General features: G+C 37.5%; 1 long non-coding RNA gene across 2 annotated transcripts; it reads left to right on the forward strand.

The window, feature by feature from the left end:
- Window positions 1-18685: 18685 nt before the first annotated feature.
- LOC147916314 (uncharacterized) lies at window positions 18686-104508 on the forward strand. 2 transcript variants are annotated; one of them, XR_015553230.1, is made up of 5 exons: window positions 18686-18855; window positions 69847-69921; window positions 71868-71972; window positions 90787-90910; window positions 104235-104508. It is a non-coding gene; the product is annotated as an uncharacterized LOC147916314 (long non-coding RNA). The 2 variants fall into 2 exon arrangements; XR_015553231.1 differs by lacking the exon at window positions 104235-104508 and adding an exon at window positions 99128-104228.
- The last annotated feature ends 39671 nt before the right edge of the window (window positions 104509-144179 follow it).

The following is a 144179-nucleotide window of genomic DNA, read 5'->3' on the forward strand; positions in this document are numbered from 1 at the left end:
CATTATTCTACGTCTTGCTTTTCCCCAGCTTGTTCCACTGCAAGACAGAGATCTGTTTCATTCTTTACTCTATGGACGTGCCATGATTTACATACACAGCTCAACAGATGAATAGGGAAGCTATTGCAGATAATTGTATAACCTTGTACTTACATCAGTTCGCACACATAGGCAAATATATCTGTAGGTTCTATAACTTAGGATAAATCCTTAGAAATTCACCCGCCTTTCTTTTTAACAGGCAGTTGTTACATCAACTACAGAATTTTCATGTACTTGATAAATGCACCAACCAAAATGGTTTTAAATAATGTTTTAATTTCAATTGATAACATTCTATGAATTTTATGAGGAAGTAGATCTTAAGACCTGGAAATTATGTCTGTTTGTTTTTACTTTCTTCTCCTTTTTCCGTTTCCTTTATGTTTTTGTATTCTCTCTTTTGTCTTTCTTTTCCTCCTGTCTTCCTTCCTTTCTTCTTTCCTCCCTCTTTCCTTCCCTCTCCTTCCTTTCTTTCTCCTTTCCATTTTTAAATACCAGAACAGCTACTATTTCGTTTCTGTTAACGTGCTGATGAAGAGCTGTGTAACCGCTAGGTGGTGGTAGAGGAACACAGGGAGAAGTGTTTTCGTAAACAGACTAGGAATTAGTTTTGATTTCCTGCTCAGTTTTTAAATTGCTATACACTTGGGCCCTTAAATGCCTCCTAAGGGAAGTCATTGTGATTGCTGTTTAGCAGTTGAACCGACATAAAATTGATGTTGAGCTTTACCACAGCTGTTAGAGATCACTTTATGTTGGTGTTGAGACTTTTTAAAAATGCTGGTGGCTTGAAAATGTTAACTCTTCAGTAGGAATCTGTTAAGTTTTCTGAGTGATTTGAAGGGCTTGCTTATATTTCTGACTGACTTACAGATCTTACAATGTTACAGTTGAGACTACTTAGAATTTATAATCCTGCTTTATTTAGCTGACTGAATTTTCAGTAAAGAGATGACAGTTTCCCAGCTACTTCCTGTGGAAACGATAAAAGGTGTCTGCTGACTACGGCTTTACCCTTATCGACTGCAATTTGGTGTTTTGTACAATTTTGCAACATTGAGCTTCATCTAAATGAGTAAAATATGTATTTTAAGTGATTTTGGAATTTGATGTAAAAGTATTTTCTGTGTGTGGGTTAGCTTAACTAATTTTTGGAAGTCACCTTTGTCCCTTTTAATATTCTGAATTTGTGCTTAGAAATTTTGGACTGGTTAATTCTCCTTAAATCACACACAAAAAGGAATCCAGCATCAAAACTGAAGGATATTTGAGTATATTAGAATTGTATGATCATTTGCATTTACTCTCTACTGAAATTCTGTGCAACATATTCAGTACAGGAGTGTGGTTACACGGGTTACAGTTACCCTGTGAAACATTCTGCTGGAAGCCAGCACACACACACACACACACACACACGCGCGCACTCTCTCTCTCTCTTATCCTATGTAGTGTCCCTGTTGGATTCATAGAAGTAGATACACAATAGCTCTCCTGCTTTGTCACAGCATGTTCATGTCAAGTGGCAAGTCTACATCTTCCTGAGAAGTAACCTTACAACAAAGTACCTACTGACTTGCTTTGATGGGTCAGTTATTTTTGGAGAACTGTTGAGGCATATCACCTTATTTCCATATAGCTATTAATAGTTCTACATACCAATTTTACTAGTGCTTACTGGGTTAGAAAACGAAGAAGCAAACATTTCAGCTAAATTGTCTCACAGATTTTGACGATAATAGTACTTTCTTACCACTTAACATGTTTATTCTTCCTAATGAAATTCTATGATCTGGTATCCAACAGTGGTCTGTTACAGCATCACACCTGAAGCCTTCATTGATGGCATTTGGTGTTTAAAGGGAAAAATGGGGGCCGGCCCGGTGGCGCAAGCAGTTAAGTGCGTGCGCTCCCCTGTGGTGGCCCGGGGTTCACGGGTTCGGATCCCGGGTCTGCACCGACGCACTGCTCGTCAGGCCATGGTGTGGCAGGCGTCCCATATAAAGTGGAGGAAGATGGGCATGGATGTTAGCCCAGGGCCAGTCTTCCTTAGCAAAAAAATAAAAGAGGAGGATTGGCAAATGTTAGCTCAGGGCCGATCTTCCTCACACACACAAAAAAAAGGAGAAATGGCTTCCTCGTACCTGTTCACACATTAGGAAAAAAATAATCGTAGGGTTCAATTCAATGGAATAGCGCTCGTTTAAAAGAAACCTCTCTTAGATGATGAAACCATTACAACACTGTTCCAGGAAATAGAATCAACTGCAGCTGATTCCTTGGTTTTATTAGAAAAGATAGCCCATTTTGTGATCTGCGATGTTTAAATCAATTGAACGATAGTGAAATCTCTCCCCTGAAATGGCTATTACACAGCTTGCAAGCTTTTGTTCAAGAGATTAAGTTTGCATCTCCTCACATTATCTCCTTGTAATTGGAAAACTTTCATTTTGACAGAGAAAATGTGCCAGTATCCCTGTGAGCTTTGCCACAAGCCAATGCAGAATGCCATCTGGAGGATGCATGCCCAAGTCATGCAACAGCCTCCTGTCGGGTTGTATCTGGAACTTTGCAACAGAACAACTAATAGCATCTTAAGCTCCATTTGTCTAGCTCGCTAGTGCTCTTGGCAGAGGTCATAACCAGCAGTGGTTTTGTTGATTTGCTGCATCAAATGTAATTAGGTTAAAGCACTCACTGACAGAGGCTCTGATAATGGCATCAAAGCCTCAGGCTTAAATTTACCCATTGTGTCTAATTTAAGTTCAGATCAACAAAGACATCCTAATTTAATCACTGGAACAATAGAATTTAATAATTTTTAATGATGCTTATTTGGGACAATGAGATTTTCTTTCCTTTGGACCTCATAATTGTTTTATTTTTTTTCTTTTCTTTTCTTTTTTGGTCACTGGCTTCCAAAGATGTGCTTGATATTTCCTGCTAGGAAAGACAGTGTCGTGTGTACACAAGCCATACATCTCTTCCAAAACTTACCTTTGAGTACATTGTGGAAAACGATGAGACATTTTTATCCGGTTACATCAAATAACTTTCAACTTTGCCAATTTCATACTCATAAGGGTAGAGGTAACATTATTACTGACCCTTTAACCCTTGCTTACTGGGAAACTCCAGTAGCGCCAGAAGCCTCTTTATAAATGAGTCAGTTTCATGCTCTGAGTAAGATGCAGAAACCATTACTTGGGGTTAAATTTAGGGCAAAGCTAGGCCCAGAGCACAAGAGACACTTCTAAGAGCCATAAGAAAACTACAAAAAATTTCTGCTTACTGTAGAGAAGGAAAAATTCAGCAGAAATAGAATTTAACAGTTTCCTGCATAAATGTTGTAAAACAAGTCAGCAGGGGTCTGTGCGAGATGGGGAGAGCTTGGACCTGGTCTCAGCAGGGTGGTAGCACTTCCCTGGAATGACTGTGCTGGTGATCTGGATGAGGCTTTTTAGAGAATTAGCAGAGAGGTTAAGTATGATGTCATACGCAAAATAATAATGATCTATGAAATGCATTTTTTTCGACTTCTAAATTTCCTCTCACTACCACTGGTTCTCGAGTATACCTCCAATACTAGAGCTTACCAAGAAATCACTGCAATTTCCAGGGGATGGCAGGACTTCATTCCTCATTGTGGAAGCTGTCTTAGTTTGAGTGTTCCAGGTATGCTGCTTTTGATAAAAGCAGTAGGCATATGTGAGAATGAGGTTAAGTAAGTGTTTATTTGAGGATTTAATATCTTACACCTCTAGGAGTAAAGCAATTATCGTGCTGTTAATTTCATATTCATGCATGCCTTATTTATTTGTTGTTTACCTCTCTGCATAATGAAAATGCCATGAAAATCTGCTGGTTCTGGTGCTCTAATGTGAAATGAAGCTAAATGTTATGTATAATTTTAAGTTACAGATTGATAATTCCATTCTATTTTAAATACTCTATGAGAAGCCCCTATGTTCTTGCAGAATCCTCTTTAAGCAGAATGAAAGCATAATTGTCTAAGTAATTAAAGAATAGTTAATAGATTAAAACATGAACCCTAAGCATTATAGGTATATTTTAAACCATGTAGTTTATTTATCTGAGCCTATATATATATATATATATATGCAGCCTATATTTCTAAGAATTGACACCTTAATTACTTTTCTAACAAATATAATGTAGTCAGAAGATAATAGCACATTGTCCCTATGGATAAATTATTTGTATCTGGCTCACTTGTAATCTGGTGGCAGAGTTAATGTTTGAGGAAGTGATTCTGAAAGCTTCAGGACGCTGCAGTTTTCATCTATTTACATGACATGATATATTTTAAGAACCAATCCTTGGCAGAATTCTAAGCTAGTTCATCTTCTGGGGATGTAGTTAAAAAAAAAAAAAGAAAGAAAGAAATTCGCATCCAACGTATGTGAAGCCCTTCTCCAGTCTGGGAATCCACTCAAGTTATATGCCTCAAATTCAACCTCCTGACCCTTCCTTGCTCTTCTCTGCTTCTTAGCAGATCCATGTCTGGAATCAGAGTGGTGCGCCATCCAAATACTTCTAAATATTTTACGTATTTGACGTGTGTCACTGTGCACCCGCCGGATGCATAGATGAGGTCCCTCCCCCTAGTGGCTGCATCCTGGTTAGGTAGATAACACACAGATGTGAAATATCGAATAAATAATACTGCAAGTCAGTATACATTTAAATACTCTAAAGGCAGAAATTGTTGAGGGAATTCATTTCTGAAAAAACTTAACACAGTCTGCAAAGCTTGGTATGTGCCAGTTGTTCAATTTCCATTGTTATTTACAAAAGTGAAGCTTTGAATTAAGAAAAAAAAAAAGCACCATCTGCCTACTCATGTAATAATGCTTAGGTTTATTCCCAAGCATATCAACCACCAGCTTGGCATTTTAACTAACTGAAGCACTTTTCTCATTAGAGTGTGTCTGTGTCTACAAAGGGCCTTTTTTCCCGGTTACTCATTTTAATATTTCTTCCTCTTTACGCTGCTTTTGCTGGACTTGAAGCTTCCTATCTATAAGTATGGCCAGCTTGTCAAATGACCCTTGCATTCTAGGTACCTCATATGCAGGCTACAGCTGATGCTCCTCCTTTGCCGGTTACTTATTCAATCAATCCTTTTATCAATTGACTGCTTTGGTCAATATTTATATTGAGTGCCTATTTTCTGTGGACACAAAGGGTATATACAGCCCTTTAAAGATACAAAGAAGTACCATATGATACCTGCCCTCAACTAAATTTCAGCAAAGAAAACGTGCATACAAAGTACTCTATTTTAAGCAGAATTTTCTAAGTGCCAGAGTAAACGTTATACATTTATTCATTCAGTCAATCATTTACTCAACAAATATTTATTGAGTGTTGTGATGTGTCAAGTACTCTGTGAATCACTGGAGATATAAGGATGAATAAATCATGCCTGGTGCCTGCTTGCCCTATAGGAATTTAGAGGAAGTAGATACCATTGTAGGCTAGAACCTTATTACTCAAAGTGTACCTGAGGGCCAGCAGCAGCAACATCACCCAGGAGCTTGTTAGAAATGCATAATCTCAGGTCCCATCCAGATCTATTGAATCAGAATCTGCATTTTAACAAGATGCCAAGTGACTTAAAGTCTGAAAAGCACTGGGCTAGAAGGATTATTGAATTCCTTACAGACGAAGTGAAATAAGTAGGAGTCACCAAGTTTTATTAAAGAAGGAAGGAAGTTGGGGCTGGCCCTGTGGCTTAGCGGTTAAGTGTGTGCGCTCCGCTGCTGGCGGCCCGTTTTCGGATCCCGGGCGCGCACCGACGCACCGCTTCTCCGGCCATGCGAGGCTGTGTCCCACATACAGCAACTAGAAGGATGTGCAACTATGACATACAACTATCTACTGGGGCTTTGGGGGAAAAATAAATAAATAAAATTATTAAAAAAAAAAAGGAGGGAAGTCAAGTTGAGGCAGGTTGAAGTGCTTGTCTTAGTGTGTTTGGGCTGCTGTAACAGAATATCATACACTTAGTGGCTTATAAACAACAGAAATTGATTTCACACAGTTCTGGAGTCTGGGAAGTCCAAGATCAAGGCACCAACAGATTCAACGTCTGTTGCAGACCTGCTTCCTGGTTGATAGACCCCTGTCTTCTTGCTGTAACCTCACATGGCAGACGGGGCAATGACACTTTCTGGGGTCTTTTTTATAAGGGCACTAATGCCATTCATAAAGGCTCTGCTCTCATGACCTAATCACCTCCCAAAGGCCCCACCTTCTAGTACCATCACGTTGGTGATTAGGTTTCAACATATGAATTTTGGGGGACACAAACAGTCTATGGCAGAGGGGATTAGATATAATCTGAAATATGATTCCAGGTGCAAAGTTTTGGAAGCTAGTTGGAAATGATTCTTCAAGAAATGATGGAAAATGACCCAGTAATTGGTTGATGATCCACAGAGGAGTAATGATTGATAAAGTATGATAATATGAAATTCAAAGCTGGGAGGAAAGAGAATGGTTTAGATTCTGGACTCGAAGGAGGGATTACCAATGGTAATGCAGTGGCTGGGGTGGGACTTACCCGGAGCATGTGGAGGTAATATTAATATTCTCAAAGGTGATTTTTAGATTAATTTTTAGGGCTTATATTTTTTGAACACTAAAATTACAGTGAAAGTCAACAAGTAGATACAAATCAAAGTGCAGTGTTTTATATACACCAATTTTACTAAAACACAACTAATTTATTAGACCTTAGATATGGGAGAAAAGGAGTTATCAGGTGATCTGGATCAGTAGCCTTGCTTCAAAATTAATGGGGAATGTTATTTAGGGGGAAAAAGCTGTTTACATCTTTATCTATGTAGAGTTATGTCTTTATAATCAAGCGACGTCCTGTACGAGATTGTGAAAATGAATTTTATCTGTGGTGCCTTTATCTACTTCAGTAATCTTTCTGTTACCCTCCTCTCAGCTTTTGCAATCTTTAACATACCAGGAAATGAAGCTATCATCATGAAAAAAGTCAATAAGGATAGTATTGAGGGACTGGTGACCTTCTGACACACATCTTTTTGTATCACACTACGTCAAGTGGTTTCTGTCCTCTCGTGAGATCCATCCTTTACAGAAGGATACTTCCATTCTCAGGTTTGAAAGAATATGGGGGGCCAATTCTGTGTAACCTCACCAACCTTATGACCATCATAAAAAATTTACATTTGCTTATTAGGCCCTTAAGACTGCCTCAGCAAATGGTTTTGTTCCTGAGATGCTTTAAACATGATGTCCATATCTCATGTTACATGGGCATCTGTTAGTGTGGCGTTCAGTGTGCTTTACACACATGACTTATTTGCACACAAACCTGAGCTGACAGGGAGAAGCCTGCAGCTCTCCAATAAATGACAGGCTAAATCAGTGAGACATAGAGCCTAGAGCAGTGTCCCGGACAAAGTTTCCCTTACAAAGCTCAGAGAGCACCATCTGAAAATGTTCAGTGCTGATGTTCAAATGTATCAGCGCAATGGTGAGAAGTTATTCTTTTCTCTGAATAGAGTATCTCAAAACAACTTGATTGATAAATCCAGGATTTTATTTTTTTAGCCAATAAGTATAGGAAGCTGGAGAAGTAAGTGTGGCTATGTCGGGGTTTGGAATAAGGTAGGGACCAATGCAAAATTTTTATAACAGACTGAGAAGATGATTAATTGGTCTAATAATTTGGAGTAGTATTTTCAAAGTGAAATTATTTTATTGTAATTTATAGACAGACCCTGTTTTGGGGTGAACCTTTTCTACACAGCCACAGAAATGTCCCTATATCAAATGAATTAGTAGCTATATTGAGCATTAGTAAATGTACAGTGTTTAAAGGATAATGCTTCTCATGATTTTGAGTTCCATAGGTAAAGATGTTACACTACAAATATGAGCTTTGTGGCAGAAGAATATTTCACTGGTGGCAGATCTTCAACATTTAAGGGTGGATTTGATATTTTACTTATGAAGATCATCTGGAGCTATCTATGATAAATTAGTCAGGTGGCCAATTTCTAGTAAACTATCTTAGGTCAAAAGAGATGGAAGGAAGGATGGATGGAATGAAGGAAAGAAAGGAGGAAGAAAGACCATGTAACTATGAAGTAAGAACAATTTTACACATATGTACTGAAAATTCTCTCCTTAGTTCCAAATGGCAGAAGCATTGGCTTTATAATTCCTTCCAAAGAGATTGTAATGGCAGCAAACATTTGAATATATATGTTCCAGTGTGTTTGTAATTAGACTTAACATTTATGAGTTACTTAATTTTAGCAATCGTTTTAATAATTATTTCTATAACGAAAGCCACACGAAAGACACAAGTGCACTACTTCTAGCATTACTGATAATAGAAATTCTGAGTTTGATTTTTTTATGCATGAAAATGAGAATTTATAAAATAACATCATATAATTGGAAAGTACAGAGCAGGTAAGAATATTTTCTTTAATTCCTCAAAGGAAAATGCATCTTATAATTCATTAGGATCAACAAATACAATTTCTGAAAATATGATGGTAGAGTCAAAAATTATTTTCTAACAGACACTCTAAGGTCATATTTTTTCCTGTCTACATTGGACATCCTTTGACTCGGACAGTGTCAGCTCTACATTTGTCTCTATTTATGCTAATATTTTATTTTATCTCAAATTTCTTTCCCACCATGTCAGAGTCCCACCAGTGAGAATGACTCAAAATAGCTTTCCCAGTTAAGGAAAATCAAAATAAAACAAAACAAAAAAACGGAGTGGTGATAGAATGGCTGCACAGTGACTGGCTATTGGAGTTCAGCCCATGAAAGAGAAAAATGTGGTAGCAAAAGTGGCACCACATAAATGATGATCAGTGGAAAAAATGTCACACATCATGTGGCCTCTGTCTGTTAATTTAATGTGATGCATTTGAGTGTGAAAATAATGGGCTCTGTCAGCCTTATTAATTATCTATGCTTGTTCTAGAAGTCAGGATCATGAAATGCCTCCGAACCACCTGATGTAATGGGCCATTTTAGAGCTTTACATGCAAAGTCTCTGAACGAGCCATTGACAATCCCGATGGCTAGCTCATCTGCAGTTAGGGATGTTGTACTGAGCTGGGCTCACATAATAGGAATATTGGCTGCAAGATGATGGAATAATCGATCTTTCTATAGTGGATTTCTTTAGCCTAGTGGGACAAATTTCCTAGTTAATGAAACAATTTTGATGCCTGGGACATTTCCCTAGCTTGTACTGCCACTGTTTGTCCGTTATAGTTTAAATATACTGCATTTAGGTTAATAGTGGAAGCAAATTAGTTTGTTACAATTGCTCACATGTGCTTCTTTGGTGTATTCTTTAATACGGCACTTAGAAAGCAAGAAGACAAGCTAGCCAGATAGTGCTCCAACACTGGGAACTATTAATACCTTCATGCCTGAGAATTTACTAATGGGACATTTTAAGAGGGAAACATTGGCGAGTGAGATACTGTGTAGAAAGACCTGGCTGATGAGGGACATTGCTTCTTTCATTCTTCAAGCAAGCTGATCCATTTCAGAGTGTGTGCGTGTGCATGTGCGTGTTTGTGTACATTTACACTATGTGCTGCTGAAGGACAAAGACCGTGTCTCTTTTTCTGCCCTGGATGTTGGCACTATGAAGTACCCGATGACTCTGTAGTACATGTTTGTGAGGGGGTAAGTGTTCTAGTAAAAACACGTGAAGGTTGGGATAAGAAACCTAGATTTCAGTTCTCTGATACTTGCTAGCTATGTAACCTTAGGCAAGTCACTTATCCTCTCTGAGTATCAGTTTATCACCTCTAAAAGAATTATAATAATATATGTTCTACTTAGGCCATTCTTATTTGTTTGAGGATCAAATTAGATTATGAAAATAACGATAAAATGCTTTATAGGTGTTTGATGGTATTATCCCTCTATTATTATTAAATAAGCTTTAAGATCTGATCTAGCCCTATAGAGTTTTAATATGATGATCTTTCTTACAAAGTTCAGGAGAGCATTGTGTTGCTAATGTTTTCTGTGCATCTGCTTATGTATCTAGTATCCAAGGAATATAGTCTTCTTAGATCATTCTGGAAAGAAAAACCGTTATTATGAGGGAATGAAAGTGGAAACTTGATGTCAAATATTCAGGTCCACATGCCATATAACAGTTATGAAACAATCTAATTAGATGAAGATCATTCTTTATATAGTTTCATCCCATTGTAACTAGATTGATAACCAGATTTAGTTATGCCATTTAGATGTGTCTCACCAAAATGGAATAATTAGTAAACTAACATACACCAACAAAGCTTTTCCCTTTACTCTTTAACAGTGAAAGCTAATTGTCCAGCTAAAGCTATGGGACATTGAGTAAGCCGCTCAACCCACCTGAACTTTGGTTTTATTGTATAAAATGAGGTAGTAACGTTGAGTGATCTCTAAGGCCCTTTTTAGCTCTGAAAGGTTTGGCTCTCTGATTTTATGTGTCTTTGAATATGTCAGAAGTAAATGATATTATACTTTTCACACCAGGAAAAGAATCATCTTCAGCCATCTGAAATGGCTCTTCTCAGCCATTTATTCTCAATTATATTACCTATTCATTTTTTTTTTATAGCTCTTACCACAGCCTCTAATTATCTTGTTTATTTGTTTATCTTCTTGGTTAGGATTTGCCTCTCTATGAGGCTAGAGACTATCTTGAGCACAGATGGATGCCCAGTGCCTAGAAAACTGAGTGCCTGGCCCATAACGGGGAGTCCAATAACTATTTGTTGAATGAATGAATAAATGAATGCATGAATTCAGCTCTATTCCCTGAGTATAACCTCTTTATTCTTTAAAATAACTTCACACGGAGGTCAGTGGGATAGAGTTGTGGTTGAATCTACCATTCATGTACAAGAATTGCTAGGGGATATGATTAAATTTTTTTCTTCCTATATATGAGAACCATGTATATTTTATTTCTCTATGGCCTTATTACTTTAATCAAGAGTGGGATTTTCATCAGTAAGTTGTTTATGTGCTTGGTTTTTTAAGAACTAAATTTGATTAGCCATTTTGTTCCTAAAATTTATGATTAGCTGTCATACTTGAGTACGTGGTAATGTCTAGGTACATTTTTGCATCATGTAAATAAATTTGCCTATTAGAGGATTGCATTTTTATGTGAGAGAAGAATTTTTATCACCATTAAAGGTGAATTGTAAATTTTAGAATTCATTGTGAAAAGTAGTACATCTTGAAATTTGCTACTGAGATATTAGAATATCACCTTTTCTTCCACATCTCACTTATGTAGTTTCCCATAACATGAAAACATTGGAAAATCTCATTTATCTTTTGTGAACTGGTTGAACTACTCTTTGCTTCAACGTCCATTCAAGTTAAGGTCAACCTGGGTGCTATTTTCTCAGCTTTAAATTTGTTGGAAAGGTAGACATCTCTTTGTAAGATGTTACACTGTGGACCTTGCCTCCCAGTGAAGTAACCCCTTTCAAATTAGGGGGAAAAAATTCAAATAGATTTGGAATACAAGATTGTAAATATCAATGACAATGGAGTCTGTTATTCCCTGTTGTAGGATACTATAATCACTCTCTTTTGAACAATTAAAGGAGGCATTATCTTTCATTGTCCTTGTTGTTTACATACAACATGAAATAGTTTTTCTAACAATATTAATTTTATCTATGAACTAACAATTTTTCTTCATTGAAAAGCTGTCAAATTTTGGTAGAGTCTATTTAAGACAATTTGTTGGAGACAAACCTTTGCAGCTTCTATTATGCTCCACTCCCCCCCATCTCCCAGCCCCCAGTGGAACTGGGAACCATTCCTGACAGTAGAGTTGAGCCCATGTGTGTTTCATAAGCACACTTTAGATGACAAATTAGCCAATAGGTAAAAGCTAACCCAGTGACACAGTAGGGAACGTAGGTTTGGGTGACATGTTGGGGAAAACAGGAAGGAAAATAATTTGCATTTACTTGCCTGCAAGACATTTGTTGTGCCTTGGCCACTGTGGGCAGGAGCACTCTTCAGTATATGCTTGCTGGGTAGCAAGACTTGAACAAGAGACTCTCATCACAAACTTCTCTCAGGATCACACATGCACGTGTGTATATTTCCATGATACTTTTATTTTGACAATTTTTGAACTGCAACACATTGCATATTAATTGAGTACAACTGGTTTTGAATTGTCTTAAAAAGGTGCAAATTATGGCTTCAAAGTGACCTGATAGAGGTGCAAATGAAGGTTAGCACAACATTTCTAAAATGGAATCATTTTCAATATACACATGTAGATAGGAATTCAGAGTTAGTCTACTTCATTTTTTGGTTGGGGGTTTACTGCCTTAAAATGGGAACAAATGTGTGAATGCTATCAAGGGTGTGAAATTCTCCATTTGTACAGACTGGAAGCTTGGTAATAATTACAAATATAGAAATAGCAGAAATTATACAAAAGTTTAGCAACATTTTAATTTTAAATGCAAGTATTTCAGGGGAAGAGTTTAGAATCTGCTTGGAGAGATTTTCTTGCAGTCTTTGATATTAAATAGTTAGAGATTGCCAAACAGCCTACAAATGCTAATTGTCTTATAATTTTAAAACAGAAAATTGCGTCAACTGATCTTTATTTCAAAGCTGCTTATTCTAAGTGTGTCTGAATCTGATAAACCCATGAGCCCCAACTTAACCCGACCTAAATGAAACAACCTTTTCTCTCTTCTCACATCAGCGGACAACGAGGCTCAGCTGCAGCGAGTATTAGAGAAGCTTGCCCAATCTCCAGGCCAGCTGGAAGGCCAGGCTCCCCTGCTCTTCAGCCAAATAGACACTGGCGCTGAGTCACCCCAGGGCAGAGGTTTAACATGGTTTGAATGAAGCTTGGATTTTGAAGTATCCATCCCTCTAGGTTGATGTCACTGGGAGTCAAGACTCCTCTTTCATTAACTGGCCTCTCACGTAGATGGCAGTGGTGACAGAAAACAGTCAACCGCTGAAACAGTTGGTTCTTTTTTATTATTTGTAATTTTGTCTATTTGCATGAGTGCCTGGCAGCATATGGCCTGATGAATTAAAAAAAACAAAACCCCGTAAACTCTCCTCTACTGGTTAGAGCCTCCAGCTCATGGCATTAGCAGGGCCTAGTGCTGCCCCACCTGCCACTTGTCTGGAGGGTGGGGGCATAAACTGATGACCTACTGGGTTTCCACAGCCAAATAGTGCTCGGCTAATGCCGTGATTTAATTCCTAACAGTACTGTCAGAAATGGCTAGAAGTGGCAACACCCACTGTTTCAATAGTAAATCTGATTGGCAAGCTACCCGCTCTCTGTCCTACCTAATATTCCGTGCTAATGATGCCCTATCGGGCGAACGGGAATAGAGAGGAGCAGAAATGCTTCTAATCCAATGCACACAGGTCTGTTTTGAGTAGAAATGCATTGGGATGTACACTCATGTCATCATTCCCCACTAAAAGAGACTATAGCAGCAAACCAGGGAGAGAAACAAACATCTCTGCAATGCATCCATTTACTTTCTTATATACTTGGTCTTTTCAAAGTCAAAAATTTAATGGTTCTTGGATTTTGGTTTCTCTAAATTGGCCATTTTCTTTAACCATAAAGTTGGAGAAAAGGAATTTATTTTATGATTTGTTTTGAGAACTGAACCTTTTGCTGCCTGAAACAAAGAATTTACAATTATTTGGATTCATATTTCACAGCTGAACCAAATCACAAACCTTTTTCTCTCCTTAATTTTGTGTTTATTTATGATTATACAATGTCAAACAAACTGTACAACATAGAAACAATGTACAGCCTTTCATTAATTTAATGAATTGGTACGAAAGTCAAAAATAAGTCATTTTGGCATTCAAAGTCAGTCTACTAACCCATTTTGATGTAGTTTAGAAAGGTTTTAGTTTTTCTGTATTTTAAGATGGCTAAATATGTTTGTACTAAAGACATATAGTCAGAACTGCCAGCAATCAAATGAGGAAATAATTTGGGGTTAAAAGCTTCTGTGGTTTTATGAAGTGAGGGATTTTCTCGATGAGCCACAGTGAGCGTTGTGAGATTGAGCATGGACAGGACAGTGTACAACACAGAACACAAATCCCTGCTAAATGCCAGGCATTGCTATATCACTAAATCCTGAGACTATCTGTGTGAGATATTTTATGCTTATTATATTATGGTCAGCAACCAGTAGGGCAAGGGCACTGACCAATCAGAATGGTGATGCTGGAGGAGAATCCCAGACACCTCCCTGCTTGGTTCCTAGATTTGAGGGAGGTCCAGAGGGTCCTGGCGTGGATGGGACATGGGAATTGGTAGGATTTGGTCAGCAGCTATTTACCCATGTATGGAAATCCTTCAACTATTTATTAACCAGTATGGCAATACCTCTGTGTGCTGGCTGAACATCGGTCCCAGAGGTAGGTGCTATTTTACAGATGAAGACATTGTGGCTTACAAAGGTTAATTAACTTGTTCAAAATCACACAGCTAATAGGAGGCAGAGCCAGAATTCGTATTCATATCTGTCTCACTCTAACGACTGAGCTCTTTCTTCTATGCCCTGTCCCAACCATAATGCTTCCTGGAAATTTTGCACTCCAGAGTTGAGTCCTATTTTGTTGAGATTCCGTCTGAGTAATGTGGATAAAGACATCAGACATACCCTAGCAAGTGATGAAGTTTGACTCAGAGCAGAGAAAGTCTATTTCAAACTCAACTGACTCTGACATTAGAGTGGTACATGTTCCTACATGTAATTGATGCTTAACACTTTGTTGAATTAAAATAAAACCTTTACTGTATTTTTATAGAGAGAGGTGTGTGGGATATATACCAGCCATCTTTCTAGATAAGATGCAATTCTAGGTAAGAGCAAGATATTAAACTATTTAAAAAATACTGTTATTTGTTTCCAGTTGAAGAAATTTAGTCTAAATCGAACTGAACTGAGTGAGTTTTACTTCAATTCAAAATGAAAATAAATAACTAAAGCTTAAATTATAAAGAACAGTTTAAGGTTTAAAATTTTCATGTATAGAAGTGAAATTTGTCCTGAGCAGTATTGCATATTATGTGCTACATCGTAGCCCATTTCTTCCTCAGAAAATGAATAGATTTTGCAAAAAAATTGCAAATTTATTAGATGTTAAGCTCTGTCCCTTCTTATGGGAATGAAGGAAAGACTATAGATACATTCAAACATATAACCAAATTCTATTTAGAAAAATAGGAACATTGATTTTACTAGATAAAATGTAGCTGCAAATAGTCCTTAATATATGAACAAATTTTGTTCCAAGTGTTTATTTGTAATTCAGTATTCTAGAGTTTTATACGCAAATTTCCACATATAAAACTGAAATGGCAGTATGTCCTCAGTCAGACTAGTGAAATTTATTTTACCTATAATGTATCTCAGCTATAGAACTAATTAAGGTTTTAGGCTCTACTTTCCATGTATTATATTGTTAATGAAGGAAAAACAATCTGAGTTCCAAATTCATTTCCTAGAACATACTTGCATTTGGACCTCCAGTCTTGACATAAAGCAAACAAACCAAAAAACCTATAGTTTAGATCATATCCTCCCATATTTCTCAGGAATGAGACAGAAGTTCAAGGAAGGGGCTGATGGATGAAGTTGTTTGCTTAGATTTGCAGTGTGATTCTAGGAAAACACTTTGAAGAACATTGTAAACCTAAGTGTTCCAAATTCCTACTATCAGTGTGGATTGTGGCACTTAGAATTTAAGAGTTGGATAGAACTTTAGAGATCAGCAAGTTAGGCATATCCTCCTAATCTGAATAAACTGAATGACAACTCTTTCTCCCTCTCACCATCTAATTCACAAACACAGGTTAGGGCCAAAAGGTATTCAAAGGCCCCATGCCAAGACATGTTTATCTTCCATTACAACCTTCCTTTCATTAAAGCATCCATTCTGTTACCAGGGTCTATTCATTGTGCAAATATTTCTTAAATTTCTATCCCATGCACAGTACAATCCTAGTTGATGGGTAAATAGAGAAATAAATAGGATGCGCTTTCTGCCCTTGGGAAGATTGTCTTCTAGGAAAGAAAAGATATACACAAATAAGTCAAATAGCAATTCAAGAGCTTAATCAAGAAAGTAAAAACATGCTTGCAAAATAAATAGTTCAGACTAGAGGTGCCATGAGTTCAGAAGAAGGAAAGAGCACTGTGGTGGAATCGAGATAGATCGATTCATGGAAGGGCTGGACAGCTAAGGCTGAAACTTAAAGTATTTGTTTGAGTGGATGAAAATAGAAGCAAAGCACGGAGCATGAGAAAAAAAGGACTCAATACCAATTGGTGATTTATTAGAAAGGGTTAATGAGAGAGAAGACAGAGTCCTGGTTTTATGCTTGATGCCTATGTTAAGCCATAATCGTCCGCTAACAAGCTGTGTAGGAGCAGTGACAACCTGGTGTGGTGGAATGGCCCTGGACTTGGTAGGGGCGGGGGAGGCTGTCAGGAGACAGAGGTTCATCTCTGCTACACATCAGAAATATGGTTTTGGATGAGAAGCTAGACTTTTCCTGTCTAATGTGTCTTCTAATGTGAAATGAGGGGTTTGAGTTTGATGGTCTTGAAAGTCCCATCCAGCTCAGAGCTTCAAAGTGCTTTGACCCATTTTGATGAAAAGGGAGTAGTGGGATAGTTGCAGAACAAAGAGGTGAAAGGAGTATCCGGAAAGGAGTTCTGGAGAGGACCAGAAGGCAGTAGGAGTGAAGGGCAGCCTACAGAGAAGTGGTGAGCTAAGGAGAGGACGAGTGAGTCGAGAGGGGCATTGCTGTGGTTTGAAATGGCATCTGGGGCTCGCCCTGAGACTTTCTATCACTACCTTAGACCCTCTTCTGTTAAGCATCCCTGTTCACTAACTGCTCTTTCTTCTCTCTCCTGCACTTCCTTCCCTGTCATCACCACCCCACCCCCTGAACCCAAACAGTAGAAAGCGGAGCACAGAGGAAATAGTTCTCTGCTTCTTTTGTTGTGGCAGCCCATGAAGCTCATGCTTCATGGTCTTTTTGATTTGCATGTTTTGAATTGCCACTGATGGTGGCAACTGCAACTCTGCTCCTTTGGTTTGCATGTCCAAGGCCAATGGCCTGAGGACTACATCCTTTGGACCTGCCCAGACACACCTAGAGACAACATTTTCGAGTGTCTCCAGCTCTGTGTGGGATAGAGGAAAGGTTAGTTAGGAGGGGGGACCAAAAAGAGACCCAGTGAATGCAACTCTAGGGGTCCCAAGGGAAAAGGACTGTAGTTATCAAAGGAGCAATAGCAGGTACAAGCTGGAGAGCCAGGGTCATTACCAAAGCATTTCTTTATTTGCCAAATGCAGCCTTATGTGGTGCTTCCAGCAACACCTATTTATCAACTGCCTACGTATGCTAGACTCTCTCATGGATGCTATAATTTTCTATTAGATATGTCATTATAATAAACGAAAATAAAGTGGATATAGTTTCTTCAAAAGTATTAGTATTTTATAATCTATTTATGCTTCATGTGTTAGCACTTAGAACATTCACCATTGTGAAAATCTGTTAACATCTATATTTTTTCTGGCTTGGGCTATATTATTGAAAGCACCTTGATACATTTGATTAACATTTTTCTTTAGTCTTTAACTAAAATACTTCCTAAGAAGTATTACATCAAAATGCTTGCCACTTATTTTTGTTCTGTGAGAGAAATGCCTCCTGACATTAAAAATCATTTTGTTAATAACTCAGTCTCATCCCTTGTCAGAGTCCTCTATACACTCCATCAGTATAGAACTAGCTACAGTTTCTAGAACATGCTGGACTATTTTGTACCTCTGGGTCTTGGCATATGCTGGGCCCCCAGCTGGGCATGCATTTCCTTGCATGGAAAATGCCCATGTAATACTCTTTACAACAGTTAAAAAATCTTTGATCAATTCTTCCACCCCAGTCAGAGTGCCCATTTCCCCGTGTGGGGCCCAATGTGTTCTGTATAAACTCCTATTATCCTAACTCTCACATGGTATTCACAGTTATTTGCTCAGTTTTCTTTTCTCAACTAGATTTTATGAATCCATTGAGGGCAGGGACTATGTCTTATGTGTGGTTATACACTCAGGGCACAAAGAAGAGAAGCTCAATAGATGTCTAATAAATTAGTGAATAAATGGGAGAATGGATGAACAACAAGCAAATGACATATGCATGCAGACCTTCAACTCCTAGAAACACATTGTGCCCGTATTGTGAGGAAAGCAAAGATATATAAGATGGATCCTTTCCTGAAGGTACTGATAAGATGCAATAGCAATGCATTACAAGGGATGCATATAATGGTTTCTGGATACTATATCTTAAAGGAAGAAGGCTTCCCTTTCTCAAAACTACAGTGTGTTGTAAAAATCTTTGTAAGTTAGAAGAAATATTTTTAGAAAGCAGAACTCTGTAGTTAAAATCTAGCAGTCAAAATGCTTCACTGCTCCATGTGTGGATCTACTGAAAGCCTTTAGCTGCCTGATGTGATGCTGTCGACTTCTCAGTTTTAGTATTTGGAGGCTGACCTGAACTTGGCATGCTCTATATTAGATTGCTCAACCTGTCTGCTCCACAGAAACTCACCCTGCTAACCACTGCCTGCTGCTTTCTCTTTTCGTGTTAGCATACACCCAAAGCCACCGTCAGATGTCATGGAGATGAGACTTCACAAGGTAAGCGAAAGAAAAAAACAGGAACAAATGCTTTTCAAAACAGAATTTGGTGAAGGCACTGGCCCAAGAATGGTAGGAAGCACCCGCTTGCAGAGGGCCCTGTTTGGGGTGTGGAAGGGAAGTACAACCCTGGTTGATGTGGAATCATAGATGATGTGAGCGAAATGAGACAGGGCCTGGGTTCCCAAGGTCCCTCTCTGAGAAGGAAGCAGCGTATGCCATGTAGACAAGAGGAAATGCTTTATTTTTTGAGGGAAGGTTATCAGGATTTTAAAAGCTAAATGATGGCCGGAATATATGACTGAATTTTTATGGATTCCTTGGTTTTTAGAAGACTTGTCCTCTTCATGTTTCATTCTTTTTGTTTGTTTGTTTCATTCTAAAAGTCTATCTTTAAGCCCCAAATGCAAATTAAAACTTAATTAAATGAATAATTCCATAAAGATAGAAGACTGTTGCACAGCAGGCATTTTCTTTGCCCCTCCATCAGGAATTTTATACTTGGGGTAGAATTAATATCATGTCTAAGATTTTCCTTAGTCTCCTTTTGGCAAATATACGTGGCTATTTTAAATGGGTGTTTCATAATCATCTAAAAACATTGTGTTTCAATGTTTGAAATATTTTTTTCCTACGAGGTAAATATTAGATTACTAAGGACTCCTTAAGCCTCTTTTTTTTTTCCTCCACAGCAGCAAATGTTTCCTTTTTTTTTTTATTATTGATGTTTTAATAGTTTATAACATTGTGAAATTTTGGGTTGTACATTTTTGTTTGTCCATCACCATATATATGTCTCTCTTCACCCCTTGTGCCCACCCCCCACCCCCATTGCCCCTGGTAACCACAATACAGTTTTCTCTGTTCATGTGTTGGTTTATATTCCACATATGAGTGAGATCACACAGTGTTTGTCTTTCTCTTTCTGGCTTATTTCACTTAACATAATACCCTCCAGGCCCATCCATGTTGTTGCAAATGGGACGATTTTGTCGTTTTTATGGCTGAGTAGTATTCCATTGTATATATATACCACATCTTCTTGATCCAATCATCAGTCGAGGGACACTTGGGTTGCTTCCACTTCTTGGCAGTAGTGAATAACGCTGAGAGGAACATAGGGGTGCATAAGCCTCTTTGGATTGTTGATTTCAGGTTTGTTGGATAGATTCCCAGTAGTGAGATAGCTGGATCATAGGTTATTTCTATTTTTAATTCTTTGAGGAATCTCCATACCGTTTTCCATAGAGGCTGCACCAGTTTGCATTCCCAACAGCTGTGTATGAGGGTTCCTGTTTCTCCACATCCTCTCCAACATTTGTTGGTTTTTGTCTTGGTGATTATAGCCATTCTACCAGGCATGAGGTGATATCTTAGTGTTGTTTTGATTTGCATTTCCCTGATGATTAGTGATGTTAAACATGTTTTCATGTGCCTATTGGCCAGCTCTATATCTTCTTTGGAGAAGTGTCTGTTCATTTCCTCTGCCCATTTTTTGGTTAGGTTGTTTGTTTTTTTGTTGTTCAGTTGTGTGAGTTCTTTATATATTATGGAGATTAGCCCCTTGTCAGATATATGTTTTGCAAATATTTTCTCCCACCTGGTGGGTTGTCTGTTCATCCTGATTCTGGTTTCATTTGTCTTGTGGAAGCTCTTTAATCTCATAAAGTCCCACTTGCTTAAGCCTCTTTTTTAATGAAAATGCAACATAGACTTGATAGATATTGGTGGTTCCCGTTCTTCAAGGATTTGCCTCCCATTGACCTTCAGGCCTTTTGTGCTTTTTCCAGCCTGCTCAGATTTTTCTCTTCTTCCTCCCTCATAGAATGTAAGATTTTATGAATTAAGATACATCAATTAAGAAATGAAACCAGAGGTTTCGAGAAAAGATTAGACAATGATGATTAAAACAAGTTTCTTTTAACTTTGACTTTTACACATTTTACACATTTTTATTGATATAAATTATTTTATTGTAATTATAGTTGAGGGCCAGCATTTTGGTATATTTAAAAGATCATTTCTTTCCGACCTAGAAAATTATATCTCATGTTGATACATGTTGGGCCTTTTAGCAACATACCCTGTCCAATATCATTGTGCTATATTTGTGCCAATTTGAAGTCTCCAGTTCTGGCTCTGGCAACTATTATTCCAGAGGCCTCTGGACCTGAAGTTACACCAGAATTTCTTTTTTTTTTTCCTCAACGTGAGATGATTTTTTTTCATTGTGAATCTGTCCTATTTCTCACTGGTGGATCTAGTTTCTGGACCTCTCTTTGGGTTTGACTGACATGATAAGCTAACAAGAATATTTTGCATTTGTATACCTTGTATATACAAATATTTTATTCTCCTAATTCATTTTTAGGTTATGGGTAGATTTTATAGAATAGTGCACTCAAATGGCTGACATATATAGACTCTGGAGTCTGATTGCCTACATTTAAATTCTGAAACCACTGCTAACTAGTTAAGTAACCTTAGGCAAGTTACTTACCAGCTATCTGCCTTAGTTTTCTGATCTGTAAAATAGTGGCTTCTACCACATTGGGTTATTAAATGAGATAATTCATGTAAAGTGTTTAGAACATTGCACATCACGTAGTAAGTACTACTTACGTTTTTGTTAAATAAATGAAAATAAGTAAATGCTCAACCTCTCCCTAGTAGTTAGGAAAACAAGTTAAAAATAACAGTTAGATATCATTTTACATCCATCAAATTATTAAGAATTAGAAACTAATAGGACCTGGTATCGAGGAAGAGGACATTCATAGACGCTTGTAGAAATGTGAATTGTGATAGCCTTTTTGGAGACCAATCTGTGGACATTTATTGTGGCATTTTTCTAAAGTGCCTACCGAGCCCTACATCAGCCAGGCCCTGGGCAGGATGTCCGTTGACCACTTTGCCTGCTTCTCTCCTCCTGCTCCTCGCACGTCAGCCACAATGGCATCGCCATTCCTTCTCAATCACTGAGCATGCTCTGTCTTCAGAACCTTGGCGCTTGTTATTCCTCTGACTAGACTGCTCCTCTCTTAACACTCCTCATGGCTTCCTCCCTCAAGTCATTCAGGTTTCTGGTTAAATATCTCCCTAGAGTGGTTTTCCCTGACCACCTCATTTAATGTAATAAGTAATTTCCTCTAACTTTCTGTCTCCTATTTTACCTCATAAAAATATAACATTATGTTACATAATGTTATTGCCTATCCCCTCCACTAGAATGGATGTTCTGTGAGGGTGGGGACTTTGTTTTGTTCAGTGCTGTATTCCTAGAGTTGAATGGGCACTAGAGGGCATTTAATAAAGACTTGTTGACTGAATGAATTGTTTGTAGTAGCAAATGAACAAACAAATAAACAAAGGGAATACCCATCAGGAAAAGAATAGTTGGATTGTGATATATCAATAACATGAAATATTATACTGAGAAGAATGAATTAGATCTATATTGTTGAAGGGTTTCTAAAATATCTTATTAAGGGAGAAATGCAGATGCAGAAAAGTGTATATAATAGGGCCCCAAGCAATGATCAAACCTTCTCTTTCTTTCTCTGTTTCTCTCTTTCTCTCCCTTTCTGTCTTTCTTTCATCTGCCTACCTACCTACCTACCTACAAGTGATTTCATGAGAAGGGGTACAGAAAGATATTCACCAGGTTGTAAGGGAAGAGTGTGCACGGTGATTGTTGAGCAGGATGAGGAAAAGGGAGCTAGAGGGCTAAAAGTTTGTTGAAAGGAAAAAAAAATGATTGCCGGTGTGGAGATCCAGCTTCACTTGCTTCTGCTAGATACACTTCAAGCAACTTCAGTCAAATCCTTTTCCACCCCACCCTCACTCCTGGTGGCTGATTCATCCCAGTTAATTACTTTCCTTTGGAATTCAAAATTGGTGCTCTGGTAGAGGTTCTAGGCAGTTCACTCAAGTTTTGCCTTTGCCAACCACTTGGAATCTCTTTGCATTCCCTGAAAAAATGTTTGTCTTTTATTAGTGCTGTGGAGTCGATTCCAACTCCTAGCAACCCTGTGTACAGCAGAGCAGAACCCTGTCTTTTTGCGCCATCCTCTCACCTTCCGGTGCTATATCAGACAATGCTCTACTGACATTTCATGGCCACATTTTCACAAGTGGGTGGCCAGGTCATTCCTCCTCGTCTGTCTTAGTCTGGAAGCTCTGCTAAAACCTGTCCACCATGAGTGATCCTGCTGGTTTTTAAAATAGTGGTGGCATAGCTTTCAGTATCACAGCAACACACAGATGCCACAATATAAGAACCGACAGATGGGTGGAGTGGTTCCCTGACCAGTTAACAAACCCAGGTTGCAGGGGTGAGAACACCAAATCTTAACCACTAGACCACCAGGGCTGGCCATTTGTCTTTTACTGTGTGCTTTACTCTTGTTTTTCGTGCAATGAGTCCTTGACACTCTTATAGCTGTTACCTATTACTTTTGGAGGAGTTCTGAGGAAACGCTATAAAATTGATTCTTGACTGCTTAGACTTTTGTGGTTCACTAGGGCTCATAAAACTCCTGAGCCAGGGAAGTGTACCTGGGAGGATGACAACACTGATTTAACTGTAATGTGTGTCACAAACATAAAGAGAACTCTATGGAGCCCCCGATAGAAATTCTGGGAAACACTATTGAGTTAGAAATGGCAAACATTCTGAAAATAAAGCAGCATTGTCTTAGAAATGCAAAAAGGCAGAGGCAAAATATATGGTTTGAATCATTAACAATACAATGAATGGCCGGAAAACCCATATTTTAGGGTAAGAATATGTCTCCTTTATCATGGCTTTCGGACATCTGAATTTTTATATTCATTAGTCTGGTTGTCTTTTCTAGCAGCTCCAAGGATAGGCTTGTGTACCATTTTCATTGACATTGGAGGGCAATTCTCGGGCACCCATCTCTCTTCACTTTAAATAGAATAATTTAGGAATACTAGTCCTAAACTTGTGCTCCCTGAAGGCAAGATAAAGATTTCATAGTGATTGATTTTAGGAGATACAAATGGTTTTGCTACAATATAAGTGTATACTACTTCTATTTACAGGATTTCTAGCTTATTACTGTTGTAAAGATGAACATCAATGGTATAACTCAGGGAGAACATTAAAAATTATTCAAGTACAATCAGAAACTGGATCAACAGATACCATAAGCCATTTTGGACATTTTTAAATTAGTTAAAAAATTATTTTTCTGAGAAGCGGAAAAGATGTTTAAACCCTGAAGTGGGGGAAAAAGAAATGCTAAGAGTATTTTTCCAAGATTTAGGTTTTCTTTATGCAGTTTCCTCCATCAATGTATTTATAAAACCAAACTCTTTCCTTTTCACTAAAAAAATGTACATAACATGAAGAGGAGAAGGAGGGGTGGTGATTGGAATTACTAACACAGTGTAAGAAATTGGAATTTCTAACACACACGCTTAATAATCACCAAACAGCAACAAATTGCAGAGGTTGGTAATTGTTTTCTGTCACTATAAATGCTGGGCTTTGCAGATCACTTATTTAGGACAGGAGTCTTTTGATTATGTAAACTGGCAGCACTCAAAAGAAATACATAAAGAAAGAAAGAAATGCAAATACCCTTTTAACTATCCTTTTTTTTAAGTAATGTTGAAGGAAATCAGAACATAAAGAGCAGTAGGTCAGACAACTGCTCCTCCTTCCTGTTATCTCACGATTGACCTTTCACCTTCTGTTCCTTTAGGTTAACTCCTCTGAAAAATGATTTTTTTTGGGGGCGGGGAGCTTTGCAGTATCCTTTTCAAAATTAATGGGCTAGACTTCTTGAATAATAAAACCACGCTGAAAGTCCGTGCTATTTGAATCATGGAGGAAGTTTGCGTCTGGTGCTAAGCTGAGCAGCGTACTTTCGGTGTTAACATGCACCAGTCATTCCAGTCGTGTTCTGGTAAAAGTCAGTACAGATATTAGACATCAGCTCAATAACTCTTGACAAGACAGGTGTCTACAGAGAGAACCCTCCAGTACCCTTGGGTTTTGCTTAACTGTAAAGCCTAACATCTTTACCCTTTTTAACATCTTGAAACCTAAAACAATTAAATAATGTACTTCAATCTTATTAGTAGAGAAAATAGTAGAGAAAATTACTAGGAGAAAATGTATTGACTAACTACAATGGCCTTTCATCCTGGACACCTAGAGTGACCCTAGAGAATCTCCAGAGTAATTGAAATAAAAGCCTTAGCGGGCTCTTCCCTGTATTATAAATGTGTCTGCCAAGCAGTATGCTCAGAAGGTTATTAATGGACAGCTGGTTAAGATAACGTTTTTTATAAATGTCATTGACCTATCTGCTCTATACTCGCAGTCTCTCTCTAAGATTTATAAGTTTCTGTTCTCATGTTAAAAATACATGAATATAATTCATTCCTAGTAAAGCATCATCAAAGAATAAACAGAATGTTTTTCTTTTTAACTGTACATATATACTGATGATATCTGCTACTTTATCAATAAGAGGAAGTACTGAGAGAGAAACAGGTTTAAAAATAATTTCATTTGGAGAGCTTCCAAATGTTTTCATGTGACTCAGATATAAAAATGATCACAAAACTAAAAAAAAATAAGAAAAACAGGCGTGTTACTGGAAACATAATGAATATGCAAGTGTTTTTACAAGAGAATATGGCAACCTTTGAAATAAGCATTTTAAAAATTCATAACTAACATCTATTATGTGTAGTAAAACTTTTAATATTTTATTTTGTGACCCACACATTATTTATGTACGAAATTTGAATAAATGTTTAATTTCTGACCATCTCTTAATCCCATTCTCTTTCATATTCTCTCTCTATACCCACGCACACATCTTTGTTTTTGTTACCAAAAGCAAACATGGAATATTTCTATGGAAATTAAAAGATTGAGGTCCATATAAAATTTAAGATAACGACAGCTATAAGCACTAAATTTTATTTAGACTATGCAAAAAAGTACTCCTAAGAAATGAAAAAATAATTGATTAGACAGGCTAATGTAACATGATTATAGAATACATGAATACAAATTATATACACTTTATTACTCATAAACTGTGACTTTTTTTGTGTGTGTGAGGAAGATCAACCCTGAGCTAACATCCATGCCAATCCTCCTCTTTTTGCTGAGGAAGACTGGGCTAACATCTGTGCCTATCTTCCTCCACTTTATATGGGACACCACCACAGCATGGCCTGACAAGAGGTGCGTCAGTGCGCGCCTGGGATCCGAACCCCGGGCCGCCAGCAGTGGAGCGCACTGCACTTAACCACTACGCCGTGGGGCTGGCCCCTCATAAACTGTGATTTTGATGAAGAATTTCTTCAATGAATAATTTGATTTAGAAATGAAGAGAAATTTGCTTTTGTGACAATAAGACATATTCTTCCATTAGTGGCATCTACATGAGTAAAGCCATTCCAAAGCCTCTGGTTCCCTAAGCACTAACACAGACCTCACTGCAGATGTATCTTGGGCCTTGTCCAAGGAACTTCATAACTCGAAGTGTCAGCACTGTAAGTCGGCTTCGTCTAGAATAGTGAGGAGTCACAAATACTCGGAACAGAGCTTCTGTAGGTCTCAGCATAATGCTGTATCCTCTGGTTGCAAATTATACCTTAATTTACTTTTGTTTACTTTTGATTAGACAGGATGTTTATGAGATTCATGTAGAATAAGCCCTGGCTCTAGGCCAAGTGGGAAGTTCATAATCTTAAGTTTCACTCTCTAGTGCCTTTTCCCACAACTTTTATGTGCTGCTCAGTAACTGACAACCACAAGTTTATATTTGTTTTTGTTTGTTTGTTTTTCTGAAAACTATCTTTCAAGTAGATTTGTTAAAAATTGGAACTGATTGTCTGGTTGTTGCTTTAAACAGTATTACAACATAGTTATTTGGTAAGGTTTATTTTTTGCTAACCGACTTGCTTGTTTTTGAACGGACATGGCTTCCAAGCTGTTAAGCATTACGTATTTTCTTGCCCTGAGTCTTCCAGGTCCTGTATAGTTAGCCAAGAGGTAGGCAAGGGTGTTTTGGCTCCAAAAGGGAGAATAGTCTTTCATGGAAATGCAAATACTTTAGGAGGCTAGAGGGAAACGCAGGGAGATAAGATTGTCCAGGAAGAGGGAAGAGAAAGAAAAGGGGAGAACGTAGAAGCATGCAAATTCAAAATTTAAGCTGAGAAGGAAAAACTCGGACACTGAAAAGGAGCAGCCAGCAAAGTGAGAGGAGGAAGAATCTTAGAAGAAAAAAAAAGAGAGTTGTGAAAGAATGGAGCCATCTGTAGTGTCAAATGTTGCAGCAGCTCAAGTAACAAGGGGACGGAAGAGTGCTTGGGGAGGCTGGGGACAGGGATTTCATGGTGGGCTTTGGGAGAGCTATGTTAGAAGGCCGACTGGCTGAGAGGAATGGGAAGTGGAGCCAGAGAGCACAAACAACACTTACAGAAATATTTGATAACGGGCAGGAGGAAGCAGAGTGAATAGTTTGAGCCGCAAAGAAGATTGAAGGAAGAGATGCATTTGATTTTTTGGTTTTTGGAAACAAAACTCCATTTCTGATATAAATATAAGGATATAAATATAAAAAGTTGCTGTAGTATTTGAAAGTTTCAGGACTATAGCTTTAGTATAACAAAATAGAAATAAATAAAGGGACAAAGTTAATTTAAATAGTCACTTGAAATAATTTACATTAGGTTTAAACACAAAATTTACTTATTTTTGAACTCTAAGCTTAATTTAGGATACACTGACGTATGTCTCTTAAATATCAACCAAAATGACAATCTTCACATTTTCCTTTCTGTGAATACTTTATATTCTGTATTCTATTGATGACACATGCCAAATATAATGCTGTTAGTTTAACATTAAGTTCGAATGCAGAATATGCTAGCATATTTCTTAGAAATATAAGAAATATTTTCACAATAGAAGAGAGTTTTGAATGGAACTTTAAAAAATAATAACATTGGGGAAAAAAACAAAAGGCAACTTTTGTAAATTAAGATCAATAATAATCATGTTAAATGCTATGGACTAATGAATAAGAACAAGTATAAAAAGACAATAATTAAGTTGCAAACTATCTTAAATGGATCTATATTCCTACTGGTTCAGCCTGTAGTGAATAAAACGATGATGAGATGCTTCAAACTTGATAGTAGTTGGATTTAAACAACTTAAGAAAATCGAAAAGTTTGTCATGATCCTCTTCATCCTGAACTTCTAAATGTTGGTGTTCCTTAAGACAGTATCCTAGGTCCCCTTCTCTTTTCTGACTAATCTCTCCGTAGGTGATTTCACTCATTCCCAGAGTTTAAAGTACCGTCTATACACTGATGACTACCAAATTTATGTCTCTAGAAACACCACTTGTCTAAGCTCGTATCTACTTCCTTCTCCTTCTTTTCCTTCTCCTCCTCATCCTCCTACTTCTTCTGCTCCTTTTTCTTCTAACAGCTTAATCAAGGAATAATTGACATACTATAAACCACTCATATTTAAAATGTACAATTTAGTAGGTTTTGACATATGTATTCACCCATGAAACCATCACCACAATCAAAATGGTGAACATAATGATCAGCCCAAAAGTTTCCTCATGCCTTTTCTAATTCTTCCCATTCCCTCTCTCTGTTAGTCCCTAGGCAACCAAAAATCTGTTTTCTGTCACTATGCAGTAGTTTATGTATTCTAGAATTTTATATAAATGGAATGATTTGATATAATGAATGGAATGTTCCTGTAGTAGTTAAAAAGTTTCAGGGCTATAGCTTTAAGATGACAAAATACAAATAAACAAACAAGGTTAATTTAAACAACCATTTGAAATAATTTTTCAATCTCTTTTTGTCTGGCATTTTTTCACTCATCCTAATTAGTCTGTGATCCATCCACGTTGTTGCATTTATCAATAGTTCATTCCTTTGTATTATGGAGCAGTAGTATTCCATTGCAGTGGTATTCCATTGTATGAATATACCACATCCATTTATCCATTCATCTGCTGCTGGGCATTTAAGTTGTTTCCAAGTTTTGGCTATTACAAGTAAAACTGCTATAGGGGAGGAAAAGAAATCCTCTACTCTCTCTAGGTTCTTCTGGCTGGCCTAAGAATTAAATTGACGTGAGACAGAATAACAGGAGAAAATAAAACAAGGCTTTATAACATGGATACATGGGAGAAACCCAGGAAACTGAGTGACTTGCCAAAATGGTGGAGGCTCTCATCTTAAATAGCATCTTCAGCTAAAGACAAAGGAGGGTGTTGGGGGTAGTGGTTTGGAACTTCAAAGAGGAGGAAGGCAATTCACATGGGAATGGAAAAGCAAATGTTTGGTAAATAGAACTTTGATAAGAATGGGCTTAGCAAGGACCATCCCAGTCTATCGAGACCCAGAGTTATCTATGGTGATGGCCTGTCCTGGGGACAGGCCTTTTATCTTGAATTTTTTTAGGCAGTTAGTTAGGGAGGAGGTCAAATTTTCCTTCAGAGTCTTTTGTCCTTCAAAATAATCAAGGTAAAGAGACATATTTTGAGGTGACCAGTTCTGATCCCCCACACTGCTATGAACATATGCATAAGCCTTTGTTGGAACATATGTTTTAGTTTATCTCAAGTAAATACCTAGGAATGGAATGACTGGATCATATGGTAGGCCGACATTTAAATTTTTAGGAAGCTGCCAAACTGTTTCCTAATGTGGTTGTACCATTATTATTCCCACCACCAGTGTGTGAGAACTCTAGTTATTCCTCATCTTTGTCAACACTTGGCGTGGTCAGTATTTTAATTTTAATTCTAATACTGCGTACTGTTATCTCATTGTAGTTTTAATTTGCACATCCCTAATAACACATGATGTTGAGTGTCTTTTCTGTGCTTATTTGCTGTATGTATATCATTTTTGGTGAAGTACCTGTTCAAATCTTTTTCCCATTTTTAAATTGAGTTCTTTGTTTTCTTATTATTGAGTTTTGAGAATATATATATATCTTTTTTTTCTAGATACAAGTCCTTTAGCAGATATATGGCTTGCGAATATTTTCTCCCAGTCTATGGCTTATCTTTTCTTTCTCTCAATAGTGTCTTTCAAAGAGCAGATGTCTTCAATTTTGATAAAGTACAATTGACCGATCTGTTTTCTGTATCGTGCTTTTGGTGTCATATCTAGAAAATATTTGCCTAAACCAGTCACAACAATTTTCTCCTACATTTTCTTCAGAACCACTGTTTGAAAGACTATCTTTTCTCGATTGAAGTGTCTTTTCACCTTTGTCAAAAAACAAGTTGTCTATATATGTGTAGGTCTATTTCTGGACTATTCTGTTCTATTGATCTATTTGTGTATTTTCATGACAATACCACATTGCTTTCATTAATGTAGCTTATATCTATCTTGAAATCAGGTTGCATTACTCTTCCAAATTTGTTTTCAAGTTGTTTTGGCTATTCTAGGTCTTTGCATTTCCATATGAATTTTAGAATGAGCTCAGTGAAGCTCTGTTTATTTTTCGATTACTTTTCAGTTTCTTTCTTCTTCTTCTTCTTTTTTTTTTTGTGAGGAAGATCAGCCCTGAGCTAACATCTGATGCCAATCCTCCTCTTTTTTGCTGAGGAAGATTGGCCCTGGGCTAACATCCGTGCCGATCTTCCTCTACTTTATATGGGATGCCGCCACCACATAGCTTGGTGAGTGCTGCGTTGGTCCACACCCAGGATCTGAACCTATGAACCCTAGGCCACTGAAAGGAGTGTGCAAACTTAGCCGCTATGCCAGCAGGCCGGCCTCCTGTGTTTGATTTTGATAATTCCTATTGAGACATCTTTAAGTTCACCACATCTTTTCTTCTGCAATGACTAATCTGTTGTTCGTACAATTCAGTGTATTTTCCATCTCAGACATTGTAGTTTTCACCTCCAGAAGTTTTATTTTGTCTTCTTTATATCCTCCATGTCTCTTTTGAGGTTTTTTTTGAAGAAGATTGGCCCTGTACTAACATTTGTTGCCAATCTTCCTCTTTTTTTTTTTCTCCCCAAACCCCCAATGCATAGTTGTGTATCATAGTTGTAGAGTTGTAGCTCTTCTATACGGGACGCTGCCTCAGCATGGCTTGATGAGCAGTGAGTAGGTCCGCACCCAGGATCTGCACTGACAAACCTTGGGCCACCAAGGCAGAATGCATGAACTTAACCACTAGGCCACCAAGCTGGCCCCTCTTTTTGAGTTTTTGAAAATATGGAAAACAATTATATAATAACTGCTTTAATATTCTTGATGGCTAATTCTAACATCTGTGTCATTTCTGGGTAGTTTTCAGTTGATTGATTTTGATTCATTATTTTCTTTAAAATGGATCATATTTTCTTGCTGCTTTGCATGTCTGGTAATTTTTTATTTGATGCTGGGCATTGTAAATTTTCTCTTGTTCATGCTGGATATTTTTTACTCCTATGAATGTGTTCGATCTTTGCTCTCGGATGCAGTTAAGTTACTTGGAAACAATTTGATCCTTTCAGGTCTTCTTTAAAGATTTATTAGTTGGGATAAGCACAGTGTTTAGTCTAGGACAATTACCATTACCGAAGCAAGACCATTCTGATTATGTAGATAGGGAAATGAAGTTCAAAAAGATTATATTATTCCCTCAAAGTCACAAAACTAACATTTGCCTTCATAGCATGAGCTTTTAACTACTCAGTCCTACTGCCAGACAACCTGGAGTTCATGAAGTCTTTTCCAAATATTCACAAGGAACCTTTAGGAAAATACAGGGACTGTGAAGGACCGGAGATGTTTCTGAAGGATCAGATTGTACTCTGTATGTTCAAAAGTACTGTTCTCATTCTCCCAAGAGGCTCTCACATTAAGAATAGTGTCCTCATATATAAAAATTCTCAAGATTCTCTGATTTGCCAAATCTTAAGTACCTAATATTAGCTGTCTGATGACCTATCTCGCTCTCTTGTGATATTTAGAATTGCTAAAAGCACAGCTTTTCAACTAACATCAGCCTTTTCCTTGATTTTTTTGTTTGTTTATGCTATGTGGTTACCTGTCTGTTGGAATGTGGGTTCAGAGATTAACCCTCTAAAACTGTTGAAAAATGCATACACTTTCAATATCTGAAATTCTATGTAGACATTGGTTCATCGAAGTTTATGATCTAAGTTCTTGGCCCTTTCCTCCTTTCAGTAGATACTAGATTGCACTGACTAGATCAGAGGTAACTAGAGTTTAACCCTCATTCGCACTGAGATAACTTGTTGCCCAAGGGAGCTTTCAGCCATTTATCATTGGGCAGGTTGATCTCACTGCCACGTTGAGGTTTGTGTCTATGCAATATAAGAATATAGTTTCCACCTTCTCTCCTTCCTTCCCTATCACCTTGTCTGTCAAGTTCTGGCACAACTAGCCAGGCACTAACTTAGTGCTAGAAATATAGTGGTAAACTAAGTGATAAAAATAGGTGCTTGTGGCATTCATATTCTAGAAGGAAGATAAATATTAAACAAAAAAATTAGTAAATTAGAGAGTGTTATACGCTATGGAGAAGAATACAGCAGGAAAGGAGAATTAGAGAGCCAGGAGTGGTTTGGAGTGCGAAGGGCAACAATTGTAAATAGAGTAACCAGGGAAGGTCTTGCTGGAAAGGTGACATGAGCTAAGATGTGAAAGAGGTAAGGGAGGGATCCATGCGGTATCTGGGTCAAGAGCTTTCCGGGTAGAGGGAACAGTAAGTGCTCTGAGGTAGGAGCATGCCAGGAATAGTCTAGATACAGCAAGGATGTCAGAGAGGCTGGAGTGGAGTGAGCAAGGGGAAAGTACTATCAAGTGAAATTTAAGAAAAAGTACAGACTAGTAGATTGTGTAGGGCTTTATACAGCGTTGTTGGTACTTTGGCTTTTATTCTTTGAAATAAGAGGCTGTTGGAAAGGTTTCACCAGTATGGTGATATGATCTGACAAATCTGAAAAGATCATTTTGGCTTCTGTGTTGAAAATAGACTGTAGGGGTAAAGGTTGAAGTAGTGAGAACACTTTAGAGGTTATTTTAGCAATCCTGGCAGGATGAAGGTGGCTTGAACCACGGAAGTGACAGTGAAAGTAGTGGAAAATAGTGAGATTCTGGATGTATTTTGACATTGGAGCTGACAGGATTTGCACCAGACTGGATATGGGTATGAGAGAAAGAGAAAAGTCAAGAATGACTCCAAGATTTTTTGTTCTGATCAACTAGAAAGGTGGATTTGCCATTAACAGAGACAGAAAGACGGAAGAGCAGCTTCTCGAGGGGAGGGTCAGGAGTCTGGGCGTGTTAAAGTGGAGGTATTTCCCTTTGGATGTTTACTAGGTATCAAGCAGGCAGTTTTTAAATCTGAATTTGAGATCAAGGGTGGGATCCTGCCTGAACAGATGGTATTGAGAGCTGTGAGACTGAATGAGATCACTAAAATTAAAAAAAAATATCAGTAGAAAAGAGAAAGTGTCCAAGATCTGAGCTCTGGGGTATCCCAATAATGAGAAGTCATAGAAATAGCAGTCAGTGAGTGAGAAGAAAATTAGTGTGGACGTGAAAGCAAAGCGAAGAAAAGAGGAAGAGTTGATCACCTTTGTAAAATTCTACTGATAGAATAAATGAGATGAAACTGAACATTCACGTGTGCATATGGCCATGTGGAGGTGTTTGGTGGTCTTAGAAACAGCAGTTTTGGTACAACAGTTGGGGCCAAAGCTTGAGTGGAGTCAGTTTAAGAGAAAATGGCAAGAATATGAATACAGGCCTTTTCATTTTAAACAATAGTGTCATTTAGAAGGTTCTTATTCAGGCAATGAAGGATAAAACCCATGCAGATAGCTCTTCTCTGGAGTATTTTGGTCCACCCGTCACTTGAAAGCGCATTTGGGGCTCTCTTTCTATCTAGTCAATACGTGTGACATCAGTGCTGATTAGCAATTTTGTTCTTGGAGAAATTCCTACTTTCCCCAAACTGCAGAGCTTACTTTCAGTTTTCAGCAGCCATCCATTCTTGCTCAAACAGAAGAAATGCCTATTTATGCTTTATAGAAAAGTGTATGCCAAATAAAAGAATTAGAATATCCATGTATTTCCACAGTAGTGTTATTTGTCTGTCCTTCTTTTGTGGATAGAACTTCTCTTCAGAACTGAAAATGTCCTTAGTAAATGACAAATTAATACCAAATGTTTTCCACTAAAAAGAGAAAATTTGGTGCATGTGTGTGTCCACAAGTTTATGTGTGAGAGAGAAAGTTATTCATTTTTCACGCGAGTGAAAAAGTTTGTGAGAGAGAAAAAGATTGGTTGAAAATTAATTCTCAAATATTTCCTTTGTGTGTATATGTTTACATTTGTTTATTTTGAAATAATATCAAACTCATTGAAAAGTTGCGAGTCCAATACAAAGAACTTTTCTTTCCTGGGAGTAAGTTGACACCATGTTGCCACATCACCCCCCAGTACTTTAGTGTGTATTTCCTATAAACAAGGACATTCTCCTGCATTACCACAGCACAACCAGCAAAGTCAGAAAATTAACATTGATGCATTACTGCCATTTAATCCACAAATCCTATTCATGTTTCAGTAATTGTCTCAAAAAAGTCCTTTAAAACAAAAAGATACAATCTAGGATCATGTGATGCATTTAGATGCCACGATCTTGAAACTTTCCATCTGGAATAGTTCCTTACAGTTTCCTTGATTTTTGTGACCTAGACACTGGTCAGCTATTTTGTAGACTATTCCTCGACTTGAGTATGTTTGATGTTTCCTTGATATTAGATTCAGATTATGCAATTTTGGCATGAATATCACAGAAGGCATGCTATGTTTTTTGTACCCTATTAGGATATTGTGTGGCCCACTACTTCACTTTATCTCATTACTGGTGATGTAACTTTGATCACGTGGTTAAGTTTGTGCTTGTCACGTTTCTCCAATGTAAAGTTACTCATTTGCCCTTCATAATTTAATCACTACTTGTGTGGTGATAATTTGAAACTATGCAGATGTCTCATTCCTTGTCAAACTCTCTCTCCCCCTAGTTTTAGCATGTTTCTTGAGCGAATTATTACAATGATGGTTGACAAATGGTGATTTTCTAATTCCATCATTCATTCTGTATTTGTTAGTTGCAGTCTACTGTTAAAAAAACAACAACTTCTCCTCATTTATTTATTCATTTTTATCAGTATGGTTTCTGATTTTATTCAATGAGTTATAATTTGCTAACATTATTGCTTATTTTGATGCTCATTTTGTCCCAGATTTGTCCAGTGGGAGCCCATTCATGCTGACTTCTTTTTTTTTTTTTTTTTTTTTTGGCATGTCTCTTTCATTTATTGAGCATTTTCTTACTTTCTGGCACAAGAAGGCTCATCTTGTACTTTCCTGCCCTGGCCCTGGAATTAGCTATTTTTCCAAGCATCCTGCTTCCTTTTATGAAGGATGGTATTCAGAAACTAAGATCTGGGTGTTGGATGTGTTTATTGCTACTGGAGTGTCACTGCTCCTAGGTTCTCCCAGTAGACAGTGCTAGGGAATATATGCATATATACATTTATACCTATTTGTATTTTTATATCTGTCAATGAGTATTGAACACCATGAGTTTACACTGATACTTCAATTCTAATCCAACACCATGAAGTTCATTCTAGTATTCTCCCTTTCCATATGGAAATCTTCTGGATAGTGAGAAACCTGCCTTTCATTATCTTAGGAATACACACCTCTGTGTAAAAACTTGCAACTCCATGGCTGGTTCCTGCTGCCCCCTAAGCAATACCTTCTTAATTTTGCTCAGGCTTCAGCTGTGCTCTGAGCTGGCCATCACCACCTCTCCCTCCACACAGTCAACCTCCTAACCCCATTTGGACTTTAACACCACAATACTGTGCATCACGCTGAGCCAATATAGTCCTGTCACCTCCTTATTGACCCCTACCTCACTAGGAAGGACGGAGGCAAAGAGAGAAAGATGATTTTCTTTATATGTAGAATATATTCCATGAGCTTTTAATGAACTGTTAACTTCAATAATTCTCCATGTTCTCCTTTAATATATGAGGATGGCAAGTTTAGGAAGCATATGTAATCTTGTCAAATCATACGATTACATTCTTCATAGTAAATTCAGTAAATGTAATCTAGTACAGATACATTTATTCATTCCCAGCTTCAAAGTCTTTTTTCAATTAACTTTGTGAAATACTTGTGTTTTCGTGTTTATGAGAGAATAAACACTTTGGTCATTACTCTATCTCATCAGTCTAGGGTTTCATTCATTTTTCTGATGCTTTTGCATAGTTGGGCTGTTGGAAAGCCGTAGGAGTTTCTACATAAAGAGTATTATCTAAGGAGATGGTAACACTTCTCTCAATGTCAGTAATTGTGGAAAAAGTGCAACTGCTCCCCCCAATTCAGTCAAAGAAGGTTAATATCTTTGTCCGTTGATAAGTCAAAGGGAAGATCTGGGGATCAGTGGCATTTTGAATACGAACACTTATTCTTTATAATTCCTTCTTTCTTATTCTTCCCAAGCTATTTGCCTTTAATCTATTTAATCCATTTGCCTTTTTAAAATTCTGGCATATGTTAATTTCACACATAATACAAAAATGAGTCATTTAGCTTACTAGAGAATTTTTTTAAAGATAGGGATATAATTTTAAACATTTTTAACTGAGTTTATAATTTTGTTTTATTTATGTCATTGTATATGGTATATATATAATATACATTCTATGAATATCTACGCTGCTTGATGAAAAATAAACATAAAAAAATGTGAAGAAATAGTTTAAATTATGACTTTAAAAGAGTGAGAGAGTTTGGGAGAAACTAGAAGCCAGAGAAGGGCGGACCTCAGGACGGTATCTGGGTGAGTGTAAAGAGGAAGAAAGGCAGTAAGGAGAAAGAGAAGTGGCTGCAAGTGGTCAGGGATGGAGGGAGGAAACCAGATTAGGGTAGAAACAGGTCTATCAACGGAAGAGAGAACCTCAAGAAGCTGCAGTTGGTGACCAGTGTAGACTGCCATATGGTGACTTGCTGCCTTTGGAAGTTAGGCGAGGGTTGGAGGCCAATGAGAATGCAAATTCAGTTGAATAGTATGGAGAAAAGCCACATTCTAGGAGATGAGGTCAAAGTGGGAAAAATAAAGATTAAAGCTAGTCCAGGTACTCTGCAAGTTTCAGGTGACAAAATGCCACTTCCTACAGGCAGCCTCACCTGAGCCCAAGGCTGGCAGTTGATTCCTTAACACCTTGCACTCTTCCTGCAACATCACTTGCTAGACTTTTACTGTATTTATTATTTAATTCTGATTTCCCTGTAAGTATACAGCAAGGACCACATCTTTACTCATAAAGCACCTAGCACAGTTCTTGACATACAGCAGACGCTCAGTAAATAAATTTTATCATGAAAGCAATAGGAGATGAGAGAGCTACATTCAACTACAATGGAATAACCCAGAAAAAGACTTGGTTAACTTTCCTGCTAAGATCCTCAAGATAAGATAAAAAGAGAATGAATTGAAAAAAATTTCCAAATCAAGCAATAAAATTAAACAAATAAAAACTGAGACACTAATGCCCAAATGTTCAGGTTATAGTAAAAGTTAAAATGGAGCAGTATAGAGAAATGAGTAAGACTGAGCACTGGGAAATCAGATAACATGGGCTTAAATTCAGGCTACACCTACTAGATCTCTGATCTTGTGGTGTAACTTGTGTAAACCTCAGTTTCCTCATCTTTAAATGAAGATTATAATAATCTAATGACAAGGTTGTCATTAGGTTTAGACTTGTCCAAAACCTGCATACATAGTAAATGCTCAACAAACATTAAGTGTTATGCCTACCTCAATGCTCTATTCTCTGTTCTTTATTTGGTTTAAAATGATTGAATTAAAAAAAATATTCCAGATGATCTTGATAGCTAGTATACAAAAGTTTTCAGGTTTTGGACATCTTAGTAAAAGAGTTGTGAGCTCCTAGAGGAAAAGAACACTGTCTTGTCCTCCAGTTTATCTCTTGTGTCTGAGACACAACAGTGCACAACGTATGGAATTTTGTCACTAAATAGACAATAAATATATGAAAATATTCATCCTGACTTTACTTCTTGTCTTTCTTTTGTAAGTGTACTTTCATACGTAGAAAAATTAAACCAGAATGCAAAAGAGTGCAGTCCCCAATGAAAAACTGAGGTAAGTATGAAATTAAAAGTTTTAAGGACTTAAAACCAAAGTACTGAAATAAGCCAGTTACGAGGCGGTGGGTAAACCTGCACTATCAACACTGCTTGCCAACTCCAGACCTGGTCTATTAGATAATCATAGCGCAGTTACGCTATCTACCATCTATCCCTCACGGTCTCTGTTAATTATTATAGATAGCTCAGGTGTCATTTTTAAAAATTGAAAACCAAATTGATTTTGTTTTTCTGCACTGCCACCACCAAAAAGCAGTGTGCACGCCTTTCATTACTAAGAACTGTGTATATGATTTACACATAAAGCTATCATAGACTTATCATTCTAGACAGTGTGCCTGGGGATAATGTGAAAATTATGCTCTTTTGTGTAACTGGGAAGGTCTCCAAGATGAGTGCTATTTCTTGGAGCAGCAGAATTCTTTTCTCACATGAGCTACATGACAGAGGAGTGTTACACAGTTCACCCATGGATGCTGGCAGCCAAGTGACACCCAAACAGAGTTCCGATTCTGCATTATGTAATTGGAAATCCCTGCAGTGCGATAACTTTTCAATGTGCACAATGATCTAAATTAATGTCGCACTTCTACTCGGGGAGACCTAGCCTGCCAATGATTTCACTTTTTTTTTCCTCTAGGTGACAGATACAATTTATCTTAGAGAATATTGTAATGGATGTTTCTGTGTGCCTGTTTTGTGAAATGAAAATGTGTTTTGTGCCATTGTTTTTGTTTTTCTGCTTAATACTTTGAGATGTGTGAGCTTATACATTTCAGTGCTATTTGTGTGCGTGCATGTGTGTGTTTCTGCATTCATTCAGTTGCTATGAGGTACTGATGCACTGATGTATTGATGTTTACTTAGTGGCCAAAATACGGGAGATTTTATCTATCAGACAGCAGCTAGTCTTCTGGCAGATTCCAAAGGTAACGGCATCAGTTATTTTAGAATTGGGACTACTGGATCTGTTGCCTCTCTCTTCCTTTCCTGGATGTGTTTGACTTTCTGCTTGTGTTCAAAGGTAGTACTGCTCTTTGATCTAGTTTCCCATAAATGATTGTTTACCTATGCCATCTTCATAATAAAAATGTATTTCAATAGAAATTATTTATTTTGGTTCATTTTCAGTCTTGTGTGTTTTGTAGTAATACTAGACAGGAGCTTTCACCTAGGGGGAGATGATACTGATTATTTAGAAATTGGCCTTTGATTGTTCCCTCATTGAATTCAAACCCTTTACTCACCATTAACCTTTACTTCGATTCTCTAGAACATGTCAAAAGGAAAATTTTACATGAAAAATGTGCCTGGGCAATGAAAGAAGAAAATATAGGTTTTATGGAAAACCAAGCTCTTCTATTAGTTGCAAATATCTCCGGCTCAACTGCCCTAATCTAAGCTTCCACATTGTGTTTCTTGAATTCCAGCAACAGCCTCCTAACCAGTTTCTTCACAGCTACTCTGACTCATCTAAACTGTTCTTCACACAGAATTCTCATTGGATCACGTCAACCTCTTCCACTCCTCAAAACCAACCGCATACCCAGGCTTAAAATTCTTCAGTGGTTTTCCTTTGTTCTTAGGATAAGAAAACAAACTCTTATCACAGCTTGCTGGGCTCAGCTCACCCTCCAGCCTCGTCTCATTCATTCCATGCTTCTGAGCTCTGAGCTCCAATCTTACTTACCTTCCTTCAAGCCCTTAAAGGGGCCAAGTTTCTCCCTACCCACACATAGATCCTTGTACTTGGAACACGGTAGCTCACACTTTTTATCCTGTTAACTCCACTCTTTCTTCTGATAGCAACTCAGTTATCACTGTCTCAGGGAAGATTTCCCTCACCAACATAATTTGTTCATTTTCTTTTAATATTACACTCCCATAGCACTGGGTCTTCTTTATAGCACCTTTTACAGTTCCAATTTTACATTCATTTTGTATAATGATTTTGATTAATGTTTATCTTCCTTATGACATGAAGGCAGAGACTGTATTTATTTTTTTGCTCAACTATGTGTCCCACAACCAAATACAGTGCCTGGGATGTGATAAGGGTTCTATGAATACTTTTTTTTTTTAAAGGAATAAAGGAAACCACATGGCAAGAATTTGGAATAAATCTTTACTAAGTTTCTTGTGATTGTGTAAGATTAGAAAATATGGTCATTAAGCTGTTAAAATGATTTAGAGCTTTTTCTGCTGAGATGATTTTGGTTATCAAGTTCACCAGCTGCTTTTGAAGGCAGGGATCACCCAGATTTCATCTGAACAGACTCTGCAGGGCAAGCTCCCTGACTCATGAAAGAAGATGAATCTGGGTTGGATTCTAATCTCCTTGGTGTTTACGAATAGAGTTTGAGAAGTGGCCAGCATGTCTGAAATGTCCACGCGATGAAATATATAATCATATTGTAACAACAAATACTTATTGATTTCTTACTATGTGTCAGACAGTGAGCTAATCTCTGAACTTGTAACTCATTTATATTCACGAGTCTTTTGAGGCACTGGTACCTCCACTGTCTGCTTTTCATAAGTGAAGAAACTGAAACATGTTAAGTAACTTACCTGAGATCACAGAGTTAGTAGGTGGATCTGAGAGGTTTGTAGGATTCTAGAACCCAGCTTTTATACTGACTTATTAAAAATAACATTATTAACACCTTTCTGTTTTGTCTAGCAGGTAGGAGATGAACATTTCCTGTTTTGACTAATAAGTAGGAGTAGGAGATGAACATTTATCTTTAAGAATAAGTGAAGAGTTTTTGCTCTCCCGAAATATAAATATCATCTGTACTGTATTTTAAAAACATAATGAAATAAAAATTAAAATGATAACCTATCTTATTCTTTCTACTTTAAAATTTTTTTGGATTATTTGAATCTGTATACTAGAATCTTAATACTGTCCTTGGTGTTCAGATATTATTAATAATATGATACTTTACATTTATATATTGTTTTACAGTTTATTAGGTACTTTTTTTTTTTACATATTGAATTTAATACTCCCAAAAACCCCATAAGATAGGAATACCTTCTCCATTTTAAAGATATGAAGGCAAGAATTAGAGCTCTCCAGCATGCAGCGGATGGCTAGGTCAGGGTAGACCCCAGATCTTCTGACCTCAAGACTAGCACATGGGCTTTGTTATCACAGGGCCTCCCAGTTACCCAAAAATTACGGGACAATCTGCTTCTGGGGTACATATCTCCATAGACAGGGTCTGAGTGCTAGTCAATGTATGCTGAAATCTTTTGTTGCATTGTGTTCTGTTTTGTTTGATCTCTATTGTGAAATTTAAGTAAAATTCATTAAACCTGGTTTGTTGCACGGAAAAGAAAAAAACTTTTTTTTTTTTTTTTGGATTAAAGAAATTCACCTGTCAAGCTATACACACATATATATATTTACTTTGTATATACTTTATACATAAGCATTAGTAATTATTTTACAAGACTGCAAAAGAAGTATGATTAGCAACATTTTCTTCACAGCTCATTAGTAACATAATTTCTAGTAAAAAATGGTCTCGAACCATTTTTGTTATTTTCTTATTGTTAGCTGCTGAGAATAACAATAAATACGAAACATTTAAATAGATGGTAAAACAATTAAAATGGCGTTTTAACGATGTCATATTATTAAGGCACAAATGATGGCATTTTCAATGCAATAATTATTGTCTTTAATTTTTTGAAAGTCCATTTCAAATTTCAAATTTCAAATTTGGGTCTATTTTCTAAAAGCTTTCTTTTGAATCTTGCTCTGTTTACACCAAACCATTAAAACTTTCTTCAGTGTCACATTAGCACAGGAAATGAGTGATGACAGAGTAGCCTACCTGACCTCAAGACCTCCACAGTTTTTACTTTGAAGGGCTCAGAGCCAGTGTGCATTGAAATTCTGCAGCAGATACCAAAGTGTAGTGGAAATAAAATCAGAAAAGACTTCTACAAGGTTGTATTTTTTTTCTTATTTGAATAGCCCAAAGTATAGTATGATTTAGATTTCCCATCAAGTTTTGACTATTTTCCGTAGTATGTTATATTGATATACTACTACATTGCCTCCGATCGTGGCTAAGAAGATGGGAATTTTATGGGTAGGTAGAAGTAAGATAAAGAAACAATTCAATATTTTTTTATTCAGCATCCCTAGATATAAACTGATAAGATCAACCAGGAGTTGAACCAGTAGTTACAGTTGGTTATCTAAAATCAAAATCACAGAACACAATCTTCTTAAGTTCTGAGTTGAAAGCTCAAATGTTGCAATCAATATTTTTACTTCATTTTGCAAAATACAGTAGTTCTTTTTCTTAACAGTTTTGACCTTTATAAAGAAATTTCAGTCGAGACCCAGATAACAGCATGTTGTTGGACTCCTCCCTCAGTGTAGCAGTAAACTTTGTTAAGTATTATACGCCTCACTTTTCACAATTGTGGAAAGCACTTTGCTATTTGGGGAAGGAGAAAACCCAGACGCTGAGAAGACACATGGTATGTAATAGCAGTGAACATGAGCTCAGAAGATCTGGGATAGAGTCTTAGCCCTGCCACCTACTAGCCTTGAAACAGGTTCTTTACTCCCTAAAGTGACAGGGAAGTACAGCTAATGATCCCTGCCCTACCTAATTCCCAGAGTTAGGATGTAGCCACGAGGTTCTGTAAGTGATAGTTCTGTGAAACTTTATGCCAGTGCCAGATGGTATCTCCATCATTTTTATCCTTTACACAAGGACTGACAAATTAACAATTCTTTGACCTTGTTTCCTAATATCAGAGTGGATGATTCCCCAGTCACAAAGCGAATGGCTCAGGAGGTGTAGATCTGGAAGAACGAGGTAACTGCACGTAAGTTTGGTCAGATCAGCAAGGTTGTTACGGTATTTGTGTACTTCGTTAGTTGCCTTTGTTTTTATTCTCAACTCTTTGTAGTGCTTTAAATGGCAGGGCTTTTGAGAACGAGCATCCCAAATACATCACTGAAGGTCAAGGTTAAGTGTTATACAGGATGGTGGTGATTAGTTGTTGGCCATGGCTGACTTCTTCATCATCTCTCTCAGGAACTGTCAAGACTATTTATGATTATGCTCATCACCAGGCGTGGATACCCAAAAGCCCTGTGGTGGTCTGATTCTTTGAGTTAGAAAACATATAAGCCAATATCACTGAGGTGTGGTAGTGGTGGTGGAATAAACCAATAACAAGAGACATCTAACTTTGGTGCGTTTTTGCTCTTAAAGCTTGCTTGGCATCTGTGGGAGATCAAGATTTGGCCACTCTGAAATATATCTCTTTACCTTGATTGTTTTCTCTGAGGGACATTTGACCTCCCCCACTAACTGCCTAAAGAATTTGACATGGTGGCTCCTTCCTGGAACAGATCTATCATGATGGCTGTAAAGATAATGTAGGATAAATGTTACAATAGGAAAGGCACCAACAAGCCCATCTTATCGGAAGTTCTGTCTCTCTGGCCACATTCTCTGGATGGCCCTGCGGAGGAGTTGCCAGACAATCATTTACATTTATAAGGGAAATCTCCATTTGTAAAGGTACCTCCCTCTCTGTTTTGGGAAGAGGGGGGGATGGCCTCATTTCTAGAGGCTTATCAATGTAGAAGGTGAGGCCTTAAATCTTCCTTTGTCGTTGGCTGAACACGGTATTTAAGACGAGAATTTCTGCTATTGTGTTGAGTAACGCAGTGTCCCTGCTTTCTCCCATGTATACATGTTATTAAACTTGGTATTATTTTCTCCTGCTAACCTGTCTTGTTAATTATTTGGCCAGCCATAAGAACCTTAAGGAAAAGGGCAGAGGGAGATCCTCCCTCTTCCCCCGACACATCATAGCTAAGAATATGCGTGGTCGAGCTCACACTCTCTACCTACTCCACGCAGGGATCAAGACTCCTTTATTTCTTTTTTTAAGATTGACATAATTTTTGAGTAGATGATATTTTCAAATATCAGAAAGTATACAAATATACACGGAAAGTCCTCCTTGCTTCTCTGCCCACGTGCTTAATTTACACACAATCTTTCCTATCATGGCCACAAACAAGGTAACCCTGCCATAGGTTTCTTGTGTATATTTACACAGATAATTTTGAATAGCTGTAACCCAATATAAATATATATTATTTATCTTTCTTAAAAAAACACATAAGTGTCTTAAAATAACATACATGGTTTGGCACCTTGATCATTTTTACTTAATAACTTAAGTTTTCTTTTTTGACAATACTTCCCCATGTGATTGTATGTATGAGATTATCGCTTTGAAATGTTGGTTCTTAGGATATACTTCTGTAACTTTCTATAGTTTTCCTCAATGAGCTGGGGAAAAGCAAGGTAATGGATTCTTCCAGAAGTTGAGCAAAAAAGTGAAAAGAGATAGATGTTGTTACATTTACGTTTTGAGGATGGGTGCTCCCAGTGCGTGCTGTTTGAACCTCTTGGGCGTCCTTTAAAGGTCTTTCCTGTTTTCTGAAGAAAATGATGTGCATGACTATATTTATCTCTTTTAGCTCATCACAATCTTGGTGTGATAACCTGACATTTAAAGAAAATCACAAAGATCTAGTCAAATTTGCTTTTGAGATATATATAAACACAGTCCTGGGCAAAACTGGTGTTCATCATAGAGCTTAAATACGCAGGCATTGCCTGCCTTTCTGTTTTCTGTAAGTATGTGTTTTTTGGAAGAAATCATAAGGTTTTTCTGGGTTCATTAGTCCTAAGGTATCCAGCATATTAGCACATGTTTTCAGCAAAGTTTAGCACAGTTTCCTTTCTTTAAGGACAAAAAATAAAAGTTTAATCACAATTTATAAAATTCAGAATTTATAATCCTAACATTAAAAGTATATTATATATAGAATCGTTTAATACATCTTAAATATTTATCCACTAAAAAAATCACATACTGGTCATGAATACTGTTTCAGATGGTTTTTAGTTATGTAAATTATTTCTTTCCTGACTGTGTAATTACATGATGGACTGGTTTCTAGAGTATCATATACTTAATGTGAGTTTCTAAAAATGCTTTAATCATATAATTGCTAGTTTATCAAGTAGAAAATATAGGTCTGAGAACACTATCATTATGTCATTATTCTCCACAAAAGACTGTGAAACACACTAAAGAGGCCATTATGAGGTAAATAACAGTTTTCTGTGATGTCTAAATTTGCAAGGATTAAAAAAAAAAAAAAGGATAGCAAAGAAAATACCTAAAGGTAAAGAGTTTAAAATCTAACCAGGCAATTTATCTTGTCTCTGTGAAAAATCAGTCCAGACAAAGGAAGTAAACAGATAAGACTCTTAACAGTGAAACTAGTGGATTATCTAACTCAATGAGTGACAGTAATATTTAATAATTGATTCACTAAATTCCATATAGAAAGCCTAAAAGGAACTGAAATAAACCCAAGACTTACTATTTGCATCAGAATCTAGTTGCACTGATCTCGTGCTTGTTGTTATTGAGTGTCCCATGTCCAAGTCTGGTTTCAATAGATAATGAATCATAGTCCCTTGGTCTGGAGCCAGTGGGATCCAGGGCATATAATCTGGAATGGCTATGAGGTTAAATTCAAATCTAGTTTTACAGAACTCAAAGATTAAAAAAAAAGTTTTTGACTCAGTAGGTATCCTGGGTCAGAAAATCTGTTTTCAGCGAAGTCTAGGAAAGTCCAAGGTAAAACTGCTCCATCTGTGGGTCTAGTGTGAGAAGACAAGACTCCTAAAAACTCTCTCTCAAGATGTTTGTTATACACATACGCACACTATATATATACATATATACACATATATATTTTTCCCTACTCCCCCATTTAAAATGGTTACAGCTATAGTTCTGAGCAGAAGGAGGAAAACCAAAGTCAGAAGTTAGATTTATAGATAAATGGGAAGGGTTGAGGTATTTCTATGCTGTAGCCTCAAGAGTAGGTAATTATTTATTCTGTTGTTGTTTATTCTGCTATTGAATCTAGTTCATGATTAACATATCCAGATGATTTGTATTTTCATGCAATACAAGTATTTTTTCTCCCACAAAGTAGTGATTTTTTAAAAAAAATTAGGCTGTTAAATCGCCATTACACTTTGCTATTTAATCTTTTGATTTCCCTTCACCTGTTAAAAAGGAACTAAAACTAATATTCCAAGAAAATGATGAGTTTTTGAAAGATTTTAGTTTGCTGAAATGATTGAAAATGGATTCATTTCTGATTATACAGGTATCTCAAGAAAACCTGAGACTTGTTGGAGGTCTGTTAGTTTGTGCCTTCTCTGGCTTCCACTGGGAGCAGTGTAGAGTAGTGCTTAAGAGTCTGAGTTAATGGGTCAGAATGTGTGGGTTTGAATCCTGGCTCTGCCACTTACCTCTCTGTGACTTTGGCTGACTGACTTAGCCTCTCTGTACTTCAATTTCCCCATTTGTAAAATGGAGATGGTCATACTAAGCACCTCATTGAAGATTAAAGTCCATTATGTGTGCAAAGTTCTTAGAACTCAGTGGGGCATGTGGTCCACACTCATTAAATGTTAGTTCTTGGTTTACTTCCCAATAATCCTTCCTGTTCTCTGGGCCTGTGGCTCTTCCTTCTTCCTCCTATTCCTTCTTCCCAAGTCTATGATTGCCCCTTTCATCAAAATAGTTGGTACTTAAAATATAGCTAGACTTTGTTCAAAAAGTGCCGCTTAATAGTTGGGCAATCTTGACAAAGTTCCTTAATTCCTGAGCCTAATTTTTCTCATTTGTAGGAACCTGTTTTCTTGTAAGAATCAAATGACATACTAAATGTGAAAATACTTTAAAAGCTGCAAATTATTTGAGAGTCTAGTTTGAAGTGCGAGCTATAGAAAGGCAAAGATCATGTCCTTGTTTGTTTCTTTTTTTGAGCAGATTTTTTCCATTTGAATAGATCTTTATTTTAGAAAACTAGAGAGTACAGAAAAGGAGACAGAAGAAAAAATTTATATTTCTTCCACCCAAAGATAAATATTGTCAACTTTTTGATGTAATTCTTTCTATTTATTTTCCATGCATTTTATTATACTGTAGAAATGTAATTTGGTATTTATCGTGTCTTAATTTAATTTTTGCGTATTGCTAGCATACTAACATTAAAATGTAATTGGAGCCATTATTCTTTAAGTCACTATTGTCAATCTTTTTTTATATATTATATACACATGCAAATACAGGTACAGTTTTTTTTCCTGCTTGATATGTGTGTTTTGTTTGTCTTGCAGTGTAATATATGCAGAGCCTTTATTTTGCACTTTTGGATGGTGAAGAGTTTTATTCTTAGGTGCTAAAAACTCTCATAAGAACAGCCATCTTTAGCTTTAATTCTATCACCAAATCAGGTACCTTTTACTCAGCTGCATTATAAATAATTAAAATGTTCTGCCGTTAGGTATATTTGTCTTTATGCCTTAATTGTAGTAAAATTGGATCGAAAATAGTTATGAAAATTTGAGTGTGAGGGAGGGAAGTTGACAAAACCCTCAGCTTTAAGAATGCAGAAATCTGAAACTCTCATGGGCTAACATAATCTGAAACCAATAGTCAATAAAGCTAATTTATAGATTGATATTGATTTTGCATCTGCAGATGATCAAAATGGGTGTAAATACACATACGTTGAAATAATTTTGTTACATCATAGTTTTTTACAGCATTTACCGTTCTTTAAGGACAATTTTTTTTTACCCATAAGTTGTGGTGTAATTTTTGCCAAACACTTTACTCTGTTACTAACTAACCATATAATACTATATGAGAACTTAGAAAGAGCAAAAGAAAAATAGAAGACAGGCAATGTTTGAGTAAAGATGCAAAAGAAAAAAAACTCAGAAAAGCAGAATAATAGACAGTTAAAAAACAAAACAAAACCAAAGCCCACGCACAGTTCAAAAGAGATGCTCAGGTAAAAGCTATAAGATGCTCAGCTATAAGACTAGATTTGAGGCAAACAGCATCCATGGAGATGCACATTGGCAAAGGTGAATCAGACCTTAAATTTGGATAGTTCAGCTGAACTTACTTTCAACATATTTAATTTTTTTATTCGAGAAGTATTTAATGTGTCTACTATGCGCCAGAACATCTGCTAAGGCACTGGGATTTAAAAAGAAGAGAATCGATAAAGTCTCTGCCCTCCAGATCACAGTGTAATGCTGAAGACAGATACACACACAGATAATTAAAATGCAACATGGCAAAAGCAGTGATGGTGTTAGGCACAGGCTGTTACGACATCCAGGAGAAAGAAAGTGAGGTAGGGTGGGGGTGTACAGTTTCAGGGAAGGATTCCTGGGAGGCGACATTGAATTGTATGACTATGAGGAGTTAGGCATAGTGGAGGGTGAAAGACATATAAAGCGAGCTCTGGAAATGACAAACTGCCTCGTGTGCTAGTTCTCCAGTGTTGATGCAAAATCTGTGAGGTGGGAAGACTGGATAGGTAGGCAGGGGCTAGACTGTGGAAGAGCGTGGAAGCTGTGTGAAGACACTGGGACTTTAATCTGCAGGGGAAGGGGGAATTCATTTGGGAGTTTTAAACCCTCAACTTACATTTTAGATAGGTTATCCTGCTATCTCTGTGGACGATGGAGTTCAGGAAAATGATACAAAAAGCAGAGATATTCTATGACATTCCAGACTTTCCTCACAGAAGATCTTCAGAAAATTAAGGGAAAAGTCTAAAAGTAGCTCTGTGGTTTTTGTGTGATAATTTTGCTCTTCTCTGTAGACAGAGAAGCTTATAGGGGGAAAATACAATAGATGGATTACTGGGAAAGGAAAACAATGTGACTTTCCTCCCAGTCTCCACTTGCAATCAGGGAAAAATGGAAGCTATGCTCCTTGAAGACCGTACGGGGGAAAACTGCTAACAATTACCACTAGAGAATGGCGTTTTTAGAAGTAAAATTTTGATTTGGGGAACTTATTTAGAGGTCACTAATTTAATCGATTTGGCAATCCAGTTTTTACGTTTTATCACAAATCATTTATGTTTCTGATATCCATATTGAAGAACTACAAAGGATAAATGTACGGACTGGTAAAACAAAGACAGAAGAGTCTAAGAAAATAAATAATTTTTTTCACTGATCATAAAGGATTATAAGCTATCTGACAGCCAAAAAAATTAAGTAATTGCATGAAAGCAAGTGTGAATCTTGTTAATAGTATGAATCTTGTTAATAGTGAACAATGTTTTTCATTATGAACAAACCAATATATAGAGAGCCATAAATCAGATGAGATAAACATCTTTGAAAATTCTGCAACTTTCTCATTACCCATTTCAATGGCAGTCTTAAAACATTCTCTAACTCTCTCATTCTCTTCCCCTCTCACTCCTCTGGCATGCTGGAAGAAAAAGCCTCCACATATGTTGGAGAAGATATTTTGTCAGTGGTTGGGAACTGGCTTTACAAAAGAAAGGAATGACTAGGGAGAAACAGTTATTTAACCTCATAGATAAAGCTCTACCACTAGTGTCCATTGGGGATTAGTGATGGTGATGAAAATTGTTTTATTGACTATCTTAGTAACTCTTAGAGTAAAGAAGGCTGAGTGAAATATTCAAATTTATATACGAAACAGCCTTTTCTGGCAAGTGAAATCTCAGAAAGAAGAAGAAACTGCAGACTCAGAGTGAGCAGAAAATGGCAGTAACTTTGATATAGACAAAGGTAAGGCAGTCTCTATGGAAAATAATTAGAACTCTATTTCTGAACTAATGGACATCGTGTAGATGACTTTTTCTTTTTTTTATAATTTTATTTATTTATTTTTTCCCTCAAAGCCCCAGTAGATAGTTGTATGTCATAGCTGCACATCCTTCTAGTTGCTGTATGCGGGACACAGCCTCAGCATGGCCGGAGAGGTGGTGCGTTGGTGCGCACCCGGGATCGAACCCAGGATGCCAGCACCGGAGCGTGCGTGCTTAACCACTAAGTCACGGGGCCGGCCCTGTAGATGACTTTTTTATTTTTGTCAACATCAGCTCGACATTCTTTCACAACCAAGTAGGAAATCATAGAAATTATCAGAAAGCTCTTTGAAACCAACCGAAGTATTGTTATAAAGTTATTTTTTAAAAGGAGTTTTGAAACCTGTGTTATTAGCTATTATTTTGGATTTTTATACCAAGAAAGCCAATGAATTGCTGAGAATGGGGGGTCATCTATAGCTCCAAGCAGGAAGCTTGAATCCATATAAGGAAGTTAGCACAAGTTTGGAGCCGAGGTGGTCCAAGTTGAAATTATAAATACATTGCTGAAACTTTTAGATAAACTTAAAGTGATAGATTCTGGTTGGCCTCTTTAAGGAATCTAGGACAACAAAACTTTTCTGTACAAGGGACATAGGCACCTTATTAGAGTTTGAGCAAGTTACTTAAACTAAGTTAGAATCTCCATTTTTTGTAAAACCAAAATAATGAATAGTGCCTACCTCATAGGGTGAAGATTTAATAAAATAATACATGTAAAGCTGAGTTTAGTGGCTTGTATTTAACACAGTGTTTAGCACATAGTAAGCACTTTATAGAATGGTAGCTGCCATTATTATTTTTACATTATTCTTATGTAATGTAGCCCTGTGCAATTGTCTGAGACAGGAGCCTGAGCTAAATGGGCCACAGGTCTGATTTAATAAACCATTTCTTAGGTACAATCTTGTATGAGTCAGGGTAGACTAACTGCCATAATGAAATTACCCCCAAATCTTGGTGGCTTCATACAGCAAGGGTTTATTGCTCTAATTATAGCCCAATGTGGATTGACAGGGTCTGAATGGTGCAGGAGCTCTATTTCATGTAGTTATTTCAGGACATGATTCCTTTTGTTTAGTGGCTCCACCATGCCCAAGGGCTATGGAGTCTTCTCCTGGATCCTTGGCATTGAACCAGCTGATGCAGGAAGAGAGAAAAATAGGGGGTTTTATGAGCCAACCCTAGATGCCACAGTTCATCATCCACAATACATGGTGCGCTCTAACTGTAACGGAGGCTGGGAAATGTAGTCTAGCTGCGGGCTCAGAGGAAAAGGAAATATCTGCCCCAGATCTCTTCATGAGCTTTTGTCTGCATGTCAACCAGGATAGAAAGTGGCAATAAATTCCTACACCACGCTCAGAATATAAAACAAAGTGTTAATGGACTGTATTAGGTGATCACTGTTTCTAACCACTAATCCTTGCTATCAATAATAATAACATTTAATAAACTTCTCAATTTACAAAATGCAGTCATTGACCTTAGATACGTAGGGGGGCACATAGTGAAAACAGCATGGTCTTTGAGAGAAGACAGGCTTGGATTTAACTTGTGGCTCCCACCTTACTACCTATGTCAGCTGAGCCTAGTTAGTTAGCTCTTTATGCCTCCATTTTTCATCTGAAAAGTGAAATAAAGCATCATTTCCTTGAAAATTATGAAGGTTAAATGAATGATAATAGGTAAAGCATCTAGCTTAGTAGCTACTTTTTTTTTTAATAGTGATTATCATTCCACTGATGTATTTAACACCTTTGAGAGATATTATTAGCCCCAGGAAACATGAGCAATGTTGACGTGGTATAAAAGAACTTCAACAGCAAGCACCTAAAATATATACAGAAATACATCTAACAGTGGCTTAAAAAAAACTACAAGGCAAATCCAAACTAAAGAAAAGAAAATCCTCAAAAATTTCAAATATTTACCCACCATTTTTAATTCTGTGTTGCATACTCCTTCCAGATTATAAATTAAGCTGTGTCTCCCCACTTAGACATATTTTCTATCTCTTGGAAATGAAATGCATAGTGTGATTCTTTGTGGCTCAAGTACAAGTCAAACTGAACAGAGTTCTAAGATATCAAAACTGACTAACTGGAAACTCCAAGCTACCCTTAGCTGGTAACTCAACGCAAATGTGTAGCTCATAGCCTTTCAAGGACTGTGACTTGGTACCGCTATGGAAATATCCTTATTTCTGGGGAGGCAGTATCTTTAATGCCCCACGACTCTTAGTCTGGTTGGTGAGAGTTCTTTTAGGAATCACAGTTGTAAACACATACTTAATTTATTTTACACCTTGTTTTACACTTTTTTCTGCAAGCATTTTAAGTTATATTCACACCTGTTAGTGAACTAATGCCTGCATATCTTCTCATGCTTACCCTTGTATTTATTTCATATACATTTTTCTCACCCCCTTCTAACTTGGCTTCACACCTTTTTTTATACTAGAGTTCATTAGTTTTACTTCCTTTCTACTCTGCCTGTATCACTCTTTGCTTATGCCCAGTGAAACAGCCTACTCTGCCAAAAAGCAAAGCGGAAAATGATAACATTTTTATTTGAAATCATTGCTAGATATTCTATACTATTAGAGAATAGTAAAGATAAGAAAAAGCTCATTTCTGGCAAGATCTCAGCTTTAAAAAAAAACAAACCCAGGCGTCAGTTTGCCCAATAAAAGTTTCGAATTGTCAAATTTACGTTTTAAATCTTTTTTGTCTATCACAGACAATGAGGCCTATTTATCAAACCCACAGATATGCGCATCCAACTTGGTGCATGCCTGTCAAAAATCAAATGATCTTTTCAAGCTGATCTTAGTCTTTTGAGATTTTGTTCTTGAATAAAAAGTTATTTCCTTCAGTCTCCTTTATTTGAATACTATGTTTCATTAGACTATGTACTTTTATCTGGCAGAAACAAGTTTATCCAGCCAAAATATTAAATTAAACTGATGCACTTTGAAAATGAGTTAAAGGGACCACAAAGAAAATATATGCTGTATTTCTAAACCAAATGCCTAAACTTTGAGAGTTAGGGTTATTTATTAAAACTTTATTCTTACTACACAAGCACAGGAAACTTCAACCTGTATATATTTAAGCAACTAGGGCTAACATTAAAAATACTTACCAACCAATATATTACAGGAAACAACTAATCATTACAGATGCATATTATTTTGCTGTATGCTGTTCTGGTGCATATGATTAGATCTCTGTCAACACCAAAAAGCAGCAATATTTTGCCAGCAGGTTATTGTATTTCCATGTTATCAAACTATAGCTTAACATTATTTTCAATAAAACGACTAATTTTATAAATAAAATCTTATTCTAATTTTTCATTGTAAACAATACAAGCTGCTTCAGCAAAAATTATTGCCACATCTACTATTGGCTGAAATAATTAGTGGAAATTATTCTAGAGTGGCATAATTAACAAGACCATTATTGGAGAAGTAATCATAATTTGAGATGCTACATAGATCTGGTGCAGGGATGTTTGCAAAGTATGAGATATGACTAAAATATACTGACTCATAGCATTCATTTATAATTATACCTAGAAAACACTTTGATCCTCAAGACTTTATACTTTCAGATTATTACAAATTGTTTAGAACTCAGATACCACAATTACATAAGTATTGCATGTATAATGTGTGTATTGGATTGAATATTATATTTTATATAATATTCTAATAACTATATATAATTATACTATAGGATTTATATATAAATGTATAACATTATATTACAGATGTATAAATCTATTATACATGTTATGATTATATAATTATAATGTTATATAATTATAATATATAAACAACTATTATATATAGTTATATGGTTTTATAACATATATATAATTTGATTGAATATTATATATTATCTCACTGTCTTAAAAGAGAGATAAGGAAGCAGTGTAGAATAACTAATGGAATCAACTCCACATGTTTTTTTTTTTTTTTCAGGATGTAGAAACACCTTTATTTATTTATTTATTTTTTTATTAGTAAATCTGCTTATTATTTCTAGATCCTCTTCAGCATGATGACCTTTATTTATTTATTTTTTTTAATTTTTTGTTTATTGCAGTAACATTGGTTTATAACATTGTAAAAATTTCAGGTGTACATCATTGTACTTCTATTTCTGCATAGATTACATCATGTTCACCACCAAAATACTAATTACAACCCATCACCACACACATGTACCCAATTATCCCTTTCACCCTCCTCCCTCCCCTTCCCCTCTGGTAACCACCAATCCAATCTCTGTCCCTATGTGTTTGTTTATTGTTGTTATTATCTACTACTTAATGAAGGAAATCATACGGTATTTGACCTTCTCCCTCTGACTTATTTCACTTTGCATCATGCCCTCAATGTCCATCCATGTTGTCACAAATGGCTGGATTTCATCGTTTCTTATGGCTGAGTAGTATTCCATTGTGTATATATACCACAGCTTTTTTATCCATTCGTCCCTTGATGGGCACTTAGGTTGCTTCCAAGTCTTGGCTATCGTGAATAAGGCTGCAATGAACACAGGGGTGCATGTACCTTTGCAAATTGGTGTTTTCAAGTTCTTTGGATAAATACCCAACAGTGGAATAGCTGGATCATATGGTAGTTCTATCGTTGAATTTTTGAGGAATCTCCATACTGTTTTCCATAGTGGCTGCACCAGTTTGCACTCCCACCAGCAGTGTATGAGAGTTCCCTTCTCTCCACAACCTCTCCAACACATGTTGTTTCCTGTCTTGTTAATTATAGCCATTCTGACGGGCGTGAGGTGATATCTCATTGTAGTTTTGATTTGCATTTCCCTGATAGTTAGTGATTTTGAACATCTTTTCATGTGTCTGTTGGCCATCTGTATATCTTCTTTGGAGAAATGTCTGTTCAGGTCTTTTGCCCATTTTTTAATTGGGTTGGTAGTTTTGTTGTTGAGATGCATGAGTTCTTTATATATTTTGGAGATTAAGCCCTTATCAGATGTATGGTTTGCAAATATCTTCTCCCAATTGTTAGGTTGTCTTTTCGTTTTGTTGATGGTTTCCTTTGCTGTGCAGAAGCTTTTTAGTTTGATGTAGTCCCATTTGTTTATTTTTTCTATTGTTTCTCTTGCCCGGTCAGATGTGGTGTTTGAAAAGATGTTGCTAAGACCGATGTCGAAGAGCGTACTGCCTATGTTTTCTTCTAGAACTTTCACAGTTTCAGGTCTTACATTCAAGTCTTTAATCCATTTGGAGTTAATTTTTGTGTATGGTGTAAGGTAAGAGTCTACTTTCATTTTTTTGCATATGGCTATCCAGTTTTCCCAACACCATTTGTTGAAGAGACTTTCTTTTCCCCATTGTATGTTCTTGGCTCCTTTGTCAAAGATTAGCTGTCCATAGATGTGTGGGTTTATTTCTGGGCTTTCGATTCTATTCCATTGATCTGTATGTCTGTTTTTGTGCCAGTACCATGCTGTTTTGGTTACTATAGCTTTGTAGTATATTTTGAAATCAGGGAGTGTGATACCTCCAGCTTTGTTCTTTTTTCTCAGGATTCCTTTAGCTATTCGGGGTCTTTTGTTGTTCCATATAAATTTTAGGATTCTTTGTTCTATTTCTGTGAAAAATGTTGTTGGAACTTTGATAGGGATTGCATTGAATCTATAGATGGCTTTAGGAAGTATGGACATCTTAACTATGTTAATTCTTCCAATCCAAGAGCACGGAATATCTTTCCATTTCTTTGTGTCTTCTTCAATTTCTTTCAGAAATGTTTTATAGTTTTCGTGTACAGATCTTTCACCTCTTTGGTTAAGTTTATTCCTAGGTATTTAATTCTTTTTGTTGCAATTGTAAATGGGATGGTATTCTTAATTTCTCTTTCTGCTACTTCGTTGTTAGTGTACAGAAATGCAACTGATTTTTGTATGTTGATTTTGTATCCTGCAACTTTACCATATTCGTTCATTACTTCTAAAAGTTTTCTGGTGGATTCTTTAGGGTTTTCTATATATAAAATCATGTCATCTGCAAATAGTGACAGTTTCACTTCTTCCTTTCCAATTTGGATCCCTTTTATTTCTTTCTCTTGCCTGATTGCTCTGGCTAGGACTTCCAATACTATGTTAAATAGGAGTGGTGACAGTGGGCATCCTTGTCTGGTTCCTGTTCTTAGAGGGATAGCTTTCAGTTTTTCACCATTGAGGATGATATTAGCTGTGGGTTTCTCATATATGGTCTTTATTATGTTGAGGTACTTTCCTTCTATACCCATTTTATTCAGAGTTTTTATCATAAATGGATGCTGGATCTTGTCAAATGCTTTCTCTGCATCTATTGAGATGATCATGTGATTTTTGTTCTTCATTTTATTAATGTGGTGTATTACGTTGATTGATTTGCGAATGTTAAACCATCCCTGCCTACCTGGAATAAATCCCACTTGATCGTGGTGTATAATCTTTTTAATGTATTGTTGTATGCGATTTGCTAGTATTTTGTTGAGGATTTTCGCATCGATGTTCATCAGTGATATTGGCCTGTAATTTTCTTTTTTTGTGTTGTCCTTGTCTGGTTTTGGTATCAGGGTAATGTCAGCTTCAGAGAATGAGTTAGGAGCTTCCCTCCCTCCTCAACTTTTTGGAAGAGTTTGAGAAGGATAGGTATTAAGTCTTCTTTGAATGTTTGGTAGAATTCACCAGGGAAGCCGTCTGGTCCTGGACTTTTATTTTTGGGGAGGTTTTTGATTACTGTTTCGATCTCCTTACTGGTGATTGGTCTATTCAAATTCTCTACTTCTTCTTGATCCAGTTTTGGAAGGTTGTATGATTCTAAGAATTTATCCATTTCTTCCAGATTGTCGAATTGGTTGGCATATAGTTTTTCATAGTATTCTCTTATAATCTTTTGTATTTCTGAGGTGTCTGTTGTAACCTCTCCTCTTTCATTTCTGCTTTTACTTATTTGTGCCTTCTCTCTTTTTTTCTTGGTGAGTCTAGCTAAAGGTTTGTCTATTTTGTTGATCTTTTCAAAGAACCAGCTCTTGGTTTTATTAATTTTTCTATTGTTTTTGGTCTCTATTTCATTTATTTCTGCTCTGATTTTTATTATTTCCCTTCTTCTACTGATTTTGGGCTTTGTTTGTTCTTCTTTTTCCAGTTCCTTTAGGTGCATTGTTAGATTGTTTATTTGAGATTTTTCTTGTTTGTTGAGATAGGCCTGTATTGCTATAAACTTCCCTCTTAGGTCTACCCCTTACTAACTACAACTCAGGGTACTTTACTTACTTTCCATAAATCTTAGTTTTTTCAACTTTAAATGGGGAAAAATAACATCCTTTTAGAATTTATGTGAGAATGAAATAAGGGAGCGTATACAAAGTACTTATTGGGGTAGCTGGCAATTAGAAAGCATAAACTGAATGGTAGATAGAAGAAAAAAGCAAAGGAAGGAAAGTTCACAAAGTAAGAAGAAGCTTTGTAAGTGTTAATATACTCACTTATGTTGTCCCAATTGTAGTGACCACATTGAACTACTTTATAATATATAACTGAGTTTCAAAAACAAAGCATGGATTAAAAAATTCTAAAACAAGAAAAAATAATTTGATGTTCTCAAACAAGCAGTGGGTTGGTTATTTCTTGAATAGCTCATGGTAGTGAAACTTACGAGAATGAAAATGACCAATATGAGGGAAGATTTGCGAACACATCAATTTTAGTATGTGGTTTGTGATTACAGAATCTTACAGAATACTTTGTGTGGTGGGAAAATGCTTATTTAAAATGACTCTTCAATTTTAAAAAGTTCATATCAGGGTCAAGACTAGTGAATGTAACATGAGAAGGGTGATGTTTAAACCCAAGCCACAAGTCAAAGTTCCCCAAATATTATTTGCTGAGACCCTTTCTCAGAATTCTCCATGTGGCTTGCCTCAATTCTACAGTCAGTACTCCCACCAGAAATGCTCATGGAGATTCTCCAAAATAAGCATTACTATGAAAAAATTTCTGCTTGCTTTGCTTCTCAAACTTGGAAGTCAGTTAGCATTTCTGTTTCACAACCAGATGTTTAAGGAAGGAAAATGGTTTTCAGGAATCTTAGCAAATACTCCAAGCATAAAACAACACTTACTATTTCTGTTTTATTAAGGATTAATAGTTGTGCAAACAGAAAACAAATAAAAAGAAAAATTTCTATCATATTTCTCAAAAGAAGATTTTAATTTGGTAGACTTAGGGAAGGGGAAGAAAAAAATGGATATAGCAGTGTTCATATTTATTGATTTAGATATCTGGATTATCTAGAATATCATATTATCTAAATATGCTGTATTTACGTAATTATTTTGTCAAAGGAATTCAAAATACTTTATATAAATTTAAACCTCTATGTTTACATCTGAGTGCCAAACAGTTTGATTTTTTAGCATGGCTGTAAATAACATTCTGATACCCTTTTGCATAAGGTTTTCAAAACATTGGAGTAACCCAAGCTCTTACTTGCCCTGCCCTTTAAGGGAGGTATTGTCAACTCTTGTGTGGTTGGGAAGTTAAACACAGCTGAGGTTAGTGCCATGTCTTAACATTCGTAAAGGCAGTGGCATAACCATGACAGAAATAAAAAAGATACAGAAGGTAGATCCCCAATCCCATAAAGTTTAAAATCATGTTGATATAATGAGTAAATCAGCAGGTAAACCTTACAATACTGAGTGGAGAGTGGAGGATCCTTTATATGAACAGCTATAAATCTTGTGTTTTGGAGACAAGGTAGGAAATAAATTTTCTGTGGGAATCAAAGAAGCATGGGTAAAACAGCAAATACTTCTATCCTTACCTGCATTTATTGGCACACGTCCACCAGCATATATTTTGCCTTCATTCTCAAAAGATATTTTTGCTAGAAATAGAATTCTGGGTTGGAAGGTTTTTTTTCTTTCAATCTATTAAGGATGTCTCTGTGTTCTAGCCCCATTATTTCTGATGTCAGCAGTCATTTGAATTATTGTTCCCCTATGTGAAATATATCATTTTTATTTGACTTCTGTCAGCATTTCTCTCTTTCTATTTTGTTTTTAGCAGCTTATGATGATGGATGTGTGGATTTGGGGGATATTTATTCTGTTTTTGGTTTGCTGAGCTTGAATTTGTATATTTATGTTCTTTTTACCAAATTTGGGGAAATTCTGGCCATTATTTCTTCCAATATTGTTTTCTGTTACATTCTCTCTTCTATTTTTCTGGGACTCCAGTTACACCCATGTTGTAGCTTTTGATAATATCCCGCAAATTTTTGAAACTTTTTGTTATTTCCAATAGTTTTTCTCTCTGTTCTTCAGATTGGATTATTTATATTGATCTATCTTCAAGTTCATTGACTCTTCTGTCCTTTCAGTTCTGCTTTTAAGCTCATCCAATAAATTTTTAAATTTCAGGTATTGCATTTTCAAGTCTAGAATTTCCATTTGATTCTGTTATAGTTTCTATTTCTCTGCTGAGATTTTGTATCTTTTTATTTATTGTACACATATTTTCTTACCTGTCCTATAATTGTAATGGCTGCTTTAAAATCCTTGTTTGCTAATTCCAACTTCTGTGTCAGCTCAGGGTTTGCCTCAGTTGAATGCCTTTTTCTCTTGAGAATAGCTCATATTTTCCTGTTTCTTTTCATGTCAAGTAATTTTAGATTGTATCCTCGTCATTGTGAATGATATATCGTAGAGTCTCTGGTTTATGTTGTTTATCTGAATAATATTGAATTTTATAAAATTGTTCAGCAGGCAATTAGCTTGGCAGAACTCACATTACAATTCTTTCTCTCCAGAGTGGGCAGCAGCTCAAATTTAACTTCAGTTAGTCTAGCCTTAGCTGAGCTGCTTGTAGTTGCCCTACACAAGTTAGGGGGCCAGACCTAAGATTTGAGCTTCCCCTATCAATCCCTCCCCACTTTTCAGTGGTTGTAGTTGTCCCAAAGTTTGTCCTCTGGTTTTTAAAATCATAAGACTATGGCTTTCTCTCTAAGTTCTAGCCACCTCATGTATATGCCCCACATAGCAGCCTGCACTCAGGTTAAAAAAAAAAAAAAAAAACTGTTATAAAAACAATAGAAAACACATCATGCCGTTCCCTTCATCTAAGTATTGAATCCCCTCTAATATCATGCTGCTTTTGTTCATTCTCCAGTGCCTTCAGGTAGTTTTATTTTACATTTTATTCAGATTTTTATAGTTTTACCTATGGAAGGGTTTTTCTGAGAGGAGCTTATGGGCCATGACAAGAAATAGAATGTTCACAGTAATACATATCTTGTATTTCTCAGAGTATACTAGATAAAGGGTTAAAATAGAGTCATAGTTCTAAAGTAAAAATTTCTAGCCACACCCTTACCCACAGTGGGAATTTTAGCCTTCCTCAATTTTCTCCCAAATTATTTGGAAGTCTCCAAGGGATGTTTCATTTATTCTTCATAAATAGCGTCTGCCATTTCTTTTCTCCTTCTCTGGTTTGCTATATCTCTTACCCTTTCTGAGAATTTTGGCCCAATGTAAGTTAGAGGAAACAGTCGCCACAAGAGACTACCCTCACTTCTGACACCATCTGCAAGTTCAGGGGGTTCCCTCAGGTTTGATAAGTCACTAGAAGGACACAGAACTCACTGAAAACTATTGTACTCATTGTTACAGTTCATTATAGGGAACAGATATAGATTAAAATCAGCCAAAGGAAGATGCGCATAGGGCAGAATCTAGGAGAAGCACCAAACGCAGAACTTCTATTGTCCTCTCCCTGTGGAGTCAAGATGCCTTACTCTCCTGCCATCAGTGTTTGTCAATATACATAGAGTATTGCCAACAAGGGAAGCCCACCTGAGCCTCGGTATTCAGAGTTTCTGTTGGGGGCTCCATTATGTAGGCATGATTGATTGTCGATGTAGTTGATCTCAATCTCTAGTCTCCAACCCACCTGGGCATGACCTAAAGTCCCCTCTCTAGACTAAGTTGTTGGTCTTTCTAACATGGTCAGCCCACCTTAAATACTAATGGCTGTGGCTCTTTCCCACCATAAATCACATTATTAGGCCATCCAGCATGACCTGAGATCCCAAGGTAAACAAAGACACTCCTATCAGGAGAGACTGCCACCCAGAAGCTAAGATTACCTACCAAAGGCCAGTCCTTCCTTCTCTTTGGGCAAGGCAAAATTCTTTACTTCACATACGTTCTTGTTGTTATTAATGTCAGTTAAATGCATTAGGATAACTGTTGATACCTATCAATTTCTCAAGGACATTAAAGGCACTGAGTTCTTGTCACTGCAGAAACTATTGGTACTGATGGAGTTCAGACTTTATCTTCTTGCTATCCCATGGAGATTTCTGAGAAGCAATTCTCTTTATTTTTTTACCTGCTTTCTGATTATTCACCTCTTATGTGAATTCATGTCCCCAGGGCAGAGGGCAATCTCTGTGGCAGAAACTATGGCCCTTCCTCACTGCCGCATTTTGTTTCCTCTGTTGGAGATGCTCTTCCTACTTGTTTTTGCCTTGTAAACACCTATTTCCCTTTCAAGATTCAGATCAGAGGTCATTTCCTGGAGGAAAGCGTCCCTAACTGCCCCAGTGTGGGTGAGATGCCTCTCCTAGTGCTCTCACGGCACACTCAGCTTGCCTCTAACCCCCCTGAGAAGTACGATGAGATGATACATTGTAACCTTGCAGACACTCCTCTAGACTAGGAATTTCTTAGGGCAGAAATGGGTCTTATTTATCTTTGTATCTCTGGCACCTTACATGACACATGGCACAACGTAAGGGATCAGCAAATGACTACTAAATGAATGCTATACTCAGACACTTCTCCCTTCTGAAACTGACCTGCTGTTCTTGAACAAAACATTTACAGCTCTATCTCCTCTCTCTGTTTACTGAGAGGCTTCTCAGTCCCTCAGGGTAGGAGGGCGGGTTCCTTAAGGTCCCTAGTTATGCCCAGTCAGGCTTGAATCCTGGAATGAGCACAGTTTAATCTCAACCTGGGACGTGTTCATTGACCAGAACTTACACCAACATTGCACATCAGAAGATAAACAACTGCATCTGGGCCTTTGTGGGGACAGTTCATTTTCCTCGCAGAGTAACCTGGCCCCTCTGATTCGAGGATAGTCTCAAAATATAGTGGTGTTATGCATCTCATGATGGTATGAGGTTCAAAATTATCATGAAATGAACATCCATGTATAAATCATAGTTGTTTATTTATGGGTGAATGGAGAAATAATATATAATAATCCTGATATTGTTTAGTTACCTTGGAATTCTGTTGTAATTAAAAATAAAGCAGGATGCATGTTTCTTCATTTAATTTAAAATGGATAAGAGTGGAAGAACTTTTTTGAATAAAATTCTATGTCCTTTCAAATATAATGTAGTATAAATAATAATAAAACAAGTTCTATGGGTCCTGATGATCACTTCACTCCAGAGGTAAAAGAGAACATATGTCTCTATGGTGTGGCAAGCAAGGCGCCAAGGAGTACTTTTAGGTGTCAACCTTGCACTCTCGCTAGCCTGAGTAAGCGTCTCCTTAAATTTTGTGCCCCGTACACCTCACCTGCCTGACCCTTTTCCTGGACCTGAATATGTCCTGGTTCTATCACTTATGAAGTGTGTGACCTTGGAAGTGTAAGTTACTCTCTCTAAACCTCAGTTTCCTCATAAAGAGGTAATTACAACTTGAGAATTTTAATTTGATGACAGTGTGCAGGGTGGTGGGAATATAAAAATAGCCAATGAACAAGTTTTAAAGAATCATAAACTTATAGAATAGTAAAGGGTAAACTAACCTGAGAAATTTATTTTAATTCTTTCATTTTACTGAGGAGGAATTTGCTCAGGAAGATACAGTGACGTATCCAAGGCCATTAATCTATTTTGGGCAGAAACAATGCTGGAGATGTCTCCAGGATTTTATTCAGCATTCTTTCCACTCTACCCCACTTAGTAGACAGCATAGTGAACTAGGTTGGAGACTCTGGGAATGCAGAGGAAACAAATGGATTCAGGAAAGTTTGTGGAGGAAGAATTGATTAATGACCAGTCAAGCGATGGCTTGGAAGTCCTAAAAGATGTCTACAATTTAGGTCACTGATAACTAAGAGAATAATGCCATCCACTGAAACAAGCCATGGACGTTGGTAAGAGAGATGGTGAGTTGGCAACAGATTGGAGTAGAAAAAACATACTTAAGCTAGGATGTGAAGGATTTAGATAATATGTGAGGCAGAATTTTTCGTGAAGGAAGCCTGCTAGGGGTTTGTAATAGGATATTTAGGCAAACAGAAAATCTTTCTATGATGGTCTTTGAAAATAGGATAGTTTTCTGGGATGGCTTAAATGTAGCACTGCTTGGAAGCAAGAAGTTGTAATCAATAATTTCTCAAAGTGCATCTGAAGCCTGTGATTCTTTGAAGTTCTTAGATTTAGTGCACTTGGCTTATAAAATGGATGTTGCATATGGGACATAAAAATATGAAGGATTTGAAATGAACTTTTAAATGAGAGGGGAGTCAGCTATGCTGTATCAAAGGGGTTATTGTGGTGTAACCTTTCCAGCTTCTGCAGACTTAGTGCTTTTAAAGCCCCAAGAATCTGAAACTTCATCCAGGCACTAACCATACGCAGCCAGCATGTCTGCCCAAGGCAGTTACAGAGAAGCAAGACAGCTTATCAAGAAGCGGCATCTGCACCAGAGAACTAGGAAGGCTCTTGGGCTGAGTTTTCATCACCAAAAGAGGGAAGATGAGCCTGACCAAGTTGTTGTCTCAACAGTTTCCTGCTGAGGATGACTCTATAAACTAAAGAAGTCACATTTAACATCTTTTTAGTTTTCTGGCTCAACTGGTAAATAGTCATGCTTTCATCATTGTTGGTTTTCTTCAAGCACAACCGTGGACTCAAAAGAATTTTAAGAAAAAAATGATTTTAAGGAAAATACTGTAATTCAGCCTATATTATTGTGAGAGAAATCAGAGTGACCAAAAATGACCTTTCAAAATCCTGCTTTGAACTCTTCTTAGGCTGGGACCCAGAAAAGCTATTTCTACTGTGGGAATATGTGAGTCTTGGTGATCTAGACCAAATAAATTTGCTATATTTCAGTGGAGTAGTTTATTTACAGCATCTTGATGAGAGAGAATGTGGAGGCTACTAGTCCATTTAACTGTAAGAATGGGTACTACTCATGAAGACAGAATGTGTTCAAAGCTATGGTATTTTCTTTTTGGTGCATGGATTTTATTTCAATGACTATTATAGAGTAGTCAGAAGGACATGGGATAGAAATTATTAACATTATTAACTTAGGCAAACTAGAGAAAAATTGGTAGTAATTATTTCTGTAGACATGTGGCAGTGTGATCCTCGTAAAGCCTGCATTGAAATTGGCCATTTGGGGATGGTGACTGCTCTCAATATCCATCTGTTTGGATAGAATGGAAAGAGTCTACAGCGATGAAGTTTTGTACACTGTATTTTGGGGCCGTAGAGGAAGGTGGTGCTGAAATGATGAAGACGTAGAGTGTATTCACATACCTAGTGTTTGGATAGGAGGCAGCCTCTCCAGCTTTGAAGGGACTGAAGAGGCATGCAGAGTATTTTGGTACCTGGAAGGTTTTGCAGCTTTGTGAGCAGTAGGAAGCAGAAATTTTGGTATACAGAAGTCTCTAAGCCAAATGGTGGCATGCTGCGAATGAATTAGAACTATTCTTCATTTTCCTTGTAGCATTAACTAGGTAATATTCTTGTTCTATAGTCTATGCCCATTTCTTGGAGAAATGTGGGATCAAACTCTTGATGAAAAGTTATGCAGTTTAATTTTTGTCACAACCATGCTTTTAGCAGTGTTTTTAAAAAGAAATGTATTTACTATTTATTCATTCATCATGTATTTTCAGCTGGATTCTAGAGTATAAATGAGGAACAGTGAGAGATGAAGACAGAGTGATAGGGTAAATTATGATGGACCCTCATGTGAATGTAAATTATGATGGACCTTCATGTGATGACAATGAAGCTGGATTTTTTTTTTTGTAAGACATCAGGGAAAACTTGAAGGATCAAGAAAAGCGTCCAGACCAAACGTGAAACAGCAGAGGTTGGTTAGCTCATACAGCCTTCTGGTTGTACCTGGATAGTGTTTCAACTGTAACATCCAGCAAGAGTGATGCTGGGTTAGAATACAAGCTGTTTTGCACCTACTGTGTCATACCTGGTGCACTACACATATTTACATTTATTGCACAGCCCCCTGTAGATATTAGTGTTTGCCACTCTTGATCTGGAAGTTTGTCTTCAAACACCGTAGAGAAACAGTATATCTTTACATTACGTATACATCACCAGGTCTGACCAACCTATAAATTCAAACAAAGTCTCATTAATGCTAATGCTAAATAATTATGGTTCTTTTTTTTTTTTTTTTGGTGAGGAGATCAGCCCTGTGCTGACATCTGCCAATCCTCCTCCTTTATTTATTTATTTATTTTTTTGCTGAGGAAGACCGGCCCTGGGCTAACATCTGTGCCCATCTTCCTTCACTTTGTATGGGATGCTGCCACACCATGGCTAGCCAAGCGGTGCCTCGGTGCGCGCCCGGGATCCGAACTGGTGAACCCCAGGCCGCCGCAGCAGAGTGCGCGCACTTAACTGCTTGCGCCACCGGGTCGGCCCCTATGGTTCTTATACATATATGACTATTGGACTTAAGCACCACTTATTTCTTCAAATCTCCAGGGATGTCTCATATATGCAAGAGAAAAAAAATCCACTCATATTTTCACCACGCTGCCAGCCAGTCGTTTGAGGAAGGTGTCACATCACAACCACTGCTGTTGATGCCTTTCTGGGAAAGTAGCTTCTCTGCCACTCCATTGGCCTCAAAGGTGGCTACTACTGCTTGGCCACTGCTCTGCAGGCCACACCAAATGTTGCCATTCTCTTTCAGTCCAGGGATGGGGATGTTCCTTTTTCCATATTAGTTTCAAACTTTTATTCAGGTGCCAAAGCCCGTAATCTCAGAGCTTTATTGGAAAATAGCAGCTTTAGCTCTAAATCTAATTTTTCTTCCTTATGTGTTGCAAAAGCCATCCTTAAAACTGTTTGGCAGAATGACACAGGGCATCACATTATTCATCATTTTTTCTCTTATTTCCCTACGTTCTTCAATCCCTATCTCCCACATACCTCATATTTCCTCCTCTCAGTAAAAAGTACAAAAGCTCTAATGCATTTCAACTCGTCCAAATGGGCTCTCCATTTGGAAGATGACCTTCAGTCCCTCAAACAGATAAGGGAACCCAATTTGGGATTAGCAGGACACAGTACTAGATTAATATTACCTAGTGTAGGTAACCAACTGCATTTATTTTCATGTTTTTATAGTTCGAATGTATACGCATAATCACATCAATATAAACATACTCACAAGCAGGGTCTTTGTGAAACCTCTGTTTTTAAAAGTTGGGACTGTTCTTTATCTGCTCTAGCAAATTCTACCTAAATGCTCCTCTCTTGCCAGCTATGGTTTACTGAATCCACTATAGTTAAGCTAATCTATGTTTATTTCTTTGCATCTCTTCTATATGAGAGTTAAAGAACATATATTAGTCTTGCCTTCTGATGCCTTTTCACATCTTCTCCAAACATGTCACCCTCCTTCAAAACTCAATTCAGGACTCCTGTCTGTGAATCTTTTCCTGCTGAATCATGTCTTGTTTTAGCCACTGCCATCACATTAGTTCATCAATTTTTGAAAGATTTTTTATGGAGCACTGCTTTCTTGAAAGATATTAATAAGTGTTCTTTTAAACAAATTTGTGGTCAACTAAATTTGGGTAATTCTGCTCACTATATCTACCTTTCTCAGTGCATCTGAATATATTAAAGGCTCTAAAAAGTTTTTCAATAAAGAAACTAATTTAATTTTGTATCCAATCTTACTTTTTTGTTGTTGTTGTTTTGTGAGGAAGATCAGCCCTGAGCTAACATCCATGCCAACCCTCCTCTTTTTGCTGAGGAAGACTGGCCCTGAGCTAACATCTATTGCCAATCCTCCTCCTTTTTTTTTTTTTATCCCCTTTTCTCCCCAAAGCCCCAGTAGATAGTTGTACGTTGTAGTTCCACATCCCTCTAGTTGCTGTATGTGGGACGCCGCCTCAGCATGGCCAGACAAGTGGTGCTTTGGTGCGCACCCAGGATCCAAACCCTGGGCCACCAGTAGCGGAGCGTGCACACTTAACTGCTAAGCCACGGGGCCGGCCCTGTATCCAATCTTATCAAAGTGTATGCTCTAATATTTATGTTACATTTGTTACATATTGCAGCTTAGTTAAACTGTAAATTTCTTAGGAATAAATATGTAACCTCTATTTCTGTCATAACTCTCCTTGGTACCTGATTCAATACTGTGTATAGTTTAGCTAAACTTGCTTATTATTTACTAGACACCATTATTTACTAGGTCCTGGAAGTTCAAAAATGAATAATTTTAGTAAAGATTTGTAGAATAACAAGTACCTTTCAATGAACAGTGTGTTGCTGATATTTAGCATTTATCGAACTACGAGCACCTTGGAATTCGATTTCCAATTCTAAGTGCAACAGTTTACTCTCTATTTCTCTGTCTCCTTTTAGGAATCTGTTAATCTTTTTTTTTCCTGTTGTTATTATGCAACTATAAAAAGACTTTTAATGGTATTTGAAAACCAAAGTAAAATTACCAAAATATTACACAGGGATTTATAATTTTGTTTTCAGTTTTACTCTGATTATGAAAAAGCAAAAACATAAACATAGGGCATAAATATACTTCATTTATTCTTTGGAATCTAATTTATTCTTAAATTAGAAATGGTACATTTCTAACAGGAAGGATCAAGGATTATGAAATAGTCAAATAAGGTTTTAAAACAGTGTTCCTAGAAATCTGATATCCCAGAAGCAAGAAGCAATAGGAGATACAGATAATGGCAGGAAGAGGTGAATGAAATATTTTATTATATTGCTGGTAAGAATGCAGGGGTGCTATTTTGGTAATTGAAGGCGTTTGGGCTCATTGGATGGTGCACATTAGTGCAAATTAGTGCTGATTTCTAATACTCAGAAGATTAGTAGCTTTTTGACCCAGGAGGTAGACATTCAGAGTTCAAAGGGCCCCCCTCTTACTCCAGAATTTGCAGTAGTGTTCTGCTACACAGGATTGTAATCCATTTGGAGCCAAAGGAATTATGGCCAGAAAAGGACTAGCTCTTGGTTAATTTTGTAATTCAGCGAACATTTATTGGATCCCTATTTGATGTCATGAATGTGTTGGGCTCAGCGGTCGTCATGGTTGTTGTGGTGGTAGTTAAAAATAGACAGCATCTTCTGAAGAGAATATAATCTTTTGGGAGAGATGGAAAGCTTAATGATATATGGAAAGCTTACAAGTATAACATGATAAAAATATGTAAAAAATGTTACTATTACATGGTGGAGGAAAACACAACAAAACTTTGAAAAAGATCTTGAGAAGTAACTAGTTTTGTTCCAATTTATTTAGGAGGATAAAGAGCTCTTAGACAAAATGTTAAGATACACAAAACAGAAACAAATAAATAAAATAGTTCAAGGAGGTGTAAGAAAACAAATATTAGGGTTAAAACCTTGGCAAGTGAATGCACGTGTTATGCCACTGAGAAAAAGTTGAAGACACTGCTTCTGTAGTTAGATAGGTTCTTCTCATAAAATATGAACTTTGACCTTTTGATGAAGCAGAACCTTTCCACATTCTATGGAATAATACTGATCTTTGGCATCAGCCTTGGAGGAAAAAATCATGGTGGTGTTGAGAGACCACTTGCTATGGTGTGGTTTCCATGGCAAATCACGAGGTGTATCAAGATTCTTACAACCCACCAACTTCTACACACTTCTGCTAATACACCAAGAAGAAAATGATACCACTAAGAAAAATATTTAAAATATATTTCTTATAAATTTTAATTCTAAGGTGGAAACTGAACAGTTTGGGTTTACAGATAGAATTAAAGCAAAAATCTCTTCTTGCATTTGAAAGTCAAAGAGTTTGGAACAGAAAGGAGAATAAGAGAAGTGAAACATTGACTTCACAAATAACATTGAAGAACATAATTTTTTTTGATACCATTGCCCATGATGAAAAACACATGGGTCTGTCAAAAGGCAGAAACATCTTATTACGGCATGCGGGTCTGTCAAGATAACCTCAGATTGGAGAAGAGAATTTAAACTAAAATTTGAGTTTTGGCATAAGAAAAGCAAAAGGAGGAAAGGTGCCAAGTGTTTCTTAGGAGAAATGATCAGAAACTATTATCAGAGCCTCAGATATCTATGTTCCAATTCCCAGACTATAATTGTTTTACCAAAATAAGAAAAAGATTTCAGAAGAATGTTACTACTTGGCTGTCCTCAAGGACTGTTCCTGCTTGCAACTCCTGCTGCGGCCAGGTGTGGATCCCATTGTTTACGGATACTAAAATGGGCCTGACACGAATGGGCCTCTCTATGCCCTTTTTGCGGGGTCTAACTTAGACTTCTGCCCATGTCTTCTGGAAACATGATGAAGTTAGTTTCATTTCTTAGCCCCATGTCTGCCTTATCCCGGCATCTTCCCTTTCTCAAGTAGCTTAGGTTTTGGCAAGTGGGATGCTGAATTGCTCTTATGTTTATGATTCTAACATATTAGGTAGATATGTCTTCTAATAAAACTTTAAGCAGGTCCTTAACTACTAAGATTGTACCTGTGTTTTTGTGTCTTGTGTTAAAAACATGAATATGATTAATTTAAAACTGAGACTAATAGATGTTTCTGTCTTTAGGGATAGTCCCCAGTAAGCTGCTGGTGACGAATCATTGGGAACGATGTAAAGATGTTTCTTGGCCTTCCCTAGCAGGTGAGGAAAGAAGTCCTTTGATCTGTGAAGAAAAGAGTGTAGGAGCTGGTGGTGAGGGTGGAGGAGGAGGAGAGAAGAGGAGGGAGAATTGTCTCCCTTCATTAACCTCCGTCCCCACCACACCCCCGCCCCCGACCACCACCACCTTAGAGCTGACCACATGTCCAGTGTCTGGATCTGTTCTTGCACCCGCTACCAAAGCCGAAAGCTCCTTTGGTCTGCCAGTTCATCTCATTTCCATCCCATAGAATTGTAGTTTTCCAAAGGAACTGCTGGTTTGTTGAGATCAGATGTGTCTTTTTAATTAAAAGTGGTAAATTGGGGAAGATCTGTTGAATGTTCTGTGGATTCATAAACATTTGTGATCCGTAAACTGTAACCTGGATACAAGAGACAACACTAATTTGTATATTTGTGTATTCATCATCGCTAATGTCAAAATGTATGTAGAAACAAATAGTTAACTAAAATAAATTATTTTATTAACATTTTAAATAATTTTAAAATTCAAAGTTTACTAGAGGGGCCAATGTAATAAAATGGAAAGCACTTTAGCCTTTTCCTATTTCTCTAATTAAAAGTATTTTGCAGATACTCAGAACACAAAATGTTTTAAAGATTAAATCCATATTTTCTCTATAAGAAATGGCTATGGAAGATGCTTTGAAATTGTGTGTGTATGTGTTTTTATAATGGCTTGGGTTAGAGTATGCTAATGGCAATATTACCATTTATTCTATCTGATATTTGGTTTTAATATTTACTTTTTATTCACTTTCTCTTGCCGAGACAGAGAGACATAGATGAATCTACCGATTATTATGGAAATGTGAAAAGACTTTCTTTTCTAGCTGAGACTTCCAATTTCTAGAAATCAAAGGTGTTAATTCCACATATTAACTTTGAAGGAGAGCAGCTAAAAGGGTTAGTCTTTAAACCCAAGATTTATATGCAAAAGATTACTAAATCAAATGTATCAGTGAGCATATATGTCACTCAAAAAAAACCAAGTGAAACCTGATTGTCTAATCAAGAGAGACAATGTTATCAGAGATGTGGCAAAATAATACAATTGTTGGTTTTGTTGTGGAGTCATAGTCGCTGTATAGAGACAGAAGAAAATTTGAGGCAATGCTTCTCAAACTTGAATGGGCATACCAAGCAGCAGGGAATCTTATTAAAATGCAAATTCTGCTTCACTAGAGCTGGGTGGGCCTTAGATTCTACATTTCTAACCAGCTCCTTGCTCCTTGGACCACACTTCATAACGCAGATGAGGAATTACAGTAAGGTTCATGATTCCACTTCAGTTTTCTTTACCTCCCTTCTCTCCAGCAGTTGGCCTACCTTCTAATCTAGGCAGGCCAGAGTAAATTGTGATATTAAAAGGGTAAGCTGCAAGATGGTATCTATAAAACTTTGCTGAAGGTAAGTCAACTAAAAAGAAGTTGCATGCTCTTCACATATTAGTTTGCCAAGATTGCTCACGGGCTGCAGCAGAAATAAGAAGATCATTGGTAATACATGTACTACATGAGTGTTTTTTTAGCTTTATGTGGTTTTGTTGATAGTTTTGTTGAAAGGTAGGAAAGTTGGGGTTTTCCACCAAACTATATGTTTATTATCATTAATATGTCTCAGTAATTTGGAAACAAGGAAAATTATTACTTGGACTGAAAAAAAAATAAAGTACATAGGATATAAATAAATGATTTAACACCACTGTATGATTTCTTTCTGGCCTACCAAATTCTTCTGGTAGTTAGGTAACTTATCCTTTCTCACAAATGTGTGAGTTCCTTGATAGCAAGGATTGTGACTCGTACCCTCTCTGTGGGCTCTGGAGTGTCCAGTGCAGTTCTGGGCGCACAGTAGCTCTCTGGACACCTTGACCATGTTTAGCCTTTTCTGCTCTTAACTCTGTTTTCCTCTGCTTTATTTTGCAGACAAGATGCCTGAGTATGAGGCCTGCCTTGCCCTGCCCCGAGAGCTGCAGTTCAGGGTGCACGTGTGGCTTTGGCTTTCGCTTCCTGAGGCTCATTTGTTTTGAGGTGATTCTGTCGTCTTTACTTTTGCAGAGAGCCTTGTCTATCATTTGAAAAGGAGCCTGATAAGAACCCTTGTAGAATTCTCTGGGAACAAATTATGTCACTTTTAGCATAGTAACATTTGCTAAATAATTTGTTGAAGTTCAGGAATGAGTTTATTATACTATTCTCTTTTTCGTGTACCTTTGAAAATTTCATAACCCAAATCTAAAAGAAATAGGGAATCAAACGGGAAAATACTATTTACAAGGTCAAGCATATGTAAGAATAGAGAAACTAAAATGGATACAAAGACATACACGTACCTATTAATCAGTTAAGGCATATGTGTGTAATTTGATAGAATTATGAGTTCAAAATCTGACAAAAGGATTTATTTGAATAATTATTTATTCGTAGAAACTAACAAGGGTCAAGTGTTTAGAAACTTATCACTATGCTGATCCATTTAAGTAGGTTAAAAATGGTCAAATGTGAGGGGATATTTTAAAAGGCTACAGTGCCTAATGAAATTTCTCTGCTAATTATCAGGATAGAGAACAAGGCTTCAAGGTGAGTCATTATATGGGCCTGTTGTTTTGGTAGCATTGACGTACTGATTTGATCTGTCATCTCAAATCTTGGTCACAAAGAAGGACGTGAGAGTCTGGTTTGATTAATGTGAATCTAATACTGCTGTTAGCAAAAAACTCAATGTAAATTGGGTTGGTCAGTCATGCACTTGCTTGAGCAACAAATACTAACTACGGGCATATTTTGTACAAGACACTATTCTAAGGACTACAGGAGAATCAAGATATGTTAGGTTTGTTCTTTTTTCCTATATCTTATAGTTTAGTTGAGAAGATTTGACTCGTGTGTTTAATGATTACACAAAGAGACTGGAATCAGTTCCACCAGGGAGGTATAAATGAAGGTCTAACGAAGTTAGGAGGTCGTCAAAAGTACTTTTGCCTGGAAGGATGCCCCATCAATGATAAGTCAATAGATGTACCTTAGTATTAAAAAGACTTCCTAGTATGTCAGTGTGAAAAATATTATTTTCTGACCTGAAAATATCTTACCCTTTAGACTTTACTTATCTAGCTAGATATTAATAAACGTAAGTAGGTCAAAACTGTGATTTAACATTTTAGTACCAGTTGTAGGTTATAAACTGTTGAATATACAAGTAAAGTTACAGACCAGGATGTACAGTATGATTCAGATTTTAGAATAATTCATGCATATATTCATGTATATCTATATAGGTCTATCTAGATCGGGAAATTTTGACCAAGACATACACCACACTTTGAGTCATTAAATCTAGGTGATGGTATTGGATGGGTGGAATGGGAAGAAAATTTTACTTCTTAGGTGAGCTTTGGGAGATTTTTACTTATTTTTTTTTTTTTATTATTTTCCAAATTAAAAAGTTATAATTTCAGTTCCAATGTAGAAAAGATCTTTGAAAAGGATCTAGTCCATGTCTCTGTCTTTTGGCAAGCTAATAAAATCATGTGTGGGGCCTTTTCTTATCTTTGGTTTTAAATTTTCCTTTCATTTAAACAAAGCACTACAGTATGATTGCAAATTGTTGCTTATGTAACAAAACTGGAAGGAAAATACACCAAAATTAGAAGTGTGATTGTATAAGATTGAAGAGATTATAGGTGATCTGTTTTCTTTCCCTTGCATTCCAAATTTTCCATAATGTGATTTTTTAAAAAATGTTTTGATTATTATTAATTAAAGAATAAAATAAAAAGTTATCTAAAATACATTGGCTTACATAATAACATGCATGTGCATTTCAAGACTATTACAGGATTAAGTTTACAATACATTTCAAGACCATTGTAAGAATAAGCTTACAATTAGATATGTCTTATTTCTAGAGTACAAATCAATGAAAGGTGATTTATACATTATATCATATACAAGTAATTAACAAGTTAATGACGGCCAGCTTCGAGGAGACTAATTCTTCTGAGTAAACATTGCATTCACATTAAAACCATAACACATGAAAGGAGGACATTTCATAAACATCTGCTAAAAGTGTCAAGATGTTTGGTTATTTTTTCCCTAAAAGTCAGTGGTAGAAGTAGGGTTGTAACATTGTCAGATCTCAGCATATTTATTAAGAATCATTCATCATGCGTTTTCCACGTTTAGCTACCTGACAGCTGCACATCATGGAAAAGTCAAGGGCCCTGGTTTTAGACCCAGGTCCACCACATACGTACAAGATGGATCATCGTTTTTAGCACATCACTTAAGCTCTGTCTGCATCAGTTTGCTCAAGTATTAAAAAAAAAAGATTCTTCCCCTGGTAGAAATATATCTGCTATATTTTTGTCTAAGAAACTTCATGTTTCTCACTGAGTGAGTGGGTAGGGGCAGCTGGGGTTCTTAGAATGAGGAAATGGTTGAGGGGGAGAAACTAATGTTAATCAGATGTCTTCTCTACGTCAATAGAGCTGGCTTCCGGAGCATGTAACCAGTGCTGTCACACAGGGCTGCACATTTAGTAGGGTCCTGTGCTTGGTTTAAGGTACTAACGTTACTATTCTAAAATTCGTAGTAATTTTATCTTTGATTTTGTGATTTTTAAGTGAAGTCAGATAACCCCAAGGTAGTTCTTGGCTGCCAGCTCCCATGCCCCCTGGCTCCCTGGGTCCTGACTGGCCTCCTGACCTGCTAGTGACAGTGGCAGCCCTCCTCCCTTGGCAGGGGCCTGGGCGCAGGCGCAGGGAGGGTCTCACCTGCCCCGCAGCATCTAGGAGCCTTGCCAGGGTATGTCGCACTGGGTATGAGGAGGACGAGCATTTTCCATATTCCCCATCCAGGTAACTAGTGCGCCCCATCTGCCTTGGGTTGGGGTGTTAGGCTTGTAGGAGGGGAAGATGCCCAGCTTAACACCCCCACCCCCAACTGGGGCTGGCGTGTGGGTTGGGTGGCTGACAAGAGGGGACACCTGGCATCTGACGAGCTGTCCGTGTGAAGGTGCTAACACGCTCATGGACCGGCAAGGCCTGGGGCGCTGTGAGCAGCTGAGCAAGTATTCCAGAGAGCAAGGGAATGCAACACTAAATAGCAGATTAAAAAAAACGAAACACCAGTTAGCAAATAGCAAATAATAAATCCAAAGAAAATTTTGAGTGAGAGACTGTGAAAGCAAGGTAAAGGCTTTATATGCATTTTAGGGTCTGTATTGACACTGTTTACCTGCTTTTTGAACCATGGACCCCACATTTTCATTTTGCACTGGGCCCTGCAAATTATTTAGCCGGTTCTGTGTGTCAAGATGTGCATTAGGTTGCTGGAAAGATTGGATGAAGTAAGGTGTAGTAAGCACCTAGCAAAGGATCTGTTGTGTGGTAGGTCTTCAATACGTAGAGAGATTAGGAAGTAAATTGTGGGCCCTCAAAATATAAAAAGATTAGGAAGGAAATTCTGGAAGGGATAAATAATCCTACCAGAATCATGAGCGAAGAATCCTTCCATCTTGCTTTCCCTATCTTCAGAATGGGTGGCTATTTCTAGGGTGTGGTTTGTTCCTTTAATATTAGAGATTTTTTTTCTTAAGGACTCATTCACCCAGGGTTTTTTTTTTTTTTTTTTTTGAGGAAGATCAGCCCGGAGCTAACATCCATGCCAATCTTCCTCTTTTTGCTGAGGAAGACTGGCCCTGGGCTAACATCTGTGCCTATCTTCCTCCACTTTATATGGGACACCACCACAGCATGGCCTGACAAGCGGTGCCTCGGTGCGCGCCCGGGATCCAAACCCGAGCCGCCAGCAGCGGAGCGTGCACGCTTAACCACTACGCAATATCACCAAGTTTTTGATATTATTTAGAAAGTGTTTTAGCAATGCAAGAGGCCATTTCTAAGAGCAGTCTGAGAGAGGATGAGAGGTTGAACAAATCATTTGCAGTGCCCCATCCATCTAGTCCCCTGGGCAGTATTTTGATACAGGTTAAAAGGTAGCCCAAGGAATGTTAGAGCTGGAGGGTCCCACAGAGAGCCTTCACCTCAGCCCCTCCTCTCCCAGGTTGATTTCTTCTTGTTCTCTGTGTGTGTGTTTGAACTTCATAATAGAGAACGGCAAGAGCCGTATGAACGTGTGAAAGGTTATAGGCTTTCAGCAGGGGAAAAAAAAATCTCAGCCTTTGGGAGGGGAAAATGCCCTGTCTGTTTTTGTGTCTTAAGAATATTAGGTTAACTAAAAGGGGTTTACATAGCTTCTTTTTTTTTTTGTTTATAATTTTATTTATTTATTTTTCCCCCAAAGCCCCAGTAGATAGTTGTATGTCATAGCTGCACATCCTTCTAGTTGTTGTATGTGGGACGCGGCCTCAGCATGGCCGGAGAAGCGGTGCGTTGGTGCACACCCGGGATCCGAACCCAGGCCGCCAGTAGTGGAGCGCGTGCACTTAACCGCTAAGCCATGGGGCTGGCCCACATAGCTTCTTGAGAAACGTTTTTCAGAAAATTAAGCCTCTGTTTTCTCTTATCTCGTTTTTACCCACTAACCCATGAGCAGTAAAACTCAGAAATCTTCTAAAGACTATGGCCAATAAAATAATTCATCAATATAATATGTTTGGTCTGGGGAAATCTATTTTTATCCATTACATGGTACATGGAGTGCACTGTACTTTCTTCCAAGTAACTTTTGGAAGATATCTGGCAAAATAATTCAATATGACGAGCAGTTATTTTCTGGAGACTGGTATTGTTTTGACATGGAGAGTATTGAAAACATATGGTCTTTCATGTGTCTTGCCTTGTGCTTTTCTTGAAAATGTTTATATTTGCTTGTGGTAAAATGCATTAAGTTTCATAATCCTGAACAACCTTCTGGTACACAGATTCACTTTCAAGCAGTGCAACTGGGGAAACAGAAGTTTTTACCAAAAGATGAGATTTTCTTGTGTAGCTATGCATTTTGTACAACACAGGTGCCAATTTTTACTTTTTTTCCTAATGTTTAAATTCCAAAGCAACTGCTGGGATAAATTATCTTTATGCTGCCTCCCCAATAGCTCATATCCTTCAAGAATCAATATAAGTTTGGCCAGAATTTGTCAGCCCGAAAGTAATGGCAAAGTCTCTGCTCATTTAACCTCACAATGTGGTTTCTATAGTGTTCATTGACTCTTGTCATCACGACGAGGAACATTTCTTGTGCATATGATGGAATGAGATGGATCAATTGAAAGACTTTCCTTGATACAAGATGACTATAAAAAGTACATTTTGTATATATACATTATGATAAACCTATTAGACATTATTGCTAACACTTAATTCCTTTATGTCCAGAATCAGCAATCTATCTTTCTCCTTAACATTTGCCATATTTAAATCAAGGAAGTAAGAGGTAGTTTTGGCTGTGCTCATCAACAATGGAAAGCCAAAGCAAATTTTGAAGACATCTAAATGTACATATTTAAAAAAGATCATTTTAGGTATATTGAAATCAAATCTCAATTAGAGATTGCATGCTAGTTGGTTAAGCTTTATATTTTGATTTATTTTATTTTATGCAGTATAATTTAATAGACTATACATCATCTTTTTAAGCCATATGAATGCTTCTACTTTCTTGATTTTTGTTTCAGCTGATGACAAGTTCAGCCAAAAATGTTGGTTGGTGCTAAACTGATGACAAACTTTATACCAAACTAGACTTCTGAGGCCCAATTACGAGATTGGAAAATACCTTACTGTATTCAGTGTTGAAAGTCTGCAACTTTTCTTTTCAAAGCCCATTATAGTATTTATACAACAAAATATCCCAGTTATGTTTTAACTTCTCAATTTATTAGAATGTGTCTCTTTTAAGAGAACTTAGCAGATGAAAGAAAGATTTGGAGAGACAGTCCCAGCCCCCAAATTTATGGCAACACCAATTAAAATATCAGTGTAATTATAATGCCCAAATGTTCATTTATAATGAATGTGGTTTTCCAAAGCACACAAATTTCCAGTACTTTGGGCCAATTTTCAAAGAAAAATTATTTAATCTTTATTTGAGGTATTAGTTAAAGAAAAGCAAAACAGCTTGACTCTAAGCACTTTGGAATTCATTCAAGATTCAAACCGTTGAAAGTGATTCAATCTGTCCACTGTCTTGGGTTTTTCAGAGATTATCCACCTGTAGTAAATGGAAAAACCAGGAAAGACTGTATTGTTAGAACGTTTTCCAGTTGGGCCATTAAGTGCTTTCTGAAGATATCTTCTCTGAAAATGATGGGCATAACATGCACTGTTTGTTCTGTTTGTTTTGAGAAGATAATAATAGCAACAAAGAAGCAATCATCTTAAAGATCTACAAACATGCCCATATGGAGAGCACATGGGTTCTCAAGGTTAAGGCACTTTGAAAGGGATTTAGACTTTATGGAAGTTACATGGGCATAGGGATGGCAGACTCAGGCCCATACTTATTAGTGTGATTAAACCATTCTTACACGGGCTCTAACTAGAATAGAAACAAGTCATCCAGAACCTGGTTGAAGTGAGGTAATGAATATGATAAGCTTTAGAGACAAGAGAAATCAGGGTGCCTCCAAATGGTTTAGTTTGATTAGTTTATTAAAATTAGGGGCTCTGATCTTGAAGGGAGTATTTTCAGATGCTACTCCAAAAACTCTGGCAAGTACTGTCTAACCCTGGACAAAGAGGCTGACAGTAATTCTGATTATCCAGTTTCAGAGTGAACATTTTATTCAAGGAAGAGCTATTAAAACTCGTGAAAAGTACATGCTATAAAGTTGTCAGAAATAATATGCCTCTGTCTTGTAAATTCTTGATATTCTGGATGTACTTTTTATTATGATCTTAATTGCCTGAAATCTAGTTGGCATCCTTTGTAATCTCTCCAAGGGGTCCTTGCCCATCTTGAGTCAATAAAATGTTTTATGTTTTGAACATATTTCTTTTTTAGCAGTCAGATTCAGCCAGTGGAGCAGGTTTCTGAGTCTGGTATTGAATGGGTTTAGTTCGAAGCTTTGGAGATTGGGAATATTTTTGAAGTGACAGCCACAAAGAACGGAATACATTCTAAAGTCAGTCAAAATTTAACTAATTTAGGTCAAATATTTCAAAATATATTTTCAATCCCTCAAGTTTAAAATTATAATAATTATTATAAAAAATATGGTTGAAAAATATCTTTTTTTCCTTACTACAAACCGCTTTTCGGGACATCAAGATAATCAGAATTCACTCGAAAAACAATCAATGTATCTTTTGAGGAAAAGCATTTCTGATGGTTTTATTTTGTTTTATTTAGAGCTGTTCCAGCTGAATCTAGATATGTGCGTGGAAGCTGGAGACTGGGCCCCATAGCCTGTGCTCCCCTCCCTCTAAAAAGGTTTGGTCAAGAACTATAACTGAGCCACAAAGACAGATTATATACCCTAATTTGAGGCACTTTTGAGTTTTGTTTTGGAGAAACTTTGTACCGTTGCCTCTTGCTTCAATGAGGGAATTTGACAAACACAGCAAAATCCAAGTAGATGCTGGTGTCTTTTGAAGATCTAGTAGGACTGAGCATAAGAAGCAGCTAAAAAATGTCCTCTGTGATTTTCTCGGTTGGTTAGAAATTCTTCAACATCATATCCTGTTCTTAGGAAGCAATCTCTAGGCTTACCCTAATGAAAAGCCTTGGAAAATTGCTTTAACCTGATGGCTCCATTTCATCAGTCTTTCTGGAACCTGGTACTGGGGGAAATTAACAAAAATCAAGGTCTGTGAAGGCAGATGAGACTCTTTTATTCATCCCAAACATATAATTTAGAGGAGTGTAAAAAAAGAGTGGAATATTAACACAATACATATTGCAGAATCCGTTTCTATAGAGTGTTATAAATTGTCAGACCTGGAAAGTTCTCAGAGCTAAAGGTCATTTAGTCCAGTCCATTCACCTTCTTTTCTTCTGTGTTAAGTAAACTGAGGATTGGGCTGATTCAATGACACAGTTGCCAAGACTTATTTATGTGACAAGATGCAGAAGTAAGTGGGTACATGGCAAACTGAGACTTAAATTCCTCTTTCTCTGCCTATTGGTCATTTGTCTTCCAAAGGGTGTTTCTTTCTAGAGGGCATTTCCCTATAAAAAGGCATGCCCATCACCAACCAATATTGCATACACTTGACACATGACATCTCATGAATCCCTAAATCAACAAGCAAAATATTTATGCAACTTATTACATTTTAACCATCTTTTCAACTTGCAATAAAGTTTTCTTTCTCACTTAGAGAACAATTTTTATTTTGACTGCAGTATAGATGAAAACTATTCATCAAGTGATTTTACTTCCATATGAGATGTTCATCTCATTCTAAGGCACTAAGTCACTGCTGAATTGAACGTTCCAATCTTAACAACCAATCAGTGCTCTCATTGGCTTCTTTTATTTCCAGCTCTCAGGTTAAATATTTGGGGAAGAGAGTTGGAAATGGATAATTTTTTTTTTTACAAGAGAGACACGTTGAGATATAAATGCTGATACTTAGCTAGGCTTACTCACTAGCCAATTTTCTCTTTTGTCTGCATATCATCGACTTTTGCAAGAAGTTGAAAGTACAAATGTTAAATTTATTATGCTGGGAGTCTGCTGCATCTCTAAATTAATGAACCTAGTATAAGATCTTTTGACAGAATCCTTTTAATTTCAGGCAGTACTACACAATACATCATCTCTCTTTATCTACCTATCTATCTATCTATCTATCTATCCATCCATCCATCCATCCATCCATCCATCCATTCATCCAGGCATCAAGACTTACCTGACTCACCAGTCTTCTCTATCAAGTGATAGATCCTGAGATCAGTAGACATTACTGGAGATAAGTGTACCAGTCATCTACCTAGAAACAGAGCTAAACAATCAACATGCCAAAAGGGAGAGGCCACCTGGGTGTTTAAGAGCGGACATATTGTGTCCCTGGGCCTTTTGGTCCATAACTCTGCATTCAGTGACTGTGTTGAATCCAGAATCCCAAAAGATTGGCTTAGTTATCACTGTATTTCTCATTGTTTTTGAGCAGCATTCATATCGCTTGTTTTCTTTCCACACTCTTTAGTTATTTTTCCCATTCTCATGGCTTCCATGAGCATTTACATGTAGCCAATTCTCAACTCAAATACAAAATAGCTTTTATTAAGCAGTCACTGTGCATTACACATTTCCTCAGTTAGACTTCTCCAGGAAAGTAGGATCTGATATTACCTTCATATTGTAGATGGGGAATCTGAGCTCTATTTGATTCCAAAGCCCATGCTTTTAATGGCGGTGGTCAATAATTGACTTTTAGGAATGGCTCCCCCTCTAGATGTATTTCTCCACCAGCATGTTTAGCCGTCAGCGCATACTCAGCATGCCCCAAAGCAGGTGATAATCTTTTGTGGGAAAATCAGCAACAACTCCAGGCTTCACTCACTTCTATTTCTACTAGTGGAACCACCTTTCTACCCTGGTCTGAGATCTCAGTGTCATTTTCAATTGCTTGTCTCTTTCTCCATCTCTTCTTCCAATTAAATAACTTGCCTGATTCTATCTCTGTAGTACCTCTGACATGTGTCTTTTTCTTTCCATTGCCACTTATGCAAATGAACTCCAACCCTGTTTATCTCTTACTTGAATGATGAATTGGCCATCTAATTGTTTTTTCCACCTCTATATTCCCTGTGCAATTAATTTTATTTTTCTTTTCTAGATTAAGCTTCTTATAGCACACCTCCAATCAGCCACATTTCAAAGCTTTGTCATTTGCTGCCAAATGAAGAACAAAGGCTTAGGGCTGATGGTCACTGTCTTCTGATCTTCCTTTATGGTGGAGGTCAAAAAACTCAAATATCTACAGGCATCCGATACCTAAGAAATATCTAAAGCAAGGTTTAAGAAAACCTTTTATCTTTACTACAAAACCACAACAAGAGCAACAATAATAATAAAAAGCCAGCCTAGCATAACAATAAATGGCAACTGACATTTGCAGAGGCATTAGGAAGTGCTAGGAACTGTGGCCATCAACAGAGTTTGTGCCCTGTGCAGAGGTCCACTTCTGCTCATCTCCACTGGTTACTGATATGTGGGAATGCAGGCCCAGAACTTTAGACTTAAGATTTTTCAGGAGAAGCCAAACTTTTTTTTTTTTTTTGCTGAGGAAGTTTGGCTCTGACCTAACATCTGTTGCCAATCTTCCTCTTTTTGCTTGAGGACGATTTGCCTTGAGCTAACATCTGTGCCAATCTTCCTCTATTTTGTATGTGGGTCACCGCCACAGCATGGCCACCTATGAGTGGTGTAGGTCTACGTCTGGGAACAGAACCCAGGCTGCCGAAGTGGATTCCACCGAGCTTAACCACTAGGCCCCAAACGGTTAGATTTCTATGTGTAGTCTCCCAATATTTGACTACAGGTAACTAGTATTTGAATTTTATTCAATAAAATTCAAATAAAACTAACTTTCTCTCTCTCTCTCTCTCCGTAGTTAGAAAAGAAAACAAAATACTGACCAGGACAAACAAATCATAAGGTGGTTAAATTTAGCTTACGGTCTGAAACTGTACTCCCTCTGTATTGCAGTATGTTTCTCTCACTCTGTTACATAGACTTTATGTTCCATGCCCCACCTTTCTCCTATCATGACCTCCATGGTCTTGCCTCTCTGTCTTTGTTCTTATAGTTCTTACCCCCAGGAAAGCCTTCTTTACAGCCAGTCTATTGAAATCTTACTTATCATTGCAGTCTAGGTCAAATTCTATGTCCTCCATAAAGCTCCTCCTGATCTTCTCAGTCAGGTGTATTACTTTCTCACACACTTCGAGTCATCTCTTTTGTGGTCCATTCCTTATCTCTGCCTTGCACTTGAGCTATTTATACTTACATGCTCCGACTTGACTATAAGATACATGAGGTAAGACCATCTCTGGAAGCCCACAGTCTTTGCAAATAGCACCTAAGTATAGCTGAAGCTCAATAAATCTGATTTTGAATTTGCCAAGAGATGAGAAGAAGAGTCTCTGTAGTTGGGTATTTTTGTTTCAATTTAGAAATTGCAGCCCATCTGCTTCTTAGCTAAAGAAAGTAGGTCCAGGGCCGGCCCTGTGGCTTAGCGGTTAAGTGCGTGCGCTCCGCTACTGGCGGCCTGGTTTCGGATCCCAGGCACACACCGATGCACCACTTCTCCGGCCATGCTGAGGCCGCGTCCCCACATACAGCAACTAGAAGGATGTGCAGTTATGACATACAACTATTCGCTGGGGCTTTGGGGGAAAAATAAATAAGTAAAATTATAAAAAAAAAAAAAAAAAAGTAGGTCCATCCAATCCTCTTCGTCCTCCCATAGTCTGGATACCATTTCTACCCTGCCTGTAAGAACTCACTTTTGTGGCATGGAGTGTGACATGGAGTCTGCTTACTTTAAGGAGGAAGAGCATCATTAAGGAGGAAGATCATCTGGTATATGGAAAGTTGATCCTAGCTAGGATGATGCTCCTATTCCTTTCTCAATAAAGACAGATTTGCTCATTCTTGGTCTCATTTAGAGCTCTTTTAATTCCTCTTTCAGTCACCATGTAGTTTCACTCAATCTTCTTAGTCAGTGTTCTGAAGCTGAAATTTCTCTGCTACACCACATGGAGTTCTGAACTACTTCTACTGATCAGATAACAGGTCATCAGGCAGGCTGCCACATAGCAAATAAATGACCACAGAGCACACTGTGAACTTAGCCATGCATATTTAAGAGCACTCAACCTGAGCACATTTTGATTGATGAATGATAAATGCTTTGACATACCTTTACCACCATATTGCAATTTGAAAATAAACCTGCCACAATAGTTAGACTCTCAACTTTCAGATGTAGAAAAACGTTTGTAGAAAGCAGTACTCCATTATAATGCTGATGCTTAGAAGTATCCTAAATCTTGTGCTACCAACTAACCAGGTTGGGTGTTTTAATTAATAGTTGAAGAAACTTTACCCAAGACAGGACATGCCTTAAACTATATTCTAGTTTAAGCAGAGTTGTAGTTCTGTTTATGTCACACATAATCAACATCAAGGGACTATGAAAAATATTCAGTGTTATAATAATCATTGACAGATTCAAGGAAATCTAAAAGAAAAATACCCATTTCCCAACCACCTAACACATAATCATTAATTTGATTTCTTGTTTCCTTCCAATATTTCTCCAAATTTGCAAATATTATTTACTTAGTGTTAAACATACTTTATGAAAACTTTTGCAGAACTGCTATTTTGTTTAGTTAAATGTTTCCTAACCTAACAAAAATGGTTCCCAACTATTCCAGTAAATTGTTGCATCTTTCAATGGAAAGTGATCTAGAGATATAATAGGACCTAAATATGTATATTCTGAGGTATTTAATTTTTCAAGGAATCAAGAAAAAAATCAAAATCGTAAAGCAACAATGATGTCACCAATCATAAATATAGGCTCTCAACTCAATAGTTGACTATTTGCCAATGCCAGAAACATTCTGAGATAAGTATGCAAAATAGAGATTCAAATAGGAACTGAAGAAATATTGCAAGACGGATGCTGGCCAGTATTCACCTTTAAATAGGTTTAACTTGTATTTATGAAAAATTTGACTACTCTTAAGAAAGAATTGACAGTGGCGCCTATCTGTCAGTCATGAGTCACATGTGGTCCAGGGGGTTTCCTGAGTGAATACTAGGAAGTCTCTGAAGTGGAGAGGCTGACAGGGCCATCTTCCTAGCTTGTTAGCTTTTAATATATTGCCCAGTATTACAGTTTTATGTATTCAGTTAAGTAGGTGTATGGATTATATTTTTAATAAAAAAAATTAAGCCTCACAAAATGGACAAGTGGCTTGAAAAGATTTCAGGAAAGAAGCAGAGGGTTGAAGATGATATAAGCCAAGCAAATTTTAACGAATATAAAAATTCCTTTGCATAATTAGTGAATGATAAGGAGAAATAAGTCTCATGATTTATTTTGATATATTATTAAAATGTTTTTCATTCTCAATAATTCCTTTCTCCACTGTTTTTAAAGGCTACCCCTTCCCCTTGAACTTCAGTGTGATGTGAGGCGGAGCAGAGTGTCTGCCCTTGCGGCCGGGAGCAGTGAGGCTGTGAGCAGTGAGCCTGGGGACCTGAGAGCCCCTGTGGATGGGATGTGGCAGCTTGTGCTAGGAACTCCAGAAACTGAGGGGACTAGTGGAGCCAACGTGGATGGATTTTAGCTGGGGATTCAATGGATGCTCCTCCTTGCTAGCCCTTCTCTCTTCCTTTGGTACTTTATAACTCCCCACCCCCAGCTCCAATGAAGAAAGAACAGAGGGAGGAAGTGAGAGAAACCATGGATTGACTGACAGAAATGTCAGCCACTTTGTGGAACTGGGGGCTTAAAAGAGAAATTACAGTAATTTTTGGAAAAATAAAGACTTTATTTTTTTTTGCACATCTGAGTTGGTAGCCTGAAAATGACACCAGGTTCATTATACAGAGAGCAGTTTCAACTCCCCTTTGTTTATCTTCCTGTTTCTAGACCAGTGGTCCCCAAACTTGTCTACACATTGGTATCACCTGAGGAGTTTAAAAAACTACCAGTGCCTGTGTCCCAACCCCAGAGATTGTCATTTAAGTTGATCTGGAGTGTGGCCTGTGCTTTGCAATTTTAAAAAGATCCTAGGTGATTGTCACGTGCAGACATTGGCTTACTCTTCTGCAAGAACACTTTGATTTAGGAAGGTGTTCATGGGTTCTTAAAGTTCAGATTGCTGAAAGTGTTATAGCACTCGGTGCCTCTCCTCTTACAGCACACACCACTCTACAGTCTAGTTCTCCATTCACTTGGCTGCGTCCCCCACAGGACTGGAAGCTGCATGAGGGCAGGGGGCTTGCCTTTTCACTCAGCATGACCTTCTAGCGTCTAGCACAGTACAGGGCATGTAGAAGATACAGATTAATTATTTATTGCATGAGTGAAGGAATGACATATAGGTCTTTACCCCCTTTCCTACTCATTCTACCCCACTCCCAGCTCCTCTTGAATTAGAAAGTGCTCTGGCTGAGAACAGATGAGTGTTGAAACATGGGTCCAGGAGCAGCCATGTGAGGAAGCATGCACATGTGCTCCTCAGCTGAACTTCTTCACATCAACAATTGTGAGATTATGGCCCAGTGCCTTGTCTGTTGTCCTAGTCTTCTTAAAGTTCTGGGAAGAGAACATGTCTGCCTTTTCATTTCTGGAATTAGTCAAGACCATGCTATGTAGAGTGAATAATTAGCTACATATTTATGGATGGTTTTTGTTAGGTTGGCTCAAAATTATGGGTTTTTGTTTTTGTATTCTATGTATTGATCACCCATTATATTTTATTGACATTTTCTACACCTTTAAAGTATATATTCTTTGTTCAGTTGCCAAGAATTTGGTTGATCACAATAGCGAATTTTAATTTTAAACTAAAATTACCAAGTTCAAAGCATAATATACCTAAAGCTGTGCTTTTCTATAACATTTAAATCTAAATGTAGGTAGTAATAATTAGAAGATTAATGAATTTCAAAATCTTTCTTCTTGAGTCTTTTTTAAAACCATTTTGTGCCATACATTTTCTTTCCAATTGTACCTACAAATGGAAACACACATCATATTTTAAAATTTGATGTTGGACTTTATTCTACTCTCCCTGATTAATATTCATCACCGGGAACACGGAGCACATGGAGTGTGCAGCACCTCATGATCTGCAAAATAAAGGTGATTGGCAAAAAGAAAAAGAAGGCATGTAGGCTTCTCTAGTTTTTTTTTTGTTTTTTAGATAAATCTGTTTGCTATTTCTGCTATTTTATTGAGTTCCCCAAACACTTGGTGAGTCTTTGAAGGCGTCAGCAAGGGCGTCCGTTGGCTACTAAGCCGCAGTCACCATAGCAGATTTTGTAAAATGTGAAACTCTTGTATTCTGTAAAATTTTATCTTTTGACATTTACTGACAAAGACAAAGTGATAACATGCAGAGTGACTCTCATAAGATACCAAGTACAACAAGGAAAGTCTGCAAAAGCAAATAATCCACTCACCACTAATCTTTTAAAAGGAGCTACCATCTTTTCTGGACCCCAGATGCCTGGGACTAATAATAATTCTTGGTTCGGGACCCACTATCATCATTTGAATAAGCATGGCCCTCTTTTATTTATTTGTTTTAATAATATAAAGATGCCCATGAGCCTACAACCTAACCCAAGAACTGGAATATTACATTTGTCTTAAATTTATCTATACACTCTTTTCCAACCTTCTCCTCTCCCTTCAGAGGTAAACAATATCCCATATTTTGTATTTATTATTCCTTTTAAAAATAGTTTTATCACATATATGCAAACAAAAAGATATGCATATATCTACAGAATACATTGTTTCATTTTATTTGTTTAGTTTTGCTTCTTTTCATTCAACATTGTTACCAAGATTCATCCATGTCATTGTATCTGTAATTCATTTTTTACTGTTTTATAATACACGGTGAACATATACCATGATTTATCCATTTTCCTGTGAGTGGGCATTTGGAATTTTCAAAGCCTTTGCTATTTTGGACTGTGGTCTAGGAGCTCTCTTATGTCAGTCCCTGGTGCACACGTACAAATATTTACCTTGCATATGTACCTTGGAAGGCCACTGCTGGCCATAGAATATACGAATGTTCAAACCTACAAGATTTTACAACTTTACAGATTATTTTCATAAAACCAGTGAGACAGTTGCGCTCTCTAACACTTGGTATTGTCAGGCTTCTTCATTTTTCCCATAAATTTTGAAAAATGATATTGCATTGTGATCTAATATGCATTGTCAAGATTTTTCATGAGATCAATCAACTTCATCTATTTATTGACCAAATGTATTTCTTTTTTTTTCTTTTCTTGCTGAAGAAGATTTACCCTGAGCTAACATCTTCCTCTTTTTGCTTGAGGAAGATTCGCCCTGAGCTAACATCTGTGCCAGTCTTCCTCTGTTTTTATGTGGGTCACTGCCACAGCATGGCTGCCCACAAGTGGTGTAGGTCTGTGCTTGGAAACCAAACCCAGCCCCAGAAGCAAAGCATGCCGAACTTAACCACTAGGCCATGGTGCTGGCCCCCCAAATGTGTTTCTTTTGTATGAAATACTTATTCCTGTCTTTTCTCCATTTTTCTATTGTTTTTTTCTTATTGATCTATATGACTTTTTCTATATTCTTGATACTATCACCTTCAGTTATATGTGTTGCAAGTATCTTCTCCCATTTTGTGCCTGGTCTTGTCATTTTCTTTTAAATGTCTTTTAATATGATCAAATGTATGAATATCTTTATGAATTAAGCCACTTTATACACAAACATACACACATGTGAAAAGGTGGTATTTGACTATATATATATATATATAGCTAGCCCTGGTGGTCTAGTGGTTAAGATTCAGTGCTCTCAGCACCCCAGGTTCATTTCCCAGTCAGGGAACCACCCTACCCACCTGTCAGTTGTCATACTGTGGTGGCTGTGTTACTGTGATGCTGAAAGCTCTGCCACCAGTATTTCAAATACCAGCAGGGTCACCCGTGGTGGACAGGTTTCAGTGGAGCTTCCAGACTAAGACAGACTAGGAAGAACAACCTGGCCACTCACTTCCAAAAACACTGGCCATGAAAACCCCATGAATAGCAGCAGAGCATTGTCTGATGTATGTAGAAGGTGAGGGGATGGTGCAAAAAAGCCAGGCAGAGTTCTGTTCTGCTGTGCACAGGGTTGCTAGGAGTCAGAATCTATTCCACAACACTAACAACAGCAATATATATATATGTGTGTGTGTGTATGTGTATATATAGTTCCACATATTATTTTCATGATTCCAAAAACAAATTATTTGTGGAACAGGGGACCAAATTTTTTTTTTTTTTTGGTGAGGAAGATTGGCCCTGAGCTAACGTCTGTTGCCAATCTTCCTCTAGGAAGATTAGCTCTGAGCTAACATCCGTGCCCATCTTCCTCTATTTTGTATGTGGGACGCCGCCACAGTATGGCTTGACGAGCGGTGCGTTGGTCTGCACCCAGGATTCAAACCTGTGAACCCCGGGCCACTGAAGCAGAGTGCACAAACTTAACCACTACACCACCGGTCCAGCCCCCAAATTTTTATACACTTTGATTACAAGTTATTTTCTGAATTGAGAATTGCTAGAAGAAAAATTGCATCTAAGTGTTGAATAAATAGTGTGTTCTGCATTTATTATGTGCAAAACTCCAATTTAAAGAATCAACTGATACTTTTCAATTTACCCCAGGCCAAAAAGTTATACATTATACCCAATGAGACTGTGTATTCTCTCTAGAGAAGGTATGTCTTGATATCTATTTCATATATTTATTTATAGGCAGATAACTAATGGTGACTCTAAATTGTGAGAGACCACTACATAATACCTTCTGAGTCATAAAATAAATGTCATGACATAAAATCATGGCTAAGTCTTATTGAATATTTGCTACTAACTGGGCAGTATTCTAAGCACCTCATAGGCATTAATACATATAGTTCTCACAACCACCCTACGAGGTAGGCACTGCTACTACCATTTACACGTGATAAAACTGTGACAGAGGTCAAGGAACTTGCCCTAACTCTCCTGGAAACCAGTTGAGCTAGAATCTGAGCTCAAACTGTTAGGACACTTGTGAAAACAAAAGGGAGTGCTTCTTCAGAATACCCTGGGACACGTGTAAACCTGCAGGGAATCAGGCCAATGCATATGTGGCCACCTAGCCATGCAACATAGAGAATGCAACATCTCCCAAGGGTTTTTACCAGTTCGGAAATAGTGGACGTAGTCTGTTTCTTATGGGTCTTCACATCCTTTGATATGTGGAAATTTATAGCTAGTCGCTTTCCATTTAGCCTTGAGCAGTCATTCACACATTTAGGCATCAACACAGAGCAAGACCAAGTGCGTGGAGCATCGCCAAAGTGGGCCTCAAAATTTCCTTGCTCTGAGTTCTCCACCATGGCCTGGATCTCAGCCAGAGAAGCCTCTGTGCTAAACATGTATGTGTCAAAAGAATTGCTTGTCACGTTGTGCTTTCTTTTAGATAGAGACAAATATTACATATTCAAGCCTTTGCTCAGTATAAGCGGAAGGAAAGAAAAATGGGGTTTTTGAAACAGCTCAAAAGTGAGAGAGCTGTGAAGCTGAGATTATGAAACTTCCAAGTTCTTATTTGGCTTTTCTGCTGATTTATGATCACACAAATTGGTGCTTAAAACAAAAGTCTGTGATGGGGAACAAATCAACATCAGTCTTCTTAAAGCACCCTGAAAAGCATAATGTGTTGCATAAGTGGCCATCATTTACTACTACTTTTGTATAAAGATAAATTAATGTAAGGTTCCTCTTTTTGTCTAACTTATTTAATTGGGTTCATTTTAAGGCCAAGTGTTGTATTTATATTTTTATTTTTTGTATATTTTATTTTTTGTATCCTAAAGTCTTTCTGGCTGGGGAGAAACTGCCCCTTCCGGGGTTAGCCAATTCTTAGAGATAGCAAAGGGCCCAGCCAGAGCATGCCTTTGATACGCAAACCCACCAATCTAGAGCCACACCTGCTCTACCTGGCTCATCCACCCAGGGAGCAATAGTCCTCTGCCTTAATCATCCCATGGCCAGGTACCAGGCAACTGGAGAACTATCCCCACGGCCCAGAGCCTGCTGAAATTATTCAAAGTAGCCAGTCCTAAACTCTTTACCTGCCTGGCTTGTTTCCCACAGAAACCCCAATAAAGATGGACGCCTAAGCTGTGCCCTGGCTCCTCTCCCGTCTCATGACCACCCCGGTGGTTTTCCACGTGGCCCTGCATGGTGTGCCCTGCCGTGCCTCCTGTCTCTAGGACCCGTGAGTATAATAAACTTTGTTCTCCTGAGTCTCTCCTCTGTCTCCTCTTGTGGCCGCCCCGACTGACCATCTCATAAAACAATACAAAACAGGCCAGAAATTTGAAAACGGAAAAACTTAAAATCAAGTGAAAGAGGGGAATCAATGGAATATTCTGTGGGTGGGGAGTCACTCTCCAACAATCAGCAGCAGAATGTCCTTCTCAGACATTTGCTCATCAGATTGTCAACAGCTAAACCTGCCCCGAACTCCCAACTCCTCGTCTGGGTGAATGCCTCACTCTATTGTCAGTGGATGAAGAATGACAACAGTGTGCCGGAGAGAGAGAGAAGAGTATTGCATCAAAGTAACTTTCTACTAGGATTAGTCCTGATTCAAGTGCCATTCATTTACAGAGAAGCACTACAATTGAAAAGGAAAACTTGAAAACTTTCTTCTATTTAATAGGTTTCTTGATTGTGCTTTTTGATTAAGTGCTTTTATTGATTGAACAGTATTAACCTCATTGAATAAAGCATCTATACATATGAGAAAAATCTGATCATTATCTTCTAATGAGCTATGAGTGATTCTTTAGCATTCCCTTATTGGCTTGATGCAGAAGCCAGTACATTTGGCTTAACACTGGACTTCATTTCTTTTAGCCATGTCCAGAAACAGAAGCTCTTAAATGAGCCACAGTTATTAATCACGGAGATCTCAGGCTCCTACACATAACAGGTGCTTACTAAGTGTTTGTTGAAGGAACAATAGAGGGAGTCATAGATTATTTTTAGACTATGATACGTGATCCTTATTTTATCATAACATTTTTCTGAATATTAACATACTTGAAATTCAAATGGGAAAAGAATCTGGCTTCTCCATTGTAGAATGACAGTTATGGGTTGAGTTTATCTTAAAGCTACTTTTTACTTAACGGTTGAGTTTTATTAATAAGTAATGTATTTTTAACCTGTTATCAATAACATTAAAGAAATAATTTGCAGAGAAGTACACCTACCCCTATATTTTCAGTTCAAATGGAGCTTTGGCAACTCAGGATGGTATTCCAAAACTTTCGTGTTGGTTGTAAGTTACAAATTTATTTGATTCTTCACTTGAGGTATTCAAGAAATTTTTTAGAGACTCTCTTGGTTGTTTTTTTTGTTTGTTTTTTGGCTATTTTTTGTGTGTATAATTCAAATGAAATTCTGTTTAATAAAGGCATGTTTTGGAATTTTAAGAGCTATACAAGTCAAGTAAAAAGCCACATTTTTTAGCCCCAGGAGATCACTATAAAACTCAGACTTAAAATTAATTTCTAAAAACACACAAAAGAAAAGATAGAACTCCCTATGGCTTATGTCAGCTGTCAAAAAACAGTGATATATTGCTCTTCTCCACTAAGTTGCTTCACCACCAGCAGGTTTTAGTTAACATTATTATGATAGTGAATGACCCTAAAGAGGGCTCCCTTGTTCATTTAAGGCTCCTTCCTAATAACGTACAGCTGTGTGAACACCATCAGCTGTGGGAGTTTCTGATGGGCACATTAAAAGTGTTGGTATGTCATTCCATATGGTTCTTATGGGCTTCCTTTGAAGACTCATAATATTCCATCAGTCCAGCTGGCAATGGCCAATTCCTCAGCTGGGCTAATGACTTGAAAACCTACTCACCAGTCTTTAATTGTTTCTTACTGTTGCTACAAAAAAAGCCAGGAGCTCTTTGTTTGCAGTGGGTGAAAAATGAAAAGGCACTCAGTTCAAATTGAAGCAGCTGAGGTTCTGAACCGGACAATCTCCTCAAACCTCAGTAAACTTTTGTTTTTGTGCACTGAAGTCCACTTGGTTGTGGGGATACAGAGTAACTTGGAGGAGAAATTGTTATAGCTTTGATTGCATGAAAATGTAATCACATATTTGCAAAAGAGGCCCCAAATGCAGCATTAGGCACAAGTTTAAGAAGGGATCTTATTTTGTTGGCTTGTAATGGAGGTATTTAACTTTCAAACTTGTTTTCTGAAGAAAAGCAATGAACATAAAGAGGTAATGGCAGTTTTACTGTAAAACTTTAATTTAGAAAGAATTAGTGGGATCATTATGTCTTTTATTAGGGAAAACAAAGGCATTACTGAAAAATAGCAGAAAAATCTACAAACTACATATAAAATTAAACAGAACTTAAAGTGAAAAGGAAGTAAATATATAAAGCCTAATTCTGTAACGAGGTTCAAGTTTTATTTTTTTAGTCTTTTATTTTGGTATAAATCTTAATTTAGAGCCTGTCTTATAGAGCCTTAGCAATTTATTGCTTACATAGTTAGAGGAAAATAATGTGTTGTCATCGTCGTTGAATTTTAGACAGTTGTCTTTTTTTTTTAATTGGAAAATCGTTTTGTTTTAAGAAGCTTGGTAGAAAGGAGACAGTTTTTGGGGAAGATAGTTTAGAATGATTGCCTTTGTATTTTCAGGCTTTTCTTAGCTATAAAAATTTATTTAATTTCTCTGTTTCTGTTTACCTGCTTTCTTAGAAGGCAGAAAAACTCGAAATTAACCCTAGGATATGAGGAATGTCTTTATAAATAGGTATAAATACTTACCCGATATTTCTAAGGCCTGTACAAGTGATGCTGAAACAAAAATGCATAATAATGATTATTCCTGTTTCATTAGATGTTAGTGTCTGTGAAATATTCCTAAATCTTCAAAATCAATTAAGGCATATTTTTTATAGAAGCTCAAAGCTAAAGACTATAAAGAACATTAGTGGAACTTCATTTACCCAAAATTAATGGGCCTTGATGCAGTTGGAATGCCAAGAAAAAGGGTATCATTGTATAATCCTCAATTCTTTAATGATACAGCCACTTTTTTAAAATGCTCTCTTTGCATTTCTGAGGGTTCCCTTATATTGTGGTAGCCATTTAGTATTATTATCTCTTAACTGCTTTATCTTTTTTTGTGAGGAAGATCAGCCCTGTGCTAACATCTGCCAATCCTTCTCTTTTTTTGCTGAGGAAGACTGGCCCTGGGTTAACATCCATGCCCATCTTTCTCTACTTTATATGGGACGCCACCACAGCATGGCTTGCCAAGCAGTGCGTCTGTGCGCACCCAGGATCCGAACCGGCAAACTCCGGGCCGCCGCAGTGGAGCGCGTGCACTTAACCGCTTGCGCCACCAGGCCGGCCCCTCTTACTGCTTTATCTTTCCTCATATATTTCATGTCTTCATCAAGGATAGGAATGATACATACTTTCTTAAGAAACTTTCCTATTATACCTTGCCAATAAATCTCAATAATTGGCCCCTCAAATCTTTTCTTACATGGTATAAGAAATGTAGTAATTGTTCTTTAAAATCCTCCCTTGAAGTTGGAAAGCAGGTGAGAAGTAGGTCCTTTATTCACTTATTAAACTGTTTTCTACAATGTGTGGACTTAGTTAAGATACATCCTAGACTGGGGCTGGCCTGGCGGCATAGTGGTTAAGTTCACGTGCTGGCTTCAGCGGCCGGGGGTTTGTGTGTTCGGATCCCTGGTGTGAACATACACACGGCTCATCAAGCCATGCTGTGGAGGCATCCCATATATAAAATAGAGGAAGATGGGCATGGATGTTAGCTCAGGGCCCATCTTCCTCAGGCAAAATGAGGAAGATTGGCAACAGATGTTAGCTCAGGGCCAATCTTCCTCACCAAAAAAATAAATAAAATAAAATACATCTTAGAAAGCAGGATGAAACAAAGTGCCAGACTCAGGATAGAAGAGTAAACATTTGAAATTTGATAATTAAGAGGGTTTATTAAATATTGGCAAACAAGTACTTAAGTGTAAAACGTAGAGATCATAACACAGTAAGTCATCTCGTCTCTTAAATTCTTCAACCAGGATTTAGTTATCAAGGCTTTTTGTGGTTTTCTTTCACAAAACATTGAAAAAGAATAGAAAGATAAGAAAAAGCACAAGATGAAAATTAGAAAGATGTCCAGCACAATAATTTTACGTTTTTTAATATGATGGTATTGGGTCTGCTTTATCTACAGTTGGAATAAAGTTATGGTAAAGTCAATGACCACTCCCTCCCACCCAGATGTTCCCTAACACCTTCTAATGGAGGACATTCATTAGATGTAAGGGAGCATCTTGCTTACTTAGATACACATTAATCAGTGAGTTTGGTTATTAAAATGAGGCCCTCTGGGAAAACTGGGGAGATGAAGAATTGGAAAACTATTTCACAATAAAAAATAAACAGAAGGGGCCCGGCCGGTGGCATAGTGGTTAAGTTTAGCACACTCCGCTTTGGCGGCCCAGGTTTGGATCTCAGGCCCCAACCTACACCATTCATCAAGCCATGCTGTGGTGGCGTCCCACATACAAAATGGAGGAAAATGGGCACAGATGTTAGCTCAGAGCCACTCTTCCTCAACCAAAAAGAGGAAGATTGGTAACAGGTGTTAGTTCAGGGCCAATCTTCCTCACTAAAAAAAAAAAAAAAAAAAAAAGCTTGAATTTTGGGAGTGCAAGGAAGCTGGAAATTCTGTCATAAAAAAATGATGGAAGGTGCTAGAACAACTGGATATCCATGTGCAAAAAAATGAATCTAGACACAGCCTTACACCCCTCACAACAATTATTTCAAAATGGATCCTAGACCTAAATGTAAAATGCAAAACTATAAAATTCCTAGAAGATAACATTGGAGAAAATCTAAATGACCTTGGGTGTGGCAATGACTTTTTAGATACAACACCAAAGGCACCATCCATGAAATAAATAATTGATAAATTGGGCTTCATTAAAATTAAAAACGTCTCTTCTGCGAAAGATAATGTCAAGAGAATGAGAAGACAAACCACAGACTGGAAGAAAATATTTGCAAAAGATACAGCTAATAAAGGACTATTAGCCAAAATATACAAAGAACTCTTAAAACTTAACAAGAAGAAAACAAACAACCCAATTAAAAAATGGGCCAAAGATCTGAACAGACATCTCACCAAAGAAGATATACAGATGGCAAATAAGCAAATGAAAAAATGCTCCACATCATATGTCATCAGAGAATTGCTAATTAAAACAACGAGATACCGCTATATACCTATCAGAATGGCCAAAGCCCAAAACACTGATGACACAAAATCCTGGGGAGGATATGAAGCAACAGGAACTCCCATTTGTTGTTGGTGGGATGCAAAATGGTACAGCCACTTTGGAGGACAGTTTGACGGTTTTTTATAAAACTAAACACTCTTGCCATATGATCTAGCAATTGTGCTTCTTGGTATTTACCTTAATGAACTAAAATATGTCCACACAAAAGCCTGTACAGGGATGTTTATAAGAGCTTTATTCATAATGGCCCAAACCTGGAAGCCACCAAGATGCCCTGCAGAGGGGGAACGGATAAATAAACTGTGGTGAATCCGGACAATGGCATATTCCTCAGCACTAAAAAGAACTGAGCCATTAAGCCAGGAAGAGACACGGAGGAACCTTAAATGCATATTACTAAGTGAAGGAAGCCAATCTGAAAAGACTACATATTGTATGATTCCAACTATATAACATTCTGGGGAAGATAAAACTATGGAGAACATAGAAAGATCAGTGATTGCCAAGGGTTAGGGGGAGGGAGGCATGAATAACAGGCAGAGTACAGAGGATTTTTAGGGAAGTGAAACTATTCTGTGTGATACTACAATGGTGGATACACGTCATTACACATTTGCCAAAACCCACAGAATGTACAACACCAAGAGTGAGCCCTCACGTAAACTACGGGTTTTGGCTAAATAATGACATGTCAATGTAGGTTCATGGATTTTAACAAACACACCTCTGTGGTGCTGGATGTTTATAGAGAGAGAGGTTGTGCGTGTGTGGGAGCAGGAGGTATACGAGGACTTTGTATACTTTCTGCTCAAGTTTTGCTGTGAAACTAAAACTGCGCTAAAGACTAAGTGCAGTTACACGGCTGAGGACATTTAAAGACCAGAACTGATATTTTATCTCAGGACACCTGTTACACTGTGAGCTGCTGCACATCTCCGTCTAGTGCCACAGACTTCTCTGAAGGCTGCTCTGTGTGTCCTCGGGTTGGTGGTAATTTGGGGGAGTAAAGAGCTCGGGATGGTGGCAGCAGTGAAGCATGGAAAGGGCTGGCAAGAAGAATCAGGGCATGGCAAGAGAACCTGTCAGAGAAGCAGCTGCCAGGTGGATGGTTCAGGAGTGAATTCCCAGAAAGATACTAAGGAATGTAATGGCTGGAGATTGCACTGGGGGCTGGGACGATAGTTGGTAGAAAAGCTGACATCTGCTTCCATACCTGCACAAAGGAGCTATTTTATTTTTTTATTTCTTTATTTTTTTTTAGACATCAAAGCTCTTAGTTTATTCATTCTCTAAACGTAAAAGACCATTATTACCCACATTAAGAAGTCAATATACTATTACAACAATATTACTACATGATTAAGTATTACAAAGGAGCTATTTTACTTTGCATTTTGTAATGCTTCTTTTTGGGTAGGTAGGGGATAACATACTGAAGGAACCAGTGTTAGACATGTAATAAATACTGTATAAAGTTGTAAGTGAATGGAGAGAAAATGAGGCAAACGACACAAGGTAGATAAGGATAAAGGTGTTAAATATAAATATTTCATCAATTATCCATTGTTTTGAAAGCACCATAGCAATTTTATAAAGAGGACATAAAAATGAGCAGATTTTAAGTTAATGCTTATGATATGTAAAGAAATAAAGAATATCGAAGGAAATAGAAAGTTGTTTTTTTTTTTAATGCTAAACTACAACATAAGGAAATCTCATAGTTCAGTCAACTAGAAGGGAGATACAATAGTGTCCAGGCATTTCTTAATTGGAAATTTCTTTTTCTCAGCCCAAAAAGAAACTTTCCATCCGTTCTAGCATCTGCTTACTGTGGTATAAGAATTTCTCCAATTTAACAAGTAGGTATGACAATTGTGACATCTGGGAATTTTTATAAGGACACACAAAAAAGAGTTGAGCTGGCTGGTAACCAATTTCATAAGTTTTTCACAGATTCCTTATATACACACAGGATTAAATTAGCTGATCACATGGCCCTTTCAAACCTCTTTTTTAAAAAGAAGATTTGAATTGATGTAATATTACAATTGTACTTTTTTTTTTTTTAACCCATTTAGCATGAGAAGAGCAGAAAGAGGTTTGTCCAATTGCAGGGTTTAAGGAGATGTAACTTCTAGGTCTGTTTATCGGGCTAATCCCCTGTGACATTTGCAAAGTTGCCTTATTTCTCTCTGATTCAATTTGTCCCCTCGTAAAAATGCAAATTTAAATAGCTGCCTATTCCGAATACACTGGAAGGCTGAGGAAGAATATATACTGGAAATATAGTTGCTATAGTCTGAATGTTTGTGTGCCCCCATATTCCTTTGTTGAAATCCTAATGCCCAATATTATCGTATTAGTAGGTGGGGCCTTTGAGAGTTGCTTAAACCATGAGGGTGGAGCTCTCATGAATGGGATTAGTGCCTTATGAAAGTGGCTCCAGAGAGACCCCTAGGCCTTCCTCCACGAGGGAACAGCATGGGAAGGCACAGGCTATGAATCAGGAGGCAGGCTTTTACCAGAACACAACCATGCCGCACCTTGATCTTGGACTTCCCAGGTTCCAGAACTGTGAGAAATAAATTTCTATGGTTTATAAGTTACCCAGTCTGTGGTATTTTGTTATAGCAGCCTGAACAGACTAAGACAACAGTCTATGAATGCAAAAGAAGACCATTGCAGTTGAGACTTCTCCATCGCTCCTGCTTGCTTTGGAAACTCTGGATTCTGAAGCTTTGTCATTTCTTTCTTTCATGATCTTAAACAGTTTAGAGATTCTGAATACAGCTTGAATATGTAAATATTTCTTTCCATCTTTTAAAAAGTTTTTTTCATGTTTATGTTAATTTATTAAATTATTTTTGGTTTGTCTTTATGCCTATTCAATGTCTCCAGTATTTCATCATGCTTTTCAATAAGTGTGAGACGTCCAGTGAAGCAAAACTTTTTGTGCAATTACCTCTCTATTGTTCACATTTGGAAATCGAAAAAGTGAAATTGTGCAACAACAATTGGTATTCTTCCCTGAACCCAAACAGATATTCCTTGCCCCTCTGACTCTAATGTATACTCCAATTCTACTTTTATTTGAAGTGATTTTCTGTGGTCTCACAGTACAGGTCATTCCAATGTGGTCATCAGGGGCGGCTGGCTCCAGGGTGAGCTGAGGGTTCTGTGTTCCCGGCCAGTCAACAAGTCTTCAGATCATGACAAGAACTCATGAGCCTTCCGGTGTGTAATGTTTTCTTGGTCTCATGTAGATCACTCAGAGTCATTCTGTGTAAAAGGGGCCTTTTCTGTCCACATTTTCTTCTTTTGATTCTATTGGAATTCTGTGAGCTATGGGAATGAGGTGACATATGGGAGAGGCAGAGAAATTGAGGAATTCTCATGCAAACTTGCTTAATGTAATATAGGGTGAATAATAGTTGGGAATTAATATTTCTTTTAATTACTAGGCCAAAGTACAAGTTTTCTTTCACATATCCACCAAGAAGCAAAGAATATGAGAGACTTTTAGCTCTTAAGTGATCCTCCATATTTTGTGGACTTGCTAGAATCTTGTATGTGCTATTCTATTACCTATATCTACATCTATACCTATAGTGTTAAGGATATTAACAGAGTCAAAAATGGAGAAAGAAAAAACACATATGTTTACCACAAAATATATGAAGAGATGCTCAACCTAAATTTGATTAAGAAAACAAAGACCACAATGAGAAACCATTTTACACACAGTAGACTGGAAAAAATTAAGCAGTCTAATAACACCAGGTGTTGATGAGGATGTGAATCAACTGGTTTCCCCTTTTATTGTTGGTAGGAATATCAATGGGTTCAACTACTTTAGAAAATAATTTGGCAGTATCTTATATATGAATTAGAGCATTTGTATACCATTTGACTCAGCAATTCCACTCCCTTATGTATATGCAGTCATGTGTACAAGAGACATGAATGTGTGTTTCCAATAGTCTCACACTGGAAACAACCCAATTACGGCCCCTGAATGAATCAATGATAGTGTCGTAAACCAAGGATAATGATTCTGCACAACTGATTGCATCCAAAATAAAAGACTAAGTAAACGAAGAAGGACCAAGAGCATCTAATACAGGACCTAACACACACAATGTATATCATCATTTATTGAATAGATGAATGATACAAATCATGCATTTGGGGGTATTGTGTGACTCGTTAGGTATTGATGCATGTTTAAGTAGCTTTTCCTTACTTGAGACAACAAATATTGACTAAGAGCACCTTTACCAAATGTTTTCTCATCACTTAATGATTTTGTATTATATTCATCTGTATTTTGCTTTGTAAATGGTACTAAAAAAATTTTCACATTGCCGATTTTGTAACTAGAAGCAGCTTTGAAACTTCTGGAGAGCAAGGACCACATTTGCAGTTTCCTTTTTCTCTTCTTGCAGAACTATAGGAGTGGACAATTGGTAACTGCTTATGACTTAATGGTGAAACAAAAATCCACTTAAATTTTCCTCTTTTAAAAAAAATTGATTTTTAAAAGATCAAATCATGGTCAAAAGCCGAATCTTTCAACCAAGCTAAGTGCTCTGCGACTTCAGGTGGATACTTTTAAAGAAAAGTTTAAAATATATATATATAGTGAAGTTGTGGCAATTAACTTTGTATGTAGGAATATGTTTGGGATAAATACAAGGAAATTTTTACATGGTAATTCTAAGACAATGAAATTCTTAGCACACAAGGCATCAACGATAGAAAAACATTGTATATCTGATAATTATCCAATTAAAAACATGCTGAACAATGTGCTATGCTCATTATTTTGCTAAGAAAAATGGAATCCAGAAAGCTGTTGATATTTCAGTTCTAAGAGATTGTTTTTGTTGTTGTTTAATCAAGTACTAATCAGGAGAGATGCACTTTATAACAGGAGAACCAACTTATCTGACATCAAAACTATTCAGGCAGTTAGATGATGATTATTAGTACTATGTTAGCCTATTTCCAATTAAACTGAACGTCCTGTTGTTATAGGGGTTACAAGAGGCACAAATTTAAAGAGAAAAAATGTGGTTTCTACCCTTTTCCTTTCACCCACTACATCACCAATTTAAACCTTCTAATATGCTAATTGGTTCATATGTATCAGATGAGAATTTTTTCATAGAAAACAACAGAAATCCCATGCCAGAATAACTCCACCAAAAAGGAAGTTTCTTGTTTCATTAATCGAGCACTCTATATCTGATACAACCAGGATTTATTGCTGGTTCTGCTTCCTCTGGGTTGCCTCCATTTTAAGGAAGGCTTTTTAGCAGTGCTTACACATCTCCACAACAGGAGAGAGCGATTTTCTCCTTCAAGAGTAGAGCAAAACTTGGTTCTTATAGGCTAATATTGAGCCATGCACCCATCCCTGAATCAATCACTGTGTCCAGGGAAACAGAATTAGTTTAGACCTGAGATACACGCCTACCTCTACAGACATGAGAGTGATGAGTCACTTGTCTCTGAACACGTAGGTTGCATCCAGGAAGGACTGATACCTGGACAAAATTTAGAGTACTGTTACTAAGAGTAATTGTATGCTAAATGGTCCAAATATCTACTATATTATACCTTTCAAGTCAGTTCCACATTTTCTTATAATGTCTTCAATAATTATGGGCTATATATTTTCTTTGCATAGAGGTGTGAGGGATACCTGGCAAGATAGAACAATTTTTTGTTTCTTGGTTGGTGAAAGAAGCTGCAAGCCACTTTTCTGCTAGGTAACTATAAGGGGTCAATTTGGAGCAGATTTCCTTAATTCTGAGAGGAGTTTTTTTGAAGGTCTCTTCGTCTTATGCAAATGGAAGAAGTAGGAACCCATTGACTTGGGAAAAGTAAGTATCAGGATATTTTGTGGCTTGATAAAGTTTTCTCCATGTGTCTTTTGCTATGCAAGCTTGGAGAAAAGTGGCATAAATAAGCATTGTCAAAGACTTCTAAAAGGAAATAGAATCTCCCTATTCCATTTGAAACCACCTTATCAGAACATCAGATAGACTGAGATGATTTCAAATAAGTTCACCCGGGTCCCCAAAGGAGCATTCACCCTAAGGGCAGGCAAATATTTGACTAGTGCATTGTAGGATATCATGCAGGAAGATTCATTCTATAACAGTCTGTGGCTAGAAGACCTCCCTGTTAAAACAGGCACATTGTGGGAATAGTGGCCTAGACTGAAAGGGTAAGAGGAGGTCAGTATCTTTGGAAGCCTATGTGTGGTACACCTCTGCAGCTTGTGCTGCACCGTCGGGAAGGCTGAAAAGGCTCAAATGAATGCACTGAACTAAATCAGCTGAGTGCGTGAATGTGTACGGCAGTCCAGCAGACATGACGGGTGAATGTTGGGGCTAGTATGAAACCAGTCAGACATCCTGAGTGCCTTCCTTCTCTTCCTCCTTCTTTAGTCTTATTCTTTCCCTCTTTCCCTGCCTCCTTCCCTTCCTGTGTTACTATCTTCAGCAGGAGAATTAACTGAGAAACAGAGATGACCCTTTTGGACTGTGTAAGTGTCCAAGGTTCTTGACAACTTGGTTAAAGGAAGAGCTTTCAAGAGGTAGCCATTGGATGTCTTTTTAAATTAGTCCTGTGGGGAATTGAATGATTAATTTGAATATTAAAAAGATTTATGATCTTAATTATACCTCAAGCTGGTGATGCAGGCCACATTGATTTTAATTAAAAAAAAATAGCCCAAAACTTAAAGAGTCGTTCCTAAGAATTCTGCTTCTCCTTCTCCTGCTTTCTAGCCTCCAAACCTGATCAGGCACAAAATTATCTTTAAAATAAATTGTTCCCACATCATCAAATATGGGCTTGGATGGTAATAATGTCTCTAAAGAAAGAATGAAGCAATTGGAAGAGGGGAGGGGTCGTGGGTCAGCAGAGAAACATGAGGGCAAGAGAGTCAAGCATTGGCACTTCCCCTCCTGTAGAGGGAATCCTGGCTCAGGGACCTGTCAGACATCTTGGCAGGAATATCTCAGTTCTCAGTCAAGTTGCCTTAGCCAGATGCCATTGAATAATCAAATCGAATAATTAACTTCCTTCGTTTTCAAATTCCATGTTCCTGAAGCAAACTTCTAATTATATTTTGGCCTCCTCACAGGGAAAGAATTCACTGAATAAAGTATATATTCAACTGGAATCATTGGTTGCAGAAGATGGCGACAATAGACTGATCTTTGAAAACATCAATTTCAAAATTGATAGAAAAAATACATTGGAAAATGTAAAAATAAATGAAGACAATATCATTGTCAATTCAAACTAAAATGGATGATTGAAGGATGTCAGCTTTCTCATAAAGACAGTAAAGACAGCAGAAAGTTTGTGTTTGACTTCTATTCTTTTCTGAGAGACCTACTATGTGAGATGCTGGGAATACAACAATGAACAAGATAGTCATGTTTTCTGCCTTTGTGGGGCAAAGTTCTACTGGAGGAAAATTGATTATGTAATGGTAGTTAAATAATTAATTATAATTTTTAGTAACAGAGGTGAGAATGAGAAATAAAAAGTGCTCTTAAAACATGGAGTGAGGTGCCTGCCTTAGTCTGAGGGGTCAGGGAAGGCTTCCTCAGGGAAATAACATGTGACCTGGGATATGAGGTCTGAGGGAGGAGGAGGATTAATAGTGGCAGAGGACTGAGGAGAAGATTTCTGGATTCTATCAGTCAAAGTTCTTGGTTACAAATAATAGAAACCAACTGACTACCAGATTAAAAAACAAATTATTGAAAAAATTCTGGGCATATCACAGGATCAATTGGGAGACTAGGAAATAGGATTAGAGAATGAGAAAGAAACAAAAAAATCTAAGACAATGGCATGGAAAGTACAGTCTAGAACACACTAGAGTAATTGTTTTCTTGGGATGTTGTAATTGGTGCTGTGCCCACTTGTTATCTGTGTTGAGCTGTAAGTAATCTTTTACTGTCACTGTGTCCTTCTTTCACCTCCGTATGTCTCCAAGTCCTAGCGGGAACATCTAATTGATCAAGGGTGGTAACTGTTCTCTAAGATGAGTGCTACTGATGATTGCCACTTGGTGTTCACGCCCTTGTGTAATCCCCTCTCAACATAGCAGAAGTGATGGTATGTAACTTCTGAAGCCAGATTATAAAAGACATTGTCACTTCTGCCTTGCTCTCTCTTGGATTGCTTGCTTTAGGGGAAGCCAGCTGCCATGTTGTGAGGACACTGCAGCCTTTTGGAGAAGTCTATCTGATGAGAAACTGAGGCCTTCTGCCAACAACCACCACCAATTTGTCAGCCATGTGAGTGAACCATTTTGGAAGTGGATTCTCCAGCCACAGTCAAGCCATCAGATGATGTCTTAATTACGACCTCATGAGAGGCTGAACCAGAATGGCTCAGCTAAGCTGCTCTTGAATTCCCATCCCACAGAAACTGTGTGAGATAATAAATGTTTATTTTTGTTTTAAGTTGCTAAGTTTTAGGGTGATGTGTTATGCAGAAATAGATAACTAATATACATGCCTAATTCCTATCTACCAGGAAAAGAGGTCCCCTCATTTTACAGATGAGGAAATTAACTCAGAGAGATTAAAAACTGGTCTTTAAATTTTTTCAAAATCACTTAGGAAGCACTTGTATGGCTCTAAGATGTACCAGCCACTGTTCTAAATAATTTACAAATATTAACTCATCTAATCCTCCTAGCAGCTCCCTGAGGTAGGAACTATTAGCACTTATTATGGACTGAATTGTGTCCCTCCTCCAAATCAATATGTTCACGCCCTAACCCCCAATGTGACTGTATTTGGAAATGGGGCCTTTATAAAGGTCATTAAGGTTAAATGAGGTCATAAGTGTGGGGGCCCTAATCCAATATGATTGATAGCCTTATAAGAAGAGGAAGAGACACCAGGGATGTACATGCACAGAGAAAAAGCCATCTGCAAGCCAAGGAGAGAAGCCTCAGGAGAAACCAAACCTGCTGATCTTGGACTTCCAATCTACAGAATGTGAGAAAATAGCTTTCTGTTGCATAAGCCAGCCAGTCTGTGGTGTTTTGTTATGGCAGTCCTAGCTGACTAATATTAGCCAACACCATAGGTCTGTGAGCATCAGACTATTCTGATGGCTGCTTTGACTCTGCTGTCCATTACGGTAATCACCCCCCACTTTGCCTTTGGTGGTTGAGGTTGTAGATAAAGATACTAAAGAACAGGGAAGTTAAGTAACTTATCCAGTGTCACACAGCTGGTAAGTGGTAAATTGGGATTTGATTCTCAAAAATAATCCACTATGCTGCATCTAAATAAATCTAGATAAGAAGATTTTAACGGTTATACTTTGCTCATGAACTTCGTATCCTATACATATCTTTTAATTGAAATTATTGACATAGCTTCTAAATGGGCTCAATAAGTAATTTTAAAAATTATTTCAGTCTCCACTAGAACAGATTAACTGAAGGATCTATTCTGAATTTCCTCAACTATTAAAAAAATTTCCCTTTAGACTAAACGTTTGCCTGGCATGCATTGAATTGTAGGTAATCTCTAGCACTGTGTCCTTCTCTTTCACTCTCTCAAGTTTCCAAATGCCAGAAAGAGCATCTGATTGGCCGAGCCTTGGTCATGGACCCAACTCCTATCAGCCAGCTAAATGCAGTTAACTTCCTTGGCTGTATGGCGGAAAACTCTCATGTAGTAACTTGGGTGGAGAAAGAATTCCCCGTGCAAGGATTTACCCTTTTGTGTTAATGTAACCCAAGTGTGGACCAAGAGTCTCAGCCCTTATCTTGTACTGAGACCCTCAGCATTCACTTCTTCCTCAAAACACATTCAATTTTATAATACATTCATGAGAAATTAACATTTTACTAAAACTATTCTGCACAGAGAGTAGGATTCCCATTGTACACAGCCCAGCAGAACCTTAATACAATTCTCCATTAGATAGTTTGTATTTTATTCCCAAAATTCCTCTCCCTGCCATTAGCCTCAACTGTCATTTTTTCCCTTCCCTCACACAGACCCTAATAATCCCCTATGCTGTCTTGATCATTTCGGTTCTACTCAAACTCCACTTGGTAAAACAAATTGCATATTTTCAGCCGAGCAGCAACTGTCACAAACCCTACTGCCTGTAGGTAACTCTGGTGTGGGATGGGGCTTTGCGTAAGGCAAGAGGGAGGAAGGAAACTGTTGATGAACTTGAAGCTGCCTGCCTCGCTTTAAAGACACTCAAATTCAATGAAAAACAAACATCCAAACAAACAAAACCAAGAACACCTGTGCTACCTAAACAAACGATTTCTGTGGGCTTGTTCAGTTGGTTTGCTGCTCTCTTTTCAGTGTCCCTCACTTTACCCTAAGTGACTTTGCAAAATATTCATCCAAATAATACAAAGCTCTTTCCCAGCCGGAATTCTAGGCTAAGAAAATGGTGGTGTATAATGACTTGTAGACATGGTCAAAGAGAGAGTTGGATAAATCTTTCCCCAGTGATCTCAGGGCTGGTAGGTGGGAAAACTGGCTAATTTATACTGAAATCACAACAGTTAAATTTTCAGCCCAAATCTGAAAACCAACTGTCTATTTTATAATTACAGTAACAGCCGGCATCCTTATTCTGTGCTTATTTTGCCATGCGGTATTAGGGAGACAATTTGGTTTTCTACTCTAGGACAATGTCTGAGGTTCTGACCCAGTCCCAGCTGATGGAGAGGCTTAAATTAAAAGTAGAGATATAGATGCTGATTGGTAGGGACCTGGCATTTTGGCAATTTTCTTCTTTTGCTAATTATTACATTGCCCTTGTTTGAGTCACTTCTGGGCCAAAATATATCTATTTCACATATATGTGAAACAGAGCAATCAAATCTTAGTGGGAAAGGGTCCAAATTAGCTTGTTCTATTTTTTTCTGAAGTCTTAGATTTTCAGTCAGGGATTTAGCAGCATCTCTGTGTGGTATTTTCAGAGCTGTAACTGAATAGAGTAGTAATGCACTTAAAGGTAAACATTGATGATGTGTAATGAACAATCTGCTAAATGTTAATACAATTTATCCTTTTTAAAATTTATAAACATGACCTATTGCATGCACTTAGTGCTAATCTATTTTAGACATTCACTTGGTTTGACCTATGACCATAATATATTATGTTCCTTGAGATATTTATCTTGTCATTTGGAAACAAGATTACAATTAATGCGACACACATGACTTTAAATTACTACCTCAACTAGAGATGTGTGAGTAATGAATTAGCCACAGCTTTGAACCCTCTGCTTATAATTTAAATTACCAGACTTTAGCTGATGCTTCATTGTAATCCATTAAAGAAGTCACAGAATCAAAGAACCACATATTGTTTTTGATGATGACCTATTGATGATATTTTTCCATTTAATTTACCCTCTAGGCTAACGTATCCAAATTCAGGTAATATAAACAATCACAAGAGAGAGCATTTATATGTGTAGGTTAATACTGGAATAAAATCATAGCCAGACTTCATCTAAACTAGATGTACAAAAACATTATCCTTTTTTGCTGCATTCCACTTTTCAGGAGAAAAATAATATGATATTGGAAAAAGTGAGCTCATACCAAGGACTTAGTCCACAAGGCATTTTTTCAGGAGAGAGCCCCATAAGAAAAAGTCTAATTCGTTATATTTTCCACATCTCCTTCTCAGCATTGACTTTGCCAGACTATAAGTTCTGGAAAGGCACAGAATACAAACATACTAAATATTTGTTGAATGATGTCTGTAGTAATAAATGAGAACCATTTATCACGAATAATGGCAGATTGAATTTTTCTCACTATCCTCCATTTGCTATGACTAGATGAATACATTGTTCATTTATTAAGCTGTTACTGTATGCTAGGCAGTATACTAAAGCATATTTTATGTACAAACTCATATTTTGTATATTAACATATACATTTATAATATATATTGTATTTACTTACATTTAACATATACTTAGTATATATTATATATATATGTATATAATTTAATACAGATAAAACCTCTCTCTAACAAAATAATAGGGTTCTTAGGAGCAGAGATGGTTTTAAACCTCTTTAGTTCTTTCCCCCATGTGCCTGGCAAAATGCTATCATATAATTGTCACTCAATAAAGACTTCTTGGATGAAAATTAAGATGTTCTTTTGTGACTTCACATTTTATAGTGCTCTAGAAAGCAAATGGTCCCAAAGGGCTGATAGAACTACAAATCACCCAAACCAAGGCAAAAACAGCAGTAATCTGAGAAGCAGAGCTTTCTCTCTAATGTATTAAAATGCCATAGATTTACTAGATTCAACCCATCAACAAGTTAAATGCATGCTATTAGGCTGCAGTGGGGGATAAATATACTTCTACACATTTATAGTCTAATTGAAGAGCCCAGAGTGGTATATATGAACACAAGAACTATTAAATGCTGACTCATATGACACCATCTAGAACATAAATTAAGAGAAAAAGGCATTAGAAAGGGAATAAAATGGTGGAGTAGTTCCCTAACTACGTAGGCCTTTGAGTCAGACAGATGGGCACGAATCTTGACTCTGTTACTTTTTTGCTGTCTCTTGAGGCAAGTTACTTAATGGCTCTGAGCTTTTTGTGTCTCTAAAATGGAGTGCTACCTCCCTATAGAGTTGTGACAATTAAATAAGGTCATATATGTTAACCCCTTAGAACATTGCCTTATACAAGATAAACAAGCATTTGGAGTAGTCAAAAAAAGGCTTCAAGATGAAGTGATACTTTAGCTAGACCTTGAAAGGTTAGGCTTTGGGTAAGAGAGGGAAGGATCAAGGAGAGTACAGGCAGAAGAAAAGTATAAGCAGGAGAAGGCAGGAATGAGAACTGAGTGTATGAGCAAGAGTGAGAGATCCCTTTAGAACAGAGTGGAAGAAATTGGCAGCAGGGGAAAGTTAAATTCGTTCAGTAAAATGGGTTCAGAGAGTGGGAATCCTTGCTAGCATGCGAGAGGTATTTAGAATGGAAATGACATACGGATGGAAAGTTGTCAATTGCTCCATTCTCTGTGGCACGCTGAACATAAGTTGTAGATGGCATATTCTTGTAGCTGAAAACCGCTTTATATTTGCTTTTTCTCCCAGCACTTGGCATATTGTCTTATATATTATGGGCAATAAATATGTTGTTTTTATATCAATTAATGAGTTTGCATGCTGATAATCCTTTACTTTGCTTTTTGTTGCACAGGTCTGATGTAAGTATATGCGTAGCTATCCTCCTATAAAAGAAGAAAAGTATATTTGTATTAAAGATGACCAGTGAGTGCTTAGGAATCTTAGAGTTAAAATTCTATGGAAGTATAATATGAATGGGATTCTATATAAATTATATATTTATAAACGTTGTCCTCCATTGTGGTGCTTAATTCTTTGGTATCACTTAGAGTGTGTTGTCTTAAGGAAGTGCTCCAAAATGTCAGGTCTTAATAATAAAATTAATTATAATGCATATTGATTAAGAATATCTACATTAAAACTTTTCTCCAAGTTTTAAAATAAGAAAATTTACATTTTTTGGCAATTTAAATTTCAGTTTATTGAACTTATTGTAAAGTTTAATAAATTAAGGCCATCAGTCAGTAACTTGACCTATAGAATGACTCAATAGGACACATTGTGAAAAAAGAAAATAGCACATTTTCCAAAATACAGACAATTTTAAGTAAAATTAATTTATTAGCTATTTGCGAGGTAGCTTGGTTCTCCCATGTGCAAAGAGCTGGGACTAATCCATTTTTATTGAACTTGACTATTGTACTCTAAGGAAAATGGCTTTGAAAAAATAAATTGTTATTCTCTGTCCTTTAGAAATAGCTATTTGAGGAATTTATAGGATTTTCCTAGATGTCTGATTGAAGCTGTCTGATTCTTATGTAGATTTTCTCCAACATACAACATTTGGTTTGCAGAATGGTGGCTCACAGGAAAATGGCTGCCTAAAAGAGGCAGAAGTATAATTATGATATCATTAGAAATATTTAAATATAAATAACATTCTATATTTGTCCTTGTCACTTGTCTGGGTTTTGACAGGGGGAGCCAGTTTTGATGGGATTCCTGTGGCCCCATAGATTTTTATCCTGTTATCCAATTTTCCGCTGCACTGCTCTCCTTCTGTCAAACTGACTGCCAGCCAGCCTTACATTTTCCCGAGAGGAGGAGCAAAGCTTTGTATTATAGTGGACAGAAGAAGAAGAAAAAACTGATTTTTTCCCTCCAAGTGCTATACTCTCTCTTTCTAATGGAAAATTCCATTGTCTGACGGGTTGAGGGAATGGGGAGTAAGGAACAGGGAAGACCTCACGTTTTCATTCAATGGTGCACGATAATGTTGCAAAGCAGGCTCAAATAGCACGCTGAGCGGCATACAGATCAGCAGACAGTTTTCCAGGATGCACGGAGTCACAAGAGTTGCTGAAATGCTGCCAAAACTGGTTTGTGCTGAGTATTCCCTAGCATTTTAAATATTGGCTTGCTGTCATGTAAAATGAAAAGATACTTACCAATCATGGCGTAAGGGAAAAGAAAAGGAGCATTTTCTTTCCATGTGAAGATGTCGCAGTGGATGCTGTTTTATTTGGGGGTTTTCCATTGACATTGGCTCATGGTTCAGAGCTTAGAGCAGAGATCGGACAGGTAACAAAAATAAGTGAATTTGACAGAGGGTTAAACAGTAGGGAAGAGCGAGAAGTGGGGTGAAATGGCAAGCTCAGGCCCCATCTAAAGGACTTCAAAATGCCAGATGGCAAAAACTAAACCAAACTGAAACTTACTCTTCAGGCCACACATATTTTTAAGCTGAATGTGGCCTGTGGTCTTTTGGATGCAGTCTCTGCATTAGAGAAAGAGTGGTCCTGTGGGCCTGCAGAGGAACCAGTGATATAGGAAGGAACCAAAATGGCAGGTTTTTATAACTATGGTCACTTATTGGTAAGATAAAGACCTTATTGTGTCTCAGGAACTGTAATATGTCCTTATTTATATCATTTAAGGCTTTTAATAATCTTTAAAAAATTGATTCATTGCATGTATAAAAAGGCATAAAGTTCAGCAAGTATTTTTCTTCTTATTTACATTATAAGTAAACCCCGAGAGTTTCTCTTAGAATCTCAGGATTATATTGAGCATTGTATGAGTCAATTTCTATACCTATAAGTAAAAATGCATTATAAGAAATTGAAAATGTTGAGCTGTATAAGAAAGTCTGCTGTCAGCTATTAAAATTTAAAGTTCCATTCTGAATTTGGTAAAATGTCTTACTGAACAGAATATGATTTTCTCATAAGGGCAAGAGTACTTAAGATACTGAGAACAAATGTGAAAGAAATTTATCCCTCTTACTTTTGTGGGGAGTCTGTGCTTTAAAATAGAGGTTGTACAACCTTACGGATTAGGGATTTTTGTTTTTACCCTTGGTTACATAGCAAATGAAAAAGATTAATCTACCTTCTGACATCAAAAGGGGGTTGTGATGCCTATCAAAGTTCTGGGCTTTGGGGATTTGCTTAATAAATGCTTGACTGAATGGATTTGCCACTTTAATATAGAAGTCAGATCATTTCAAGTCATTGTATCCTGTTTGTGGATACACATACAGTATTTTCAAATATATTTTGAAACACTTTTGAGTCCATTCAATCAAATTAAATTCTTAATTTATAATAATTTGGAGTCTTTGATGGGTTCAATGTGTATGAACTGATGTTTTGAAAAGAGTTAAACACCCGAAACCCCACCTGATTTGCCTTTTGACTCACATTGACGTGTCTAGCCAATCATGTACCACTTTTTCCCTCTGTCTCAAGAGGCCTGAGTATGAGACAAACAAGAAAAAGGTGGCAGTGGTTAATAACAGTATTTTAGCGTCCACATTAGCTTTTAACAAAGCTAAAATCAGGTAAGTTAGTACATCTGTAGTGGAAGAAGCTGTACATCCAACTATTGAAAAAAATTGTACTTTTGTTGCTATCAAATCTATATGATAATTTTAGCTCCTGAAACTCTTAGTATGAAATTAAATAAATACACATATGTTCTACTCTCTTTCCTTATAAAGTATTTTCCTCATTGACTATCTATGGTTCATTAAAAACTATAACACATTAACCAGGTGAAAAAGACTAATTAAATAGTACAATTTTGAGTAGTTAGCCAGATTGAATTACGTGGTTACCTACTCAAGATTGTACCAAAATCTTGTGGACAAATAGAGACCAAAAAAAAAAAAAAAAAAAAGCTGTAAGTTTCAACTTACATTTTTCTGTCTCTTTTAAGGAGCAGAAGAACCATATACCAATATTTTCTGACTTCATTCTCGGGGGCAAACTAACCCTGGGTTTTACCATTTATTAGCGAATCAAGGCTGTAATACATGAACTCAGCTGTGCAGTGTCAGGGTCTCTTGAGGTGGATTTTCCTGCTCTTCACTAGAATGAATTTCAAACTGGAAATAAAAAATCATGAGAAACTACTTCCATGTATATACGTGTATTTTCTTAAATAGAGTCGAGGCCATGGAAGATCTCCCTTAAGATTCCTGGCTTCCTGTTCATGTCCTGCTTGTATCATTACACTCTTAGTCTGCACCATTTTTCAACTCATGGCTTCCACTAGCATTTTCATGGTATCTTTTTTGCTGGCCCATATCGAGGACATTGCTTCTGTTGTTCCAATAACAGTAGTATGAAATATAGTTTGTGGTTGCTTTTTGGGCTAAAAGAAACTCATTACAGCTTCCTGTTTCTCCACGTGTTGCCAAAAATGTTATTGTTGGTCAGGTCTGGAGATATCTTCTGAATCTGTGACTATTTTTTGTATTTTCATGTCAGCACATTTTGTAAACGCAGCACAATTTGTTGCAAGAGTTGGACTTAATCAAGGCTTTCTATCTCTACGAGAGACAGACAGAAAAACAAATCAACCCTTTGGAGTGAGCAATTCTTACAGATTTCCAAGAAAATTCCATGTGTGCAGTTCTTTTTATGTACTAAGGAGTATAAGACGATGGAACATTTAGCCTTTCTAAATGTTAAAATCCTAAATGAATCAATCACAAATTGTAAACAAAAAAAATAGAAAATATTTAGCGAAAGAGTCTAGTTCTCTAAAGCCTTGCTGCTCAAAACGTGACCAAGCAGCTACAGCATCATCTGGATGTCTGAAATGCCGAACCTTAGGCCTTACTCCAGACCGTCTACATCAGAATCTGCACATTAACACGAAGGTTTGTGTACACATTCGAGTCCCAGAAGCACACAGTTGATTTCTATGCAGTCAACACAATAATTTCAAACTCGTCACCAGATGATGTTTTTATAAAGCATTGAGGTTTACAGAGGCAAACTGCTTTGTAAATACAGCCTGAATTATTTCTGTTTCAATCTGCAACACAAGTAAATTAACCTTTCCAATATGGCCAATTTAATTTTTAATTGCTATTGTAAGCTTAAAGATAGATAAGCTTAGAACAGAAAATACAAAACTAAATTGAACCCCAAAGGTCACATTCGAAAAACCAAAATACCTAAAAACATGCTGTAAAATGTACATGTGTGTTTAAATGTATGAATCTTCAAAATCATGTACTTTTTTAATTATTTGAGTGGTTGACAGGATAGTTGCTTTTGACTTATTTGAGTGTAAAAATGCCACTGGGGAAGGAAAGACACGTTTTTCTCCTCTCAAAATTCAAAGCTGGCTGAATGAATTAAACTCAAACTTAGGAAAATAATTCACCTTCAGGCTGGGCCTTACTCATCACAGTGGCAACCAGAGTTCAAGAGTGACTTGAGTGGAGTTTATGAACACCTGTAATCATAGGTTTTAATAAGGGACATTTTCCCCTTTAGCATTCAAAATTGATCAGTATGTCTGGGAATTGATGGTAAAAGTGATCACTGATATTTGCTCTATTATTTGGATGCTTACTGATCTGATGGTAGAGAAACGTTCTCTTGGATGTTCTCATTTTTTCGCCTCCTTCCTCTGAACTTTCTACCTTCTCTCTTTCTCTCTCTCAGTTAAGTATTTCAGTGCCTATTATGTGCGCGGTTTTGTTTCAGACAATAAAAAGATCTAAAAGAAATAGGAGACATGACTCTCATCTTCCAGAATCTTCCAAGTTCCTGATATTTTCCTGAGATAAAACACCATCTTGACATATCCAACCTTAGAGTTTTTCTTGCTGTCATTATACATTCAGGACCAGTTACTTCTATTTTTTACGCTAGTTTCTTTGTTTTCCTTCCACATCACTCCTGTTTCTTTGTAAGTAGATCAGTTACTATGGAAACATCACTCTTTTGGGTGTGGTGACCACCGCAATTTATAGATGATTCTTAAAGTTTAGGTACACGAAACCAAGATCACACAACACCCTTTTGTTTCCAGACATACTTTACTTTGAGATATTATCATGTTATAAAACAGCTTTTACTTGGTGCAGTGCGTTGGAAATTTTAATTTAGACATAATTACCAAAAAAATTATTTTAACCACAAACATTTGTATTAAGCAAAAATTCTATTATTTTTTAACATTTTGCAAAAATTAGCAAAATATAGTGGAAAGGCATGCCGATTTGGTCCTAAAATAGAGGAGTAGCTTCCAACTCTATAGCAAAATGTACTGAACTTCATAAGCTTTGAAAAAGAAATCAAGACAAATGAATATAAATCATTTAAAAACTACTTTTTGAAGTCTTATTTTCAGATCTGTGGTAGGTTGCCTATAGAGTGAAGGGGGAGAATCTTTTTTCTTTTATCTCATGTCACAGAGTGAATGGTTCCAATTTAGTTTCCAAAGGTGGGGCCCACGAATTAATTGACAATAGACAGATTAACAGGAGAAAAGTTTACTATGTGGGAGTATTTAGTAGTGAGTAACCAGCAGAATAGCCAGAGGTAGGGGTTTATCTATCAGCTTAACAAAAGGGAAGGGGGGTTAGGGTTTCAATGTGAAAGTATTGAAGGTTCTGTTGGACAGTCTCCTTCCTGGAAGGAGGCTGGAGTTTGCCCAGCAGAGAGTTAATGGCAGCGATATTTTTGGGAGGCTCTACTTTCATCAGATAAGGAAAGTTCAGATAAGATTTCTTTCTGCTGATCCCTTCAATGGCTTTTCCAAACTTTCTCATGGCACTGGTGTTTAAAAAGCTGTGTTTTGCATTTGTAATAGGTATTAATCCTGATTCTATTCAAATAAACATAGGAAATGTGTGTTAGTATATGCTTAGAAATTATGTCTCAGTCTTAAAAAAAGGAATTTGAGATGTAGCCTCTATGCTCTACTGAGAAACATTAGAACTGATTAGCCTCTTTGTTAAAATTATGGCATAATTATATGTCATATAACCATTGACTCAATGTGCCACATTCTTCACTTCATAAAAGATGCTTTAAAAAAGGAAGTTTAAGGAATAACCAGGGAATCATATGAACACAAATGATAAAACAGGCAATGGTAGAAGAATTTGTGTTTGGCTTCCATTTACCGGCTCCAAGGTCCCCTGGATTTTCTGATTGCTCCTCTGGCTCAGTGTTTTCCTCTTGGGACTTTGATTTCTGGCTTCTTTCCCTGGTCCCTTACTGTTTGCCAGTCCATCTTTCTTCCATTAGACTGTAGTTCCTCAAGGGAAAGGAATGGGCACTACTCATCTTTTCTCCCCATAGCTAGTGCCGGGTACGTTCTAAGTGGACCACATCTTGAACCAAATATTTGAGGAACCAAATTTTTATTTGTCCTGCCAGAAATCACAAGTGATGGAAAAGTTTAGAGATTTGTGGATACTTTGGATCCTGAAATCACTCCTCTTGGATGATTAATTCTCTGCTTATGCCTGTAACCTAGAGGGTGGGCAGAGGATATTCCTCTCTCTTATTTGTTCTTTTCATGTACACGGATGTATTGCACCAGGAGAAGCTACACCATGAAGCTACCTGCCATATTGGCAGGGATCCAGGGACACTGGGGAAGCTGTGGCTATTGTAGCATTTTTTTCCCCAGCTAGCTTCCCCGTGGAATAACTACTGTTAATATAAAAAAAAAAACGCTATTACAACTGGAATTACTAACTACTGCAAGCATTCACCATTTATAGAATACCAAGCCCTGTGCGTGACGTCTTGCATATATTTCTTTATTTCTTCCAAGAGCCCTGAAAAGGGACGATATTATTTCCACTTTACACTTGAGAAAACTGAAGCTCAGAAAAGCTAAATCATTTGACCAACTACACAGCTCAGTAGAAAAGCATTCCAAAGCCGGTTGCCTCAACACACAGTTGAGGAGCATGACCTCCCTTGCTAGCAGCACAGTGGTTAGATTATTCTACTGTCAACAGAGAACTCGTACAGTGGAGGACACAGAGTCAGAACTCATAAAATGTTTTGATTGGTTGTTTTATGTCAGCCTCTGGAGTACACGTGGTTGGGGACCTATAAAACGAAGGAGAACGGGCCCCATGTATAAGCTTCATCATTATTATTTTTTAATTTTTTACCATACTTAATTTGCTTTATAAAGTCACATCTTTGGGAGAGTGAGTTGAGTTAGCTATAATTTTACCTTTTGCATTGCGATTAGCTCTCTAAAAATGTTCAATGATTAGAATAGTGTAACTTGGGGGACTTCAAATAATCTAGGTAAAATCAAAGTAATACATAGACATAGCTATAAGTATATCTATTTACAGTTCTCCTGATGAAGAACGTATTCAACCACCCCGAAAAATAAAAGTGTTAAATAATTAAAATAAGGCATATAAAAAGGGTTATTCCAATGACTATTTTCCTTTGAAGGTATATGTCTTTGTCAGCATGGCTTTCCTACTTTTTTTTTTTTACAATATATATTTGCGTTTGGAAAATTTGAGACCGGTAACGTTATCTGCAAGGAGGAGATAGTGAAAACCTTCAGAATGTGTTCCACTGTTATTTGTGCCAAAGGCTGGTCAGTGCCCTGTGGTGACAGGAACAGCTGAGGGGACTCGCAACCTCCCTCGTGGCTCAGCCTCAGCATAGAAGCAGCCTGAATGGAGGGCTAGGGACTCTGGGCCTGGGCTCAGGCACAGATGTCGTGGGCTGCAGAAAGCCCCTAAACAACTTCTGTCCTTTAATAGAAACACCTAGATCCAAAACAGGATTTTGTTGACATTTTCTTTGAATAAAAATATCACCTTCAGTCAGGCAACATACAATATTTCCATTAAGATATGTACCTTTAAAGTAACCCATTTTATCTAGGAGTTGCTTAAATTGTATATTTCTAGATTAGTTTTAATGTAAATAAGTTGACAGTAGAGTGAAGAGAATCCTAAAACTAGTCAAATATTTGAAAAGTGAAAGAAAATTGGACCAATTTGGAAGTAGTTTGTGAAATTTTTATGTTTAAGAAAAACAGATCGTGTCAGTTCCAAATACGTATTTCTTTTTATTTGCTCAAGTTTTATGACTTAGTCAATAACCATTTCCATGATTTGTGACTAGTTTTTCAAAAAGAATACATGTATTTTTAAAACTGAGTAATATGTTGTAAGATTACAAAGAAACATTTTTATTCTCTTCTCCTTTTTTGATATCCATCCCTGGTTCTTTACCATATTTTCTAATAGTAGCTACTACCCATGTAACTGGCATGTTTATAATATGCATCAATTGTCTAATTCTCCAGGATCCTGTATCTACAAATTTTCTGAGTTAAAATTAAACCCTTCCTTCCTACCTTCTTTTAAAGTAAAGGTACTTTTCTTACAGGATTAAAATCCTGCAAAAAACTCAAGTGGTTTCCCTTGATGGGAAATGAAGACCACAGTTTTCATCTCAAACTGTTATCAGGCTCATGGAGGCACACCAACTTATCCTTGTTCTCTGATCAGCGGGTCACTAGAAAGAGGGAGGGGGCGTGTGCTCAGCTTCCTCTCAGCTCCTCCTCTAACACACGCTCGTTCTACAAGCCTGGCCACAGGGCCGGGAGCTGGCCTCTCAACTGAGAGTGACAGAAAGTCCTTTGTCCCCAAATATGAGCCATATGCTTTTAATTTCACTATGACTGCTTTATTCTCTGGGGTCTAGAGAGTTTTCTTAGGTTCCAAGAGTCCCTTTTTAAAAAAATGCAAATTGTTTTGAGATGGCTTAATTATTATTACCTCTTTAATAGGATAGAGTTGACAGTAACAGAGAGTAAAATGGTCCTTAGAACAGACATAGTGGGTGGGGAGGAACCTGAAGGGTGGGAAGGTGGCAAAGAGTGGAGACTGATTCTAATAATTCTACGTTGTATGTCAGTCAGCACTTTCTATGCAGAATATTGATTCCATTTATAACATAGGGTTTAACTGTTGGGGCATATGGAGGAGAGTCCCTTTATAATTGAAAATATCTTGGAAATAATTTTATAAAAATCTTCTGACATGGAACTGATGTTATAGGTACATAGGTTATACCACCTACAATAATAATATGGGGCCACCAACTAGGAACACTGTAGACTTAAGAGGATATTGTAGTTTATACATGCCTCAATTTGGGGGTTTCATGGGCCTGTTGACTGTTGTCTTGCCCTTGTGTCAGAACCAGACATGGTTCTGAATTACCTGCTTAATTCAGTCTGAAGCAGGATTAAGTAGGTACCTTACTTTTACCACCTTCACATCCCCCACCCCACTTTAGGGAACTCTATATGTCTTGAGACTACTATCAAAAATATATTATTCATTACATCTACATGTATGGATTCTTGAGACTCAAAAAATTCCTAGCAATAAAAGGTATATATTTTTTTCTTTTTGAAAGCCCTTGATGTATTGTCACAGCTTAGGTTCCTCAGAGTTTGAAGGCACAAGGTTTATTAGGAATTAACACCTGTGGGAGAGAGGGGGCGAAGGCAAGATTGGGTAGAGGAAGAAGTCAAACTTCGAAGCAGACTTGGTAAAGCCTTGGCCAACCCGGGGGGCACCTCTGGAGAGAGCATTGCCTCTCAAGGCCTTGGGCCAAAATGGCTGGGCTTTTGTGCCCCTGCCTGGCTCAGTCACAGGGAGCAGGCTGGCCCAGATAGGGTGAGGCCGTGGGCAAGATGCCTCCCTGCAACTAAGCAGACGCTGAAGGAGCTGCCTGCTGGAGGCTGCCTGCTGACTGCAATCCATGCGGCTGCACAGGGGGATGAGGGCAGTGCATCTCTGCGTCTTCCATAAATCTTCGTTTCGTAATGCCATATTCACTACCCGATATTTCCCCAAATGGTTGAACATTAACATTGTGCCTTTCTTTATCATTTTACTGTTTTGGATTATTTCCCCAAAGTGTTATAGCTTATAACTGCTACCACATGAGTGTTGCATTAAGATTAAGAGTAAGGATTTGGTTCAAATTCTCTGCCTCCACCACTTACTTGCAGTTTAACCCAAGGTGGATTTCTTAACCTCTCTAAATTTCAGCCTCCCCATTTGTGAGTTGTTGGGTGATTAAATGAGGAATGCATGCAAATTCATTGGCTTAGGATCTGGCATATTGTTTGTGCCCAGTGTTAGTTACCATTAATAATAATTTTTTTGTCCTTATTATTCTCTACTCTCCACTTGGTCCAGGATGTAGAGCCTGAGAAATTTTCCAAATGCACTGGTCGATATTAGAAGAAACCAACTACCCAATATATCTGCTTATTAGGCATTATGGTAGCAGAACAAAAACTAAGTTAAAATAATTAAATAAGTGCAAGGCAAGGGGTAAGAGAAAACACCATCTGCCAGCTCTCCGTGTGTCATTTAGGAGCGAGTTGGAAGATAATGAAGGCCATTGCATTCTGGTCATGGATGGGTCCTTCTGCTTGGCTGGTGTTATCGCCTTTCTCTGAATAAAAATAGCCCATGAATCCTTTACCACAGCTCAGTAAACACAGATTATGTGAATAAAAATAAAAGGACGCACAACAAAATCTTTGGGGAGATTTGCTGCAATTTATTTGTTTCCTAGTGTACCCATGAATTTCAGTACAATCAACAGTTTAATCTGAACAGCAAGTCATTTGTTTTTTGGCTGTTTATAGTCAGTTTACACTATTTTCCTAACAGGACTGGTCATATGAAACACTCATCAGAGCCACGAAACAATCTTCAAATTTAAAGTAGTGTGGAGGATTGAGGGCAGCACTGCCCATGTCACCAACAAAGGATCAAATTTGGATTTGGCCACCTACGACCTGTGAGGATATTGGGTATACTTGAAGCCTTGACTTCTCTTCAACCAAATGGTGATGCTAATCAACCTTGTAATGTCTAAATGAGATCATGTGAAAGATGAGTAAAAAGTTCTTTTAAAAATTCTTTGTAAATCTTAGTTTATCATGATTAAAAATAGCAAGTTACTTTTGAAGCATAGTTTCACCTTGTTATTTTGAGAGTAAACTGACTACCAGGTCCCAGCTGTGTGAAATTACTTAAATTTGGGGAGTTTACTTGGGGAAATTACTTAAATTTTGGTGCCTCAGTTTTCTTATCTGTAACATGGGGATAATAATATACTGACCTCATAAAGTTCTTGTGAGGATGTAATGAGATAGTCTAGGTCAAACACTCCGAGTACAGAGCCTGGCACAGAGTGATTATTCGGCTGCTATTGTTGTGATTTTAATATGAAAGCAAATAGGGGTCATTTCTTTGTGTTTTGCTTTGAGCAATGCTGGAATGGTTTACTAAAATTTTCATTTTAATTCTGGAGTTATATAGTGACACCTACTAATGTTTAGCTGGTATTCTGGAGAGATTGCAATAACAAAAAAAGAACAGAAGATAGGAAAGTGTCCCTTGAAAAGAGGAGAGTAGGAGAATAGTTCTAGGTTTTGTTTTTACGGAAATCTCTATCATCAAATTGGTTTTAATTTTTGAAAAAGCACAGACTGAAGAGGCATATAGTCTAATGCAGAGGAAAGCGCACGGGTGTGGAGGTCTAGAGCACGAAGTTAGAGTCCCCCCTTTGTCACAAACAACTGCCTATGGACAGGGAATAAAAAATGTAGCATTGCTGGCCCCAAAAGAGACGAGCGGACAGAATCAGTGCTCCTCAAACTTGACCGCACATTAGAATCACCAGGAGTGCTTTTGAAAGATAATATGTCTGGCTCCATCAGGTCCAGCTCAGATCGTTTGAATTATCATCTCTCTGAGGAAGAACCAGTCTCCAAGATCACCAGGTGTTGGGGATACACAGTGAGGCCCCCGGACCACCCGACTGGGTGATGACCAGGTTCTCTTCCAACCCTGAAATCTTTGTACCTCTCCCTTCACTGCGGTTCACGTGTGTAACGAGTGCTTCCGAAAATGAAAGCGGATATAGAGCCGTGGCTAGAGAAGGTTAAGAAATTTGATTTAAGCTATTTGCTTCTGAAAAAAAGCAAGTTATTTTCTGACCTTCACTGTAAACCATAAACCTCTCTCCTTACGAGAGAGGTGATAACTCTACTTCAACTGTATAGGCTATATGTTGGACTCAGCCAACCCATTTTCAATTTACCTCCCTTCTTATGTGAAAAGTTCTACCCTCGTAGAAGCTTGCTTCTGATACAGGCAAAATACTTAGCGCATCATTTAAAAGTCACACATAAGGCCTCACCTCTGCATATGGGCAATAAGAAGAGAAAAAAAGTGAGAAACTGCTTCCAGAGAGGGATTTTCTCACCCATTGATCTCAGCGCAGAGCATCTGCCTGGAAAGAATGTTTTTGTAATAGAAATATTCAGTGAAAAAACACCAATGGTTTCCATTTATATTGTTACAGCAGTGGAAGAACATATGGCTTAGCTTAGGAAAGTGAATGTTAGCTATGAGGGTGCATTTGCAGGAGACATTAATTAGGACTGAGAGTATCTTGAGTACTTGGGAAACAAATTTGTTTAATAAGCTTCATGGTTTGCAGATGCCTTTCCCTCGTCCTTTGCCATGATTCCAAATAAAGTGGTTTTATCTGTGCGGAGCTAAGCACACTTGAGAAGTCACATGGTTTCTGTGCCTCATTCCCTTCATATTTGAAAGCAAGTTGACAGGACCTTCACATGAGTAAGATATCTCCTACAGTAATACACACCCAAGTGAGGCATTGTCCTGCTAAATCAGGATCTGATTTTAAGCTTGGTCTATTCAGGACTTTGCGTTTAGCGAGGCCTCCATTCATTGGACTACTGCAACCAGATGCTGATGTCCTGTCTCTATTCCTGGAGACTCTCCGCCCTGGGGTGTGCCTGAGTGGAGGACACTGCACACGTCCTGTCTTGTGTTTGTATCAGCTCCAGCTGCTTCCTTTGATCAGCGGCTGATAAAATATCTCTTGAGCTTTGTGGAGCTGATGAAAGCCATGTGTCTGGGCTAAGAATTTGGAACTTGATTTTTGGCATTATCATAACCTTAATATCCATCAGTACATTTTAAAACATGAGCATGAGGCTCATTCTCTGGTGAATACTGGCTGGGGCGGCTGAATATGTGGGTTGTGTTGAACCCTCAAAAGCATATACTGTATTACTTTCTTAAGCTAGGAGGGCTGTAATGACACTCTTGGGACAGATAAACATTTCCTGTGAAGTCCCAATTTGCTTAATTGCTAGCCTTGAGTTTTAGAGTCCTTGCTTCCCTAAGTGAACTCATTTTAATAAAAATAAAAATTTCCAGCTGTTTTATTGGTTCTTCGTGAAGAAGGCAAAGAGTAAATGGAAATCGAAGGTGAACTTTCTCACTGATTAAGGCAACATTTGTGGGGTGAAATGGAAAGGTGGGGTAGGTGGACACATAGACTGGGGGAGCGATTAAGAGTGAGGATTCTGGAGCCAGACTCCAAACTTAATCTGGAGCCAGATCCTGGCTTTCAGTCCTAGCTCTACTTCTTGCTTGCTGTGAATCTCAGGCAAGCTACTAAACTCTGTGTGCCTCAGTTTCCTCATCTATAAAATAGGGATAATGACAGATTGAATGAGTTAATGTTTGTAAAGTGATTAGTTTCTACACATCAAAAGCGTGCAATAAATGCCACTGTCCACTGGGCAGAGCCCCATGCTGGTAGTTCTGTTGATATCAGGTGAATATATCTTCAGAACCAGGTTGATTCTATAAGCCTAATCTAAGATTCTCCTTCTGTTCCCGAGGCTGGTGCTAGATGGTTTTGTGAAGCTAGATAAGGATTATGAACCCTAACTAAAACACCTAACTGTCTTTTAGACTGTTTTTAATGTGTAGATTAATTCAATGCTGCTTATAGGTATACTGGAAAAAGAAAATAAGACTATTCTTATAAATACTTTTAGCTCTACTGGGACAGTGTACAGCAAGACAAGAAAGTAATATGTATATTCAACTTATCAGACTTTTCTAAAAAATAATATTAACACTATGATCTAAGACATTTTCTAACAGGTAATTTTTTTAGCATCTAGATCCCTGAATTACAATAATAAGAAGTGTTACTGAAATGTGACTGATTCCCAGAGTGTGCCCTCTCAAGTATTTGATTTTGGCCAGCCTTTTATTAAAAACAAAACACAGACTCATTTGTGTTTTTATTTCTGTTACCCCACCTAGTTCCAAAAAGGATTTAAGGCCACTGAAAAGCACTTGTTGAATATGTTCAGAAAATAGGAGTTACTGACTTTTATCATCTTGTGACTTTCAGTATCACTACTTGATGGAAAGAAGTCAATGATATTTTTCTTCCCAGTTTCATTTAAACACCTATCTTTGGCTGCCACATGTATTATTCATTAAAATCCAATAGAAATCAAGTAAGAAATTCTCCGTTAAGGAAAAGCCACTTGTTTGAGAGTTCAGAATTAAATATCCATATTATTTGTTATTAGATTATGAACTAACTATAAATTGACAGCAAGTGATCATGTTATCGTAGTAGTGACACCTCCTAGGAGGCCCTTCTTTTTGACCCCACCCCAACTGAAATCTTCAGTTCCGCTACTGTGTTTGTGGTTACTGTTCTTCATAGTCATCTAAAGGGGTCCTAAGGTAAGAGATGAATGTGGTGTGGTGATGGAATTGTTTTCCTTGACATGTATAGACTTTAGTAAATGTCAGTGATGTTCAATGTTTCTTTCATACAAAACAATAAATTTGAAGACAATTTAGAGAAGTAGGAGACTTGGGTTATAGTGCTACCATTTAATCAACTGCGGCAACTTAGGCAAGTTAGTTTATTTCCTTCAAACTCAGCTTTTCATTTAGGAAGAGGATCAGCTAGTTCTAAACTCTCCTTTCTCAGTAATGTGCAGTGATCTTAAGATACCAGGAATCAGCATAATTATAGAGGCTTTAGCAGTTACATCACAGTTTTAATAGATAATTCCCTAAAATTGTATTAACTTTGTCCATATAACACAAAACCAAAATATGGAGGTTTTAATATATTCAGATATTTGACACAGATATAAACAAAGCTTTTCACTCTGTTTTGTATAATTTTAGTGTTGTACTTTTATTAATATATGGCCCTAGACTTCTACTATTTTATTTCCTCTTGAAGGTAGGTGTATCTACTTGTTTACGGCACAAAATGGGGACATATAAGTTGATTGAGAAGGAATACATTCTTGCCAGGCAAGTTGCTAAAAATTAATATGTATTTATTCAAGAAATATTTATTCAGTAATCTAGTAAGTAGGACTAAAATAATGAATAACACATGGGGCTTGCCCCAAGAAGCTTATGGTCTAGTGGGAGTACAGAAAAGTAAATGGATAATTATAAAACTGTGCAATGCAGATGATGATTGGGGAAAGTGCAGAGTGCAAAATGAGCACAAGTGGGCCCCAATCCAACCCAGGGAAATCATTGCAGACTTCCCAGAAGACATGGTGTGAATGGATAACAGAGTTAGTCAGAATATGGGATTATTTCAGGCAGAGTAAAGCAGCATGTGCAAGAGCCTGGGGGTGAGAGAGAGCCACGAATGTCCATAAACTGAAGGTAACTTACAGTATGTTTTTAGAGGTGAGGGGAGAGGAAGAGGGCAGCAGGGGGAGATGCGGTTACAGAGGAACACAGGAGTTTGAATTTGATTCTGAGGACGATGAAGAACCATTGGTGGGTTTTCCATAGAGGAGCAACATATAATATTAATATTAAAAAACAAGAAACACTGAAGTGTGGCAAATGGTTTGGAGTGAGACACAACTGGAGTAAATCAGTTGGAGCCCTGTAAAGGTAAACTAGGCTAGAGCTGATGGTGGCCTAAACTAAGGTGGGGAAAAAAGAAGATGGATTCAAGGACTCTTAAGAAGATAGAACCAACAGCATTTGATGATTGATTCTTTCAAAAAGTATTTGTTGGATTTCTGTCTCTGGCCATTATGGAGTAGCTGGTATTAGATACCCTCCCACTGTAAATAGCTGTGAAACTTGGACAAAATATATAAAACAATATTTGCAGGCATTGGATAGCAGCTCAGTGCTGGGCTATAATCTTCGGAAAAAGGGAAACATGATGTCAGCTCCAGATTCACACAGGCTTTCTCTCAAAGAACATTTTCCAGGCTATCAAGTAGGGAGAAAGAGTCCAAGAAGAGAGCATAAGTTTTGCCAAATGAAGGATGAGTTATTGCCTGCTAAGTTGGCTGATATTTGGGGCTTTGATACCAAAAATAGGGGACCTGCAGAGAAGAAACCCAGTAAATCTGAGGGGAAATTCCTTTCAGGTCATTGGTCAACTCCTGGACAATACAAGTGTAGGACAAAATTCCAGGAGGTTTGGAAGAAAGCCTCTTCAGGGAGGCTGGGAGCTAAGCAGACATTCCAGTGCAGGGGAGATGCTGGAGTGCAAGTCCAGCCAGAGTGAAGAGATCTTGATGAAACCTCCAGGCATCTCATTGGATCCCAAAAAGGCCATACTGTAGGAGTAAGCACCATGTCTTGTGAGTAAAAACAAAACTGGAATAGCCCATCCTAACAAAGCCTAAAACCAAGCCTCAGCAGGATAAGGTAAATCCACAGTAACTTAACTGCCTGCCATAACAAAACTCAACCATTTTCAGAAGAAGATAACATCATGCAGAGCCTCTACAGGGTATTATCCATGATGTTCAGCATTCAATAAAAATTACTACATGCTCAAAGAAGTAGGAAAAGCATCTGATAATCAAGTGGTAAAACAGTCAATAAAAGCAAACCTAGAAGTAGTGCTGATAAGAACTTCATATTGATAGAGAGTTGACTATGTGCAGATACCACTTCAGCTGTGAATAAGACAGAAAAAAAATCTCTGAACTCATGGAACTTACACTTTAGGGAGATAAAACAGATAATATACAAGATGAATAAGTAAAATATTTGGTTTGTTAGATGGTGAAAAATACTATGGAGAAATAGAAAGAATGGAAACAAGATAGGGAATATTAAGAGGGTGGGATTTTAAGTAGGAGGCCAGAAAAGGGTTAAGTGTGTGGGGCTAGTGGGGAAGGAAATTAAAAGATGGCACATATATTTTGAGCTTCTGCTTTTATATTGCCTTCAAATAGGCAATATAAGAAGAGGAGCAGAATTATCTGTAGAGAGATGATATTTTGGGAACATTTAGTTTGAGGTGTCTGTGAGACTTTAATTGAAATTTCATAGGAGGCAATTGGACACGTGAATTTGGAGGGCAGAAGATATCTATTCTAAAGATGCTAATTTGGGAGTGATCAGCATATGATAAAAACTGAGAAGGGAAAAATAATGAACTATTTCAGTATTTAAAATACAGACATGAGGGGCTGGCCCGGTGGTGTAGTGGTTAAGTTCGTGTACTCTGCTTTGGTGGCCTGGGGTTCACAGGTTCGGATCCTGGGCGTGGACCTACACACTGCTTATGAAACCATGCTGTGGCAGGCATCCTACATATAAAGTAGAGGAAGATGGGCATGGATGTTAGCCCAGGGCCAATCTTCCTCAGCAAAAAGAGGAGGATTGGCAACAGATGTTAGCTCAGGGCGAATCTTCCTCACCAAAAAAAAAAAAAAATATAGACATGAGACATAGAAGTGTACCAGTGAGACTGATAAATAACTGCATAGATGGGATAATCCAACAGAATATATGTTCATGGAAGTCAAGTGTTTTAGCAGGAGGAGTTGGTCAGCGGTGCCAAATACTGATAAATCAAATCAAATAAGCGCTAAAATGTTTTCTTTGATTTAGAAACAAAGAACTTGGTAAAAATTGGTGAGAATTATGATTAAAATGTGGGAGAGATTTCAGACTGCATTGGGCTGAAGAGAAAATAAGAGGCAAATCTGTTAAGATAGGGACAACTCTAATTCTGGCTATAAAGGGCAGTAATTGAAGAGGATTGTCAGCTTAGGAGACTGTGAGTGGGGGTGTATGTGTTTGTGTTTTAAGAATGAAAGACTTAAACACATTTAAGTCTACTTAAAAATACTTTTTTGAAGGACTACTTAACTCTCCAATCTAGATTGGAAAGAGATGAGCGCATGATAATGTCTAGATTAGGCTCATGGAGCTGGAATTTTTGGGATGATTCTTCAGTGCCACTCTGGAGGCACAGAGGAAAATTTTAACTCCTATTACACAGTTACTCAGGTGATATTAATGCCAAATTTTGCACATCAAAACTTCTAGCTTTATCTCAGATTCTTCCTCTTTTAACTTATTCCAAGTAGTTTTTTTTCTTTTCCTGAGGAAGATTCGCCCTGAACTAACATCCATTGCCAATCTTCCTCTCTTTTTGCTTGAGGAAGATTCACCCTGAGCTAACATCTGTGCCAATCTTCCTCTATTTTGTATGTGGGACGCCACCACAGCATGGCCGCTGATGAGTGGTGTAGGTCTGCACCCAGGAACTGAACCTGGTCTGCTGAAGTGGAACGCACCGAACTTAACCACTAGGCCGTGGGGCGGGCCCCTGCAAGTAATTTTTTTATTCAAAATATTAAAAGAAGAAAAGCTTTATGGCAATTTTTCTTTTTCATTTTATTTAACACTGGCTCAAGTGAAGTTTTCGCCTAGCTCAACTGATATACATCTCAAATTAAAAGTAACTGAAAAAATTACTATGATCGTTATTTTTGAGATTGGAACCCCAAAACTAGTTTTAAATGGATGCATCTTTTGTTATCTACATAGTCAAACTTTTTTGTGTGTTTACACACATTATTCCTTAAACAGAGAGAATGCTTTATAATGCTTATTATAGTCTAGCTTACCCACTGAGCCCAAATAATATTGATTGATATTTTTGTCAGTAATTGAACACTTCCAAAATTTTTAATAGGCTTTCTTCTATTAATGGATGTATATGAACAAACTATAAATGCTCTTAGAAGTTTATTGTCTTCTTCACTCAAGTTTAAAATAAGAAATATTACTTCAAGATGGTCCTGATTAAATTTCCAAAAATAAAGTGATAAAAATTAGAATATTTCTGAGAACTTGTGCCATTCCAAGAAAAAATAAAGGAAATTTTGCAATGCATGTTTATGCCTTTGACAAAAATATTATGCCCATTGAATGTATTAGAATTGAGTCTACGAGCTTGCTTCTGATAAGAAAGGAAGACATCAAAATTAAAATATTTTATCAACTGTCTTTTGTTTTGGATAGGAAAAAAAAGGATTTACGTACTATAAATACATCTTTTTCCAAGAATCACCAAGTGATGTTTGAGATAATCAAATTTTTGGACTAATTTAGGAATTTTTCCTGAGTTTTAATGCTTTCTACAGATTCAGTTGGTTATTCATCTTGACATCTTTTGCACTGAAAACATCTAGTTATCCTAAAGTATCTCTTTATTCATGAATGAGTAGAGATCATCAAGAAAGATAAGCTATTTCAACAAGTCATTTTGAAGGACTAATTATTGTTTTATTATATCGCTAATGCTCAAAGTGATCATATGACACTTAAGCTCTCTTGGTTCTGATAAACTTGAAAACAGCCAAAAGAATTTAATGGGAATAATGACACTCTTTTATGTTGCTTGAAGGAGTATATTGAACAGGATGGCCTGCTGTGCTCTTCAAACCCAGGGGGAAAGATTATTCTTAACAGAGTATGAAACCAGATACTGATCTGTCTTCAATTAGCATTTCCAAAAGTCTAGAAACATCGTGAAATAGAATATCATTTAGTATATGGTGCATATTTAGTAAAGTTCATAAAGATGAATATGATTTATTACTTGGGAATTAAAGTCAAATTTTCACTTCCATAGGCTAAAAGTAGTTTATAGAGATGAGCAAGTCATGTTTTGCACATAAAGACCCCTTCTGAAGGGACCGACATAATTGACCTGGTGTAATGTAGTATTAGGGTTTAAGGTTAGAAAGACTCTCAGTCTTTTCTATGTGGATGGGGGCAGAAGGAAAGAAACATTCTTTTTCACCCTGTTCCCAAGTAATTGTTTATTATCTGAAGTGTGGCTGCTTTCCAGCCTCAGATGATCTGGAATAATGGCCACACCTCCCTATTGGTCAAACAAACCAAGACTACTGAAAAGAGAGCTTCATCCCTGGCCTTCCCTCCCTCCCTATACTTTCTTATCAAGTTCCTGAATACTACTGGGTACTTGGTCTCAAAGTTTCAGACCTTTTGGAGGGTGCTCAACAGCCATGCTCTCAGGCATTGTGGATGTCTAATTTCCATACAAGGATTAGCTCTGGTTGGGGAGCAAGGAGTCACTAAGTCACTTTACCTGCCGTTGGGAAGGTGCTTTATACAAGATCTGCTGGATTATCATTTCCTCCTGCTGCTTAGGATGGGGTACCTGAGTGCTGTCACTTCACATACCAATTTCCATGGATCTCTAGATTTTCCTGAAGTTTGCGGCAAGACACATTAAAGAAAATTTACAGCTCTTTACAACTTTTTTGTGTACATGAAAGTGACTAATTAATCTTCATAGGTGTTGGTGGGCCCAAGTGAATGAGCCTACCAACTAGTAGTCATCCAGTCAGGCATCATCAGAAACTTATTCTTAAGATTTAAAGCTAAACCCGACTTCAGTTTAAAGACAGCTCCTGACCTAATTGGTGTCAGTATTCTGAATGCTTTTGTGAAAGTGTTTTTTTGGATGAGATTAACATTTAAAGCTGGATTATTCTCTATAATGTAGGTGGGCCTCATCCAATTAGTTGAAGACCTTAATAGAACAAAGATTGACCTTCCGGAGCTAGAAGGAATTCTGCCAGCAGACTGCCTATGGATTCAAACTGCAATTCTTCCCTGGGTCTCCAGCCTGCTGGCCTACTCCATCATATTTTGGACTTGCCAAACTCGTCCACAATCACATGAACCGATTCCTTAAAATAAATCTCTCTCTCTGTATATACACACATCTTGTTGGTTCTGTTTCTCTGGCAAACCCTGACCCATTGCTTAACTCTACAATTAAAATAACGCCAGGCACATGAGAAGAACCCAAAATTATTGAATGAACCAATGAATAAAAATACATACCAGGAATTCTGTTTGGAAAAAATAGTTTAATAGTAAAATCTTGAGATGAAGAATGGGTTCTTAATACCTTTGAATCCATAATAAATTGAAACCAGGTTAAGGTGCAATCTTCCTGGTACCTTTTTAAACTTGAAGGTTTAAAAAAGATGTATTAGTTCTGGAAAGAAAATGTTTGTGTTCTATTCTTGGCAGTGTTTGTCATCAGTTTTGTGCCCCTTGATCTCTCTAGGTCTCCAGTTGTTTCTTCAACTGTAAAATGACACATGTGGCTTAGTTGATCTTTAAGTCTCTGGTTGTAAAATGTCTTAATTCCATAGTACCCTCTGAGGACCCTTCCATAGTGGTTATTCTGAGTGTTTCCCTATCCGCATGGATCCCATTAACCAGTTCCCAATGCAGTGATATCAGGATACATCACGTCCTGATAGTTATGTGGTTCACGGAGAAATAAAAGAGTGCAGACACAGAAAGCACGAAGGTGTCTCCTTTCTCCAGTAGGCCCTGCAGAGAAAACTTAGAGACAGCAGAAGTTCACTATGTTTACAGCCGATAAATGAATGTTAAAATCCCCTTCACATTTTCCCTTGAGAATAAAGGAAAGAAGACCTTATCACTAAATTATATCATGAGTAAAAGTTCTCTCATTTACATTCATTGCTTTGTCTGCATAAGAAGTTCATTGTCTGCCAACAGCTTAAGGTCTTGAGAAAGCCATAGGTCATTTTGCAGCCCAGCATTTATAACATTGTCTCACAAATCTGATTTAATCTTTCTATTTTGCCATCAGTTTGGGGGTACTATGCAATCTCCAAATAATAAAACTTTAATGACCTGAACAATATTTTATGTTTTTACTCCAAACATATTTCTTTTATAGAAAATTCTGTGAATATTTTCTGCCATATTCACTGAATGAAGATATTCATCTGAGCTGAAAAATAAAAGATCATTGCAATTGTGAATCTTGTCAAAGGACAAATAAAAATGTGTCCATTTTGAAAAGGCATGAGTTACAAAGTGCCCACTTTTATTAAATATCATGGGAAAAATTAAAAGTCAGTAAGATTAACCTTAACTGGAATTTCAATTAAGATTATTTTTCCTAAAATAAAGTTGCTTTTTTGTTGTTGTTGTTGAAAACTCAATACTTGATATCATAAAATATAAACAAAAGAAGAACATTTTAAATAATAAGAATCTTACCCACTCAACAATGCATTGGTATTTATTCTTTCATATGGATTTTTATACATGCCCATATATACATGTACTTAACCTTTGAACTTAATCTTTTCTCTCAAGAACTATCTGCAGTATGTAACTTGACAATGAAGACTGAATTTTGTGATTATTGGAGGGACTTTGGGGTCTTAGATTTTGCAGTCTCCTCTAGTGACCTTCTGTACCATGAAGAGTCAAAGTCATTGCATTGGCTACTTTGCCATTCTCATCCTTCATGCCCTCCAAATACACAGGGGTTGAATGAATTCAGAGAGACAGTGGAGGGGCCAAGGATTTGGGTGGTGTGTTGTCAAGTCATCTGTAAGAACCCCCACAGGGGCCGGCCCCGTGGCTTAGCGGTTAAGTGCGTGCGCTCTGCTGCTGGCGCCCAGGTTCGGATCCCCGGGCGCACACCGACGCACCGCTTCTCCAGGCCATGCTGAGGCCACGTCCCACATACAGCAACTAGAAGGATGTACAACTATGACATACAACTATCTACTGGGGCTTTGGGGGAAAAAAAAGAAGGAGGATTGGCAATAGACGTTAGCTCAGAACCGGTCTTCCTCAGCAAAAAGAGGAGGATTAGCACGAATGTTAGCTCAGGGCTGATCTTCCTCACAAAAAAGAAACAAAAAAGAACCCCCACAGAGAAGTTTATAATCATTCAGCTTTGAGCTCATAAGCCAAGTAAAGGATCCAGCTGCTTGAGACTTATACCCCTTCACTGCTCTAGATGTTTCTCCTGGCTTAGTATTGGGAAATAAAGGAGCAGACCAGCCCAAGCTGGACGGGAGAAAAAATGATGAATGCCGCAGAGTAACTTCATCTGAAGAGAACCAAAAGTAGCTGTACCATCTTTAGGTGCCACCAGCTGCAGGCAAATGATTACAGGTTTTCACTGATTTATAAGGATTTCTATGATTTTTTTCATCCAAAATATTTTTACACTAATTCTTAGACTATTGAATTTTATAAAAAAAAAAGATATAATAAAGAAAACATATTTCTTTGTATAAAGTTATGTTCTATGCTTTTAGCACCTTAAGTTATTTTTAATAAAAGAATTGTGTTATAAATTTTAACTCATGGCAATAAATTAGCAAAAACTGAGTTTATTTTGTATTATCATAACCACCCACATTTAGCACAGATGTTCAGCAAGAGATTTAGGAACTGTTTTGGAAGCTCTCATTAGCTGAGATGAATTAGCAGAATATTTATGGATAATATTAAACTAAGTACATATTTTCTTTCTTGAATATTTGTAGAGGTCTCATAAATATCAACAGCTGCTTATCCTTTGGACAGTTCTTATACGCATCAGTAGCACCAAAGCCTACTATTTTAATGGTTCTAAATGTCAGAGCTGTTGCCTGGCCATAGGGCACTCTGAGCAAACACAACCCCATGAGCCTCACCTCATCTCCAAGACCCTCTTGTTTCTGAAGTAGCTCATGGGATCTGTATAGACCAGAGTGATTTGTCCCAAGGGATCTAATTTTTTATGGGATATCTGTCTCCTGGTCCAAACAGCCTCTAGAAGCCTAATTCATATACAGAATTCAGGGGATCTAGAGAGAGTGAATACTTGAGAGGGGAATTAGAAGGTACTATTATGTTTACCATGGATTCTTCTAATGCAAATTCAATCCTCTGTATACATGCCTCCTTCTTCATTAGACCTGACTCATTCTTTCAGGAACTCAGAAGATTCAAGACAGGCCAAGACTAGATGCTAAATCTGCAGAGAGCTACAGAACACTGCTATGAACTTTAGGACTTGTAAACATTCTGTGGGGGGGTGGGTATGAGGACTCAAAAATCAAGTGTATTGCTGGCTATCACGTCTGCCTTGGGGATCATCCTCCAAAAAAGCAAATCATGAACAGTCTAACTTGGGATATTCAGAATGACCAGAGGAGAGGTTTTACATGTTGGGAAGGGTAAGAACTACTGTTGGGAATGTACATTTTGACTGATCATGGTGGTCATGAATGCCAGGATAAAATTCGACTGTCTTACAAGCAATATAAGGAGAACAACTGGAGCTCTTGATCAAGAACTAACTACAAAAATGGTGTCAAGGCTGATTAAACTTTATATAGGCTTGATGAGAGCTGGCCGAACTTAGAGGCAGACAAGTCCAAGGGAGCCTCATAAAACCATCCAGGTGGAAGTGATGTGGGCCTGAGGGTGGCAGCGATATTAAAAGGAGAGATATAGGGGCCAGCATCCTGGTGTAGTGGTTAAGTTTGTGCACTCCACTTCAGTGGCCTGGTGTTTGCAGGTTTGGATCCCGGGCATGGACTGACGCACTGCTCATCAAGCCATGCTGTGGCAGAAGTCCCACATAAAGCAGAGGAAGATGGGCACAGATGTTAGCTCAGGACAAATCTTCCTCACCAAAAAAAAAAAAAAAAAAAAAAAAATGGAGAGAGAGAAATGCAGGAACCATTATGAAGAGGGCATCTCATTGCTTATAAGAACAATGATGAAGGTAGATTGGAACTCTAGTATGACATTTTGAATAACAGGAATTAAGATAGCAAAAATGCTGCTGAAAAATATAGACTATGCCGGAAGGATTCTGGTTTTGGGGGAAAATGGTGATTTTAAGCAAATGAACCTGGGAAGGGTTCCACATAAAGATGTCAGATATTAAGATAGTGGGTTAGCTTTCTGATTACTTGACAATGTGTCACTCTGAGAAGGCACAGGCTAGGTAAGAAAGGAGAAGGACGAGTCAGCAGGTGATGACATTCTGAAGCCACTGGGACCCTGTACGGAAGCACTAAGTTGAGATGTGGATGCAGAATGAGAGGGAGGAAATATTGGGAAGCTAAGTGCCTGTTTCACGATTGTGGCAGGGGAAATCCTGACCAACAGCATTTGGATTAAAGGGCTATGCAGTGTTATCAGCCAGAGTCAGGAAGCACAGAAGCCAATGCGAGTATTTCAAACAGAGAATTTAATACTGGAAACTTTACTCAGGTGATATAAGGGCCGAGGAGCCAAACAGGAGATGGTGAGCATACCCCGAGATTAACCACAGCAGGAAACCACCAGACCCCTAGGGCTAGAAGGACACAGAGGTGGTGGTGTTACCAGCACCCAGAAGCTGGGACTGTGCAGTGGAAAGTGTAACCACAGAGTGAGGGGCTATCTCCTGGGAGCTGGAATCAGGGAGGAGGCTAGTCAATGCTAACCATGTCACTGGAGGCAGAGAGAGGGGGAGGAAACACCCTGGCTTCACTCCTTAGCCTGCCCTTCAATCTTCCCTCATTGCCACTCATTGGCCAAGCCTACCTATAGGCTAGTGGGCAAGGGATCCTGGGAAATGTGATTTCCTGCGACAGAATGGAGGAAGGGCAGGCCTGGCGCAGATCTGAGCAAAAAGAGGCACACACAGCCAACCCATCTCGCCTCACCTAATATATATAAAGTTTTGAGGACTGCCTTCTGAGAAAGTTTTAGAACACAAATATAGATTAAAATGTTGATATTTCTTTCTCCTCTGTGACTGCAATCCATACAGAAAGAAGAGAATTTAATGGTCATCTAAAATAGGAGTGCATGAGTGTTCAGCTGCCTGGCCAGCCTTCAGCCCACCCTTCCCCCCCCCCATTTCTTTACCTAGTCGACATCACCGTGTGCTTCTTGTCTAGTTATCACAAAGCTGAGCATCTGCAAAAAGGAATAGTTCTGCCATTTCAAAAAGAGCAGATGAAAGTTTTCTATGATGCAAGAGTGGTTTTCAAAAGATAATTTTGTTCGTCCTCTTCTGTAATTACAACTGAACTCTATTTTGTCTTCTGTAAATGATTTATGATCCTCTGGCTAGGGGACTGAAAAAGACTCATATTTGTAGATGCTTTGCCTTTGACTTGCTCCCGTCCTCTTGGAAAGTCACTTATTCTATCAGGGACTGTGTTTACTTACATAGAAATAAGGAACAGAGTCCAAAGACAGAGAAAGGGAGAGACAAACAGGAGCACCATGGTGCCCCCAAATAAAGTAATCAATGTTGCTTGTGTTATTTGCTCCAATTCCCCTTTTGTAGCACTATGGGACTGAGTCTAGTGTTTGGTTGAAAATAATAACAATTAACATTTGTTAAGTATTTGCTATTTGCTAGATAAAATTTTATTTATTTTAATTAATTAAAATTTTTTTTGTGAGGAGATCAGCCCCGTGCTAACATCTGCCAATCCTCCTCTTTTTTTTTTTTTTTTTGTTTCATTGAGGAAGACTGGCCGTGGGCTAACATCCGTGCCTGTCTTCCTCCACTTTAAATGGGACACCACCACAGCATGGCTTGACAAGCGGTGCGTTGGTGCGCGCCCGGGATCTGAACTGGCGAACCCCGGGCTGCCGCAGCGGAGTGCATGCACTTAACTGCTTGCGCCAGTGGACTGGCCCCTAGATAAAATTTTAAATACTTCCGTGTATTACCTCATTTAATCCTTAAAACAAACCTACGAAGAGTGGTACCCTTATCCCCTGTTTTATAGGTGAAATAAACCAAGGAGTAGAGGAGAATTTGCCCCCACTCACATACCTGGTATGTGGCAGGGACAGCATTTGAACCTTGTAGCTCCTCCTCAGAGCCCAGGCTGTACCCATCATGGCATGCAGCCCACTCTCTCCAGTAGTCTCAGACATGGAGATCTGGAAGACTAGGGACTCACCCACAGACATCGCAAAGAGCAGAGGTGCTGGAAGGGAGGAGGTGGGTTAGTGAGACCCTTTTAAGGCTCTGTTTGGACAAATGTGCTTGAACAGCTATTGACAGTGGGGGAAGAAGAGTTTTTTGATGTCCAAATGGGAGGTAGGAGAGAGTTGTGGTCAAGCATAAGGAGTCTGGTCAGTTTGACTTGGCTTCTTGGGTGTTTTAGGTAGATTTGGAGTGTTAATTACTCTATTTATAAAATAATAGTGAGTATCTACCTCATGGGGCAGTTGTAAGTATTAAATGAAATAAGTAAAGTGCTTGTAAGCACAAGTAAGCACGGTACTCAATGCATAGTTGTTATAATTATTGCTATTATTGTTATTGTCAAATGGAGGAGGGGATCAAGTTGCAACCCAGATTATCCCCCTTCCTACGTTACTACATAAATCTTAATTAACTGCTCATTCATCCCCCAAATCTATCTAGTCATGTAGATGCCTAATATTTATGAGCTTTTCCAAAGACTATAGCTTAAAACTGTGATTTAATTCTAAATTCTCTGCTCTTATTTAACAGCAAAATAAATAAGAATCAACACCCCACTGAAGACCTCTTTGAGGCCTACAGAAACAGTAAAAAAATCCTTTAGAGCTTTCAAGGCTTTCTCCAATATGACCCCAAAAATATGTTCTAATAGTAGCTCCCCTTTGTCTCCTCTTTGTATGCTAAGGTCCCAGAGCATTCAAACTATGTAATGTTCCCCAGACTGGTCCCATGCCTCTGTCCTCCTGGTCCTGTGTTGTTCTTGTTACCTCTCTACTTACACAATCACCACCTCCCTCAACCTATCCAAATCTTCCTCTATCTTAAGTCCATCTTCATGAATGTAACCCACAAAGCCTTTTCTTATCTACTCAAATAAATGCGATCTCTCCTTGCTCTGAACTCCACTCACTCGTTTGCACCTCACCTATCAGGTATCACTTACCACCTTGTATTTTGTTTGTGAACTCGTCTTCGCCTTTCTTTGTTAAGATAGAGACACAGGAACTGATTTTACATGCAAGCATTCCCTGAAGCAACTTTCATTGTGCCTTGCACACAGCAGTCATTCAAAAAGTATTTGTCAAATTAAATTTAGTGTAGAGGAATTTTTGAGGAATACAGTTTCCACTTCAGTCCTCTCAGTCTTGGCCCTGCTCCTCTGCTCAGCTGTACTCTGGCTGGAGACTTTCTCCCTTGGTTTCAGATTAAACATTTTCTAAGTAAACTATGCATTGCAGAGGCCTTCACTGAAAAGAGATCTTCAATGAGAAACATACTGCCTTTTGTTTTGCTTTTAAATAAGGGCAGGAGAGTTTTGACTTGAAAGCCAACATACTATAGCCTTAGGAATGGCTCTGTAATTGACAATTAAGCATGTGCATGCAAGTATGAACTCTCCTCAGTGAGTTGAGAGAGATGCCTCCCATCAATGCTTGTTTTTCCCAACCACCAATGGGATAAGCATGTTTTGAACGAGTTAAAATTTTCCTCAATATCTCCTTCCCGCTGCAGGAGATTCTGTTACTTCAAAGGAGGTAGGACACCCACAACTCAGCACAGAACACACATACACACACAAACCAGTTTTCACTTTATTTTTCTTTTCCAACTCCTAACTACTATGGAAATTGGCAAGATGATTCCAAGCAGAAAAATTTTGATTTCTTGAATTTTATGTGCATAGCATGATAAAGATGAATGTGGTAGAGAAATGAACACATTTTGAATCAATGGGCCATAAATACTCTCTTGTCACCATCATTTGGCAGTAGGATTTGCTGGGAGTATGTGAGTATGTATTAAATAGTGTGGTTAGAACCATCTCAAGGGGGGAAACACAATGACATGCAAAGCCTCAACCTTTTAGATATGTGTCTACTGAGGGTCTCTGTGACAGTGTGGCAAGGCTCCAGGCTTTAAGCACTTGGCCATTGCATTTGGATTTTAAAAGATCCCAAGCTATAAATTCTAGTTGCAATTAGAACTGGTGAAAAGAGAAATACCCTAGGAGTTATTAATATGTAAATCTAGTAATTTGGGAAATTGAATGATCTCAGGTTAGGGTTTCTGAATTTATGCAATCTAATTTTGACTAAAATGACAACACACTTCAACAATTCTGCATACATTGACAGAAAATTGCATGATGTTTCCTTAATATTAGTACAGAAAAAGAGTGCTGAAGGAGAGCAGAAGGCAAGAACACACATGTGGCTACACTGCATCACACCAAAGATCCACATAGTCTGAACTCTCATTCCCAAAGCAGCCAATGTCATATGTTTCGGTAGAAAATAAAATCCAGTAACAAAGGAGATCACGTTTTTACAAATGCGGCAGAATGGTTCCTTTAGAAATGTTTTCTTCTATCTTTGTCAAACTTAGAATGTTTTATCTCAGTACTGGTACAAGCAGAATAACCAATTTTTCTTATCTTTGCCAATGGTCCTGCCATTAAGAAGGATAGTGTTGATAGGTGGAAATGTATCCGGAATTGCTCAATGGCCAAGCCTGTAGATACAGCTGGAATCCATTGTGAAATGGGCCACGTGGATAATCAGTTTACAATATGGACAAGAAATTTGACTGCTATTACCGTTTACAAGCACTTCAGACAATCGCAGGTAACCTGAAATAATTGATTTCTTTTGAAATGCAGTCACATTGTTCTTTTGCTTGACTGAAATAATAAACTAATATAGTTAGCAGGCTACATTAATCAGTTCATATCCTCTTAATACCACAAACACCAAGGGGCACTCCATATTTTTTTATTATGCTGAAATCTGTTTGAATCAAATATTGGTCCAGACCCAGATCCATCAAGTCCAATTATCTGTCTTTGAAAGTCACATGAAGGGCAGATTTGTGAAGAAGAGCATGGCTTTCTCAAGGTTAAGAATTGTTAATGTATCTTGCTTTACCTTAATAATCTTTTGTGAATGTCTATGTACCTAAATGTAATTGTTTTTATGTAGCTATTTGTATTTAAGGCCTATTACAGTTCAGCATCTGTGTAAAGAAGTATGCTTTTTGCTCTTTAAAAATCTAGCTAGTTAAAGCTCCAAGAGTGTCATCTGGTTTGAATATTCAAAGTTTGGTAAATAAGTTCATGTGAGTCAGTCTATTTGGGAAATGAGCATTGGCCTTGGAATAAGAAAATATGAGTTTGAACCTTAGCAGTTCTACTCATCAGTTAGCTAAATAGGAGCAAGTAATTTAAATTCTGAGCCTCATTTTCTTTTGACACCTGGGGTTAGTAGTCCCTACCACATCTTCATTCATTCATTCTTTCATTTCTCCAGTATTTATTGAACACCTACTTTGTGTTAGGCACTTTACTAGATTCTAGTGATACAAACAGTGAATAACAACTCAGTCCCTATAGTCCAGGGACTTATCCATAAGTAGAAGTATATTGTAAAAAAGTAACTGGGCACTATTGTGAGGGGTATCATAATTGTGATAGGAGTAAAATGCCAGGAGATTGAAGATGAAAGTGAATTTATTTCTCTGCTTTGGGGGAAGGTTTAAAAAAAGAGATAATGGTTAATATAGCCCAAAGAATTAAGAAGAGGATGAACAGGCATGCAGATGAAAGGGCCTGGCTTATTCAGAGAATTATAAAGAACACTGTGTGATTGTTATAGAGTATGGGTGATGGAGTGAGAGGAAACAGACTTTCCTTTGCTATGGAAGTCTAACAGTCATATCCATTGGGTCCCACGTCACTTTGATGCTTATGTGTCCTTTCAAAGACATCCAGAGGATTATTCAACCAATTTTTTCCTTTAAAAATATATTCCCCTTTTCATATGTTTTTTGTCCTTAAATGTTCCACAGTGCTTCTTTTTGTTATGGATTCAACCAAACTTCCACACTGGGGAGAAGGCTCACCAATCTTTATTTTCCAGAGTCTTCCTGGGAAAGTATCTTAGGGTAGGGAGTTGTACTGGCCATCTATCATTCTTCTTCTTCTTCTTTTTTTTTTTTTTTTGTGAGGAAGATCAGCCCTGAGCTAACATCCGTTGTCAATCCTCCTCTTTTTTGTTGAGGAAGATTGGCCCTGGGCTAACATCCGTGCCCATCTTCCTCTACTTCATATGGGACGCCGCCACAGCATGGCTTGACAAGCGGTGTGTTGGTCTGCGCCTGGGATCTGAAACTGCGAACCCTGGGCTGCCAAAGCCGAGTGTGTGAACTTAACTGCTATACCACCAGGTGGGCCCCCCCATAATTCTTTTTTAACGTGGTGCTCTAAACTGCAATGATGTATATGTTGGCAAATGATTCTATGATTTCATAATATTCCTAGGTGGGTATCTTTCAGCCCTGTTCTGTGAACATTCAGGTGGCAAAAAATTGTTCATAGCTGTGTGACCCGAGAAAGTTCTGTGTAGGACTCAAAATTTTATCTAGGTCTTAAAGGATAAATAGGAAGTGAGTGCCCATTCCAGGCAGAGGAATCCTCATAAATAAGGTATAGAGGCAAAGAAACTCAGGGTAAGGAGCATGAGGGAGGATAGAGGAAGTATCGAGTCATTGAATGTGAAATGGTGATTGCCTACTTGCATTTGGGGTTTATTCAATAGATAGTTTGGGGTAACCAAAGAGTTTACATCATAGAAATATGACTGGAGTTGTTCTCTAGGAAATGAATCATAAATGAGACTGTAGAGGGAAGATTGAGGATAGGGAGTTTCGCTAGTGAATATTTAGAGAGCAAACACATGGTAAGAAAGGAAGGCTTGAATTGTGACTACAATATTGAAAACAAAGAGAAAGGGAAAAATTAGAAATACATTCCAGAAGTAGAATCAATTACCAAGCAACTGATGGGGGAGAGGGCTAAAATGACTCCAAGCTTTGGAACTGAAGTGAGGCTAGTTCTGTTAATAGAAAGTGAGAACATAGAAGGAGGAGAAAGAGAATGTTTCAGGGAGAATATGATGAGTTAATTGGCTACACATATGTGATACAAGTGGAGATAATAGACAACTTATAAAATTAGACATGTGGGTCAGAGGAAATAAAACCTTTGCAATTACCTGACATTTGTGTCTGCTTCTCTTCTGGTTTTTGACTAAAATAGACTAAAATGAAAGGTGAGTTATGATTACAAACCTATCCTCCCAAGTTTATTGGGAATTAAGTACAATATTGTTCTAATCTAATCATATAATATCCTCATCAATGTAGCCTCTTTTCACTAATATGTGTTCCCTCACCTAGGTCTGTAACTCATCAGTCTCAATTAGATCCTCTGCAAACACAGCATCTCTGTCTCTCCCCTTTACTCCCATATGACAGCTGGAAAAGGTTATTGGTGCTGAACCCAGATAGCTTCTGTGTAAGTCTTTCTCTTTCTAAACTCCCATAATTAATCTTTTGCAGACTGACAACAATTCTACTGTCTTCATTTCACAGACACAAATTCATATGGCTTTGCAGCACCTCAGATAACTTATTACTAGGTTAAAAAGGAATGGAGATACTCCTTGAGGCTTCTCCAGTTTCACCGTGTGCTGTCAGGTCAACATTCTCAACACAACTAACCAGGGACAGATGGTGCCCATTCCCTCAGTGACAGAATCATCCAGCAATGTCAAAGGCATTTACATCCTTGAGAGAGATGCTTATGACTAAAAGTTTCCCACCATGTGTACTCCAGAATACTGGAATGAAACTTGAATAACAATTTATGTTCAATTATGTTAAACTTTAATTACATGAATCATTTAGAAATAAACACAGTTACTTTGTTTTATTATCAATTCTCCAAGGACTTTTCTAGAATGACATTACTGTGCTTGACTTGAAGATGTCTACACTAATAATTATGTAAAATTCAAAATTGGAGACGATATTCTATAATGAATCCTATATATTTTAAACCACTGTAGTAAAACTGAAAAAGGAAAAATGAAATGTTGGTTAGGAAAATAGCCACTAATTTGGATAACATAAACTACATCTTGTGTTTCCTTAATCACTCTTCTTATCCTTTATTCTCTATACTACTGCATTGAATTTACCTTTATTAGTTCTATGAACATGGCCTTAAATTATCTGCTTAAACAACTTATACGTTTGATAATAAAGACATTTTAAACTTTTCCCATCCTATCCATTTTCTTCTCTACTTTAAGGATAGCTAGTATTAGTTTTTTAGACTATAATTTAAAACTCTTGAAGAATCTGGCAACCTGAATTTTAGTCCCAGTTCTGGTATTAACTATTTGCATAATCTTTGCCGACTGTCTTATTTTCTCTGAATCTAGATTCCACATATATAAAAGGCCCCGTGGCTTAGCGGTTAAGTGCGTGCGCTCTACTGCTGGCGGCCCGGGTTCGGATCCCGGGCGTGCACCGAGGAACCGCTTCTCCGGCCATGCTGAGGCCGCGTCCCACATACAGCAACTAGAAGGATGTGCAGCTATGACATACAACTATCTGCTGGGGCTTTGGGGGAAAAAAAAAAAAATATATAAATGAAATGTGAAAAAAAAAAAAGGCAAGGGCTCTTTACCTAAAATCTCTTCTATTATTGAAATTCTATTGTATGATTTGCTCAGATGAAAATAGTAACTAAATAATGATACAAATGTTTAGTTTAGTGAGATATGAAAATTTATTTTTCCTCATTAAAATTGTATTATTTTTGGTCTAAGTAGATAAAGTAAAAAACCTGTAAAGTTAAAATAACAATATTTTTATCTTGATAATACCAGACCTAAGAGCATGTCTTCATATATTCTGTATTATTTCTACCTCTGGACATTCCTACTCAGAGAGATTGTATCCTGTGAAAGTACCTACTTCACTAGTTAACAATAATTATGTTGAAGGAAACACACATGCATTGTGTGTAATCATTCAGTTACTCTTCATTGATTTCACCATCATGAGTGTGTTTAAAATGTTAGGGGGTGAAGAGGAACAAAGCAGCACCTCGTTAAACCAACAGACACCAAGGGAAGTTAGTGGAAAGTGAGCTGCTTGTTCAATAGCAGATTTATGTTCCACTGTGTTGGAATAGGTCACCACTTTGCTCCATTCTCTCCAAGCCCCTCTGCCATTAAGTCTGTCTTCTGATTGGACATCTTGAAAACTCACGCAGCTCATTGAAATGGTACTGGATCGTGGTAACATCACAAAATCTGTCAAAGCCAAAACGTAGAACACAAATCTGAGTTATGTCATAATGTTTTTATTATACAAAATCAGGGGTCATGAATTGCAAAAACACTGAAAATAAATTTGTTTGAAAAAATTTTATAGCTCATAAATGTCTAATTGTTTGATTTTCTTTATTCCATTTTTTTAAATTGATGTCTTAATAGTTTATAACATTGTGAAATTTTGGTTGTACATTTTTGTTTGTCAATCACCATATACATGTTTCCCTTCACCCATTGTGCCCACCCTCCACCCCCTTTGCCCCTGGTAACCACAATACAGTTCTCTCTGACTGTGTGTTCGTTTATATTTCACATGTGAGTGAAATCATGCAGTGTTTTTCTTTCTCTTTCTGGCTTATTTCACTTAACATAATACCCTCCAGGCCCATCCATGTTGTTGCAAATGGGACAATTTTGTCTTTTTTTATGGCTGAGTAGTATTCCATTGTATATATATACCACATCTTCTTGATCCAATCATCAATCGAGGGACACTTGGGTTGCTTCCATGTCTTGGCTGTAGTGAATA

The sequence above is a fragment of the Ceratotherium simum genome, chromosome 9, assembly GCF_057802395.1.
Source record: "Ceratotherium simum simum isolate JZ-2026a chromosome 9, ASM5780239v1, whole genome shotgun sequence".
NCBI lineage: Eukaryota > Metazoa > Chordata > Mammalia > Perissodactyla > Rhinocerotidae > Ceratotherium > Ceratotherium simum.